The following is a 144179-nucleotide window of genomic DNA, read 5'->3' on the forward strand; positions in this document are numbered from 1 at the left end:
TCTGACCTCGGCCATAGATGGACCTCCTTGGTCCCAATGGGGTTTAGGTAATGAGTAGGGACGAGTTGGCTTATTCCATCACTGCTGCTGGAGGCAGAACTCAGGGCTCCCACCTCCCAGGCTTGTGTGATGGGGGTTCATGGCCCTGGGGGGTGGGAGTTGTGTGTTTGTGGCACTTGTGTGACCTGGAACCAGAAAGGACCTTAAAGACCATTTAATTCTTCTCCCCCAATTCCCATCTTCACTTGATACATGAGGGTGAGTCCATGGCTTAGTGATGGAGGCTTAGAAGCAGAAGTTCAAATCACAGAATCTATTGGAAGGACCCCTAATGGCCAGTCCCGACCTGGACCAGAATGCCCTGGGCATCATCTTTGTGCTGGGCCCTTGGTCTGGAGTTAGGAAGAGTTCAAATCCAGCCTTAGATACTTACTAGCTGTGTGACTGAGCAAATCACTGTAGTTATAGTTTGTTAAATTGTAAAATGGATATAATAACAGTACCTACCTTATAGAGTTTTTTTTTAATTAAAGCTTTTCATTTTCAAAACATATACATGGATAATTTTCAATATTCACTCTTGCAAAACCTTGTGTTCCAATTTTTTCCCCTCCTTTCCCCCATCCCCTCTCCTAGAGGGCAAGTGATCAAATATATGTTAAACACGTACAATTCTTCTATACAAATTTCTACAACTATCACGCTGTTCAAGAAAAATCAGCTCAAAAAGGAAAGAAAGCAAATAATAACAAGAAGAGTGAAAGTACTATGTTGTAATCTACACTTAATCCCCTCCCTGGGTGCAGATGGCTCTCTCCATCACAAGACCATTGGAGCTGGCCTGAGTCATCTCACTGCTGAAGAGAGCCACGTCCACCAGAAGTGATCATTGTATGATCTTGTTGTTGCCGCCTCACAGAGTTGTTGTGAGGATCAAATGAGACAGTATTTGGAAAAGTGCTTAGCGAAGGTGCTGTATAAATTTTATTCGCTCCTCTCCCCAGGAGTTCAGGAATCAGTCATATAGCCCACCTCCCTTTATTTGACAGATGGGGAAACTGAGGCCCAGAGAAGTGATTTGTTTAAGGTCGCACCGTGGAGCTGGTATTTGCACAAAGGTTCTCTGACTTCTCATCGGACAGACTTCTCCCTTCACTGCACCATCCCTCTGTTTCTGCTTTCCCTTCTGATATTTAGACTGGAAACAGAGCTGTAACCGAAACCTGACTGGCTCCCCAGAATCAGACAGGTGCATCACACCTGCTCCTCCTCTTGGGTGGGACCCAGAAGAGAGTAAGAGTCTTAGATCCGTGGGGTGGGAGGCAAGAATGAGGGGGGGTGGTGGAGGGTGAGTGTAAAGGCTCACGGGCAGCCTCCTCCCTTCCTCCCTTTCTCCCTTGCCACACCCCCTCCTCATTTAAGGGATGGCTCATCTGGGCTGGGCTGAATTGGCTCTCCGGGTGTTGGAGTAGGGAGACGCTTCTCGGAGTAGGGAGACGCTTCTCGGAGCAGGAGACTCATTGTTCCCCCAGGCCACCCCAGGTGAGGGAAGAGGAGACCTGGGTCCAAGTAGACTTGGGGGAGGAGGTCCTTGGCTGGGGAAAATCCAGGCCAGAGGAGAGGTCCGAGACAGGGAGAGCTGGGTCTGAAAAGATAGCAGAGAGGAGAGCCCCAGGGCAGGGGATTCCTAGCTAGGGGAAACTTGGAGAGATCCATTGGGAATTGGCCTTTGACTCTCAGCCTTTTTCCATTCCTACTAGAAGTGTGTTAAGAATACAAGGAGACCATAGGAGTATTTGATAGTGATCCAGGATAGGGCCCTGAGATAGGGAGGATCTTAGCCAGAGACAGAACAGCTGATTCTTTATGTGGTATGATTTGTGGCAGAGGGGGCCACCGGGAGGATCTTTCTGGCCAGAATTTCATACTCACCTACCTGGGTAGGTGACCCTGAAATTTACCCATTGGAGCTTCACTCCTTGGGCAAAATGGACATATTCCCACCTCCCACCTAAGCTGTTCTCAGTTACTTATACTTTCCTCTGAATGAATTCAGAGGATTCCTTTGTCAGAGCAGACTTTGGTAGGTGAGAGGAGGGGATTCTGGGAAAGGGAGAATCACCAAGGGAGGAAAGGGCCATCAAATAGGAAGGCAGTATATGGGGACCTCCCCTCTCTTTCCCTTGCCAGAAATTTAGGAGGAAAGGATGGAGGGCTAAGATCAGCTAAAGGAGGAATGAGGTTTTTAAATGCACAAAGATCCTGGCAGGAATGGGTATCCTTGGTGACTTTTCAAATGTGGTTTCTTTTTGCAAGTTCCCCAGGGATTTCCTTCTTCTCCAAAGAAGATTTGGATCTTTATTTGACCACTGCTAATTGATAAACCCTCCCTCTTCCTCTCTGTCTCCCTCTCCCTCTTCTTCCTCTTTCTCTCTCTCTCCTTTTCCCCCTCTCCCCATCCTCCCCTCTCTCTCCCTCCCTCTCTTCCTCCCCCTCTCTCTCCCTTCTCCCTTCTCTATCTCTGTCTCTTCCCTGCCTGTCCCCCAAGGGTGATGGTAGGATGAAAACACATGATTCATCGATATGGCCACTTCTTTGGGACTAAAGACATACCAGGTTAACAAGGACCTGCATCAGGGTGGAGGGTGGGAAAGTGGGACATAAAGGAAGGCTAGAGACAGTAACTTTGACTCAGCCCCTGCTGAAAATTTGAATTCCCCTGACAAGTCCTTCTTCTCTTCATTCTTCTCATCCCTTTTCTATTCCCTTCTCTTCCCCCTCCTCTTCCTCCCTCTTCCTGCCTCCTTTAATGGGAGCTCTGGCCCCTTCTGTATCTGTGGCAGACAAAAAGAAGAAGCCATGGGAAGGACAGGGAAGAGGCATGTGGGGGGGGGAGAGGGGGAAGAAGAGATGGAGAGAAGGTCGAGGAACAAGAATAAGAGAGGGGGGACAGAAAGACCCATGGGCAGAAAGACTGGAAATGATATGGGGAGAGAGAAATGATAAAGGCAGAGGAGGGGAGAACAGAGAAAATTTACAAGGAAGCTGAATTGGAAAAGAAGAAAAGGAGAAGGGAAGAAGGACAGGGGAAGGAGTAGGAGTACAGATGGGACTGGAGGGAGATGATGTTGAGCAGAGAATACCAGCTTCTCAGGTGACAAGGCGGGTCACTGGGGCAGTTCTCTCCTCCTAGCCTGGATAGGGCTAATCCAGCCAGGAATGTGTCTGCTTGCCACCACTGGAGGCGGGGATCTGATACCAGCTTGCTGAACTTGGCTTGGGAGAGAGACACTTGGCAGTCACAGTCCTCTGCTCCCTTATCTCCTGTCACTCATCTCCCCCACCTCCCCCACAACAGATCTCCCCCCTCTCCACTGTGTAGCCAACATTCAATAGAACTTTTAATATTTTCCCTAGACTAGAGAAATGTAGCCTACTGGAGGCAAATCTTTAGTTAGAAATGGGATCTGGTTGTGGATAAGAAAAAGGAAACTCCTGGGAAGAAGCTAGGAGCCCCTTTTAAGGGTATTTTGAAGTCAGCTCAGCTGGGCTCCAAAGAACTGATTGCTGAAATTTCAGTGTGAACATTTATACATTTATACCTCAGGAAAACTTTAAATCTTCAAAGAGCTGACGGTTAAAAATTTAGTGTGAACATTTATTCTTCAGAAACACTATAAATCAAGACTTGTTTGTTTCATTGATTGCCAATGCTAGACTTAAAAAGTGATGGAGAAAATGTTAATAAAACAGATTGAGCTTTTTTTTAAAATTAAAACCTTTTATTTTCAAAATATATACATGGATAATTTTCAACATTCACCCTTATAAAATCTTGCATTTTAAATTTTTCCCTACCCTTCCCCTCACCCCTTCCCCTAGATGGCAAGTAATCCAATATATGTTAACCATGTACAATTCTTCTGTACGTATTTCTACAAATATTGTGCTGCAAAAGAAAAATCAGAGCAAAAAGGAAAAAACTGAGAAAGAAAACAAAATGCGAGCTAACAACAACAAAAAGAGTGAAAATGCTATGTCGTGAGCCACACTCAGTTCCCACAGTTCTCTCTCTGGATGCAGATGGCTCTCTCCATCACTAGACTATTGGAACTGGTCTGAATCATCTCATTGTTAAGGAGAGTCCTGTCCAACAGATTGAACTTTTTAAAGTATCTAAACATTTATTAGACCACCCCATCCCTATTTTACAACCACTTCCAAGATAGGGCCAGGAGGCAGCTTTAAAGATGGACCATCAGGGACCCCTTTTGAGTATAAAGTCTTAAAGAATCCCAAGAGATTCTTCATCTTTCCCAGGAGACTAGCACTAACGTAAGATAGTCTCAGAGTTTCTGAATGTAGGCTTGGCTCTCTGGGAATGGGAGTGGGTGAAATCCAGGGAGGAGAGGATGGCCCAATGATACTAACTGGTTTACAAAGTACCTTATAGAATGTACCTATTTAACCTATATCAGGTAAGAGAGGAAGGGAGAAAAATGTAGAGCACAAAATTTTACAAAAATGAATGTTGAAATACATGTTCTTTACATGTATTTGGAAAAATAAAATGCTATTGAGAAAAAGCCCCCAGTAAAATGCCTTATATGCACAATCTCATTCCACATCTACAACAACCTTACAACAACAGGTACTACAATTATTAGAGGCTCCTTTTTTACAGGAAGATACAGAATCTCTGAGAGACTTGCATCAGAGAAAGGATTTGAATCCAGAACTCACCAGATTTTCTCTACATTTGCTCTTACCATTACACTCTCTGATTCTCAGGCATAGTCTGTGCTGGGAGCTTTAAGGAAAAATCCCTCCCAAAGGTCAGAGACATCTAAGGTTGAATTTAACAATCAGTGATTGGTAATCTATTGTGAAAGACCCCAGGAAGAGCTCTGATTGTTGTCCTCACACGCTGGCTTTCCCTAGTCCCTGAAATTTTCCCATCAGCTATTCACCCTTTTGGGCTGAGTGTGGTTTTCTCCAGGTTCTCCTTCCACTGCAGATGCTCCTGAAAGGGAAACTTGGATCATTTCTGGGGAAGGGACAGGAATTTTGTTGACTAGTTTCAGGCCTTCCTCTCCTCTTCCGGGCCACTGGGAGGAGGGTGTCAGGGAGTTACTCGAGACATGTGCTTTCTGTTCCTTTGAGGAAAGGAGGAGGACTCCATATTAACCAGCAGCAGCTCAAGGAAAAGACAATTTGGCATTTCAAAATGAATTGGAACTCTGCTCCAATGGCCCGGCTTCTGTTGTTAGGTAAGTGAGGGGACTGGAAGGATAGCCAAGGAGCCCCGGGGAGGGGGAGCCCATAGGCTAAGTCTTTCTCTGGGAATTTTGCCTACATACCTCCAATTTCTACCATCCTTTCCTATCCCAGACGCTTTCCCACCCAGGGATCTCATCAATAAATCATTCTGCCTATCAGTCAGTCAGGAGTATTGATTACACACTGATCTCTCCTTCCTGTGAACACTGACACTGGTAGCTGCTCATTCTTTTTCTTTTTCTTCACTCTGAGTTCCCAAGGGCTACCAAACAATCTTTGGGATCTTAAGAGAGACTATAGTCCAACTGTGCCCCCTCTCCCATTTATTTTACATAAGAGCCTTCAATTCAGTTATTAACATAGAGACTTTCCTGAATCCCCTCCTACCAGCTGCTAGTGCCTCCTCTTTCAACTACTTTCTTTTCATTATTTATACATATATATGTGTGTATACATACATCATCTATTATATATGCAATATATATTATCTAATATTATAGTATTATATATCATATAATACTTAGTATAATATATTATATCTCTATCTGTATTCTGTAATATGGATGATGGGACAGGGTGTATACTTGAATCATTTCTAGTGACAGATCTGCTCTGGACTCTTGCTAAAGGGGATACACATTTGGAAGCTGGGGCACACGTGCCATTGGAAGTGACCCAAGCAAAAGTTTAGCACCATCACTCCTGTTGCATCTATATTTTGTATATACTTATATATGTACTTTTTGTCTCTCCAGTTAAAGGTAAACTCCTCAATTTATTTCACTTTAATCTTTGTATTTCACTTTTGTCTGTGTATTCTCATTACTTAGTGAGTAAATCCTCATTGAATGATTGATGAAGGATATGAGTTTTTTGGTGTTAGAAAAAACCTTCCCAATAATCAGAGATATCCTAAATAACAACAATGGCAACAAGAAGTAGCATTTATTAAATTATTACTATATTCTACTTAGCATAGTACTACCACAGTACTTAGCACTGGAGTTACAAATGCCAAGAAAAAAGAAAAAATTTCCCTGTTCTCCAGGATCATATATTCTTTTTTCCCCTTTGTTTCTTTGTTTGTTTGTTTCTTTCATGCTCCCATGAGCACAGATTTTAAACTGGAAGGAACTTCTAAGATCACTTTTACAGATGAGGAAACTGAGGTCCAAAAGGGCTAAGTGACTTACCCAGGCCCTTATATGCTTATTTGTTGATTGGTATAGAGTGGCTACTTTGTATCTAGCACTGTACTAAAGAACACTATTGATGTGTGTGAGTGTGAGTGCAAATAAAGACAGCCATTGCCTGATAGGACTTACAATGTAGCTAGAAATATATACAGGAGACATAGTGAAAAAGTCAGTAAGGAAAAAAGATTTATTTGTAAGATTTTACTGTAGAAGGTTAGTGAGGACCACAATGGGATGGGACGGTCACAGAGGACTTGCTGGAGGAAGAGGAACTTGAGCAGTTCCCTAAAGATTCAGGAGGAAAGGAAGAAGGAGAACACTTTGGGAGGAGGGCTAGAGAGAAAGGGACTGGAAAGCAAAGGAAATGAAACGTTATACTTATCTTAACCTTTTGTTGTTTTAAAATTTGTTTTTCTGGTTATATATGTATATCAATTTTAAAATACATATTTCTTTATGAATCATATTGGAAGAGAAAAATCAGAACAAAAGGGAAAAATCATGAGAGAAAAGAAAAACAGGAGAAAAGGGGAAAAATCGAAAATAGCATATATTGATTTATATTCATTCAGTCTCCCTGGTTCTCTGGATGCAGATGGCGTTTTCTATCCCAAATTTATAGGGATTGACTTGGATCACTGAATTGTTAAGAAGAACCAAGTCTTTCATAATTGATCATTGCACAATCTTGCTGTTACTATGTACATTATAGTCCTGGTTCTTCTCGTTTCACTCAGCATCAGTTCATGTAAATCTTTTCAGACCTTTCTAAAATCATCTTGATAATCATTTTTATAGAACAATAATATTCCATTACTTTCATATGCCATAATTTATTCAGCCATTCCCCAATTGTTGGGCACAAACTTATTTTCCATTTCTTTGCCATTACAAAAAGAGTTGCCACAAACATTTTTGCCCATGTGGTTCCTTTTCCCTCATCCTAGCCTTTTGAAATAGCCTTTGAAATAGCTTTTGAAAGTGGGATAGAGACTTTTCTCTTTATTTTGTGAAATAGTATGTAGACATCTGAAGCCAGAAGCATCACTTCTGCTTCCTTTGTGATAATTTCCTCTTCCACTGCTATGCCATCTGATATCTTTTCTAACTAATTGACTTCGGCATATTTGGGCAGTTTTCATCCTCCTCTTCCCTTTTGCATTTAGAACAATGAATAAATAAAATAAAAATAAATACAAAATCCTTTATATTAAGAATTCAGAAGAGTAGTTTCTCCCTGGCAGTGATTAGATACATCTAATCCCTGATCAAAAAATTCATAAGCATCTTTTACCATAACCCAGCAAGCCAGGTTCCATTCTTCCACACCATCTTGCTAACCAGAGGTTTCTTCCTGACCAACAGCTATGTCATCTTATTTCTTGGAGCTATGCAGCCCAAGGTTGGATTCATTATTTTTGGCTAACCTTTCACATTGCTGGGACAGCTAGGGAGCGCCATAATGCACGGAGTACTGAGCCTGGACTCAGAAGAATCTGAGTTCAAATGTGGCCTCACCAGCAGTGTGGTCCTGGTCAAGTCACTATTTGACTCAGTTTCTTCATCTGTTAAATGTGCTGGAGAAGGAAATGGCAAACCACTCTATTATCTTTGTCAAGAAAAATCCAAAAAGGTCATTAAAAAGTCAGATATGACTGAAAAATAACTCCATACAACTCATATTGCTAACTCATTGAGCTTGAAGTCCACTAAAGCCCTCTTTTTCAGTCAAATTACTTTGTAAGCAGGCCTCTCACATCCTGTATTTGTGAAGTCTTATTTTTTGAACTTATGCTAGAATTTACTTTTATCTCTATAATTTGATCTTGTTAGATTCAGCCCAGTTTTCTAGCCTATCAATATCTCTGAAGATATTGATTCTAAAATTTAGGAAATTTGCTATTCTTCCAAGCTTTTTGCCCTCTGAAAATATGCTATACCTGCCATCTCTCCTAAATCATTTTAAATAGTACAACTTTGGGCAGCTAGATGGCATAGTGGATAGCGCATCAACCCTGAAGTCAGGAGGACCTGAGTTCAAATATGATCTCAGACACTTAACATTTCCTGGCTGTGTGACCCTGGGCAAGTCACTTGACCCCAGTTGCCTCAGGGGAAGAAAAAAAGAAATAAAAATAATCTGACATGATCTATTTTTGTCAGTCACATTGCTTCCTGGGTGATCATAGACCTTTCTTTAATAAATATTCTTTAATACTGGAAATACTACCTATAGCAATAAGAGAAGAAAAAGAAATGGAAGGAATTAGAATAGGCAAAGGAAACAAAATTATCAAACTTCATGGATGATATGATAAAATACTTAGAGAATCCCAGAGAATGAACTAAAAAACTAGCTAAAGTAATTAACAATTTTAGCAAAGTTGCAGGAAAAAAAACAAACCCACACAAATCATCAGCATTTCTTTATATAATCGACAAAGCCCAGATATAAGAGAGAAAAATTCCATTGATAACAACTGTAGACAATGTAGAATACTGCCAAGAAAAACCCAGGAACGATATGGAAACAATTATAAAACACTCTTCACATGAATAAAGTCAGCTCTGCACAACTGGAAAAATATTACTTCCTCATGGGTATGCTGAGCCAATATAATAAAAATAACAATTCTATCTTGATAAAACTTATATATTTAGTGCTATACAGACCAAACTACAATTTTTTTAAGAACTAGAAAATATAATAAAATTCATTTGGAAGAACAAAAAGACAAGAACGTCAAAGGAATCAATGAAAAAAATATGAAGAAAGATGACTCAGCTATACTAGATCTCAAACATTTATAAAGTGGCAATCATCAAAATAATCTCGTACTGGCTAAGAAATAGAGTGATAGACCAGTAGAAGAGATTAGGTACATAATACATTATAGTAAATGACCATATTAATCTAGTATATAAAAAACCTAAAGAGCCAAACTTTTGGGACAAAAACTCATTATTTGACAAAATCTGCTAGGAAAAGTAGAAAATAGCATGGCAGAAATTAGATATAGACCAACATCTCATACTGTATACCAAAATAAGGTCAAAATGGGTGCATGATTAATGCTAAAGGGTGATACCATAAACAAATTAGGAAATCATGGAACATCTCTCAGTTCTATGGATAAATAAAGAATTTAGGATATAGAGATGTATGCTTACAAGATATAGAGAGCATTATAAAATGTAAAATAGATAATTTTGCTTATATAAAATAAAAATGTTTGCATGAAAACAAAAACAATGTAAGCAAAATTAGAAGGAAAGCAGAAAACGGGGGGGGGGGGGAATTGTGTAACAAGTATGAATGAAAAGGCCTCATCACAAATATAGAGAATTGAGGTAAATGTATAAGAATACAAGTCATCCCAAAATTAATAAATGGTCAAAAGATATGAACAGAAAGATTTCAGACAAAGAAATCAAAGCTTTCTATAGTCATGAAAAAATGCTCTACACCATTATTGATTAGAAAAATGCAAATGAAAACAGCTCTGAGGTACCATCTCACATGTATCAAAGTGGCTAATATGACAAAAATGGAAAATGATAAATAATGGAGGGGATGGTTGTGGGTTATTTTTACCATCATCATCATTGCTCTTTCATAGTCCAGGCTCTTCCCGGATTAGACTAATGAAAACTATTCATTTTTCTCAGATTTCTTGGTAGTTTTGGTTTCATCCCAACATTATCCACGTGATTCCAGGGACCTCATCCATCATCATATATCACCCCTAGGTCTACTGGAATCAATTCAGTCTTCCTCAGAGGATAATATGAAGGGACCCTCCTCCTGGATAGCTGTAGATACAGAGATATCCACCCCATCACAATCAAAATCCAGAACCTCCTCTACAACAAGGGTTCAAAGACCAGTCTCTATGGGAGTTTTATCTAAAATGAACTCTGAATCTGGCCAGCATTCTCCAGATGAGTCTAACAAATCTGGACTGGCCAGGCAACCAACTGGAACCTTACCTGCCCATACCATAATGCCGGCTTCTTCTTTTGGGATCAACAGTTCCACATCAACTCAGGCATCCATATCTGTTCCCCCTCTGATGGAAGGACCAGAGAATCCTGGTACAGCTGAAGCAAGTACCTCCTCACATCTGACACTGGCTGCAAGTGATCTGAGGAATGCCACTTCTACAGCCACCTTGGAGTCAAATGCTTCCACACCTGCTTCCATTATATTAGCATCTGCTAAGCTTTCATCTCCAGTGGTACCTAAGTTTCCTGTCCTGGTTACTCTTCATCCTAAAGAGACTGAGACTCCTACTCCCGAACCTTCAGGGCAGCCAGAATCTGAATCTCCTCTAATTGGAGGATCTCTACCAATCTTGATACAGGACACAAATCCACCAAGTGATGCTAATGTTTCCAGTGCAGACTCTGGCTCAAGGAGTCCTTCCATCCTTTCATCTCTATCAACATTGTTACTACTGTCTCCAACGCAACATATGCCATCACCACCATCATTATCATTATTACCATCAACACCAATGATTTTAAATGCATCCAAGTCTACCACATCTGGAATTCCCAGAGTTCCCTCTGTGACTTCATCTACGTCAATGTCCACCGAGCCCTCAATCAACACCTCCACCCTACAATCCTTCCATCAAACTACCCATCAAGAACTAGAACCCACCACATCTGACCCTACCAGATTTCTACCATCTGGATCTACTCTGACAACAGGCTTATTAGCCCCAGGGTTGACAGTTATTTCTGATGCAACTAGTGTAATAGACTCATCTCCCACCTCTCTGGTCTCCCTGGAAAATTTCTCCAGCATTTCATCTGCCTTATCACCTACTACTCCAAGTGTTCATTTGACATCCACCCCCACCATCACGCCTTACCTATCTTGGTCACATCCTTCAATGACTGAGTCTGTAGATTCATCATGGAGCCCCACCTCTGATGGGACTGAACTTTCCATGCCTTCTGCCTCTTCTGCTCAATACTCTTCATTACAGGACTCAGTATACCAATCCCCAGGTTATAACCATGTGACTCGACCCTTGAGTTTCAAAATCACCAATGAAATCTTCACAGCTGCCTTCTATGATCCCACCTCCCTGGAATACAGGCTCCTGAGTGAGAATGTGCAAAATCAGGTGGGTTGAGTAGATCATCTTCATTCATTTTAATTTCATTCACTTATTTGTTTCAAAAAGTAGTTACTAAGAGCTTTGGATGAAGATCCAGCAAAGGAGACTGAGAAGGAATGAGCATATGGTCGAAAGAAAACCAGGAGAGCTCAATATCATAGAGAGCTAAAGAAAAAGAGAATATCAAAGAGAAGAGGGTAATTGACTGTGTCAGAGAATGCAGAGAGGTCAAGAAGGATGAGATCTGGAGAAAGGCTATTTTATTTGGCAGTTAAGAGACTATTGGTTACTTTGGAGATGATAGCTTCATTTGAAGGAGGTCAGAAGCCAAACTTCAGAGAGTTAAGAAGAGAGGGAGAGGAGAGGAAGTAGAAGCAGCAAGATAGCTTTCTCAAGGCTTTTACTCATGAAAGGGAGTAGAAATACAGGATGAAATTTAATGAGAATGGATGGACCAAGTGAAATTTTTTGCAGATGGGGAAGCTATAGATGTCTTTGCAAATACTGGGAACACATCCACTAAAAAGGAAGAGACTGAAGATTAGTGAGAGTGGAAATGATAGAAGGAGCAATTTGTTGGAGAAGAGAGGTTGGAGTGGAATTGCTTGTGCATATAGAATAGTATGTCTTAGTGAGAAGAGCTACCTTTTAATGCGAGACAGGGTTGACCATGAAGAGAAGAGAGAGTGCTTTTAGTGAATGGCCTCATTCTTCCCCCAGTGAAATACAAGACAAGATTCTTAGCAGAGAGGGTAGGGTGCGTGCTAAGTCCTATAGAAATTTGAAGAGGGATCAAAAGATTAGGAAAATCTATGCAGTGTGTAGAAGAGTGAATTGATTGATTAGAAAAATCTAAAATGATTACTTTGCTGCAGTGAACCTATTCAGCAGAATTGTGATTATCTTTGTGCATAGGAACAGGAATAAAGCAGTGAGTGAATGGTGGAAGTAATCCTAAGCTAAGATTTGGCAGGGTAATATTTATTGATAGGACAAGGAGCCAAGGCATTTGAAAGAAGAGGATTTTGTAGAGTTGAACTGGTTTATCGGGGGTCAGGTTCTTGAAGTTTCATGATATTCTCCTGTGTCTTTAAGTAACATATGAGTGGGAGTGAAGACAGTGGATGATGGGAGTTATCCAAAACTGAGGCTTGCTAGGGTGAGATCTTTGCTAGGATAACGGATTAAGATACTCAAGAGTACAGAATAGGGCAGAGCTCAACTGTTTCACCAAGGGGTCAAGGTGAGGGAGGAGACTATAACCAGTGCAGGGGTAAAGAATTGAAGAATGGAGAGATTGGAGATCATGGTAAGGATGAAGAATAAACTTAGGTACTATGATGCAGAGGGAGAGGTGGATTGACAACAGATTGTGATGAGATAAAGGAATTTTCAGTTCCCAAACATGGAAGTAGAACACTTGTGGGTGATGGCAAGATCAAGGGTATAACTTCTGTGTATAGCTGAGGTGAGATGGAGGAGTAGGTCATGAGAAATGAGGAACTGGGAGGTTAGGGTATTTGACGAAGTATCGACAAGTATATTGAAGTCACCAAGTCCGACAACAGGAGTTGGGGAAAAGAAAGTCAGTGAACCAGACACTAAACTCATTAAGGAAGGAAGAATAATGTCACAGCTCTCTGTAAATAACAGCTACTAGAATCTTGGGGTGAAAAAGGATTGAGTGAATTTCAAAGGATGAGTGGTTGCTGAGTGATGGTGTTAGAGGGAGATTCTGGAATGGCAATGGGCAACAAGGAGTATTCCAACTCCCCCACCTTGACCAGTGAGTCAAGGGGTATGGGTGAAAATTCAGTCAGTACTGGAAAGGATGACCAGGGAAGTTACATCATTGGGAGGGAGCCGGATCCCAGTGAGTACAAGAAAACAGAAGTCAGAAAGGACAATGTTTAAGATGAAAACAAGTCCATTACTTATGGAACAGGCATTCCAAAGCACAGTAGACGGGATAGGTAACTTTAGAATGGTAGGTTAGAGGTTGGATAGGTTGAAAGGGAAGGGAAGAAGGAAATAATTAATGGGGGAGTAGAGAATTATGTTCTGAGGGTTCAGAGTCATAGTGGTGGGATGTGTATGATGTGTTTGGATTTGTTAGTCAAAATTGAAAATTGAAATTGAATTCGGGTGAGCCATCATCATCCTTAGGGGTTTGACTTTGGGTTTTGGAGTTTAAGAGCCTAGTTCTGCCATTCACGTCCTTTGAGTTGTTGAACAGATCATAATCTCTCTGGGACTCCGTTTTCTCACCTATTAAATGAGGGAGCTGAATAAGTGACCTCTAAGACCTTTACTCTCTATACATAGATTCCTTGATCAAATGCTATTAAAAATATTATGAGACTATCTGTATCTTTAAACTTTCCAAGGTAAAAGTATGGTCCTATCCATTAATTTTTTTTTATCTTTGAATAATCCCTGAGAGTCATACAGGTAGGTATTACTATTTTCCCATTTGACAGATGAGAAAATGAAGTGAAATAGCAGCTTTTTCTAAGTATCAAAGAAATTATTCAAAATTATCCAATCTTAGACAATGGTCTGCAGTTAGCTATTTATAACCCACTGATAAAAAAAGCTCAGCTCAAACAATTGTAATAAAAAATCTTATAGTCTTCTATAGTCAAACTCTAATAGAAGTAGGAGCCACTAACCTGTACCCAAGGATCTCTATGGACCTTATATTGATTTAGAAAACTGCATATTAATATTACCTGTGTTTTGTTGTATTTTTATTTATTTTGTTAAAATTTCCCAAATACAATTGTATTTGTTTCAGCTCCCCTTTGGGAGAGTTCTGGACCACATATGGCCCATATATATAGGTTGTCAAGGAAATAAATTCTCTTCAATAATGAAGACCCAGTTTGCAATCCACCTAAAATTTATAATCTTGGGGATTTGCCTAAAGATGAATCATAGCAACTCTATTCAACTATTAGCAGTGACTCTATAACTCGGACTTAGAGAATCATGTGGGCTATTAAAGGGCTAAGGGCTTTGTCCACACCATGGAGCTATATGAAAAGCCTTGATTCCAGTCCAACTCTAATTAGACTGAATTGTGAGAGAGATTGTGACACAGAAAAGGTACAGTGTGTAATAGAGTGGACAGAAGCAGATCTTAGAGTCAAGATGACCTGCATTTAAATGCTATCTATTACATACTGTGTAGCTGTGGGCAAGTCATTTGTCTTTACAAGGAAATCTCCAATGAGTTATTGAGGAGTTTCTGATCAACAGCTCCATACCGTCTATATTTATGAAGTCTCAGATCCAGACAAAAATAAACAATGACAAATGTATACACATACACAGTGAGTCAGGAGGCTTTAAAGATCTGTTTCTAGGTGAAAGGGTATGTGGGATTGAAGTGGGGTGTGTGTGTGTGTGTGTGTGTGTGTGTGTGTGTTTATATGTGTGTATATATTAGATTGTTGTTTTAAACTTAGATTTTATGAGAGCATAATGAGGTTATTGAATGAAGATAAAATTTGGAATTAGGAAATCTGTATTCTAGTCCCAATTCTACCACAAACTGATAGTGGACCTTGGGCAAGCAACTTCATCTGGCTCAGCCTCAGTTTCTTCATCTATAAAATAGAGATAATAATTCATGTATGACTTACTTTGCACAGTTGTGAGGATCAAATGAGATAATCAGATGTGTAACACTATACAAATGCCAGGGATTATTATTCTCACTTGGCAGGCATAGTGACTGCTCTTGGGAACCCCTAGCTTCTAGGAAGCGGATCAGATCAGCTTGTTTTTGTTTGTCCCCTCCAGCTGACGCCCATCTATCAAAGAGCTTTCTCCAGCTTTGATCGAGTGGAAGTCAATGGCTTTAGGTAAGCAATGATTGTCCTTAACCATGTCTCCTCTCGTTTCTTCTCCCCACCCCACTTTCAGTTCATTAAAAACCTGTAAGTTGATGACTCCATTTACCATCCCTATGATTTCATGGCCCCCAAACCTCTATGATTACCATTCCCCTATATGTGCTGTTTCTTCCATCAGAATGTAAAGTAGTTGCGATCATGAGCTATCTTTGTTTTTGAATTTCTACCCTTAGTATTTTAGCACAGTATAGGGCATATGATAAGTGGTTTAATAAATACTTTTTTCATTCATGCATTCATATTATATATACAGATAGATAAATATAATTCTGCATACTGGAAAATATACAAAAATAATTAAAATAAGATTCCTGTCATCAAAGAGTTTAATTTAGTGTGAAAAAATAAGACAGTAATATACATAACTATATAGGATGTTCCAAAAGTCAGTGCAGTTTTAAGCTTTAGCATCTTCTTACTTCATAGTACTTAGAATTCCTTTTATGCACTGATCATTCTCACTTATGCTACAGGGAGTTCCAAAAGTCTTAGTGCGAAGCCTAAAACTGCACAGACTTTTGGCACACCATGTATTATAAGTTATAATGATTAGTGCATAAAAGGTACGATAATGTCAGAAGAAGAAGATATCATTTCCAACTGGGCATATTAAAGAAGGCTTCATGAATAGGACTAGATTCTTAATCCTCTTCCTTCTTTATGTAGTTGTCATTAGTTGTAGTTTACAGGTAGGAACTAGCTTTGTTCCTAGCCACAGTCCAGAGGAGGGAATCATTTAACAAAATCTCTCCAAGCTCAGAATTATTCCTCTGCCTCTGTGTCCCTTCCTTTTCTTCTTACCAACCTCTCCTTGCCATACCCAGCAGAAGTAGCTTGGTGTCATGAAATGAAGCCCCCTGGGTAGAGAGTCAAGAAATGTGACCTGGTTATGAGATAGAGGTGGGGGGCAAAGAGAGAGAAAGAGAGTGAAAAAAAAATAGAGAGAGAGAGAGAGAGAGAAGAAGAAGAAGAAAGAAAAAAAGGGGAGAGAGACAAAAAATCTCTAGGATTCTTTAAGATCCCTTGCAGTAGAGATAAAGAAAGAACTGAGGAAAGAACATGTTCATTTAAACCAGATTCCCTAGAAGAAAAAGATTGTCTATGACAGTTACACAGTCAGCACCTGGGACAGCACCAAAGCTACCCTTGCTCCAGTCAAGAAGTTTTTACCGAATCCTACCTGTCTCCATACTGACCACATTTTTGACCTAAATCCTGGAATAAAGACAAGAGGAGGATACCCAATGTCTACATGAGGACCAACCAGTCCAAATAGAGTATAAGATATATACACAAAACAGTGAGAAACCAATGGATCATACTCTAGGGGCTGACAGAGACATCAGTGTAGGCTGGAATAATCAGGGGAGAGTGCTATAGTAGAAAGAACACCTGGCTTTGAGCCAGGAAAACTTATTTCCCAAGTTCAAATCTGCCCTCAGACACTAGCTGTGTGATCCTGGAGAAGTCACTTAATCCTGTTTGCCTCAGTTTCCTTATCTGTAACATGAACTGGAGAAGGAAATGCCAAACCACTCCTGGATTTCTGACAAAAAAAACTCCAAATGGAGTCACAGAGAGTCATTCTGAATAATAGCAACAATCACAAAACTGTGTCTCTTTTGGCATGTCCCATGAATCCTTTTGGAGAAGAGAGATAGTAGATGTTTCCTTGCAGGGTCATGAATCATGATCCTAGAATGATAAAACCACAAAATCTCAAAGTGGAAAGGACCTCACAGGTTGTAGTCCTGGAGAAACTGAGGCAAGACGGAGTTTGGTTTTTTAATATTTTAATAGTGGGGAATTTGGGCTAGCCGGTCAAACAGGACTCGTGTCCAAAAGATGTTTGAATCCCCAGCTGACTGCATGGGGACTCTTGTCTCAAAGCCTTTAGCAGCAAGTGATTAATTCCAGAGACTTTTATAGGGCTCCAGCTATTAGGGAAATAAAAGGGGGGGGGAGAATATTGGGTGAGTGGACAAGCCATAATTCCAGGAAAGGATCATAACTTAGTCCTAACAGGATGGGGGTCAAGATAAGAAGGTGGAGGGCAGGAAACAGCAAGTCTAAGGCAGGAAATAGCATTTGAGATAACCCACCTGGAGTTTTATGACTCACTGAAACGTGAGAGTGGCCAGAGCTTCGAGGCCCCAATTCTCTCAGCTCCAATGGGGCAAGGAAGTGGGGTGGCTACAACAATTCCACTCAGGGAATAACAAAACAACTCAGGGAAACCTCGGTACAACAATTCAGGGAAACTGAGGCATAGCAAAGTCACCTAATCGAATACATCATTTACTACAGCATCTGACCCTGGAGCTCATCCAGCTTCTGCTTAATCACCTTCAGTGATGGGAAGCTCATTACCATACATAGCAATCTGTCCCCCTGTTAAACAGTTATAATTGTTAGAAATTTGTTTTTTAGGTTAATCTGAAATATGCCTTCCTTTAACTTCCAGTCATTGATTGTACTTCTGCCTTCTAGAGCTGTTGGAGTCCAGCCTTCACACCAAGAGTGTGGATACCCAAGGCCAGGTGGAAATGTGTTTTGCAGTCTTCATTTTATTAATGAGTGCCAGCTTACTATATCTTTTAGACTAATTGTGATTCAACAGAATTGTAAACAGTGTTTTATCAATACCAAAATAGATGTTTTATAGATACCAAAGTACTGGTCCAAACAGAGTAGTAAATAGTAGAAATTATCATGCTCATGCACTTACCTCAACTATGTCCTTAAGTCATTGTTGAGGGGTAAATACTATACTTAAAATGCCTTGTTTCTACTGCATGCATTCTCCATCAAGATTATCCTGATTTTTACCAATATGTCTTTACAATTGTTAGGGAGATGGTGAGCCAACATGGGCATGGACCAACTGGCTCTCTATATCTGTTAGAGATGATGAGCCAGTGTGGACACGGACCTATTGGCCTTCTACATAGAGCCACCTAGAGTAAATGCAGAAAAAAATAAAAAAACAGCCGTAATTCCCCTACCTCCCACAAACACCTTCAATTTGCTTCATCATCCGAAATAACTCCAGTTTCCTCAATTATTCCTTATATGACATGGTTTCTAGTTTCCTCACCAGCCTGATTATAGTTCTCTGGATATGCTGCAACTTGTCAAGTTCTCAAAATGTGGTGCCCAGAATGGAACAGATCTAGTATGATCAGAGGAGCGCTGATTTCCCAGCATGGGATCCCATAAGCCATACACCACTTTATTAGCTGTTATTGAGCTTGTGGCCCATTAAACTCCTCAGATTTTTAACTGAGCTGTGATTAGACCACATTGCCCCCCATCCTGCTTACACATGTGATTTTCTGAACATAAGTGTGAGACTTTACATTTATCCTGACTTACTGACTATGCAGAATGACACATTTTCAGACGTGGCCAATATGAGAATTTGTTTCTCTTGACTGTGCATGTTTGTTAGAGAGTATGTTTTTAAGAAATATTTTTTGATAAACAAACAAACAAAATTCCTATTTGATTTCATCTCATTGTTTTAAATCCAGTATTTTTAACTTGTATGGATAACTTTGGATTTGGATTCCTTCATCCATTATGTTAAGAAGTCAAGAAGTTTGGACTTTATGCCATCCATTTGTTGTTGTTCAGTCATTTTTCAGTCCTATTTAACTCTTCATGACCCTATTTGGGGTTTTCTTGACAAAGATACTGGAATGGTTTGCCATTTCCTTCTCCAGCTCATCTCATAGATGAGGCAACCAAGGCAAACAGGGTTAAGTAACTTGATCAGGAACACACAGCTAGTAACTGAGGGCAGATTTCAATTGGGGAAATAAGTCTTCTGGACCTAGCCAAGGCACTCTATCCACTGAGCCATCTGTGGCATTGGTGGGTATGATAAACTTGCCAGCTATGCCTTTATCCAAGTACCTGATAAATATCTTGAACCCTTGTCTTTAGGCTGGGCTCAGTGGTGGCAAACACAAGCATTGTGTTTGGAAACAAGACTCGAGCCCCTTCTCCCATGGATATTGTCTGGGTCTTGTACCGGGAAGTGAAGGGAGTGGGGATGATGCTGGGTAACCTCTCTCTAGCTGAGAACAGCATCCAATCTGAAGGTAAGTGACACGCCCATTTTCATAACAGCATCACCAATGGTTCTCCTTCCTTCCCATTAGCTTTGTGTTCTTTTAAGCTCCATTCTAATGCAGATAAGGAAAGCCTGGGCATTGTCCCAGATGCTGTCCTCCTTGAACCATTACAGGATTGGTATCCTCTCAGCTCTTTTCAGTTGACCCATAGGGTTCCATAAAGAACAATTATCTATGGAGTTTTCTAAAATCTTTTGGATTCAAATAATTCCCCTGATTTGGAAAATGAGTCCCATAGGGTGACTCCGTTTGGGGAAAATTGGACAATTTGGAATTGTCATCAAATGACTCCCTTCCAACTCCAAAGGGCTCCCCTGAGATTGGAGTAATGAATTTGAATTCCTCATCTCTGTTTCCTCTGGAAGTTTATAGACTAAGTTTATCCCCTCTCAGTCTTCCTAGACTTTGCTGAATGGGTAAAATTATGTCCAATTTTAGGCCGAAGCTTTTCCATGTATAACTAACCATCAGGACTGTATCCCAATGATTCCCAGCGCTGAGAAATGGAGACCAGGATGAGAAAGTATTTAGCATATTGGACTAAAAAGATCGGAAAATTTTAGATTTATCTGATATAAGTTATTGCAATATTCCAAAAGGTACTTTTTAAAGGAAAATCTAAAAATAGGATTAGCAAGTTAGATGGTAGTGTAGATTAATCTGGGAAGTATTCCTGGAAGAGGGGTTATAAGGAACAAGAAACACAAGACCAACTTAATATGGATCTAACCAAAGAGGTACAAGGCTGAAGGTAATTGAGACAGAGGCAGCTTCTATTTCCCCTCCTTGTGGCCTTGATTGTCTCGGGGATCCCGGGGGACTGGTTCTGATAAGTTAGGAGGCTTGAAATTCTTACTCTGTCTCTCTGTCCCCCTTTCCAATCTGTCTCTGTAGCTTCCACACTAACTACCCTGGCCCCATTAATTGTGCATGTCTCCCTTACCACCATGGAACCCTTTGTGTCCTCACTCCTGAGACCTGGATCTGCCACCTACACTATCCTGGAAGGACAGACCATGGGGTTGGTAAGTCTGTTTTTCCTTAAGCCCCTGCATGGTCTACAGAAGTAAACTCACCATGCTGCAAAGCTAGTACTGTGTTTGCTCAGTGGGATCAGAGCCCTGAGTTAGCTGTGGTGTTGGGTGAGGGAGAATGGCAGAGAAAAGAACAATCAAAGCTTTTCTTAGGTAAGGAGACATAAACTTCAATCCCATTGAGGAGATGATGTGTGGGGATAGCTTCTTGTTTTTGTTTTTTTTTAATTATAGCTTTTTATTTACAAGTTATATGCATGGGTAATTTTTCAGCAATGACCCTTGCAAAAACCTTCTGTTCCAACTTTTCCCTTCTTTCCCCCCCACCCCCTCCCCCAGATGGCAGGTTGACCAATACATGTTAAATATGTTAAAGTATATGTTAAATACAATCTATGTATACTTGTCCATACAATTATTTTGTTGCACAAGAAGAATCAGACTTTGAAATAATGTGCAATTAATCTGAGAAGGAAATAAAAAATTCATAGCTTCTTGTTTTTGATGTTATAGCTGTTCTACCTCATTCCCCCATCCCTTCCCCATTCTGCAACTGTCTTTATTTGACTGGTCCCCTTAAGGGCCCAAACCTCTAGCTTTTCCAGAATCAAAGGGTCTTAAAGACTCAGAGGGGACAAAAATGAGAATTCCTCACATTTGTCTAGCACTTTATAATCCCCCAAGTGCTTTTAAAAATAGTCAACCTGGAACAATGCATATTTGTTGGTCCTCTCCCATATGCTGTATGTGGAAGTTCTCTTGGAAAGCATTGGAAGGAGGGGACAGGGGATCATAGATGAGGATGAGAGAGTATTTGCCCCTAAGAAGCACACGGTTTAGTTGGGAAGACAAGACATGTATTCCATTCATCCATCTATCCATTTGTCCATTCAATAAAATATTTATGAAGTGCCTACTAAGTACCAATATAAAAAAGGAAATGCCAAATGCCAGGAGAGCTCTGAAGAGGGAAATATCATTATTGCATTTGCTCCTCATTGCACACCTGTGAGGTAACCAGAGCAATTGGGGAACTAGGGTACAGAAAAATTAAATGACTTGTCCCAAAGCAGTGTGCTATAGGAAAAAGAACATGGGATTTGGAGTCAATGACTCTGAGTTCATCTCCTGGTTCTTCCACTTATGAGTTGTGTGTCCTTGGATAAGTTAGTTCTTTTTTTCACTTGTACAATGAGAAGGTTGGACTAGCTGAGCTCTGAGATCCCTTCTAGCTCTAAACTCTTTTGACTATAAAATACCAAATTAGGGAACTCAGGTTTGCTCACCCCCAATTTAATGTGATAATCTTGTATCTTGAGTAAAAACCATTTCAAAGACAGACACATTCACCATCACCATCATCACCACTACCATCATTACCATCATTACAAGAGCCAGCATGTACATAGATAGTATTTTGAAGTTTGCAAAGTGCTTTGTTAAAATTATTTTATTTAATACTCATAACAACCTTGAGATGTAGGTTCTATTATTATTTCCATTTTATAGATTAAAAAAAACTGAGGCAGACACATGTTAAATGACTTGCTCAGAAACACATAACTACTAAGTGTCCAAGGTTGGATTTGAACTCAGGTCCTCATAGGAGAATATTACATATTCTGTGATTTGGCAAATCCTCTTGTCATTATTATTATTAATTATTATTTGCACCATTTTAAAAATGTGAAAATTGAGACCCATAGTTTCAAAGCTGGTAAATATTAGACCTGAGATTCATCTGACTTCAAGTCCAACAGATGTAGTTGAACTAAGGAGTACCATAAGCCCTGAGCTTTAGGGCAGAGCTATAGATCTAGAGAGCAAGTGCCCCAAGTATCCTTGAGGACAGAACTGTCTTTCTCCTCTTTCTGTGTCCCTAGCACTTAGCAAAGAGCTTGGCACATAGTAGGCACTTTAAAAATGTTGATTGACTGGCTCTAAATGGAGAAGGGCTGTTCATTGGATTTGACCCATCCATAGTAATCCTGCTTATGATTCTCTGCAGGTAACCCCAGTAGTGTTGGGATTCTATGGATTGCATCCCCAGGAACAGCCTCTGCTTCTCTTCAGGTAGGTATAATCCCCACTTTCCTTAAAACTGACAATTCCTCCCATTTACTGAGTATTTTCAAGAGCTATCTTCACAACAATCCTATAAGGTAGGTGCCATAAGTATTTTTAGCCCCACTCTTCATATGGGTAAACTGAGGCCCAAAAGAAATGAAATTATTTTTGCTGATTAGTCACAGCATGTATCAAAACTAGGAAGTGAACACAGAACTTTCTCATACTAAGTAAGATCAATGTCTTTTCTCCTAATTCACTTTCTTTGCCTTTTCTTCCTAATTACTTACAAGTATTTCTATTACAATCCCAGCTGTTCCAATGACTTTTCCTTCACCAAGATCTGTTACTTTGAGGGAGTGTGTGTGTGTGTGTGTGTGTGTGTGTGTGTGTATTAGTGGTTTAAAAAAAACCAAAGAAATGTACATTTGTCTGAGATCCTCCCTGGAGCCAGATTTAGGCTGGATATAAGAAAGCATTTCCTGATCATCAGTGCTGTCCCACAGAGAAATGGCCACTGCCAGGGAAATTGCCTCTTCCTCTGGAGGTAGAGGGTTCCTTCCCAAGGGAAGTCTTCAAGCAAAGAGAGAGTGATCACTTGTTGCCAACATTATTAGGGGGATTTCTTTTGGTGGGGGGAGTTTTGGGTTGAGCTAGATGACACTAAGTTCCCTCTAGCTCTGAAAATTCTGCGATTTGGCCAACCCTCTTGTCGGAGTGTTATTCACATCATTTTACAAATGTGAAGATTGAGACCCACAGTTCAAAGCAGTAAATATCAGACCTAAGATTCATCTGACTTCAAGTCCCTGAACTTCCCGACATGATACCCCATTGCCTCCTAGTTTTGAACTTCATTTGTAAAATCCTTTGCCCCCCATCCTCTTGTTCTTTTTTTGTCCATTATCTCCATCCTCCTTACCTTGCAATAATACCTGTTTTCAGATCTATCATTCACACTCAGGTTTTAATGTCTGGGAACAACTTAGTATTTCCTTTCTTAGGAGGTTTTTATTTAAATATTGCAAAGTTTAAGGCAGGGGAAGCCCCAATGAAATTTCCTGTCTCTGTAAGCAGAGCCGAGAGAATATCCATTCTGTCCCTGAGATCATGCACTACCTCCCTTGTCTCCCTACATTTACAACCTGTATGGCATTGGGCAAGTAAATTCTTTTCCTCTTTTCTTCAGTTTCCTCAACTTTAAAATGAGAGTCCTGAACTACCTGATCTCTAAGAACCTGTCCAGCTTTAAATCTATGATCATCTCAATAGTGCATGGGTTTTTAACCTACATTTCTTTTTTTAAATAGATTTATTTTTTTATTATAGCTTTTTATTGACAAGATATCAGCATTGACAATTGCCAAAGTCTTTGTTCCAATTTTTCCCCTCCTTCCCCCTACCCCTCTCCCAGATGGCAGGTTGTTCAATACATGTTAAACAAGTTAGAGCATAAGTTAAATACAATATATGTATACATGTCCATACAGTTATTTTGCTGTACCCGAACTTGTGTTAAGATTTATTTTTGATAATTCAATTTCAGTATTGTTGGGTTCCTTTGTAATCCTATTTTATTTTGTGCTTTTAAAAATATTATTCTGAAAAAGGGTTCATAGGTCTTCACCAGACTTCCAGTGATACAGAGTGGTTAAGAACTGATCTTGTCTAATTGTATAAATATGTATGCCTATATTGAATTTACATATATTTTTATCATGTTTAATATATATTGGATTACTTGCTATCTAGGAGAGGGGCTGGGGGTAGGGAGGGGAAATTGGGACACAAGGTTTTGCAAGGACCAATGGTGAAAAATTATCCTTGCATATATTTTAAAAATAAAAAAAAATCAATAAAAATTAATTAACTAATTGGGGGGAAAAAGAAGGAACTTATCTTGTCCAAACCCTTTCAGAGGAGGAAAGTGAGGTCCAGTTGGTCTTGGCTTGTTAATGGTCACAGTGAGTTAGTGACAGACCTGGAATAAGACAAAGCCGGGTATCCTGGCTTTCCTGCGTTTTCCACTCTCCTGATCATCCTACTCAAATGATCAGTGCAGGAGAATTGATTAAAAGCAAAGAAACCAGGGACCTGGGCTCAAGTGGCCATTCTGGACCTCCTAGTTTATGATCTGGAGTGTGTTCCCTCACGGAGTGGTGGAATCCTGGCGGGTCATGTCACAGAGCAGCGATCTTTTGTCTTCCAAAGCTGTTTATCTTTACAATTTTGATGTTATCATAGAAATTGACAGGAGCTTCATGTTGTTTTGGGAAACCGGCTCTGGTCTTGGAGGGCAGTGGGACTGGAAACGGGGAACTAAGCCACTGAAAGCTGCCCCATCTCCTGAGAATGAGCCCAGTTAGTTTTGAAACCCCCAAGTTTGGATCCTGGTCACGTTGAGGTCAGTGTTTGGGGGTCCCCACTGAGTCCTTATCACATCAGCCACACCTGCCAAATTCTTGAATTCTCTTCTGCCCTCCCAGCAACGATGACCAGTGGGTGGCTGTCACCATTGTGTACAAGTTTAACGTCCCTGTTCCCATTGGTCTTCGAGGCCTGGCTGACCGTTTGGCCCGTGAAGTGACAGACACACACATCCAGAAATCTAGCATCTCCGTCAACGGTGAGTTCGTTTTGGGTCTGCCAGTTACCTTTCTGCGTAAGGAGGGGAGCACCTTCGTTGGAAGACATTGTTGTGGTAAAGCCTAGAGCTCTAGAACCTGGAAAAATCTCTTTCTCATTCTGCCCTTGGTTGGTGCCAGTCACTTAAGCTCTCTGATCCTTGATTTTCCTCTTCTGTAGTTATGGGTATGAAAATCCTTACCTCACTTCAGAGGAGAGGATGTAACATCCCTCATTTGAAGTGACCTTCTTTAAATGTTTTACATGATTATACATGTATAATCTATATCTGACTGCTTATTGTCTTAAGGAAGAGGGAGGGGAGAGAGGGAGGGATAGAATTTGATATTTAAAACTGTAAAAATGTTTTAAAATTGCTTTCATATATAATTGGGGGAAAATAAAATATATTTTTTAAATTGCTGTTTTTTTTTTTTAATTGAGCCCTTTGAGAGAACAACTCTTGCTATACATGTGGTATCTAAAATGAGATTGTGGAAATTTGTAAAAATGATAATAATCCTTTATAGCATTATCCTTTCCACAAAACTTTCATGACTCCATTTTAATGCCACAACTAGGGAGGAAAGGACAAGGGTTATTTATTCCACAGATTTGGACTTAGAATTCGTTGTTCCAGAAAGCACGATGGGCCCCAAACAGACAAGGATTATCTTGTTCCAAGCTCAGTTCCATTTTTTGGATAAGAGAAGTCAGGGCAGGACATCCTTTCCTGAGCCAGATGGCTTGATTACAAAGGTCATGCATCCAAGACTCCCTCCAAGGAGATAATTATATAAAGCCTCCCTCGAGGAGTGATCCCTCATCTATAACTTAGTTTTGGTTTCCCAAAGGAATGACTACCAAAGTAATTCTGTGTCATCATATTCTTAAAACAATAGCTCATGAGCTCCCACCAGTGCTTTCCTCTTCAACAATCAGCCAACAGAAATAATTATCTCAAAACAAAGGCATTTCCTGAGATGACATGTAACTATGAAATCTTTCCCTTATAGATCTGGTGAAACTCATGTAGCTTTGGTGGAAAGACTTGTAATCCTAACTCTAAATGTCTCCCGACTCTAACCCTAACCCTAAATATTGGTAGTGAGGTTTACCTGTAGGGAATATACTACCTATAGGCAGATGGAAGATCCTTTCCCTTTCTTCTTTCTGGAGGTAGATTCTGCCCAGAGGATTACTCAGCCAGATTGAGCCTGACTGCAGGGTTAATTTTTTCTTGAATCTATGTGGAAAGTCTGCTACCAGGGGTCACTTTTCTTGGAGCTATCTTCAGTGAGTCTCTGTATTTCCTCTCTCTCTGGATCTGATTCTTGGTGGCTGTATTCTTTCCTACTGAAAAGGATGCTATGGAGGGAGAGGAAGAGAAAAACAATTCCTTCCTTTCCCCAACCTCAGGCCCTCTAGTAAAAGTATAAACAAATGAAAAAGGAGAGAGTGATTTCTTTGAAGGTTTTCCCTTCCCAGGGAGCTGCCCTCCATATCTCCAAGGATGTCCAACGCAGGAAGCTAGCTCTCTGAAGGCTACAGGGGGACACCCATCTTCAGCTAGCCAATGATGAGCTACCCTCTAATTCGGTCAGGAGAACTTCCCACTCTGTAATAGGTTAGAGGGCTTAGGCAGACCCTGGCAATTTATTTGTTTATTTTCTCTTTTATTCATTTTGAGTTTCAAATTCTCTCTCCCTCTTCCCCTTTGAGAAAGCGCTGATGTAGACTGAACATGGGCAGTCATGCCAGATATCTTTCCATATTAACCATATTTTGCACTTCATTTAACAAATTAACCCTTCTGTTACCCGCCCACACTTTTTGGATTAAATCAATTGGCCTGGGGGAGGAAGATTAATTGAGGAGGGATTAGTCAACTCTCCATCCTACATTTTAATAATTCTCATTTTTATAACATGTTTAAGTTTTTGAAAGTTTAAGGTTGAAAAACACTTTCTTCACAACTCCATGGGGTGGGTTATACAATTATTATTATTATTATCCCCATTTTATAAGTGAGAAAACTGAGGCCTTGAGAGGCTAAGTGACTTGCCCATGATGACACAGTGAGTAAATGTCTGGGGCAGGATCTGAATCCAGACCTCTGGATTCCCAGGGCCACAGTGTTCTAGCCGTCAAGCCCCGAGTGTCAGGTCTCACGGGCCACCCTTGTTTGCCCAAAGGAAGTGCTTGGATGGATGGGAAATCCTCCGCCTCTTTCCTGGGCCTGACTTTCCATCCCACTGTTCAGAGGAGAAGGCAGAGCTGGCGGTATACAGCTTGTGGCTTCGGATTCCCGGCTGGCCGTTCACCGAGGCGCTGAGGGACAAGGCGAGCAGGGACTCCCGGGAGCTCCGGAGGAGGCTGACCCACGGGGTGAGTTTTTGCTGCTGAGAACTAGAAGGGGAGGAGAGGGGTGAGGGAGGGGGCCAGGCTGAGGCTGTGACCCATGAGGCTCTCTCCCGTGTCCCAGCTCACCACCATCCTGAAGCCCACCCGGAATTTTGCAGAAGTCATCGTGGAAGAATTCGTGTGAGTCTCTCAGCCGCTCCCCCCTTTCCTTTCCTACTTTTTTTTTACCCACCCAAGGCCAGTCCCAGAGAGACCTGGAAGTCTAGTGACTTGATTGTGAAGGGGACGGTAACTAGAGGGAAGTCTCCATGGACTCCGCACGCAAGCTTCTGGATCTCAGAGTTCTCTAAGAGGCGCATGGCTTCAGGGATGGACACGGGAGGAGGGGGGTGCCCCCTTAACCAGAGGTTAACTGAGCCGAGCCGGCCTAAATCCCCGCTCCTCCACCATCCAGGACTCCCTTCCTCCCACAGGCCCAGCCCTACGACGGCCAGAGTGAGACCCACGTACTTCAGTGCTGCCCCTTCAGAGGCTGAGGTCCGGGAGTGGCTGTCCCAGGGGCTGGGAAGCCTCGAGGATGCTGACGGCCTCCGCGTGGAGCTGGCCGGTCCGGGCCTGGGTCAGTGCGCCCTCTCTCCCGCTCCCGGGCCCTCCCTTTCCCCTCAGCTTCCTCCCTAGGTCTGCACCCTGGCTCTGCTTGCCCAGCTCCTTCTCTCTCCGTCTTCTCTATCCCTACGTCAGATTGTTTTTGTCTCTTCCATCCATCGCTGGTTCTCTGTCCATCAAGAAGTAATCTTGCAGATGGCAGAAGTCACTGAGTTTGACTTCTACCCGAGGAGAACTTCCTCAAAGAACTCCTTCTAAGCTCGTGGGTGACTGCTGTGACCGTCAAAGGGGCGAGGGTTTCTAATAGAGCCCCCATGAGAGATGCTCCGCAACATCAATCAACCTTTTTCTAAGAGATATTATTAAGAAAGTACATCAAGGACAGAAAAATGTTCCAATAGCACATTCACTCAGCCCCTGGGGAAAATAGGCTCAGATTTAAAGTGATTGAGCAAAATCATAATATCCCTACGGGGGTAGGAGGCAGGGGAGTTCAGAAGGACCTCAGAGAATCCTTTTCATCCTTTGAGGAGTCCCCATCCAGTACACTTCCTGGTGTGGCTCAGCCGGGATAGCTCCTTCCAGTTTGAAAGTTCAGTCTACCATATATACATATATTGTATTTAACTTATACTTTAACATATTTAACATGTTTTGGTCATCCTGCCATCATGGGGAAGGAGGGGAAAAGTTGGAACAAAAGGTTTGGCAATTGTCAATGCTGTAAAATTACCCATACATATAACTTGTAAATAAAAAAACTATAAAAAAAAAAAAAGCAAGCAAGCCAGCAAGAAAGTTCAGCCTACTTTTGAGGGCTGAATCAAGCAGGTCCAGCACTGTCTCCTTGGTAGACTTCAGGACTGCTCTTTTTTTTTTATTTTATTTATTTATTTTTTTTATTTAATAGCCTTTTATTTACAGGATATATGCATGGGTAACTTTACAGCATTAACAATTGCCAAACCTCTTGTTCCAATTTTTCACCTCTTACTCCTCCACCCCCTCCCCTAGATGGCAGGATGACCAGTAGATGTTAAATATATAAAAATATAAATTAGATACACAATAAGTATACCTGACCAAAACGTTATTTTGCTGTACAAAAAGAATCAGACTCTGAAATATTGTACAATTAGCTTGTGAAGGAAATAAAAAATGCAGGTGTGCATAAATATAGGGATTGGGAATTCAATGTAATGGTTTTTAGTCATCTCCCAGAGTTCTTTTTCTGGGCATAGTGGGTTCAGTTCATTACTGCTCCATTGGAAATGATTTGGTTGATCTCGTTGCTGAGGATGGCCTGGTCCATCAGAACTGGTCATCATATAGTATTATTGTTGAAGTATATAATGATCTCCTGGTCCTCCTCATTTCACTCAGCATCAGTTCGTGTAAGTCTCTCCAGGCCTTTCTGAAATCATCCTGTTGGTCATTTCTTACAGAACAGTAATATTCCATAATTTTCATATACCACAATTTACCCAGCCATTCTCCAACTGATGGACATCCATTCAGTTTCCAGTTTCTAGCCACTACAAAAAGGGCTGCCACAAACATTCGTGCACATACAGGTCCCTTTCCCTTCTTTATAATCTCTTTGGGATATAATCCCAGTAGTAACACTGCTGGATCAAAGGGTATGCACAGTTTGATAACTTTTTGAGCATAGTTCCAAACTACTCTCCAAAATGGTTGGATTCGTTCACAACTCCACCAACAATGCATCAATGTCCCAGTTTTCCCGCATCCCCTCCAACAATCATCATTATTTTTTCCTGTCATCTTAGCCAATCTGACAGGTGTGTAGTGGTATCTTAGAGTTGTCTTAATTTGCATTTCTCTGATTAATAATGACTTGGAGCATCTTTTCATATGACTAGAAATAGTTTCAATTTCTTCATCTGGGAATTGTCTGTTCATATCCTTTGACCATTTTTCAATTGGAGAATGGCTTGATTTTTTATAAATTAGAGTTAATTCTCTATATATTTTGGAAATGAGGCCTTTATCAGAACCTTTGACTGTAAAAATATTTTCCCAGTTTATTGCTTCCCTTCTAATCTTGTCTGCATTAGTTTTGTTTGTACAAAAACTTTTCAGTTTGGTATAATCAAAATTTTCTATTTTGTGATCAGTAAAGGACTGCTCTTATGGCTCCAAGCTATAATTATTATTATTTATTAATAGGACCCCAATGGCTTTAATGCATTTCCTAGTCTCACTAAGTGCCGATTGATATTTCCAGTCTTACTATCACACAGTCTGTCCATATCATGAACTGAGAATTCAGATTAATCAATCAGCAAATATGTATTAAGCACCTACTATATTCCAGGCAAGAGGAAGGGGAAGAGAATAAGCATTTATATGCCTCTTATTCAGTGCTCGGATTTAAAAAAAAAAAAAAAAAAAAGTATGAAACAGCCTTTGTCCTCAAGGAGCTTACATTTGAGTGGGGAGAGTTTGTTTACATAATATATGTAAATACACACATATTAGATATAAATCAGGGCAGGAGTGATGCTAACAGGTAGGAAATCAGGAGTCACTGGAGCCACATTTGAAGAACCCCGAGATCCCAAGAGGCAGAAATGAGAAGGACTGGCCAGTGACTACTCATTCATCAAAAGACTCAAGGATCTCCCCCTCAAATTAAGTGCTGAGTCTCCGTGCTGGCATTTAAAAGCATTCTGCAACCTTTTCTTTCTTCTTTTTTTTTGTCCCTCTTTTTTTTTTTTTAAGCTTTTTATTTTCAAAACATATGCAGGGATAATTTTTCAACATTGGTCCTTGCATAGCCTTGTGTTTCAGATTTTCCCCTCTTTCTCCCCACTCCCTCCCCTAAATGGCAAGCAATCCAATATGTGTTATACATGTTAAAATATATGTTAAATCCAATATGTGTAAACATCTGCAATCTTTTCTCTCAAACCTTCCAACTTGCTCTCTTTTTAAGCACAAAGGCCAGATCTTTTGACCTTCACTTCATTATTATCCGGGCTGAAAGCCAATTAAGAAAAAATTATTAAGTTCCTACTATGGTAAAAATAGTTTACTGAGCCTTGGGGACAGGAAGACGAAAATGAAACAGTCTTTGCCCTCAGAGAATTCCCATTTTACTGCTGTGATGCCATTTGTACAATGGAAAGTAAACTCGAGTAATTTTAGGTAGGATGGCTCTGGAATAGTGATGGAGGTGGTGGTAGGAATGAGGAAGGATTTCCTAGAGGAGGCAGCACCTAAGCCCAGGGTTCCAAGAAGCAGGGGATTAAGTACCTGGCTTAAGAAATAGCTAGAAAGCTATTTTACTAGGCTAAAATATAGAGTACAGTACATGAAGGGAAATGAACTTGTAATAGTAGACTCGGATTGCAAGTCGGAGAGTTTATATTTTCCCCCAGAGGGAATAGGGAGCCACTGCAGGTTCTTAGGCAAGTGTATTTTAAGAGTATTAATCTGGTAGATGTACAGAGGATGGATTGGAGAGAAGAGATACTGGAAAGAGGCAGAACAGCTGGGAGGCAATGCAAAGAAAGGGGATGCTTTAGTCTCTTCCAAACCTTATTTAAGACCCGGTCCAAATCCTTCAGCAAACAGGATGTCCCCAGTCCTCAGTGACTGCTTCTTTGGAGAATTCCCATGTGTACGGCATGTGATTCTTATAAGGTCTGTCTCTGTCTTCTCTCCTGAGCCAGAATGAGCGGGGAAGGTCCATCTCTGCTCTCTGTGCCAGTCAGTCCATGCCTTTGTCAGGTGCTTGGACCTGTGCCAGCTGCTGGGCAGTGCCTTCCCTAGCCATGCCCTCTTTCTTTCTGTTCCAGACTTGCCAAGTTCTAGACCCTCAACGCAGCCTAAAGTCTCCTTCCCTAGTTATGCCGTGGCCATGATTTCCCTGGGCCTCCTGCTCTTACTGATCGTCCCTCTGGTTCTCGTCCTGGTGAGTGCCCTCCTTCCTGGGATGGTGAGATCTTGGGGGTCTATTATACCCCTGACCTCCCTGGCCTGAACTCAGGGGACCGAATGGTTTCTGAAACCATGAGGGTGGCCGCGCTTCTGAAATTTTGGTATAGAGGAAGAAGCTCTGGATTCAGAGACAGAATTTTAATTCCCCCACTTGGGTCACCTTGGATAATTAAGTTAGCCTCGGGTACCTCATCTGTGAAACCAGAGGGTCAGTACGGAAGGCCTCTTGGCCCCTCCCAGCTCTGAATTCAGGATCCTGATCCAGGAGGCTGGGGAAGACTGAGGGGTCAAGCCTGGTGGGGAGGGGGCTTCTTTGGCGAGGATTCAGCTCGCCATACAGACACACGCTGTCTTCCCAACCCAGGCCTTTAAGATAAACCTCTGCAGCCGAATAGCTGGCCTGTGTGTCCGGAAGCCTCGCTATGGCCGCCAGGTGACTGCGTCCGAGTACACGGTAAGTTGTATGCCCCCTCCTCCCTTTGTGCTAGAGACAAGGCGGGGGCTGGGATGAGCTATCCATGGCAAATCGTGAAGACTGACTGAGGGTCCCCATCTTGGCCCATATGGTGCCTTCTCCCCCTTCAGCCTGGGAATTCCTCAAGGGCAAGGGACTGTCTTTTGTTCTTCTTTGTATGTCTAGCATTTAACACAGTGTATGGTACTTAGTAGGTCCATAATAAATATTATTGACTAACTGCAGGCTCTTCTGCCAAGTTTTGGTTCCTCCCCTTCCCAAGACTAGGGCCCTTTCACACACACACACACACACACACACACACACACACACACACACACACTTGGTGAGCCTCCCCGTTAATATGAATTAATTATTATTTCTCTACCACTTTAAGGTTCATAACATGCTTCCCTCACACGATTTCTCTATAAGGAGGAGATCCAAGTGTAATTAGTCTCCTTTTATGAGAGGAAGTAAAAGGTCTAGCTCAAGGTCACAGAGCAGGGATCCCATCCAGATAGCCTGACTTGTCCTCTGCCTCCCGAGGGCTATTTAGAAAAGCTCTGAAAAGCCAATTTATATTGGAATGTTATTAACCGACTGCTTAGGACACAGGCCCTGGGAAACATCCTCATTAAAGTGGAGCTTCTGGGAAGAACCAGCCAATCAGAGGGAGAGGCCCTAGAATGTAGAGGATACTTCCAGTGTGGGAAATCTGACCTTCCAGGGTGGGGACATTTCTGTGGCACAGTAGAGAGGCTGTCCAGTCAGGAGCATAAGCAGAAACCCTGGCAGCCCTGCCCCTGCCCTCATAGTATTCCTTCTAGCCCTATAAGCTCATCTGACTTGGATTTCTCCTCCCACCCTCACAGATGCACTCCTATGACCTCAAACACTGAAGCACCTCCAGGAGAAGAGACCCCACAGCCTGAGAGACCCCACATTCTGACCCTCCAGGCCCCCTCTGGGTCACAGTTACTGCCCCAACTCAGAAAATGAATTGGGCTGGAAAGTTAAAGACTGAAGTGTGAGGAAGGTTTTGTTTTCCCCCTCCTTCAGTCCTGTCCCATAAAATCAAACCTGAACTTGAGGAGAGGGAATTGGAGATGGGATGTATGGCCAAGGGTATTCTGGGTCACTAATGCCCCTGTCCAATCAGCATCCAGGACTTTGGACTGAACCCTCCCTATCCCAAATCCAACCCTTCCTTCGCTTGTGCTAGAGAGCTCATTTCATAAACCAAGGTGAGAGACCCCAAAGTTTAAGTATTACCTTTCCCAGGTGGTTGGGAAATGGTTATTTTTCACAAGTCACCTGATGTTATAATCCAGAGAAAAGACCCCAATGAGGTGATAAGGTCTCATGGAAATTTTTTTGGGGGGGTGGGGAAGGGTGGGGAAAATGTCCTTTGTTATTCCAAGTGACTGAGTAGCATGAAGTTACTTCTATCCCATCTAAGTTCACAGGGCTTCTCCCTGGGATTGGGGCCCCCCCCCATCTCTTCCCCAGACCCATTTCAGTTTTGCCCTGTTCTGCTCCCTACCATCCATCTGCCCTTTGAGAGCCTTCTGTCTTTAATGACCTCCAATCATCCCTGGATTTCTGTCAGCCTTCACCTGCCCCAGAAAGACTAGAGGGAAAGGAACAGTGGGATAAAGTTATCAGCAGGTTCCCAGGGTTTGAAACTACTCTCCCCAGAGGTGCAGCTTAAGAGGAAAAGGTGGGGAACGAACCCTCTGAGCCCTGGCCAGAGCAGAGGATTTGTCTGGGGGATGACTGAGGGTGGAAGGGGAGGTAGACGTTACCTTGTGAAAGGTCTCAAAGGCCAGGCTTGGGCCTTTTGACTCACTCTTAGGCCCAATCCCACAACATTCATATTCCTGTTGCTCTGTGTTTGGGAGACAGGGGCTGGCACACTAAGGACCCTACCCAAGATGGGTCCTCCCCCACCAGGCCAGACTCCTCTACCCCTTCTCAGAGCTTCCCTGTCCCACTTTATCCTCAGATAAAGTTATTCCTTGTCCATAAGACTGCCGCCAACTTCCTTTTGAGGGACATCATGCAAAAAGGGCAGCCCTACCTTCTAGGATAAGTGAATAAAGCACTTATTGTTTTAGCAAGTGTCCTGCCCTGTGCTAAGCACTTGGGCCACAAATACAAGCAAAGTCATTTTTTAGGGGCTTAAATTCCAACAGGGAAGATAACATTTAGGGCAGATGGGGAGGGGAAAGGCTGCACATGCGGACTTGAGGAGGCTGGTAAGGAGGAAAAGCCAGATATGGGGCAAACCAAGGTCTTTGGGAAATGGTATCCTGCTGAGAAAGTCACTCATCAGCAGAGGAAGCCCTTGGGGGGGGGGAGGGGGGGAGATACTAAGGGGCAGGCAGGGAAAAGGAAGAGGAGGAGAAATCTAGAGACCAAGTCCAGCTGTGGAAGAGACCCCAGAGTGCCAGCTTAACCCCTTATTTCACAAAGGGGGAAAGGCTAGCACTATTTAATACAATGGACAGAATGCTGAATTTGGTGTCAAGGAACTACACTTGAATCCCAGAAGTCACTTGGTACCTGGGAGACCTTAGGAAAGCCATTTTATCCTCTCGGTTTCCTTTTTAAGTGAAGGTTTCTCTAGATGGTCCCTGAGGGCCTTTTCAACTCTAACATTAGATATTAAACTGAAGTTCTGATCATTAAGGGCCCCTATCTGACCTCCAGGCCCATGCTCTTTAAATACTTAGCGGATGAATGCAATGTGAGAGGGACAATGGTGGTTGTAGCAAGGCCGGTCTCCCTTCCCCTCCTCCCTATTACCTCAGTAGCTTCAGAGCTCCTACTGGGATTTAGTTGTTGGCCATGAGTTAGGCAAGAAGGTTGGGAAAGATTGAGCAGGTGTCAGGGATGGGGTCCCAAGTCTTTTGGCAGAAAGAGGTAGCAATGAAGTAGCAAATGAGGAGACTGAATCCTGGGCCAAATGATGGGGAAAAGGAGAAGTAAATTAAAGAGGAAATCCAGACATTGGCTCAGTTTTTTAAAAATTGCTTTTAATTTAAACATCCAAACAGGATATGATTCACAATAATCTTCTTTTTTTTTTTTTTCAGTTTTTTAAAAATTGCTTTTAATTTAAACATCCAAACAGGATATGATTCACAATAATCTTCTTTCTGGGAAAAAATAATCCCCACGCACACACACAACCAACCATGCTCAGGTCCGAATCTCACTCTAAAGACATAGTGGAGACACCGACTGATGGCAAGAGGGAAGGAGAATAAATGAGATTGTGCAACTCTTCTTGGTCAAGGCAGGAGGAGTTATGCTCATTACTTCAGAGATCCTGGTACAAGAAAGGGGGTCTTTTAGCAGCTGCTTGACGATTCCTGAGGAGACATAAATGAGATCAGAAGGGAAGGCTCCCAAATAAAGGAACTGGACCCATCTTCAAGCATCTAGACACAAGGGAGAAGAAAAAAAGCCTGATGAGGGCAGGGTTTGGAGGTGGAGTGGCCCAGATCCTTCCTTTTTAGAGCATGTTTATTTCTGCCGTGGTCCCAAGATCTGCACAAGAGGGATGACCCTCATGGAAGGGTCTGGGCAAGACTAGGCCCTACTTATCCCCTCTTCTCTACTTCTCCATTTCAGAAGAAGTGAGCTTGTCCTAGTCCATGGCCTATTTTTTAACAGAGGGGGAAAGTGAAAACCCAGAGGTCAGATGCGACTCACTCACTTAACCAGTAAGAGACTGGGACATAGATCTGGATTCAAGGCACAACTTTGTCAGAGTCCTACTGGTCTTTTCCCTCCACCCCCTTGCTTGTGGCTGCCAAACCTAGTAGATGAATTAGAACCACGGGCAGCCTTCTCTGGGAAGCTCCCTAGGCCCAGACTCACCTCTTCCAACGCAACTTCCAAGCCCGGGTTATCTTCCTCAGAGACTAGACTCTCGGCCTGATGGCTCTCCAACTCGATCATCTCGCTCTGCATCTGGTAGTTTGGAGATGGGAAGATGCCTTCGTGGCAGTAGCTGCAGATCCTGTTCCTCATACACTATAGGAGGGGAGAGAGCCAGAGGTAGGTCAAGGTGATCTGACCAAGCGCCGGCAGACAGTTCCTAGAGGCAGACGGACTTCGGATCCAGAAATTGGAGAATTCCAAGTTCTAGTCTCAGCTCCATTTGTCCGTTTGCTTCCCCCTCTTTAGGATCCTATTCTCAGGCAGGCCAGTCACTGAGATGTGCATCGAGGGGGCCACATTTCTGATGTGCATAGTTCAGGTAGGCAGGGGACTTTGAGAAAAGTCTCAGGAAGATTAGCTGGGCTAACCCAGAATCTGAAAGGATCCCAGGTCCTGAATCACAGACCGTCCAGTCCCAACACATTCCCAAAGAACAATCCATTTAATAGTATGGCTATCTAGCCTTCACCTGAAGATCTCCAATGAGAAGAGAGCCGCTATATCTCCTAAGGACCCCCCATCCCTCCTTTTGGAGGCTCCTCATTTTAGGGGTTGAGAACCCCCAGCCAGAAAGGGGAAGGGATTCTCCTTAGGAGACAAGGAATGGGGTTTATTCCCAAGTTTGAGGGGATTTCTCCCCACCCCACCTTCCTTACCTGGATTATAAGGAAAGCACTTATGAAGAAAATCAGGATGGACAGGCCGATTGCAACCGAAATAATGCTGGCCATATTCTTGGATTCAGGAGAGTCCAGGTGTTCTTCTGGAACACACAGCCCATACCCCACATTGTAAGCTAGCCATTCTTTGGCCCTTCCAATCCCTGCTTGGTGGAAGGGAGGGGTGATAATAATGATGGTAAATAAAAACATTTCTGTAGGATTTTAAATTTTACAAAACGCTTTGCATACTCATGAAGTAAGCATTATAATTATTATGTCCTTTACAGAAGAGGAAACCGAGGGTTACATAGCTAGCAAGTGACTAGAGAAAGATTTGAACTTGGGTCCAACACTATTCATTGTGTCACCTAATTGTTAGGTTCTGGGTAAAATACTTGCTCCAAACACAAGATGTTCTCTTATCCATGGGAATCTAAGGATATAGATTTCCCACAGAACCCCCCTGTCTCCTCCCTTTACACACAGGCCATTGTGTACAGCATGATGGGATAGTTGCTGAAAAAAATCAGATTTTCTCTACTAATGTGCTATGGTGCCCAAATACCACCTTTTTTTCTTTTGTGGCTAAGCCGAGCCTTCTTTCAGACTTGGAAGGAGGGATGACCAAGTATGACGGCTTGAAGTTCAGGAAGAAGGAAACCCTCTCATATGTTTGGTAGAAGTGTCAAGGGACCTCCATAGCAGGAGACTAGTCCAAGTTTCTTTCTCTGATTTTCTAATTCTGGCTCCCTTTGGTCAGTGATTCCAGCATCTTGGACAAATTCAGTTATTCTCAGTCAAGAAGTATTTCTTATGTTTCAGGCACTGTGCTAAGTGCTGGGGGGCCAAGGAAAGGAAGATGACAATTCCCATCTTCAAGGAGTTCAAATCTAATGCAGTTGAACTGGGAAAGAGGATGAGGTGTCCTAATGTGTGGCTAAGGCCCACTGGAGTAGAGAAAGCGGAGGAAACCTAAAGGGGCTTGGGACTGGGACAGGGAAGACCGAGGTAGAAAAATAATGACCAGGAACTTCCCAAGTGGCTTGGAAAGGATTGAGTGACTATGAAAGGAACAGAGGTGGTTGCTGAATGATGGTGGCTGAAGGTCCGAAATTTGGCAGTGAGGAATGTGGAATATGTGAAATATTACTCCTGGCCCCATGTTTCAGATTGTGTATGTGGGGGAAGACATGGGTAGAGTGGCCAGCTTTAGGGAGGGTGGCAGGAGATATAACATCCCTAGCAGACAACTAGGTTTCAGAGAGCTCCAGAAGATGGAAGAAATGTGAGGTTGGAAAGTTTGTTAGATGGATATTACAGAGGGAAAGGGAGAGCAGAGGAACATGGAGACCAGAGGGTCAGGGCTGAGCTGGTTAGCAATTAGAAGATGGGGAGAAATAGCAAGAGAAAGGGGTCTTGAAGGAAGGAGATAGTGAGTAAAAATAGACTTTAGGAAGGGCAATTCAAGCGTGAGTATCACTGTGCAAGGAAGAGATATAATGACCTTCTTTCCCAACTTCCACTGGTCCCAGCCCCATTCAGCTCCTTCTTGCAGGATCCCCTGGCTCTGAACCCCAAGGAAGTTTGGACCAACAGAAGGCAGAGGGGACACAGGGGGTCTCTGGACAGCTGCAGAGAAAAGGCAGCACTTCTTCCACACAAACATTGTGCTTGGGGCAAAACCTCTTTGTGGCTCTGACCTTGGATTTCATACTGCCCTGGGAAGAAGCAAGGAATGTGATGTCCCCACAGTGTGAGGCCATTCTGGACCCTCAATTCCACTCCTTCCCCTGCCTGAGCCACACCCCACAAGGTTACCTGCAATCAAGAAGGAGCTGGAGTTCACTTGGAACTGAGAGTCCGCCAGATGGCCATCTGAGGCGATGGCCTTGTGCAGGGTCTGTAGGATGTCTTGGACCTCGGGCAGTGGGATCTGGAACAGTAGCTTTCCCAGACAGATGAAGGAATCATCCCTAGGAAGGATTGTAGACGAGGCAGGTCATCTCTCTTTTTTGCCTTTCCCTCTAGGCTACCTGTCAAAAATCTCCCCGGACCTACTAGTACCAGTTGGGGACTAGCAGGAGTCCTCACTTTTCTGTGTCTTTCTTCATCCATCACCCCCTCTGCTTTCTATTCCTACAGTACATAGAGACTTCATCTTTCCTATTGGACATTTAGTTAACACTCAACTTCCTAATGAGACTGGGCGGGGTGGGGGGGGACCCCATCTTCTCCATTCTGCTTCATCCTTACCAGCAGATGCAGACCTCAAGGCATATGTCTCTCTGTCTGTCTCTCCATTCTAACTGGACCCCAACAGCTCCCCTAGAGAGGGTACTCACAGGCAGTCCTGAATTATCACCTGCAGCAAGCCGCTGTAACTACTCAGAGCGTGTTTCACCTGTGGGAAGGTGGGGGAAAACAACAGGAACAAAAGAGGTGGGTTAGAGAAAATACTTCTCACCAGGGGATGGCTGATAAGCCTTCCAAACCTCCCCTAGCTACCGATGAATGGATATGGGGGAAGAGGAAAGAAGTTTCCCTAGGATATAATGAATGGGGTATTATTGTGCTCAGTGGGAGAAAGGCCTTCCTTAAGGAAGGAGGGATCTTTATAAAATGAACAGATATCTTCAAACCACCAGGAGTCTAAGCCTTTGAGAGGAGAAAGTTCTCTGGATTTATGCAGAGAGGACAGGGAGCCAAAGGAAGAGGGGCCAAGTTCCCAGGGTGGGACAAAGCAGATGAGTCTGGATCCTCCCCCCCACACCCACCCAGGTGAGCCTCACACACCGCAATAGCCACGTCTTGGAAGAAAGCCTGGTGCTTTGGGTGTCCGGGCTCCAGCAAAAATGTCTCAAACTTCCTGTTGATAATGTGGAAGGTAATGGGCAAGAGCTGCAGATCCAGGTAGTGTCCTGGAGGGAATGGGACAAACACACCCATCAACAGTGATCCCTGGGGGTTGCCTGGATCTACTGGGCCAGACCCCCCCACCCAGGTTAGGGAGAGAGAAGGTAGAGAAGGAAGGGAAAGCAGGGTACCAACCTTCCACACTGAGTGAACTCAGATCCACGGACAGTTTGGCCAGATGAGTCAGGGCTCCTAGGACACTGGGGATATCTGCCCAGGTCTGGCTGTGGATTAAGGCCTCCGCCTTCAGGTACAGATTGCCTTGATTCTCCCTGAGGGAGGAAGAGACAAGTCATTAATGGGGCTGGACAGTTGCCTTCCTGAACACTCCTGCCAAGAGTTTGGTTGGAGACTCTCCTTAGAGGAGTAGGTCTTGGTCGAAAACAAAAGGTCAGTACATTCAAGGACCTCAAAGAAATTAGCATCTCTATCTTCAAAGCAGAATTAGAAGAAGGCTGGTTTTTAGTAAGCAGAGGGCAATAAGACCCAGAAAGTTCTCTTTAGCTCTTGAAGTTAACATTCTTCAAAGGAAGAATTGTTGGTGGGGGCGAGAGGAAGAACAGCATGGTTCTCTCTGCATTTGAGGGAAACCAGGATAAAACCAGCTCTTTCTGAAGAGCAGACCTCAACGGAGCACCTTTCGTCTCTGCCAGGGGTTCGCTAAGGGAGAACACCTCACAGTTTCCAGCCTTAGTCTGCTCTGACTATCCTGACATTTCCTTTACACACTCCCCTGGGATAAATACATGGTGATAGGAAAAGTCTAAGAGACTTTTAAAATCAGTTTTTTTTCTTTCCCTGATGAAAGGAAATCTAGGCAGTTTAACAGGGGTATCTGGAGATGAGAACTTTGCTTTGGGGTCAAATTGATCAAAGGAAAACTTGTGCCCTCAAATCTGTACTCAGAAAAGTTTTCTGAAGGTAGGGTTATCAGGTTAATTAGCTTTGGTCCTTGGCTCGTGGGTGACATCTAGCGACAGCTGGCATCTCTTAGCATCCTCAGAACTCATTCCCAAGTACCAGGTAACTCGGGACTCAGGCAATATCCAAAGCATCCTTTAGTCTTTTCTCCTGCCTATCTCAGGCAGATAAAACTTTCACAACTTATCCCTAGAAGATCCTAGAATCTGGATCTCAAGCTAGAAGGGACCTTAGACATCATGGAGTCCAACATTCTCATTTTACAGATGAGGAAACTGAGTTTCAGAGATGACCTCCAAAGTCTCATAAGTAGAAACTGTGAAATTCAAACCCAGAGCCTCCAATGCAGTTAAGTGTTCTTTCTATCCCACCTGCTGGTCTAGGGGAACACTGGACCCAGAATTTTCGGGCCTTGGAACACTACTAATGGCCCTGTTCCTTCCAGGGCACTCCTGGATCTGCAGCTCTTGCCTATTATCTTCCACTGAACTCTGAATTTTAGGAACTCTGAACTTTAGGGCTAAATCACTCGGCTTTGGGGCTTTCAGTGGGTTCTACTTATAGGGTTCTACAGAAAAACTTAAGTTTTCTATGGGCATTTACTCTACCCCCCACCCACCCAAGTGTTGAGGATGGAAAGGGGGGAGAAGTTCCTTAAGTTCAGAAATTTTCTTTAAGCTGTTGTCTCAAGGCAAGATAATATACTCAGAAAGGGATGTGACAAATCCAGAAGCATTTATTTTTTAAAAAATCATGGAGAAGAGAAAAAGCAGTCCTTTGTATTTGCCATACAAATGCCTGTCCTTTAGACTAGGCTAGGTGTCTTGGGTCCAATTAGACTGAGGGAAGATGTGGTCATTGAGGAACAGGGTTTCTTCTGCCAGGGTCAGAATCGTGTTCTACACACACTGTACCTTGAACAAAACCTTTACAGAAAAAACCTCCTCAAACCCTTGAGTTTCTCTGGTTCTGGATGCTTGTGTCATCTCCCTCCTGGGTTTCTCTTTTAGGATTTTTTTGGACCAAGCTTTGAAGGGCTCAAGGGCTCCCCGAACCACTGTTACTATCTACTTCTAACACTCCTTAGGTGGCAATGGAAGACCTCGGTCTTACTTGTGTGGGGAGACTAGATGGTGGGACTATATGATTTATTAGAATGGAGAAACTTACTCCTAGTGTAGAGTAGTCCCTACCCTATATCAGTCAGGGTTACAAGGGGAGAAAAAGGCTGGGCCCCCGAGATGTTAAACAAGTCGGCCAGTTTACACACCCTTTGTCTCAAAGGCAGCATTGGAATCTGGGACTTTCCGATTCAAAGTCCAGGAGTCTATTCACTATCAGGTTCCTTTCCTTCTTAAGAGATCAACTTAGTCCAGGTCCCATATCGAACAGACCAAAAGCCACTAACTCTACTCTTCCCAATTCTTTCCTTTGGGGATTGGGAAAGAAAAACCCAAGTCTTGCTGTGGAATTTTCATTACTGGATCCTGTCGGCAATGGGCATCGGTAGAGAGTAGAAGCTGGGTTGGGGAAATCAGAATGCCAGGGTTTGGTTCTGCCTTAACTTTTGAACTTCGTTTTCTCATCTGTCAAATGGGAATTTATTTATATGTATTACTTTACTACTGGAGAATTGTTAAAGAGGTGGCTTTGTATAGTCCAGTGCTGTGGAAATAAAGTTAATCCTCACCTGATATCAAAGAAATCTATATTCATTACAGGAAACAGAGCCTCCAAATTCTGGATCATCTGTGAAAGGGAACAAGAGCCATAGTTATCAGAGAAGGCTGGGGAGGACAGTGGAAAGGACCCAGAGGAGTCAGCTCTATCATACCAGTCACTTAAGCTCAGTTAAGTTAGCCTCTGGTCTGGTTTTCTTTATCAGAGATGTAGGAGTTGACCTGGACCAGCTTCAAGGTCCATCCCAGCTCAAAAACCACGTTCCAAAGCTTCTATTGGAAAACTAGGGCTGGACTAACTTCACTCCCCTCCCTGGAGGTGGAGGCCAAAGCAAAGCAGACACGGAGACTTGATACATATCCTCATTTAAGTGGAGGACACTGAGGAGAAAGGATTCTTTTCCTCATTTTAAAGAGGGGTATATGGATTCTAAGATTAAAGGATTTGTCATGGCAGAAATAGGATTTGAACTCCGATCTCCCCCAACTTCAAGCCCCATACTTTCCCCACCATACTGTCTTAGTACACTTTGGTTCTGCTCCCGAATATGCCTCTGGTGTTTGTGAACTTATAAAAGTCACTTGCTAGGAGCAAGACCACTGCTTGTAGAAGATGGAGTGTAAGGACATTTTTTTTTTCCTGAGGCAATTTCGGTTAAGTGACTTGCTTGGGGTCACAGGACATTTTTATTTTTAAAACTCAGAATTATATCAATCAGCAAATATGTATCAAGCATCTACTATATGCTGGATACTTACCAAGCTTTAGGAATTAAAAAAAAAAAAAAAAAGCAGTAAAAGATGATTCCTGTCCTCAAGGAGCTTACAGTCTTATAGGGGAGACAACATGCAAACAAATCTATGCAAAACAAGCTAGATACCAGGTAAAGGGAAGACACCAGAATTAAGAGAGGATTGGAGAAGATTTTCTGTAGAAGATGTGATTGTAGTTGAGCTTTAAACTTGCAAGGACGGCATCAGGCACTGGTTGCCTGGAAATGTGTTCTCAGGCTCACATATCCTCTCATTTCCAGCCTGCTTCTAGGCCCTAGGCAACAGTGCTGGGCTTCCACCTAGTCCCCAGATCTGAAGTCTTAAATCAAGAAAAAGGCAGCTCACCTGGTCCGTGAGGTTTTGTAGAAGGTAATGGAGAGCATCGTCCATGGAAAGGAGACCAAACTTCGGGACCATAAAGGCAATGTGCAGTTTCTCCGGTTCTAGATTTTCCATCCCATAGCCTTTGGGAACATCAAGGCAAGGAAGGAGCTTGTAAATGTAGGGTAGAGGGAGAGTGGCAATGACAGAGCAATGGTGAGAAATAGCATCAAGAAGGAAAGGAGCAACAGTAAATGGGATGCTGGGCCGGGTTCTCTTTGAAGACCTTATTGTAATGCAGAGAAGACTAGAAATTTGGGTTCTAATTCACCTTCCTACTATCACTTTTGGCAAAAATGTCTCTCTCCCTGGAAGGTGGGGAACCATTTCCTTGACATTTTCAGAGCAGTCAGAAGGCTGAAATGAGAGCTGATGGAAGTACTTTTAAAAACAATGTGCCCTAGGTGCTTCTTCAGAGACAAAGAAGACCAGTCTGGCTAGGGAGAAAGGGGAAGCAGGTTAAGGGCCAATCATACTTACCATTGGAAGACAGAGATGGCAGGTCCACGACCCATGAGAAGTATATTTTCATATTTTGATACACCATGGTGACAATACAACGGATAATATCTGAGCTTGTGGGATATGGGTCTCCTGTAACTTCCACCTCACTCTGAACAAACACAGATCCATCTCTGGGGGGCAGGTTAGAAGAAGAAATTCAACTTTAGAGTCTTTTACCAGCTACAGAAGAGTTATGAGCCTTTGGGTAGCTTTCTTCCTTGAGAGTCCCTCTTCTTAAGAGGGTTGATTTCTCTGGTCATCCCTCAAATGCTTCTTCTGGGAAGCCTTCCTTGATTTGCTCCTATGTTACATTGGCGCAAACTGCTCCATCTTTCATCAACCCAACTTAGTGTTACTGGTGTGCCAGCCTAACCTGTTAGCCCCAGGGATTAGTCAACAAGTTAACTTTCCTCTTACTGTTCCAGTTATCTAAGATTTGCAGCCTTTGTATATCTCAATATTTCAATAGGATTGATCTTCCCGCTTTCTAGAAGTATCTCCCCATTCCATCCCATCATCTACTCAGCTTCAAAATTGATCTTCCTAAAGCACAGATCTGACCATGTTCTTCCACCCTACTCCTCCTCCAGTAAACTCCCTATCATCTCTAGGATCAAATATAACCCTCAGTTTGGCTTGAAAAGTCCTTTACAAGCTTCTATTCCTACCTTTCTTCTGACACTATTTTCCCCACCTCATGTATTCTGCGTTTATCTATGGACTGTCCAACAAGACACTCCATCTTCCTGCATTCTCACGGGCATCCTTCACTCCTAGAATGCTCTGCCTTCCTAGCTCCCACCTCCTGGCTTCCTTCAAGGCTCAGTTCAAATCCCATCTTCTGCAAGAACCCCTTTCTCAGTTCTTCTTGAGGTTAACACTCTGAGAAAGTCTCCAGTTTTTCCTGTATCCTTCTTGTATGTAAGAGCTGTTTGCATGACATCTTCCCCCATTCATACTTTGAGCTCCTTGAAAGGGGGGGGGGTCTGTTTTGCCTTCCTTTGGAGACCTAGTAAGTGCTTAAGCCATTTCAAGAAATAAAAGTAAAAAAGGAGGACATTCTAGGCATGGGGCCTTCAGATATAAGGTATATATTATGGAGATGGGGGATTGCAAGGAGGTCGTTGTGGCTGGATTGTAGAATAAATGGAGACTTTTGGGATACCCCGTATTTGATGTTGAGATAGTATTGAACAAGGGAAGGGCCATATGACATGGTCAATATCTAATCACTCTGGGGGTTGAATAAAAAGTGGATTGGAATAAAGAGAAATTTGAGGCAAGGAGAAAATGAGAAAGCCTTTGTAATAGCTAAGCAAAATTATGAAAGGTCCTGGATTAGATGGATGGCCATGTGAAAGGAGAGAAGGGAAATAAAGACGTATAGGGAAAATGTCAAGATTTGGTAGCAGATTGGAAATGGGTGACAAGTTGCTGAGCAGGACATCTAGAATGAAACTCAGGGATGATGTCGGTACCTTTGACAGTCACAGCAAATTTGGGAAGAGGGAAGGGGAGGTGGGGCAAGGAGAGATAAGGAATTCTGTTTTGGGCATGCTATAGGACATCTAGTTTGAGATGTGCGAAAGACATTTGGTGATTTGAAACTCGGGAGGGAATCAAGGGCTGGATAGAGAAAGAAGTTGAAAATCATCAAGTCCATGGAAATTGATAAGACCACTGAGTGAGACAATAAAAAAGGAGAAGATAGAGGTTCGAACATTGGAGGGCACTTGGAGGACATGACTTGACTAAAAACCATTTATGAAAGAGGGGCCAAACTGATACAAGAACCCAAAGGAAACATCTTCATGAAAGCCTTGATAGAAAAGAATAGTTAGAAATAGGAGAAATGATTGGCTGCATCAATTGCTTTAGAAATGTATTCCTATAAGAAGCACCCAACCACTGAGTGTTACCATTGTGGGACAAGGAGACCCAGGAGGTCAACAAGTACCAAGCCTCCTTTCTGAGGGGAGGTTTGGGAATCTTTGGCTATTCATAGCTGCTCCTTCCCCAATTTGGAGGAGGGGAAACTTCAGAGATACTTACAAGAATTGGAAGACATAGAATTCGTGGAATCCATTCATGTGGGACAGCATCTGCCTAAACTAGAAAGAATCAGGAAGACAACAGAATCCAAATCACAGATTGTTTGGGAACTCGAGGGCATTGGGCAGGTAGGACTAAGTTCCACTATGAATCCAAGGACCCAACACCTGGCTTAATTGAAGTCTAGTCCAGAAAGGCAGGATTTGAAATCAATGGAATATGGTAAATTCCTTAAGGAGGGCACCTTTTAGGGCAATATAGAGATTCCCCTGACTTAAGGGACCTAAATGCTATTTTATTAAAAATTTAATATTGTATACTTTAACATATATAACATGTATTAGACTACCTGCCATTTAGGGGAGGGGGTGAGGGAAAGGAAGGAAAATTTGGAACAGAAAGTTTTGCAAGGGTCAATGTTGAAAAATTACCCATGCATATATTTTGTAAATAAAAAGCTATAATAATAATTTTTTAAAAAATTTAATGTTGATCATCAATATCATCAATTAAATTTGCACTAACTTCGCAGATATTAGGCAAATTGTTTTATCTCTGGATCTTAGTTTCATCTGTCAAATGTTGACTCATCTCTCTATAGCCCTGGGCGTCATGAAAGCCTTATTCAAAAATTATGAAGTTCTATCAAAGTGAGGAATTAGGGGGAAATGCTCCTAAAGAAGGTCACGTTTTATATTTCAACAGTATTTTGTAAGAGATGAGCAGCTTTCTGCTCTGCTGCTGTGGGCCTTTCCATGGGCCCTGCTGCTGCTCCCTTCTGGATATCTGCTCTCCAGTAGTTGGAACAGGGGCTCATTGAGAGCAGGCACAATCTCAGTTTTCCATTTCTGTTCCCCCAGAGCTTAGCTCCGTGATTGACACACAATAAATTAATAAGTGCGTTTTTCTTTTATTCATTCATACCTTCTGATTTGGTCTGCATGGTCATTCAGAATGGGTCATAGGTTATCCTCACTTGATAGAAAAGGAAATAAAGACTCAGAAAAAGAAACAAAAACTTAGAGTCAGAGATAATAACTGTGTCAGCTCTTGCCCCAAGTCTTCCGACTTCGTCATCTCCTGGAGAATCTATATCTCTTCCTATAATACTGGGGTAAAAAGGGAGGAACAGACTTGGTCTTCATGATTGGGCTTCCTGGCAAGACCTCCTCAAGGGGAAAGAAGTCATTCCACTTACCATAAATGTGACTTCCCACTTGAGTCTCCTGAAGGAGGCAGAAGAATTATCTGCCAGGGCTGGGTTGTAGGAGATCAGGTTCAAACGGAACTTCAGAGGGATTTTGTGATTCTCAAACTTAGGGTTCCAGTCTAGATCATCTTCATCCTGGTCATCTTCCAGCACTAGTGTGGACTTGGTCAGTTCCCCTCTAGCACTTTCAGATGTAGAGAGATCAATCAGGCCTTCTCTTTCAGAAGTGGACCAGGGGTAGTTTGGAAGGACCCCCTGGAACTTCCAGATTCCCCTGCCAGGTTCTGGGTGAGAAGGCACTGCCATGGGAGAGGTGGACCTTTTTAAGGGCTCGATCATCAGTTTAGACGGGGAGTGGTTGCTGCCCAGCCACCTAATAACATGAGCCGGAGTTCCCAGGACAGGGTGGGACATCATGCGGGGGGGCCAGCGTCCTCTCTCTTGCTTTCCAGCAAGAGAAGTCTGACCTTTTTCTAGTTCAGATGGGAAAGTGTTGGCCCATGTGCTCGGTGGGGCCGGAGTGGAGCCCTTGGCCCAAGACGCAGGCAGGAATGCCGCCAGGTCTGTGGGAACCACTTGATCCAGACTTGCTGACCCTGCTCCAACTTCAGAGATGTTCTCCAGCTGTTCCTCTGGCATTCCCGAGGGCTCTGGGATCACAGGCTGAGAGGAGGCCGAGGGCTTAGGGAGAACTGAAGCCTTCGAGGCCCTTGTCTTAATCTGGGCAGGAGTCTGGGGGGAAGAAAGGAAAGGGGCTGACTTTGTTCTGCCTCCCCCAACCCGAGAACTGGGGCTTGCAGTGTGGGCTAACCATGACTGTGCCATCCAGAGCTCTGTTCCTTCCCCGGTGGCTCTGGTCCCTGGGGAGCTCAGGCCGCTGTTTCTGGCCAAGGACGAGTTCTCAGAGAGGTGGGACAGCTCTATTGTAGCCCCTGGGCTGCCTTGGAGGGCAGATGCTACAGAAGTGACCTGGGAAACTTCAGCAGCCGCATTGGAAACAGGCACCTGGCTGGTCTGTGGTTTGGCTGAAGCCCCCGGAGAAGCCATTAGAGGGGTCTCTGGGAAGGGGGCAAGAGATGGACTGGACACAAAGTTCTTAGGTTCTTCTGCCCAGCCAGAGTCCTGAGCTGTGGCAGCAGGGAAGGAGGCACCCGGAAAGACAGGAAACGAGGGCTGGCTGGAAGCGGCCCCAAGTTGGTGGGGACCAGGCTGAAGAGTTCTAACGTGTCTTGTGGGTCCATACAGGCTTATGCCTGTGGAAGGCTCCTGGGTAACTGGAGTATCGGGTACTTCTTTGTCCAGAGTTGGCTCAGGCCAAGGAAGCTCGGAAGTAGCCCTAAGGGTCTCGGGCAGGAGAGCCGAGGAGTCTGTCTCCTGCAGAAGAGAAACAATGAAAGTGCTAAAGACTGGAAGACCAAGGGCTCTAAGGAGGATTCTGGGCTCGGGGTAGCTTAAATGCTACTGCCTGTGAGACCTGGGGTCTCTGGTCAGGGGGCCTGGCTGCTCCATCGGGTCTCTACCAGCCACCACAGGCCCGGGGAAGGGCTCCCCCGGACTCACATGGTGGGGCGTTAATTCAGTCCTATGGACACATGGGAAGAGGGAGGAGAGAGTATCGGGCTGACTTACCTCATTCCCTAGGGCTGAGGGGCTCAGGGCCACAGGAGGCGGCCCTCCCTTGGGTGTAACTCCCCTTGGTAGAAGAGACGGCAGAAACCCCAAGTCTGAGTCGGCAGCTTCCGCTGGCTCGGATGCTTCTTCAAAGACCCTGTGGCTGCCTGCAGACAATAGCTCGGACCTCTGTGTGGGGAGGCCATGCTGAAGGATGGGGTCTCTACAAAATCCTCTCACTCGAGAATGCCCCTCATGTTCTTTGATAGTTGCCGGGAGCTCCCGATCAGAGCCAATCACACTGGGAGAACGTTCCTCAAATCTGGTTGGTGTGGGGAAGGCAGAGTTCCAGATGTGATCTGGGGGGCTGATGGGCGAAGAATCTTTAGAGGTGGGGGCTACTTTCTTAGGCCCCCTGGAATGAGGTTCAGATTCGATGGGCCAAGAGCTGGTAGCCGGGATGGCACTTGTGGAAGTGGTCTGCCCCCGAGGGTTCTCTGAGCTGGGCGAGAAAAGAGAGGCTCTTAAAAGCTTGGGAACCTGGGACTCTGTCTCTGTGCCCCATGACACCCCCAAACTCGGGAAGGGGACTGCACTAAATGCTCTTCTGGCCTCCTTTGGAAGGCTCGGAGACCTGGGCGTCTCTGGGGGCCCAGGGTTCGGGTGTGTTCTTAAGGATACCACGCCTTCCTTGGAAGGGGAAGGGGCAAAACTGACTCCACGTTGGGGAGGGGACAAGGCTCTAGAGCTGGATTTCACCGCCGTCAGCTGAACTTTGGAGGCAGCTGCTGGTACAGTAGACTCTGTGGACAGACCGTGATGTCCGAGGCAGATTTTACAGTCCCCCATGGGATCCACAGATTCTGTTGGTTTCATTGTCCCCAAAGAGTCGATGCTTGGAGTTTGAGGCAATCCAGCGGCTCCAGAGTCATCAGCATCTATCAGATTGACTTGGGCAAGGGATTCCTCAATGTGGCCTTTTGGGGGACCCTGGGTCTTGAGATTTAGGGTCTCGTTGGCATGTAAAGCCCTGATTTGGTGGGGAAGCTTTGACAGAGAACTGTGCAGTGAAAGCAAGGAAAATGAGTTCTGGTTTTGCCGGTTTCGTGTCCACCTGGAAGCTCCTTTGTCTTTGGAACCTTCAGGAACCACATGGGAAAGGGAAAGTTTCCCAGGGGCTGTCTGACCCTCAGTCTGCCTCTCAGAAGGCAGAGGGACAACCTCTTTGGCTAGTCCCCAAGGTCCCTGGGATTGGTCCATGTCATTTTGCATTGGGGTAGACGTGGAGAAGTCCTCCGGGGAAAGTTCAGCAGGTGTCCGAGTTGAGGGGTCTGGGAAAAGCCCCTGCTGCTGCTGCTCTAAAGCCAGGGCCAAGGAGGCAAAAACCCAAAGGGAACAGACTGCTATGATCACAAGTCCAGGGTTCTCACCCCTTGGTTCTAGGCAAGTCCCTGAAGACAAAGGGAAATATTTCAATAGGTGGCCTGTATTCCGTCTTGAGATGCCCATCGTGGAAGCTTGCTCAGTAGGGGTAGAAGGCCATATAGGTAGTCCTGCTTCTTGGTGGCCAGGGTCCCCCCTCTCCTATCTGGGTAGCTTTGCTGTGCAAGTGGGACACCCGGAGAAGAAAAATGTTACTGTCCGCACCCTGTAAGGCAGAGGAAGTGAGAGTTTCAAACACTGGAATCTTCCCTGGAAAAGACCCTCAGAGCGGCTAGTCCAACTTGTTCTATTTTGGGGAGTTAGAAATGAAAGCCTACGGACAGCAGGCAAGGTCACCTAGCAAATGACTAGAAAGCTCAAATGGTGCCAAAGTCGCAATTCCTCCTGTCATCTGGAGTTCTAAGAGTTAAGGACAGAAATTCATGGTATCCCATTCCCCCTCAAATCAGGGCTGGTACAAGTGTAAGGACACTTGAGTGGGCACTAGGAGGTGAGAGAGTAGGATTGAGCCCAAGGCCCCTGCAGCCAGGCCCCAGGGGGTAGCGCTTAGTGAGGGGTAGAGAGGAGAGCCCTAAAGTCTTGTTTGTCTCTAGAAAAGTTTTTTCTTTGGCCGTGGTCCTTAGAGAGTAGGGGAGTCCATGCTTCCTGGGCTGTGCCCAAATGCTATCATCTATACCCACAGTGCTCCATTTCTGAAGGGTCTAACACCTGCTTTTATTATTATTTTTTTTTAACCTTAGAAAGTTATTGTTACTTAGGAAGCATCGTTTTTTCCTTCTTCTCTTTCCTATCACTGAGGAGAGGGAGGTGGACAACTGGAGGTGAAGGAATCAGACTATATATTATCAGAAGGATTTTTTTTTAGAGGGGGGAAAGAGTATATTTATCAATTCTGATTTTTTAAAAATGCCTTGTGTTCTTTAAAAATACTTTTATGTGGGGTGTGGCTCTCTAAGAAGGGAAGGGAGGGATTCTGGGGAAACCTATGGCAATATTTAATAAAAGTTTATTTGGAAGAGATTATTCTGGGAGGGACAGAACAACAATGGTCCCAATCCTTCCTCAAGAACCCAAATGGACTGAACATATGTGGCAAGTTCCGTTAGTCTGGCAGTCAAGGCTCTAATCCACATACTGACTATGCCAAAAAACAGAATCCTATAGTAGATGTGAAGAATATGCTTACTCTGATAAGAAATTGTCATTTTCTGGACAGACCCAAGTTTCTACAGTGCTTTAAGCCCAGAGGTGTAAAGGACAATAACGATGTGGAGTCAATCTCCGTTCCTGACCAACATGACTGGTTGGGAAATCTGAGGTATCCCCATCACTCCCATTCTACACATAAACTGAGACTGAGTAGTTAGCAATTTGTCCAGAGGCAGGACTTGAACCCAGTGCTTTTTCCACTGGTTGGGAATGTTAGCTTTGATAGCAGGATAGACTGAGTTCTGGGTTTGGAAACCTGAATTCGAATCCTACCTTTGACACTTAGCTTCATGACCACAGAGCAAACAACTCGCCCTCTGCAGCGGTTTCTTTATTAGTAGAAATGGGGACAAGTGAGATAATGTGCATCAAGCAACCTCCAAACACTCTGGGGAACAGATGATCTTTCACTCCCCTTAGCAGCCCCCTATCCCAAGCTCCCCGGGAGCTCTCTCAGCCTGCCTTCTTGAATTAAGTCCCCGGTACTTACCCATCACAGTCCCATCCATCATTTCCCCTGAAATGCCTTCTTCCTCTTCCCCTCAATCCACTCCACTGTCCAGTCTAGCTCCACCCCCAGTTTCAGAGATCTTTCTTTGATCGCTCCAACCCCCAGTGAGGAAGTCCTTGCACTGGAACTCTTTGCACTCCATTTGGTGCTTAAAGTACCAAAGCTTATTGTTTGGGCAAATCACTTTTACTAGTAAATGTTGGAGGTGGGATTTGAACCCAGATTTTCCTGACTGTAACCACTACGTCATACTGACCTCCCCCATCTGCTATTGATTTACTCGAGTCTCCCTCACTCCACTACACTTATACCATATCTCAGTATCTGTCAGCTGTGTGATATAGTGGATGGAACCCTGGGCTGGGAATCAGGAAGACCCGAATTCATCTCCAATCCCAGGCATTTTTGAGGGAGGTGGGGCCAGGTAGTCAGAGAAAGGAATGAGAATTAGGTGGAAATGGGGGCAAGAGTCCCTAGGACCACGAGGAAGGAGCATGGGAAGTAGTTGGACACCAATGTTAACATTTCTACCACAGACTAATTCAGCCTCAAGAGACTCAATGCTTCCCAGTCTCTAGGATGGGCACCTTGTCGTCACTAGGGAGGAAAGGTTTCCTTTTCACCCCTCAATTACCCCCTGCCTTACTCACCTCAGCACTAGTAACTCAGCTTCTCATTCCCCTCCCATACAGGATCAATTGAATACAGGGTCTTCCTTAGCGCTTTTATACCTTGCCTGTCAGGGACCTGCCTTACAGGGTTTCACCTGAGTCTTTGATTCATCAACCTAATTAGGACCAGGCCAGTATTAATTGCTTCTCATCCCCATCCCAACGATTCAGGCCTGACTGTGGGAGATCTCACCCTCTGAAGAGATAGCGGGCTAGTCCTCAGATCTGGGGGTTAAGGAGCTCTTCTGCTGGGCTTCTCTTGAGGGAAGAAGGATCCCTGCTTTCTTTGGCCATGATCTCAGCTTCCAGCTCTGTGTTCCCAATAGGTAAGGAGAGAGGTGTCCTATTTGGAACTTAAAGGCCTGGGAAGACCAGGTGGAAGGACAGCAGCCTGCAAGGCTCTGAAACATCACTCTTAACAGCCCCCATTTCTCACTCTGTACACCACAGGAATAGAAACTACTCTGGCCCCCACCATTAATAGGGCCAATGGAAAGATAAAGTAGAGGGGGGCGGGAAAAGTTTGGTGAAGCACTTTTGAATTCTCTCTCTCCAACTGGGGCTTTCCAAGGACTCTTGGACTCAATGTCCCCCAGTCTCTTCGTCAGACTTCCCAATCAAGAGGTTTGGGCTCTGCTCAGGATGAGTTTTCTCCTTGAAGAATCATGGGATTATAGATTTTATAGAGTTAATGGGTGACTATTCCTTCTCAATGTGAATGAATCTCCCCAGAACAAATCAACCTCCTCATTTGTCTCCTCAATCAGAAGAAAGTGACCTTTGAGAGATTACATTGACGATAGCCAAAATTCTCTACAAAACCCAAGGACCTGTCTTAAGAAAAAAAAGATATTCTACATGGAATAGTACCATAGTAGTTTCTGCTCTTGAGAAAGCAGAAGTTGGTACTTCCTTGAGTTTTCAAGAGCTTTCCTGCAGTAGCAATAGCAAGACTGCTATGGTGAGCCTCTAAGAACTGAGGGTCAGCAGGCTCCCTAAGGAAACTGGCCCAGATTGGAAAGATAAACAGTAAGGCTTCCCTACTAATCAATATTAGGGTCAGGCTGTGAGTGACTTCTGCCCTTTTAGACTAGATGATAGGGAGACCATTCTTCAAAAATAAATAAGCAAAGTTCTGGAAGACCTGCATTTAAAGGCTCACTCACTGCATTCAAGGAGCCAAAGGACCCAGAGCTACAGCTGAAAAAGACCTTAAAGTTCAACTAGTTGAACCACATCATTTTTTGAAGAAGGAAACTAAGAATTAGGGAGAGATGACTTGTTCGAGGTCTCACAATGGGACAAGAAACAAAGCTGAGATTTGAACTCGGCTTCTGACTTTGGAGTCGGCACTTTTTGCATTGCATCATTGGCCCTCACAACTGTTCTGTGTCCCTGGAGGGGTAGACTATACTCTACGACTATGTTACTGAGGAATTGTTGGGTTTCCACTCATGCAATGACATCCTCTCTCTAAGAAGTGGTTGCAACGGTCATCGAACAGCACATTCCTGGAGTCTTCAGGGATTAAGGGACAGGTGGGCATGAGCAGGCAGCAGCTCGTTTCCAAGTAATGATTGTACAGAAGGGACATAGAGCCTGCCATCAGAGACAGGAAGCAGGTTACTAGCTAGAAGCTAGGGTTCAAATCCTACCTCGGAGACTTAGTGACTGGATGATCTTGGGCAATCTCCACTGAGCAAATTAGCTTGGGCAGATGTCAAATCAGACCGAATCAGGCTAAAATGTAGTTGGGAAATATTTCATTAACATTTTAAATTTATCGTATTTTTATTTAATATATGGTTTTCTAAGGCAATATGGAGCCACAGGGATTTCAATGGAAGGCTAAGTGACACTGCTGGACTAGAGTCTTTGAAGTTAGTTGGTGGTGCTATGGATAAAGCATGGGGCCTGGAATCGGGAACCAAATGCTGCTACAGACGCTAGCTGACCTTGAACAGGTTACCTAACCCGTCTCCCTCTCCTCAACTGTACAATCGGGATAATGGCACCTACTTCCCAAATTGTCATAAAGTGCTTCACACAGGACCTGGTACATAGTAACTACTCTAAAAATGCTGCCATCACTCTACAGCCCCCATCCCAAGCTCATTAAACGTAGTTGGGGAAAAGGAAATGGGTAGGGGAACTGCCGGACATCCCAGGTGCCCCAGAGAACTCTAGCATGTAGGATGGACTCTGGGGGCTTCCCGGGACACGTACTCATGGGCATGTGGGTGGAAGGGTCTCACAGACTAATGACAGAGTGATTCAATTGTGAGCTTCCTTCCCAGGAGAAGCTCCACCCTGCTCCCACACTGGTAGATGTAAGAAATGCTCTAAACTTGCATCTTTGGGTCTGAGGAAGATATTCTCTCAGTAAGGTCTGGATGATGAAACAGTGATTTGGAAATGATTGGATCCCAGGTAACGAAAGTCGGTATAACCAGTATAAAAAAGCTGAGGGAGAGAGGTCCGTTGTTCATCCTTAATTTTTGAAGGGGACCAGTAACATCAGAGTGATATCTTGATTTTGCATGTGAACTGGATTTAAATTTTTTTGTGAATTGGATTCAAGTGGGGCAGGATTGCAATCCTCAGACTCACTCTCTTCCAGGGTCATTGGAGTCCAGTGGTGAGTCATTAAGTCAGGGTCATCTCTAGTGGTGACTTGAAGGAAGGCCCTGTCCTTGATCCTATTTCCTATCAACATCATTTATCAATGACTCAAAGGCAGGAATGGCATGTTTCTCAACGTGTAGATGATGGGATGTGGATAGAATTAGAATTTAAAATAAATTAACCCTTCAGGCTGGAGTAATGGTATAAGGCAGAGTACAGAAACTTGGTCTTGGAATCAGGAAAATTTGGGTTCAAACCCTGCTTCCGACATTTCCGAAATGGGTTACTTAATTTCTCTGTACCTTAAAGAAGTCTGTAACAAGGAGCTGGAAATCGAGCGGATGCCCATCAGCTGGGGAACGACTGAATAAGACTGGTACTTTAATGTAATGGAATATAATTGTTCTATAAGAAATGAGCGGCTGATTTCAGAAAAGCCTGGAGAGACTGACACATACTGAAGCTGAGTGAAGTGAGCAGAACATTACACACAGTAACAAGATGTGATGATCAACTATGATAAATTTAGCTCTTCTCAGCAACAGTGATCCAAGATAATTCCTATAGACTTGGAACAGAAAATGTCCACATCCAGAAAAAGCAACTGTGAAAACTGGATATGGGTTGAAACATACTTTTTTCATGTGATTTTCCCTTTTGTTTTGATATATATATATGTGTGTGTGTGTGTGTGTGTGTGTATATATATATATATATATATATATATATATATACACACACACATTTTTTTTTTTTTTTTTTGCTGAGGCAAGTGGGTTTAAGTGACTTGCCCAGGGTCACACAGCCAGGAAATGTTACATGTCTGAGGTCACATTTGAATGTGGGTCCTCCAGACTTCAGGACTGGTGCTTTATCCACTGACCACCTAGCTTCCCCTCTAAATATTCTTTTACAGGGTGAGGACGTGGCTAGAAAATAAGTGGAAAATTGCCGGATGGTTCAGTGGACTCCCAAGCTTGACTGCCACAGAACAGTGGCAAGGCTGATTTGGTATTTTTTTTATCCCTGTATCCCCATGTACCACATGCTTGTTCTGGACTCCAGATTTTGGGTGGCTCCCCTTTCTGTGGCAATTTCAAGCCTGAGGAGCGCACGATTCCTTATTTGATCCTCACAAGGGAGGGTGAGGAGATTGGTGGTCAGGGTTATAGAGGAGGAAAGGGGCTCCCCAGGCTCCCAGGCCAATCCCTAGCTACCCCGGCGTGCTGTCATGGGAGTGGTCAGTGGAGGCTGACCAGGATGGTGGGCAGGTCCCCCCCCCCCTTACTAAACCCCCAGAACCTCCCACCCTGGCCGGTGCCCTCCCCTCCCCAAATCACCACAGCCACTTCCAAAACAACCCAATAACTTTTATTGGCGTGTGCCACCGGGGCTGGCCGCCTCCTTACAAAACATTAAATAGTGAAGGGACTGACTTGAGCCGAGAACTGTACAAACTGTACACACACAAGAGGCCCATCTGTGGTCCTGGGCTGCAGGGAGGGGGAGAGCCAGGCTGAGGAGTGGGTGGAGGGGCTCTGTCTCCTTGGACATGTGCCGATTCCCAAGGGCCAGCTTCCACAGAGAAAGGGCGGGGAGGGCTCGGGCCCTCCCTGGAGGAGGCAGCCATGTGTCTTGGACACAGCTGAGGGGAGTGTGGGGCCGACTCCTCCCCTCCTGGGCCGCGGCCACGGAATTTCTCAGGGGCTTTTAGCGGCCACAGCGTTAGAAATATGTTGGGGTCTCCGGGTAGACCTGGGCCAGGCAGGATACCCTGATGGGTGTGGCCCCTGGCCAGGAAGGGCCTAGAGCTTTTTAAGTGCAGGTTAGCGTTGCCTTGGTACTCCCTAGGGCCTCGGAAATGCAACTGAGAGCGGGCCTGGGGAAGCTGGTTGGCCCTCCTGGGGGACCTCAATCTCTGTCCAGGGCCTGGTGAAGGGTCAAGATGTCAGCCTGTGGGAGTCAGCTCTCCTTAGTGTTGGGGTATGGGGCGCCTGGTTTCTGGTGCTTCCCTTCCTTTAAAAGGTCCCTAAGCAGACTCCTACCCAGACCCACGATTTCATGGCCAGAATCAGTATATGATCACATGGGTCACCATGGCAAACCCTCACACCCAAGTATCTGGCAATGTTTTTCTTCAGCTCAACCAGATATTGCAGGGTGGGATCTGTAGAAGTGGGGGGTGGGGGCGGAAAGAGGGGAAGGGGTCCTGACTTCCCTGGGGAATTTTGTGCTTTCGGAGGGCCCCTGGCAGCTCCCCCCTCGCCACATGCTACCTGAAGTCAGGGCAAGCTGGGGCAGAAGCAGCAGAGGCGTTTGTACCTGGGTCTCTTGACTCCATCCCAGGGCCAAAGAGGAGCAAGAACGGGGATACCTGGAGGAAAGATTTGGCCTGGGGCTAGTGAGCGGAGGTAGCAAGCCAAAGAGAAGGGGGCAGAGGAAAAGGGGAAGAGAACAGAGGACCAGCCTAAGGTTCGAGTCCTGAGGGACAGAAAGCAAGGAGAAAGTAGTCTCCAGTTCTCAGCCAAGTCCTTGCTCTGGAGAGGAGGTGGAAGGTCGGGAGGGGAGAAGGCCGAGAATCCCGGGCACTCTGGTGCTCAGCCTGGGGAGGCCAGCGGGGCGCGTCGCCAGGCCCAGGCCATCCCTGGAGCTAGAGCTGGCCTGCCGGGTTGTCCTCCCGGATAGCCGGGGAGCGCCAGCCCGAAGGCTCACGTCTTAGCTGAGCAACGGCAGGCACAGTCTTAGGACGTGAAAGCTCGGACTCTCGGCCTCGGACGGACCTCCCAGGCCCAGCAGCTCACTTGGTGAGGCTCCCTACCCTACCAGCTCTGGGTAGGGGGGAGGCTGGGCCTGCGCCAGGCCTCTTCGCCTGCCCGTGGGCAGTGGCAGGCCATCCTGCCAGGCCGCCTGGAGCAGGCGATGGAAGCGGGCACGGAACAGGGAGCCGGGGAGCCCGAGCGGGGCCTGGCCTTGGGTCTCTTCTCTAGGTTTGGCGGCTGGGGCTCTCTCCGGGGCAGGCTCCGTCTCGGGGGTTGTCCCTGGCTGTCCAGACTCCTCGGAGCTTGGGCCAGGGGTCCCCCTCTTCTTCTTTTTGGTCTTGGAGCCCCGGGGCTCCAAAGTGGCTGAGACTGAGCTGACTTCTTCTCGGAGCTTGGAAACTTCTGAGGAAGCAGCTTCTGCCTTAGCTTGGGGGCTCTGCCTGTTATGTTCTCCTGGGGGGGGAAGAAAAGAATCGTGCTTAGGCAGGCGCCTCAGAACCGATGGCAGCCCCACTCTCCTCCCGCTCCCTCCTTGACCCCTCATGGGGCCCTATCTAAAACCGAGCGCGCGGTTCTCTGGCGAGCCCCCCATCTCCTCCCGAGGACAGGTGATGCAGACAGAGATGGAGGCATGAGCACACACACGCGGCACCCAGAGGGCATCCTTCCGGGCACACAGCATGGCAGGGGAGGGGCGGGGGAGCTGCCCACGTGGTTACAACACAATGTACCGCGTCCTCTCCTCCCCGTCTCCCCCCAAGCCCAAGGTGTCTGGTGAAGAGGAAGGAAAACAGGCAGGGAAAGCAGAGCAGGAAGAGGAGGGCAGGATGGTTGTTTTATTAAGCTTTCTCCACAAAATGGTACCTACTTGGAGGCATGGCCGCCAGGCTGTGAACAGGAACCTGTAAGAAATAAAGGTGGGGTAATTTTATGGAGAGAGGGAGGGGGAGCCCCCAAGTCCAGGGGGAAGGCCAAGAGAGTCTGAGAAAGTCACCTCTTTAAGCAAGCTGGGAGGGGGCACGGGGAGCAGTCGGGATAAGCACTAATCACTGTCCCTCCTTAATTCCCGGTAAAAGGAATTGGGCAGAATGGTCTGGAGGGCCCCTTACAGTGACGATTCCAAGTCTTCCTAAGGCTGGGTATTGATAGGCAGAGAGGCCCCTCCTCTATCACTTACACAGACCTTTTAAGGCTACCAGGTTAGTCCCTTCTGGGCCCATCTCCAGTCCTTGCTGGTCTAAGGCTTCCTCTTTAAGGGGACCCTCTGCTTGGGGGCGGGGGTACTGCTACTTCCCCACCACCTTGCCACACAGAGCTCCTCTCATTTGGGGCGCTGTCTATAGAAAGCTGGGAACATGCACTAATTGTGCTGGGTGGGGAGGAGGACGGGGACAGTTTGCACCCCAAACCCAGTTACTCAAAGAGCCATGACTTGGATGATGTGAGTCGCCCCTCCACCACATCCAGGTCCCGACACCTCTCTGCTTTAGGAGCTTGTCTCTGGACACTGCTGGAGCTACAACATACATCACCTGACAGCTACCCTGGTGACTGACCTCTTGGGAACTTAGCCAGGCTGGTCCTTAAGACAAGAGACACAGAGTCAAGTGGCATTAGAGATGGAGTGAGGGACTTAAGGAGGTCGGGGGGACCTTAGGGCAAATGCGGGATAAGTCTTCACTTCTAATCACCCCTTCCTCACTGTGTGTTGGCCAAAGAGCAAAGGAGAGAACTCGTGGAGGGCAAGACAAAGGCAAACAGTGGCTTCTCGGAGGAGTCCCCGGGTCCCAAATCACTGCTCTGCATCTGGGGCAGGGGCGAGTGGCCCAGAGGCAGAGTTCAGACAAACAGCACTCCCACCGAAAACATATTCCAGGACCCTCCTTCAGGTGGAAGTGATTCAAGCTACACAAGATCCAGCTCAGAAAGAAAAATAAAAAGCGACCAGCCATCAAGTTCCCTGGAGTCTCCTAAACTTCCCACCCAGACATGGAAGAAATGCTTTTAGATTCTCCCTCTTGGCCAAAGAATCAACAGCTGAGTCCTTTATCAGTCCTCCTGGGAGAGAAGTAACCCCCGATGTACCATGTCTGGCTGGTGTTGTGGGAAAGAGAGGGAGGGAGAGAGATGGAGGAGAGGGAGAGACAGAGAAATGTCTGAGTGGGGTATCATTGGTATGAATGTACATATGTAATGTCTAAATAGGAGTCTCATAGGGAGGGTATGTGAGTGTGTGAGAGTGAGACAGAGACAGAGACACAGAGAGAGAAATTTCATAGGTGAAGCCCTAGGGGTAAGGAGGAGGAACCCTGATTAAATCTAGTTGACATTTTAGAATCATTGACTCAGAAAATGTCAGAGCTGGAAGAGACCTTAAAGTCCACTAGACTTTCTAATGTTACTGCACATACTTTCAGATGAAAAAAAGTATTGATTTGGCCTTTCTGATTTTTTTCTTCCTCACCCCTTTCTTTTATTCCTTTCCCTCCCCCTCCCCTTAATTCTTTAAGGAATGGCCATCTGGGATGGAGGAAGAGATACAGGGGAAAATTCAGAAAAAAGGGTCATTAAAGTTTACTGATGTACGGACATGTACTAGCTATATATGACCCTGGGCAAGTCACTTAACCCTGTCAGGCTAGAGAAGCACACGACAAACCACTTTAGTATTTTTGCCAAGAAAAACCTACATGGGCAAGAGGAGTCTGGACAACTGAAAAACAACAATCACAACAGTTTTCCCTTTCTACCACCTAAAGAAAGTTTGCAGAGCAAATGAAGAGCACAAGCAAGGTTTAGCCAGTTGAAGAGAACCACAACTTTTAGAACACTGAACGTCCTAATTGTTAAGCATTCTTATTTGCGGTCCACTATTAGAATAAAACTGGTTATTCTTCCAACATCAGCCATCATTGAGGCCAGTAGTTCTTGAAGTTTTTTCAACCCAGTAGCTTGTGCCTCATAGCTAGAGTACTCAAGATAAAATCCAAAAAGATCAAAAGTAAAGGTAAAACATTATAAAGATCCAGTGGGACTCTAATGAAGAGATATGAGAAAATATTCCCAGCCTATCCTTTGTGGAGGCAGAAGGTCCATAAAGTGTTACACAGTTTAATTTGGACTTTCTCAACTTGATCAGTTTTTCCTCTCCAAAAAACAAAACAACCAAAACTATAATAACCCATTATCTGTCATTGGTTGGCTGTCAGGAATAGTAACAGATATAGGATACTTTGTTGACATCATCCAAAACCATAATAACTTATTATCTTTCATTTGGTTGGCTATCGGGAATAGGAACAGATATAGGATACTTTGTTGACATAATAAAGAAAAAAACATCAGAATTACTTTTTAGAAAGAGTAATGCTAAAAAATATTTTGGAATATATGGGGATTTTCCCCCTCCCTTTCCTGACAATTTCCTGGGGTTACAAGCCCAGTAATGTAGTCTCTACTTCAAAGGACATGGAGGAAATGAGGTGAAATCTCAGGGCTGTTTCAATTCACATTTCTCTTATTGGTAATTTGCAATATTTTTATGGAGTTGTGTATATGTGGTTGTTATTGGGGATTGGTCACACCTATTGTTGCTGTATCTTCAATATCAAACCCCCTTATCAGAGAAATCTCCCTCCCTCCCCCCAATTCGGCCTCTTCTCTTCTTATCCTACGAGCATTAATGTTGTCTGTGCAAAGAATTTTTAGTTTCAAATAATCAACATTATCTTTTGAATTGCCTCTATCTCTTCTTTAAGAATGCATCTCTTACCCATAATTGTAAATCAATTTGTTTCTCTAATTTTTTAAAATCAGACTAATTTTTAAGATTAATGTCACCTATTTATAATGTATTCTGGAGTATGCTTGACATCCCCCATATTGGTCGAAACTTAATTTCTGCCAGACTGTGTTCCAGTTTTCCCAGCAGGTTTACTTGTTTTTTAATCAAATAGGTAATTATTTCCTAGGTAATTTATTTTCCCACTTTATTAAACACTGAGTTATTGAGTTCTATTGTTCCTGAATCTCCCTTGTCTAGCCTTTCCATTGATCTCACTATTCTTAAACCAACACCATGGTTTTGATGACTGCTGCTTTGTTATAGTTTGAGGTCCAGAAGTGCTACCTCCTCCCTACCCCGCCACTGCCCCAGTCTCTCTTTAGCCTTATTTCATTCTCATCATTTCTCTTTATATTGAGATATTTTATTTTTCCAGATGGATTGTTATTTTATCAAGTTCTGTAAAGTAATCCCTTGAATTTCACTGGTTTAGGATCAAAAATATAAATTAATTTTGTTAATGTTTTTTATTTTATTACATTGGAATGGCTTAGCCACAAGCACTGCATATTCCTAGAGCTCTTTATGTTGCTCTTTATTCCTCAGAGGAAAAGTTTATAATTTAACCTATACGAATCTTTTGTGTGCTTTGGAAGGTTAGTGCCCAGATATTAATGCATGTCACAATTATTTGGAATAGAATTTTCTTATTACTGTTTCTTTCATTTTTATTATATAGAAATGCTATTGATTTCTGAGGATTTATTTTGTAGCCCGCAATTTTGATGAAGCTTTTAATTTTCTCAGGATCTTGGCCAATTCCCTGGGGTTTTCCAAGTAAACCATCATATCATCAGAATAGTTTTTTCTCTTCTTTACCTACCTACCTTTATTACTTTCTCATTTTATTGTGAACATTTCCAGAACTATAATCAAATAATAGTGGGATCATCTTCCCACTATTGGGTGAGCATCTTTGTTTCATTTGGCATAATTACTAAAAAAGGTTCTAATGTATCCCTATTTGCATGTGATGTTTACTTTTGGTTTTAGATACATGCTTACAATATTTTTAAAAAGTCATTCTATGCCTCCTATATTTTATAGGGTTTTTAGCATGAAAGAGCGTTGTACTTTGTCAAAGGCTTTTTTTCTCTCAGCATCTTATCTTTCCAAATACATGCAAAGATAGTTATCAACACTCATTTCTTTATGATTTTGTGTTCCAAATTTTTTCTCTCTCCCTCCTTTCCAAATACATGCAAAGATAGTTATCAACACTCATTTCTTTATGATTTTGTGTTCCAAATTTTTTCTCTCTCCCTCTTCTTTCCCCTCCCCAAGACAGCAAGCTATCCAGCCTAGGTTATACATGTATAATCCTCAAAGGCTTTTTCTGAACTTATTGAGATGAGTGTACACTTTTAAATGTTTTAACTATTAATATGATTAATTATCCAGAATGTTTTCCTAATATTGAATCACCCTTACATGCCGAATATAACTCTCCTCAATCACTTGATCATGATGAATTTCTTGGAAAAATTTATTATTTTGTTTAAAGTTTTCAAATCAATATTCATTAATGATATTAGCCTATAGTTTTTTGTTTTTTCTTTCTTTGGCTTAAGTATAGGATTAACTCTCATAATAGAATTTTGATAGAAAGATGATGTTTCTGATAATGAGTATTTCACATTTTTGAAGCTGTTTATTTCTTGTGTTCTCAATTTTTAAAAGTATATTATAACTATACATATTATGTTCAAGTAATTATCTTTATTTCTTCTGACTTTGTTGTTTTCACCTTGTTCATTTTGCTATTTTATTAATTTGATTTTCTGCTCTCTTCTTTTAAATTAGATTAGTTGAATAGCTAGGGTTTTTTTTTTTTTCCTTGACTTCCTCAGCATAGCAATTCCCCAAATTTTTGGTCTCAAGGTCCCTTTATACTCCTCCTAAAAATCCCACCCAAAGAGATTTTTGCTGGTTAAGGGTTAAGAGTAACCGCTATCAACCAAGAGCATAGCATACCTACAGAACATCTGTTTTCAAGGTCCTGCCCCATATACCCATTATCTAACTTGATGCTCAATAAGCAAGGCAGGAAAAGAGGGACTGTCATTCCCATTTGACAGATGTGAAAACTGAGGCCCAATGACTTGCCTGGGTTATGAAGTGAAGCTAATAGAAATGGGTTTTATCTATAAATATTTACTGTGTTATAGACATTAAAATGTCTCAGGATGGAAATAGTTTGACTTGACAGATGCCAGAAAAGTCCCTGGATCATGCTTGGAAAACCACTACCTAGGCAATGACCACCATCAGTAGCAGTTTAGTTTCTGATTAATGAACTGAATGAATCATAATTGTGACTCTTTCTCTCGGGAACTCCACCTCATCTCTAGGCTTCATACACACTAAAACTGGGTGAGCAAGTTCAACAAAAAACCCAATGAGCAAGGAGAGCAAGGAGACAGAAGGTTAGAAAGGTGCGAGGCTGCTATCAAAGTGCTGAGGCCCTCCAGTGAGTGGTCAAGGAACGGGAACTCGGGAAGTGACAGCAGGGGAAACAATGAAACCTTGGACTTATTGTTTTGACAATCATGTAAGTCAGATGGGGGAGGGGGGAGGGAAGAGGAGAGGGAGAGAGAGAGAGAGAGAGAGAGAGAGAGAGAGAGAGAGAGAGAGAGAAAATGAAAAAGAACACAAGATTCTATTATTTTTACTGTTAAAAAAAGCATTTCATTTAGTAGAGCAAAATTGTGGCCCCTTCACAAAGTAGCTCCCAAATAGATATAGAATAATATAGATTATTTCAAGTCAATCTAACCATCCCCCCTTCTCTCTCCTTCCCTACTAGGAAAATCTTATTGGAGAGCCCATAATCACCTATAGCCCCGACTCCAGTTATCAATTCTGATCAGCAGCAGCACTCTAGGAGGTAAGCAAGATTGTGGGAGGAGGTATTGTCCCCATTTGGCAGATGAGAAAACTGAGGCTCAATGACTTGCCTACTAAGAGGGGAGAGAGATGACTGTATTGTCTCTCATTTAAAGTGAAGAACTGGCCTTACCTACTGAGGGTTGGGGGAAACGTTCAGTCCCAGAACCCACACTAATCACTGCTCCATCCGGAGCATCTCCCTCCCCTGCCAGCGGAGGGGGGCCGGTCAGTATTTATCGCTTGGGAGGCAGTCAGGTGCTTCTCCAAGGCCAGGCTCCAGCAGCTCCCCCCGGGCTGGCAGGCCTGGAGAACGGCCCCTTCGCTCACTCAGCAGAAGCCGGAGGGCAGTCATCTGCACCCCCCCCCACCCCCCACCCCCGTTAATTTGGAGCCTTGCAGTCCTTTCTGGGGCTTTCTGATCAGCTCCCCCTTTCAAGATAAGAAAATCTAAACCTCAGAAAAGTCCAAGGCACATGGCCCGGCCCAGCCTCCAAGATGCCCCGAGGGCAGGGATGGCTACTTCTGTCCTCCATGACCCCGAGTGAAGGGGGCAGAGCCTGCAGCTGCTTCTGGGTCCCTGACCTCGAGGCACTAACGTGCCCCGATGTCCTACCGGGTCACTGGGGCTCCCGAGGGAGAACCCAGAGCACCAGGTCCATGGTCGGGGGGTCCTGGGGATGGAGCTGGGACTCCGTGTAAATCCAACCTTCTCTTTGGACAAATTAGGAAACAGCCTCAGTCACCGAGTCACAGCCGGCGAGTGAGGGGGAAACGGAGGCCTCTTACACAACAAACCTCTCTGAGCCGGGGGGATACAAAGACAGTCCCTGGCTTCAAGACCTCCTGGTTCCTCTCTAGCTACAATTAACTTGGATCTGATTTTACTTAAAGCTTTTTTTTTTAATCCCCAGATCCTAGAAGCTCAGCAGAAGGGACAGGATTAGGGCCGGGGAAGGGATAAAAGAAGTGTATTAAACGCTATGTCTTTCTTGGTGTGTATATAGTTATGTATTACATACACATGTCACATGTAAATATATGTGTGATATATATATATATATTTGCACATACACAAGTACACATACACATAACACAGATCTCATATATATAAAAGTACAAATCTACAGTCTCCCGGGCCTCCCGGGCTGGGAGGAGACAACGGGACCCTGGTCATTTGCGGCCGTCCCCCTCGCAGAGCTTCCATGGGGATCCAGTGATTCAGCCAGCAGGAGGGGAGGGGGCTCGGGAAGGGCCCCCGGCCTGGCGGTCCCAGGGCTGCAGCTGGGAGAGGGGAGGGGGTGCTTACCCAGCTGTCTGCGGATACAGTCCCGCCACTGCAGGCCCAGCAGGTCCGGGTAGATGTCCGGGAGCTGGCGCAGCGCCAGGAGCTTCAGCATGCGGGAGGTGCAGCCGTCGAGGGCACAGTCCCGGAGCGCCCGCTCCTCCGACAGCGTGGTGGGGCGCAGCTCGACGCGGTGCTCCTGGAGCACGTGGTCCACCGAGGCCCCGGGCAGCCGGGGGAACAGCTTCTCCTTCACCAGATAGATGGGGACAAAGATGGCTCCCGCGCGCACCACATGGGGGAAGGGACACTTGTGCGTGAAGAGGAAGGCCTCCAGCTGGGCCAGCAGCTCCGCCAAGAGCCCCTTCACCCCCACGCAGCTCAGCCACCTGTCGCGGGCCCGGCCCTCGGCCGCTCGGGGCCTACTTGGGCCCTTGGCGGGGGAGGAAGCCGGCAGCAGAGGTAGAGACGGGCTCTCGTCGGCCTCCTCCAGCCACTCGCGGAGCCTCTCTGGCGACGAGTGGGCCACAAAGTCAGAGATGGCGTCGCACAGGGACAGATGGAGGCCCGTGAAGTGCTGCTCGGGGCTGCCCGCCGACGCGGGGGTGGCCTCCGGGCCCCTGCTGGCCTTGCCGGCGGCTGGAGCCGGCTCAGATGCTGCAGGAGGCGCGGGCGGCGTGGGCTCGGGCAGAGCCACGTTGAAGCAGGTCACCTGCAGGGGCTGGCTGAGCAGCTGGAGGTTGGCAGACTGGGAGGGGGGGGGGGGGGGGGAGGGCGCAGGGGCGGGGGGGGGGGGGGCAGCAGGGGTGATGGTAGGTGTGGGCGCTGGCCGGAGGATCTTGAACTTGCGGAACATGAAGGCCACGGAGCTGTGGAAGCTAGTCCTTGGAATGGTCTCGATCATGGTGGGTACCAGGGGAGGGGGGGCGGGCAGCCTGGGCTGCTCTTCCTGGCCAGCCTGGTTCGTTTCTAACCCATCTGGGGGTGCTGCGGGCTCGGCGGGCAGGCCCTGGCTCAGGGACCCCTGGGAGAGCTCGGCCAGTTGCTTCTTGAGGCTCAAGTCCAAAGCCACCTCTTCCCTGGGTGGGCACTGGCTGCCCGGAGGGGGCCCCGGCTGCCCCTGGGGCTCCCCGCAGGGAGTGAGCAGCAGCACGTCGCACTCCTGGTCATGCCCGTCCTTCCCCTCGGCGTCCTTGGGCCCCTCGCCATAGGCCTCGGGGTCCGCGGCCGCGCAGGGCACCAGGGGGCAGGCGGCGCTCGGGGGCTGGGCCTTGGGCAGGGGCAGCTCGGGCATCTTCTCGCACCGATTGTCCAGGTAGTCCCGGTAGGGCGCCAGGCTGAAGACGTTGTTGATGATGGGCATGGGCGGCGAGCAGGGAGGCGCGATGGTGCCCTCAGCGCTCTCAGCCTGCCGGAGGGCCTGCGGGGGCTCCCTGGGGGAGGGGAGCGGATTCGGGGGCGTGGGGTCCGGTGGGCTCCTCGGCGCGGGGCTGTCCGCGATGACAATGGGCGTGGTGGGATGCTCCTCTAGACCGGGCCGGGGTCTGGCCTCTTCCTTGGCAAAGCTGTACGGCCACTTCTTGCCTTCGGGCTCTGGCCGGGGCTTCTCCACCTTGCCAGGGCGGGAGACGGGGCAGGCGGCCTCCTTCTGGGGGGTGGAATTCAGGGCCGGGCCCCCGCTTCCCAGGTGCTGACACACAAGCTGGAAGGCGCTGTGCTGATTGGCTCCCAGCTTGCCCCGGGGGGCCTCCTGGGCGGGTGACATCCCTCCGGCTCCTAGGGCCGGGCCGTACAGGGGCAGGCCGTCCCGAGGGGCAAAGGCAAAACTGGGCGTCTGAGGCATGAAGTCCAGCTGGCACTTGGGGGGTAGCGGTGGCGGCTCGGGCTCGTGGGAGGTAGCTGTCCCGGCCTTCAGGCTGGGGGAGCTGCCCTGGATGGGGCCCGCAGGGTAGGCACAGCTCTCCAGCTTGGAGGAGGGCATGCAGGGCCCCCGGGCTGCCTGCTGCTGCGGGTAGGTCCCCAGGAGCCCGTTTCCCCTGTAGCTGTAACCCTTGTAGGGGTTGGGGGACTGCAGAGAAAGCACTGAGCTGTTAGGCTTCTCTGGGGGCGGGTAGCCGGGGGGGTACAGCAGAGGCTGCTCATGCATTGTTAGTGGGTAGTGGGAGGGGGCCCGCTCCTGGTAGGGGGGCACTGGGGGCTGTGGAAGTTTTGTCCAGGAGCCCGGGAGCCCCTCGGCTGCCTTCTTGTGCCCTCCGTATGGCGGGGGGTATTTGGAGTCCAGGAAGAGGGCGCTCCGGATGGCACGATACTTGTCCAAGGCCACCTGGTAGGAAGAAAGGTTGGCCACGGCCTCCTTGCCCGGTGCCCCAGACTGTGGCAGAGGGAGAAAGCTCGTGTCCAGGTGCTGACTCTTGCTGGGTGTAGTGGCCAGTGAGCAGTGGGAGTTGCCCTGAGGCAATAAGGGGGCAGCAACTGTCCAGTCCATGTCCAGGGGCCGCTTGGCCCCACTCTCAGCTGCCGGGGTCCCCAGGGCCAAACACGAGGGCGGCCCGTAACCCGGATCCACGTAACACATGGGGTTCCGGTATATGGGTTTGGGGGCCGCCAGGGGGGCGCAGGCCGGGGGTCCTGGCCCCTTCATGCCCAGGTAGGGAGAGCCCCGGGCGGCCTGCAGCAAGGGGTCGCGGTGGTCCAGGTGCCCTGTCCACTTCTCTTGGGCCAGGAGCAGGTTCCGCATGGCGTGGTCCCGGCCCTTCTCCACGGGCTGAACGCCCTCCGCTTCCCGCTGATACAACAGACAATTCATGAGCATGCTGTCGGCCCGCAGGGACTGCCCCGCCACCACGCCCCCATAGGACACGTGCGGGTTCCATCCGGCCAAGTTCTCATGGCCCACTTCGGGGCTCCCCACGGGGTAGGTGAAGTAGGTCCCCTTGTAACGCAGGTGGCCCTCGCTGCCCGGCCCGGGCAGGGATCCCGACTTGCAGATCCCGGTGGGCGGCCTGTGCCCAGCATCCGCCTCGAGGAGGGCCAACTTATTGTAGATCATGGGGTCCAAGGGCCCGGGTGGCCGCTTCCCAGTCATCACTGCGTTGGGCCGAGGCCTGCCGAGGACCAGCCGCTCTGAAAGAGAAAGAACAGAGGCAATGGTCAGGGCTCTGCGATGCCCGTCATACCCATCAGGAAAAGTGCCCCCTTTGCCGAGGACGGAGCTCTGGGTGCGGTATCTCCCCCCCCCCCCCCCCCGGGCCTGCTCAGCTCCGCAGTACCCCCCTCCCGGGGTGCCCCCCGCCCGGCTGCCTTTGTGTTGCCCTCTCACTGCATCATTGAGCGGGGGCAGGTGCTTGGTTCTTATTTGTGTTTCCAGCCTGAACATGGCTTCCGACAACAAGTAAACACTTTTATCCATGTTTATCCATCACCAGGTGCCTGGAGCATTACAAACATCTGGTCCAGGCTGCAAAGGAGCAGAACGAGACCCCGGACATTCTGTGCCCTGGCCCCCGTCAAGCGCAGGACGGACAACAAACGGGGCCCCGGGACCACCGAGCCGCTGCTCAGAACACAGCGCTTGCCAAACGTTCTGGTCCCACGCTCTGGCGCAAAACTCTCAGACGCGGCTGCACCGGTGCTACACGTACACACATACATACACACACACACACACACACACTAACCAACACATGCAGCAGAAAACAAGGCCAGAAACCACAGGGAGGATCTAAAGGGGAAACGAGCTTCGACCCCGGAGTAACGGGGATTTCTAAGTGGGGACACGCCGGTGGGAGAGCCGGGGCTACGGCGGCTCTGGGAAGATGGGATGGAGAAAGGTCAGAGGCCCCGAACTAAGGGGGTGCCATGTGACCAGCGGGGAGCCCGTGACGGGAGAGGGCTCTGGTGGGGCTGCTGCCGGTCCGTGACCAAGTCCGGATGGAGCACACACAGGTCACAGTGACGGGTCATTTCCCTCTCCAGCTCATTTTACAGATGGGGAAACTGAGGCACGCAGGGTAAAATGACTTGGCCAGGGTCACACAGCTGGTTCCCAATGCTCCCTCCCTCTGAGGCAAGGGAATAATGACAAAATGGGCCAATTGCTGGGATGTGGGGAAGTGAAAGTGAGGAGCTGTTAATCTTTTCCTGACTCTAGAGGGATGTGTTAGAAACCTGCCTGGGCAGTTACTTGTGTGGGGGGTGGAGGTGACCCCTGCTTCCACTCTGATGAACTGACCCCTCAACTCTAGGGATAGGAATCTTTTTCTTGAGGCTGCTGGGTGGTGTGGGGGACAGAGGACAACGCCTGGGGCAAGGAAGCTCAGGGCCAGCCCCGGACTTGCTGTGTGACCCAAGTCACTTAACTGCCGCCTCATTTCCTCAACTGTAAAATGAGGATTATAGCAGCACCTCCCACAGTATCCCACAGGATAAAGTGAGATAAAGCACCACAAAAAGCTAACTATTATACTGAGGCAATCTATTCTACTACGACACTTCCCCTTTATTTATCAAATTTGAAATTGCCTCTTTTCCATCTCCATATATTGCTCCTTCTAATTTTTTGGGGGATCCAGCAGACAATTCTCACTAAACTCCCTTAATTGAAGAGCAGCTATGCGCAGAAGGCCTTTAGTAATTGCTTAGCTAAGGGGGGTGATGAATCGAACAAATTTCATAAATGCTTGTTGATCCCTATCTGGTCTTCAATCTTCAAAATTATTGTGATCAAACTTGGGAATCAAGAAAAGCTGGATTCAAATCTCTCCTCAGAGACTTAATAGCTTAATAACTATGTGACCCTGGATAAGTAACTTTAACTTCTCACTCCCTTTTCACCTAAGTATCAAAGCTAAAATGGGGGAGTTTCAATTCCAGCCACATTTATTTTTTGTTTTCAAAATATATGCATAAGCAGTTTTCAACATTCACTCCTGCAAAATCTCCTTCTCTTCCTCCCCCTTCCCTCCCCTAGACAGAAAAATAATCTAAAATAGAGCAAACAATCCTTTTCTACGTATTTCCACAATGATCGATGCTGCACAAGAAAAATCAGATCAAAAAGGAAAACAATGAGGAAGCAACAACAAAGAGTGAAAACACTGCGTTGTGATCCACATGTAGTCCCCACAATCCTCTCTGGCTGCAGACGGCTCTGTCCATCACAAGACCACAGGAACTGGCCTGAATCACCTCGTTGTTGAGAAGAGCCACATCCGTCACAATGGATCACTAGAAGATCTTGCTTCCAACCATATTTATAAAACGAGGAAGTGAAGCTTGAAGCATCTTAGATTATTTTCAGCTCTAAAATCGCACCTTTTCAAGGCCTTAAAAGCCTCTTCATTCCCACGGAAAAAATCCCAGGCTTAGGTCATTAAGAAAAAAATTTGAAGTATCAAAATTTTCATTTTGTTGAGAAACCACTAGGTGGCAGTGTAAATATGGTGACAAAGGCGGGAACTCCTGAAATCCTATAATTGAATTAATCAATGATTTCATATCAGTCATCAAGCATCCATAATCTCTCTGGCTCTGGGCTGAAGGCTGGGGATAAAGACAAAAAATGGCATCGCCATCCCGTTCCCAAAGGCAGGTTGAACTGACCGCCTATCTCAAACTGCCTCCAATCTCAGTGTCCCGCCAGGACTTCCTGACCATTGCTTGGTCCCCAGCTGAGAGAGTTTCTGGGAATATTGCAGTAACACGGGGGCTACAAGTGCCAGCTCTTCTGAGCACCAGAGCAGCTGGAGCGGACACTGAGGGCGTGGATGTGAACCAGAAGAATAGACGTGAAACAATACAGGTGAATGGGAGGAAGATGGGAGTATGAGGGAGAAAGATTAAAGACTAGGCCAGAACACTGAGGCTTTGTCCCAGGGCACTGACACCGAGAGAACCCAGAGCCGAGTTCAGACCAGAGACTCATCAGCTAATATAAAGCACAAGCCAGCGATCGTTGCCTTAGGCAGTCAGTCAGTATCCTGGCTTCTTTCCCCTCTGAAGCTTTGGGGTGCTGAACAGGTCTTTAAAAAACTAATGCATAAATAGGCAATCATCAAATCAATTGGTACTGACTAAAAAATAAGGTGGTGGATCAGCGGAACAGGTTAGGTACATTACAACACGACAGTAAATGACTAGTAATCTCATGTTTGATAACCTAAAGACTCCCGCTTCTGGGATAAGAACTCACTACTTGAAGAACTGCTGAGAAAACTAGAAAACAGTAAGGCAGAAAAGGAGGCACTGACCAACATCTCACATCACATACCAATATAAAGTCAACATGGGGACATGATTTTGACATAAAGGATGATATCATAAATTAGGAGAGCAAGGAAAAGCTTTATCTGTCAGAGCTATGGAGAAGAGAAGGGTTTATGACTAAACAGAAGATAAAATGACATTAAGAAATGAAAAATGGAAATCTTAAAAATGAAAAAATTTGTGCAAACAAAATCAATGCAACTAAGATTAGAAGGGAAACAAAGCTGGGAAATAATTTTTACAGCCAATATTTCTGATAAAGGTCTCATTTCTAAAATTTATAGAGAATGGAGTCAAATTTATAAGAACACAACTCATTCCCCAATTGATAAATGGTCAAAGACTATGAAAAGGAAATTTTCAGATGAAACATTCAAGCTATCTACATCTACAATTGTACAAAAATGAGCTCTACATAACGTTATTATTGGAAATATGTAAATTAAATCAAGTCTGAGGTACCACCTCATACCTACTAGATAAGATAACAAAAAAGGAAAATGATAAATGTTCAAGAGGACATGGGAAAATTGGGACATTAATGCATTATTGAAGGAATTGTGAACTCATCCAGCCATTCTAAAGAGCAATTTGGAACCATGCACACCCTTTGAGCCAGTAATACACTACTGGGTCTATATCCTAAAGAGCATAAAAAAATGGAAAAGGACCTATATATTAAAAAAACGTTTATAACAGCTCTTTTTGTGGTGGCAGAACTGGAAACTGAGGGGACAACCATCAATTGGGGGATGGCTGAACAAATTGTGGTATATATATATAATGGAACACTACTATTCTGTAAGAAATGAAAAGATTTCAATGAACTGATGCTGAGTGAAGTGAACAAGACTGGGAGAACACTGTACAGAAATACTGTGCAATAATCAACATTGATAGACTTGGCTCTTCTCAACAATGCAGTGATCTAAGACAACTTATGATGGAAATGCTATCCATAGAAAAAACTATGAGCCTTTTTAGGTTTGAACACAATCTCCCAGAATCCTCCGGGGCCACTGGGACATCTAATGGCACTGTCCTCCCAGTCCCCCAGACTAATAACTTACAACATCATCAGTTCCTTGCTCACACCCACCTGCAATGTCCAAACCCAATCTGTTGCCAAATCCAGTCTTTTCTACCTTCTTCCCATCTTTTCTATCTCCTTTTCTCCTCTGACAGATGGCAAGGCAATGGTCCATTTAAGGAAGGGGCTCAGTTTTCTCCCCAAATGACATTGTTGTTGGACTTCATTGTGCCCCCAAGCTGGGGAGCTCCCCCGCTTTAGTTCCTGGTGTATTGTGTTCACTTGTTAGACTGGAAACTCCTTAAGGGCTGAGAGCGTCTTGGATTTCATTTGTATTTTTATTTCCAGGCCTTGGCACATGTACTTTCACCAGGTTTTTTTGACTGGCTTGATTGACACTGCCAGCATCCCACCCGCACTCATGTAGATGCAGACCCTCATGATCTCATACATGGATTGTTGACTGATAGCCTCTGGCTGGATTCCCCTCCCCCGACCACAAGTCTCTCCCCACTTTTATCCATCCTCCACTAAAAAGTAATTTTGACCAAGTCACCAGTAAATCGATGGCTCCTTAATGCCTCCAGAATCAAAAAGAACAATTTCTGTTTGCCTTTTAAAGCCCTTCTCTGTGATCAGTGTTAATGGCCTCCTTCCTTGGCTACAGCCCAGGCCTGGAATTCTTTCCCTCCTCATCTCAGTCTCCCTGCTCTCCCCAACTTCCTCCCAAGTCTCAGCTTAAGAAGTCCCTTTTTCCTGGTCCTCCTTAATCTTAGTGTCTTCTCTCCCAGGCTACCCCACAATTGATCCTATATCTAAATTGTCCATAATTACTTGCATATTGTCCGATTGTTTTTGGCCTTTTTTTTTCATACCTGGCACTTTTTAGGCACCCAATGAATGCTAAATGTTTGATTTGGCTGATAGAAGGGGGCCTGGAAAAGGCTTATGGAAGAAAGTAGGACTTTAGATTGAGGTGAGGAGGTAGAACATTGCAGGGCTGGGGAACAGCCAGTGGAAATGTCATCAGGAGATGAGAACATCTTGTTCATGTCACTAGATTATAGAGTACAAGGGGAGAGAGAGGCAGTATGAGAAGGCAAGTCATGAATGATTTTTATTTGATCCTAAAAGTGATGGGAGTCACTGAAGTTTACTGAGTAACATGATCATGGAATAGACCCTGCAGGGTCTCTATATTAGGGACAGGGGAAGAAAAACAAGTCTTTGCCCACCAGGGCAGATGCAGGTTGCACTAGGGGGCTTAGGTGATAAACAAGACATGATTAAATACACGCCCAGATGCCAGGAAGCTTGGGTCCTAGTGCACAGCTTGCCAGGAAGCTTGGGTCCTGCTACATGTTTCTATTCCTTCTTTTTCTTAAAATTTGGCTAATGGTTAAATAAATATCTCCCTGGAGAGGGTCTAACTAATAAGCAAAGAATAAACATCTCCTCCCCCTTCCCTACAAAGTATTCATTCTGAAGACACCCCCACCACCACCACCCTTATTCCAACCAGTGCCCTGATGCCGAGTGGTCCTGTCCTGCTTTATATGACAACAAAGCCCTTTCCTTTGAGAAACCAGTCGTGTATCCAGGTGCTTCTTACCTATCAAAGCTGCTCTCCCACTTCAGACTTGGCCTTTAGGAAAATCACCTGAGGGGGAGATGGCCTGGAATGGGGGGACCCTGGTGCAGGGGACCAACCCGCAGACTGAATTTGGGCCTGAGTGATGAGGGCCTGCACCAGGCAGAGGCAGAATCAGAGAAAGAGGGATGTCAAGAAGGGAGGATACTTGGCAACTGAGAGAGTCAGAATGAAGACTAAGGGCAGGTAGATTGGGAGCCTGAGGAACTGGGAGGATGGTGGTTCCCTTGGGGCAAGTCAGGAAGAGAGGAGGGTTTGGAGAGAGAGCTCATGAGCTCCTTGGCCAAAGAGAGCCCATTTATGATCTTAAGAGGCGATGGACAGAGCAAACCCCAACTCTGGGCACAGTCACTGAAGTTTGTAGAGGCTGGGGCAACTGTGGGTGCCACCTGCACTGGCAGAGGGCTTCCTCATCCCAAAGAAATCAGAGACCCAGTCTCTATTTCTGTGCCAGATGCTATGCCCAAATTACAGATGTGATTTAAGATGTATTCAGGGAACCTGAAGGTGAGGAAGCCCTAAGCCCGCTAGGAAGGGCGCTGTTGGGGTATCCCTGAAGCAGTTGCCAGAAGTCTACAATAGGGTGGGGACAGTGGGCGCAGCCAAGAATGGATTCCGGCCCTGCTAGGGAAGCAACCCTAATGGACAGTGCTTTGAGGCTGGCTGGATGGAGTGGGTGAGGGGGCAGCAGCTGCAAGCGACCATGGAGACACCATCGATGGAGTCCAAACCCTTTATCGGACAACAAAAGCAAGCTCAGGCTCAGAGAGGGCAAGTAAGTTAGACTGGGTCACACAGTCCAGACACAGGGCTGGAGCTCAGGCACAACACTTGGGGAGAGGACGGCCTGCAATTAGGGACTCCCTCTATTTCATAGGGCAGTGTCTCAAAACCGTCTCCTCTTCCCCAAAGGTGAAATCTTTCTTCTACCTAAGCAGAAGGCAAGGAACTCGTGCATCTTGTTTCCTTTGCAGGAGATGTGAGTCATCCGCATTCTTCACTCATGTCACGGGGCTTAGATACACCAGCCCCAAGGGCATGACTGGCATCTGAGGGGGAAGCCCCTCTTAGCCACCAATGACATGCAGCCACATCAGCCTTTGCTGAAGTGGTTTTGGCCAGGAAACAATGAAGGAAAGCTGGGGATGCTCGGTGCCAATTGTCAGAGCCCCTGAAAACAAAACCTCCCCCTTCCCCCATAGCCTTCACCCACAGGAGCTCTCAGTGGTGCTGGAGGGCACAGGAAGTGGCTCTAGAACCTTAGGTATGTTCTGTGCCCACTTCCTTGTAATAATAGTTACTGAAGAGCCAGTCTGGCTTTCAGTGCGGGGAGGAGCAGGAACTCTGGAGCACTTGGACTCTTGTCTTAGCCCTCAACGAGGTCTGTGGACTGGCGTTGGTCAAAGGGAAGGGAGCAGAACCCAAACAGCCATTAAGAGTACAACCTTAACATTGTAAAAAATATACAACTTTGAAAGATCAAAGCCAGAGATTCCCAGGGGTAGAGAGCTCCAGATAGTGGGGGAACTCTGGGCAACTATCACCTGATTGCCTATCAAGAGTGTGTCTGGTAAACCTGATGCTACTACTTCTCCTGGGTGATAAGTCACACACTATCTGTATTAGTGACTGGGATATTGTCTACACATTCCCCAGCTTCCCTCATTAGTGTATGGATGGACATCCATTTGTTTGTGCTCTCAGGAGGTGAAATGGTCAAGTCTACTGAGCCTGGAGGCAAGGCATCCAGGGGTATCTCAGTAATCCCAGTTGCATACAACTGTTCTCCCCAGTTGTCATCCCTTTCTCCCATCATATGGCTTCTTGGCTGATTGGTCATATCTGGGTACTGGACTTCTAAAGGCTCTCTGGGTGCACCATTGGCTGCCATCATGCCCCATGTGCTTTTTGCCTGGGGCCCTGGGGCTTGGTCTCTCATCCTGTTTCCCTGAATCAATCTACATTCTGAGGCCCAATGGAAGCCTCTGTTGCATTTTGGACATGGGGTTTTGGGTCTTGTTCTCCCACCCTGTTTTCTCACTCTGTCTCTATACCAACACTGAGCTTTCAGATGCCCTACTTTACCACACTGAAAGCATTGACGAGTCTCTCTGAAAGTCCCTTGGCAGAAGGGACCCTGTCTTCCCATGTTGGGATCTTGGGAAGTCTGCATCATAGTATTTGTGCCCACTGTGGCACAGTGTCTTATGAGCTCTTCTAAAGGAGCATCCTTGTGCAGTCCTAGTACAATTTTTCTACAAACCTCATTACCATTTTCCTTAGCAAGTTGCCTTATTATTCCTGTATCTGCATTTTCACCAATGTTTCTTGTGACAGCTGTCTAGAGATGTCCCACAAAATCAGCAAAGGGTTCATTTGGACCTTGCTCTGAAGGTTTTCATGAAGACTTCCCCTCGGATCTTGCTTTCCTGGGAGGGAGCCCCACGCTTTTATAGCAGCAGCAGCAATTTGCTCATATGCTAACTAAGGGTAATTAATCTATACCGAATGTCTGCATACTGACCTACACCTGTTAGTCAGTTACAGGTGATTGGAGAATTAACTCCAGTTTGCCTATTTTGTTGGGCTTGTATCCTACAGAGTTCACTATACTCCAAAAGTCACAAGTTTTGTCCAGGTTCTAAACATGCCCTTGCTACAGATTTCCGAACATTGGGGTTAAAATTTCAAAAGCCAAATTCTGTAATAACACCTTAACATAAGACAATGTAGCCCCATAGAGTGTAAACCCTTTTCAGGTCTCTGATAATTTCTAGATTAAAAGGAGAGTATTTTCTTTTTTCTTGACCTGAAGAATCAAACTCTTGAATCACAGGGTATGCTCAAATCAGATGTATCCTCCTTCCTCTTTTACTTTAATGCCTCTTGTAATGGTGACATAGGGGGTGGACAAAAGCTGCATGGGTGATGCTGATGGTGTCACTGCCCTTCCCCCTCCTCTTCCCCTCTTCCCCTCCAGGCAGAATTGAGGGAGGAGGGTGATAAGATTGGGGAATGCCCTAATGGCTCCTGCTCAAGTGTTGAGCACCACACTCTTTAAGCTCATCAGCACTGTCCTTACCTCCTTTCCTGTCCAACTCTCCATGCCTTCCAGCTGCAAGGTCAGTAGCATCCCCCTCCTGCTCTTTCTCCTCACACTTCCTTGTTTCCGCTCTTTTCCTTAGAACTTTTCCTTTTTTAGAACTTCTGGGATTCTTTAAAGCTGATTGTATTATATTGTACATAAGGAATGTTTCCTCAGGAATTGAATCAGGACCCATAGCTTCATAATATTCAATCAGCTGCTCTCCCACTACTTTCCACATATCTGACTAATTTTTCTTCTTCAGAGAGCCAAGGAGACACAGTCTAATATATTTACGAGTCCAGCGATCTGGACTGTTACCAACAAACCTTGCTTCTCTATTAACCTAACTATGCATGCTACACATTCCCCTGGGGTGGGGGAGGCTCTTTTCTTAGTATTTGCCCCATTTCAGTTAAAAAACAAAAGTGACTACTTTCGCCCTTAACAAAGTTTCCTGCTTGTCTATGTTTGTACTCACCCTATTTCCGGGTCACAGGGACTTCTCCACTGACCTTACAATCGGATCAGTCAAACGCTGAGTGTAGGACCACCCGTCCAAGAAGCTCACATCTAGTGTTCCACGCTTAGTGCCAAAATGTGTGTCCATCTAGCTCTCTGGAGGTTCTCGAGCCCAGCCTTGGTCTCAGAGGAGGCAGGAGGCAGGAGAGCCACCAGGAGGATGGCCAAAGCTGGAGTGTCTCATTTCCGGTCCGCTCAGCCCTTAAATTGCTCAGTATGATGACATCATTACAGCACACTAAGTATGTGTGAACTAGAGCAAGTGCTGACTATAAGCACCCTGTAAGTATCCCTTGCTTCAAGTAGAGCACAGGTGGTCACGCCCTCCTTGATTTCTGAGGAAAGGTGAGAACACCAAAGGGAGGTGGGAGCCAAACCTTGTCAGCATGTTCCCTCTGGGCTGAAGGGCCTTATACTGTAGAGGGCCTCAGTTAGTGGGGGAGCTCTAAGACCCTTCAGCCCAGAGGGAACCTGCTAAAAGTATCTGGTTCAGCTCCCGGCTCCCACCTCCCTTTGGTGTTCTCACCTTTCCTCAGAAATCAAGGAGGGCGTGACCACCTGTGTTCTACTTGAAGAAAGGGATACTTACAGGGTGCTTATAGTTAACACTTACTCAGGGAGACTGATGAGATAATGGTTCTCTAGTGATGGGGGAGCCACAAAACTGCCCTGACCTGGGGCTGGGGAGGGGGAGCCAAGAGGTAAGCTTCAGAAACTCCTTGAAAGGGAGAAATTCCCCTCCAACTCTCACCTCTGTGAAAGACCCACCCCAGGGAATCAAGATAAAGTGGTTTCATTCTGTTATCTTGATGGGCTATCACCTCTATTGAGCTGAAAATTGGCTCAGAACCACTCCTAGTAAATGGTCCCATTCTACTGGAAATCTAGGCCTGGGGGCAGTGACAACATCGAGGGAATCTCCTTTGGTTGCAACTTCTGTCTCAGATTTCCTTATAAAAAGGACTATTTCTTTACAAAGAACCTAAAAAGCAGGACCACTCCAGGTCAAGGGACCTTCTCCTTGGCATAGCTGCCTTCGAAGACCCCCTGCCCGCTGAGAAGACATTCTCTTTTCAGCATTAACCCCTCTTTATCTCTCACCTACTTCTCTGTCAGCACCTGGCAGAGGCCCAAAGCAGGACCACCTTGTCAAGGAATCCTCTCTCCTTGGCATAGCTGCCTGTCAGGACCCTGCCCCCTGAGAAGAGACCCCCTCTTCTCCATGTTAACACACCCCTGTTTATCTCTCTGATAGAATTTCTCTACAACCCTTGTTTATCCTTCTGCCAGGACTCCTCTGGTAGACCTTTACTTTTCTGTCAGGACCTTGCCACTGAGGAAGTTATGTCTCCTAGCAAAAGCTGACTTCCCAGTGCCAATAAACTTCTTTTTGCCAGTCTAACTTTTTGGGTTCGTACATTCTTTTGTGAAGGACCTGCGCCGGCCAGAAGGGGTTCCCACAACTCTGCCTTGTGCGAACCTCATCATTAATTCACATATACTTAGTGTGATGTAATGATGTAATAAGCCTGAGGTATTTAAGGGCTGAGAGGACTGGAGACGAGAATGAAGACTCAGACACAGAGGAGATGCAGGAGACATGGAGACAGATCCTCCTGGTGGCTCTCTTGCCTTCATCACTCTCCACCCAAGTCCAAGGCTCATCCAGAGAGCTAGTCTAGACATTACATTAATCCTTACCCAGAGTTCCCCACCTATCTGCAGCCCTCTACACCCAGGGACTGATGAATGAATGAGAAGGCTTGCTGAGAGAGGTGATGGCCAGACTAACAATGCCAGAGGGAAGGAGGGAGGAAGATTTAATAAAGGAGGAAGGAAGGAAAAAAGGAAGAATGGACGGGAAAGAATGCCCCAGAGAATCATTTCTAATGTTTACTCTGTGTGTGACCCCAAACAAAGCTATAAAATGAGGGGGTTGGCCTAGGTGGCCTCTAGGGTCTCTTCCAACTCCAGCTTGAGGGTCTTTTACAATTGTGCGCATGACACTGAGTTCTCCTACCTGCTTATATTCTCTCCATAACCCCTTGGGGGGAGGGTCTCCCCTAATCTTTATTTCTTCTAGCCCACCCTCAAGCTGGAAGCTCAGATGACTTCCCCCACAGTTTAAAGAGAGGCCAGATCTTTCTAGGGCAAATGACAGCCAAGCCTTTGCGGGAAAGAAACTCAAGACAGATGAATTCTCCAGTGTTTCTGGTTCTTCTGGGGATGGAAGATGGGAAGAAGTGAATGAGTTTGCTCTGAAGAGGTTAAGGGGACAGGAAAGGGCCATGGAGGCTGGGTGGGAGAAGTGCCTCCCTCCCTTCCTTCATGGTCAGGCCCAGAGTCCACAGACTATAGAGAATGGGAACCAAGTAGGTCCCTACCTGGGAGCTCTCAAGGGGCTCAATTCTGTAGCACCCAATTAACCTGGGTCTCTCTGGAAATCCCCCTCCTTTACAAAAGCTTACAAAGTTAGACTTTCTCTCAGGAGAGGGGGAGCTGAGGGAACAGAGGCAAAGTCAGCCCAACTTGTTAAATAGCTATCCCCAATATTAAATAAGTTAATTTGGTCCTGCACTGAGCAAAGGCTGAGGATTTGGAATATCACCTTTCCCTTCTAGTAGGCCACAATGGGTATCGACCTCCCCAGAAGCATCCTCCCTTCCTGTTCCTGCCATTCTCCACCCCCTCCCTCCCTCCAAGCTCTGAACCAAGCCTGACCTGGCTCCCCTGAGCCCCCTAGCTTCTTCAGGGACTATCAGATTAAGCTAAGGAAGGGGAGCAGGGGTAGGTAAGGTGCCATTTTCCCTAAAGGGGAAGAGTCTGCTTCAGATTCTGAGAGCCTTTCCCCTTGGGAGTGTAGGAAAGAGACGGGAGCATTCCTAAATGAATCTCACAGAATTCCTTGATAACTTCAAAGAGTCTTTCCTGACCCCCAAACAGAGGAAAGGTTAGAACAGCACCAAGCACTCTCCCATCCATCCATCCCTAAAAGAATACTCATCCCCTTGTCCTTGCCTACTCTCTACCCATACCCCTGAAGACGTTCGCACTTGGGAGACAGGAGACCACTAGATTTCTTCAAATATGTATCTCTTCCCAAGCTTATTGAACATTCCTTCCCTTTAAATTCTTGACAAACTAGTCCATTTACTGTTCCACAGAACATTCAGCACTCCATATTGTTTATGTTGCCCCTGTCCTAAATCTCCCCCTTTATGTCCCCAGCTTTGCTCAACAATCAGTTTCACGTGCCAAAGGGTGCTTCCTTTAGAAGCCCCATGTCTTTAGATCTGGCTCCATACTCAAATTATCAAGTCTCTGCTCTTCTATTTACATGTTACATTCTCCAAGGAGGGCACAAGGTCCTTGGTGGCTGGGACCTGTCCCCCCTCTTCCATTTTGTCTCAATATTCCCATGCCTTCCATATAGCAAGCATTTTAGATACCAGCTATCATTTTTACAGTCCTTATTTTATCTCATTTTTGTTCATATACTCTATATATATGTATATGGATGGTATTGTTAGCCCCATTTTACAAAAGAGGAAAAAAGTTGAAAGAAGTTATGTGATTGTCGATCATCCCACAGCTACTAAGTGTCCAAAGTAGGAATTGAGTTCGCTACTCTATCTGCTGAGTTAGCTACCTGTCCCATTAAAAAATGAATCCTATAAAAAGCCTTCATTTAAAATAAGTAAATAGATGACAGATAAATATCCTCATTGGACTGGAAAAAGGCAGGACATATGTGATGGCCTCAGATTGTCAGTGAAAAGGTTAGCAGGTTCTTTCCTGGGAGGTGACTTTGAAGGTGGAGAGGATTTCTTCAGCCTCCTTCATCCCAGTAATAAGAGGCAGTTTCAGGGTCTTAGCCAGGCCCTGTCTGGGACACCTATTATCTACATATTCTTAGGCAAGTGTATTAAATTCTCAGTGTCCGCTGAGCACCTCTCCAAGGCTACAGTTAAGCCTGATAATGCTTGAGTTTCCACACTGGGAGTTCTTTTCAGAAGAAATTATAGCTCCCAGGTCCTCTCCCTACCTGCACCAGCAACCCCAAATACACAAATCAAACCCAGAAAAAACAGTAGATATTAATAACTCTTCTCATTTTTAGGCAGGAGGATGTAAGGACACCCCCTCATTCCAAAACTCTGGGGATCCCAGTTACGCAAAGGGTCAATCAATCAAGTCTGTTCTTTGCCCACACTCCCAGGAAAGGTCCTCAAGGACAGGTCCACACAGTTCCTGCAGGAGGAGCTCTAAGCACAGTTTTGTAGCAAGGACTGGAGTTTCCTCACAGCAGGACCCCAACCTCAGTCCTGGGAAAAGGGAGAGGGCTTTTCTGATTCTTTAATTTGAAACATTCCAGCCCTTTCTCTTCTGACACCTTCGGGCTCCCCAGGTACAGCGAGTCCAGGTAGGATCACTAGATTTGGGGAGGTTGGTGGTTTAGAGTCTTGGAGGCTAAACTCCCCTTCTGTACCTCACTCCCCTAAGATGGAGTCAAAAGATCATTCCAGAAAGCAAGGGTTCCCAAGTTGGGGTACACATACTCCCCATATTGATTAATAACTATTATCCACAGAAATGAGTTAATTGATATTTGATTCACTTGCATCAGTATGAGAAATGATTGATAGTTGGTTGACTTGCACATACCCAACTCTTTATTTCCTATTGAAAGCTAAGAGAATGGACTGAAAAAGGTTGGGAATTTCAAGTATAAAGGAAAAGGTTCTGTAAAGTCAAGTTTTGAAATGAAGTCTATGGATCTAATCCAAACTCCACTACTCATTCCAAGTGTGACTGTGGGCAGGCGAGTTCCTCTTTCTGGGTCTCAGTTGCCTTCTTTGTAAAATGACACTAGACTAGATTGGGACTACTTAATCCCCCCCCCCCCTTTTTTAAAATCAGGGACTTACTTGGCAGTCTGAGGATATCTATGGATCTTATCAAAGCATGTTTTTAGATGCATATAATAAAGTATATGGGACTTGAAGGAAATCAAAGGTTGTGGTCAAGTCATTCAACAAGCATTTGTTAAAGGCCTACTATGCGTTACCCTGTGCTAAGGACCTCGGTGGAACCATGTAATTTTTCTCCATCAAAGCTCATGATGGACTTGGTTTCTCTCAGACTTGTGGATTAAAACCCTTTGGACTACATTATCCTTCTGGTCCTTTCTAACATTTTCAGAAAAGTTGCTGCCAGTGGCAGTCAAGGTGGAGTCTCACACTTAGCTGTGGACAGGTCAGCAGGAAGGGCCTAAACCGTAGCCTTCCTCTAGGTTCTCCTTCTCTCACAGCTCTACACATGGTGCCCACCACCAGGTGCATGGTCCTGCCACTGCCAGCCTGGTAGGTCAGAAGCTCCCCAAACCCCTGGGGTTAGCTACTCCCTAGTCCTGGGTAGAAGGGGACCTAAAATGGCCTCAGGCCTGCTCCACCCCAGCCACTCGTGACTCTGGTGTCTTCTTCCAGGGCACTGGGGCCTCACACACAGACAGCACAAAGGCAGCCTTTCATTTCATCTCCCCCGGGGCAGGAACCCAGCGTTCCCCTCCCCCCACCCGAAGCTCTTGATCGGGAGCAGCAGGTTCCAGGGTCCCGGTGGTCCACGGCCCCCTCCCCACACACACACACTGACACTGGTGGGTCCCCATGGGGGGGCGGGGTGCACGAGCACCACCACCCACCCATTCACTCCGAAGAAACGCTGCCGAACCTGGATCCGCGGATGCCGCGCTCACTGAGGAGCCGCCGTGGGCCGAGCCGTCGGAAAAGCAAACCCACCCGCGCACGTGTGAGCTCGCTCGTCACCCTCGGCAGTAAACACACGCACCGTGCCCGCTTCCGACACACCGGAGGCACGCTCAGGCATGCTCACGCAGCTGTCGGGCCCGGGTTCGGAACCTGGCCTAGGAAGGCCCCCAACCGGCGTCACTCTGGGCCCAACGGGTCAGCGGACGTCCTAGGCCCTTCGGACACGGCCTCCTGCCCCTGCCCCTCGGACCCCGGCTCGTGTTGCCTACCCGCCGCCGGCAGGCCGACAGCTTCGCGGCTCTCAGGAGTCCGGGGCAGTCAGATCGCTGGCTACGGCGGGGACGGGGGGGTGTCAGGATGGGGGTGGGTGGGGGACGGACATCTATAGACACAAGGCCTTGGGACGAGGCGCCGAGAGAGGAGACCCCGAAATCAGCTCCTTAAGGCCACATGGCCAGACCCTCTTCCTCCCCGCCCCCCTCGGCAGTTGCCAGGTCAGCCATCCCAAGAGAAAAGCGGGAAGGGGGGGAGGGGGGGTAAAACCCTCTTTCCCGCTGCCCCCCACATCCGTCCTCTCCCCCAGGCTCCCGAACTTCTCGGGCAGTCGATGAGAGAGCGGTGCTGGCTCTCGGCTGGCCCTGTACACCACTCCCCACTGACACCCCGAAACCCCGCCTGCTCGGGTTGGTTGGGGGGGGGGCACCATGACGGCCCAGTCCTGAGTCCCTTGGGCAGGCAACCTGATGCAATAATGCAGTAACACCCCCCCTCGCCGCCTCTCCGCTGGAGGAGGCCCCCCAATTCCCCGTCAAGACCCTAAGACAGCCATCGCAGTCCTTCCGCGGTCGGGATGGGGGGATGAAAGGGGGCTACGGAGCTGGGGGCTTTGGGGCGCCCCAGAACCATGCGCACGGCTTGCCGGTGGGGGGAGGAAAGGGTGGGTCCTCGGTCCCCCCCAGCCCCGGCCGGTAGGATGGGAAGTCAAGTCAGCCTAACTTTTCTGCCAGGCCCGCATCGAGTCCGGAAGGAAGCTCAAGGGCCGGGGCCGGGGGCTAGACTGGGCCGGGTGGCCGGGCCAGGGAGGGGGGAGGCGCGGTGGCAGGAGAAGGAAGCCCGCTTACCTGTTGCTTTTTGGCTCGTCCGCCGCTGCTCCCTCCTGTTGGAGTGCGTGCCCGCTGGGGCATCTTCCAGGAGCCGCGGGCGGGGGGGGTGGCCTGGGCTGGAGGGGGGGGATTCCGGGGAGGCGGGGGCTTCCTGGCGGCGGGGAGCCGGGGCGCCCCGAGGGCTGGCCGCAGCCGCGAGCGGACCTCCGCGGCGAGCCCGGCCGTTGGAACTGCCTCGCAGACAGCCGTTCCCCGCGGCGGCTGGGCGCAGTCTGCAGTCCCCGGGCGGGCAGAGGGGGCGGGGAGGAGCCGAGGGCCGGGGAGGGTGGAGGGAGGAGGGCAGGGCCGGCCGGCAGGAGAGCCGAGGGCGGGGGGCTGGGGGGGGGGGCGCCGCGCACCCGGGGCCCCAGGACAATTGGCGGATTCGTCAACAAGGAGGCGCGGCGTGAACGCCGGCGGCCGGAGGGAGAGACGGGGGCGCAGCTGGCCCAGGCACCCACCGCTACCCTGCCGGGGATGGCCGGGGGTGGGAGGACGGCAGCGAGAGGGAGGGGGCGCTGCGGGGGCGGGGGCGGGCGCAGGCGGAGCTCGGGGCTACCGCCCGCCCGCCGCCGTTAGCGCCTCTACTCGGGACTGGGGCGCTGCATCCCGTTGGTGAGGGAGGCGCCCGGACGGCCCCGAGTGCCAAACCCTAGTTGGAGCATTTGCATGTGGTTTTGCATTTCATTTGCATGATGTTAGCTTACTGCGGAGATGCCCGGGAATCACCCGCCCGCCAGCCCCCTCTCCGTGCTCTTACTTCGCCCCTTCCCCCTCGTGTCATTCCTTAATTTCCCTCGCAGTCCTCCAGGTCCCTGATCCTCCCGCTTCGGGTCTCCACCCCCGATAATTCTCCCTAACCCTGCCGCTATACCGATTACAGCCCGGACCTTAGAGATGATGGAGACCATTTCCCCCAATTTTCAGAGGAGAAAATTGAGACTCAGAGAAGGCACAGGGTGAGATCCAGAGAAGGCACAGGATTTGCCCCAAATCACACAGCAGTATTGTTGGGGCAGGAGCTATAATCCAGGTGGTCTAATAATTTCTACTCCACCACAATGCCCCCAGCTCGGGCAGGAGAAGCCATAGATTAGGCCTCAGAGTTGCCTCATTCTCTCTCTCTCTCTCTCTCTCTCTCTCTCTCTCTCTCCCTTTCTCTCAGTAATTTTTGCTAACCTCCAGTATCTTGACAAATGAGTTCCTTGCCCCAAGCACATCTGGTACATAGTAGCCAAATTAATTGCTTTATAAGTAAAATATTTTATTACTGCCTTTTTTCTTTATATGCATACTTTGTAACAAAGGAAAACGGATAAACAAAACCAATATGTGTGCAACATTCTGCACCTGTAGGCCCAACCTGTTTATTTCCCACAACTGTTGCCTCTCTCACTTCCTACTCACCTTTTCCTCCCAAGTACAAGATTACTTTTATTTCATCTACCCCCAAAAAGTAACAAGTAACTCACAGTAAATGTATCATGTTTCCTACATATATGTCATAAATTTCTCTTTCTTTTCCCAATGAGTCCTAGCTTCATCTGCCGCTTCCATCCCCATAGTGTTACCCTAAAGATCCAGTCTTTCCTAGGACAGAAACACACTTAGCATTGCTCAAGGCTCAGCTGAATTTCTTATGGTGATGGCAGAGGGAAAAGTCCAGGATTTTGCTCTCTCTTATTGGAGCTTAGTACCTTGCTGCCGCTCTTATCACAAGGCCATATAATAGGACCCAATCGAAGGTGCAGAATGTCTTGATACTGACCACCCTATAACCTCAGTCTATCACTCTACAGTCACTCACTCTAGCTGAGAGGTTACATCATTGCCTCTTCAGAGCTGATTTTTGGAATTGTCTTTTGTAAAGCCGGTTGCCTCTCCCCAACTCTCACAATCTGGCTTCCAGACCCAGCACTTGGCTGAAATTCCACAACTGCAAAACCAAAAGCAAACTCAATTGAGGGAGACCAGTATATGTAGTGTTTGAGTTCTAGAACTGGGATTCTGAAGACCTAGGTGAGAATTATCTCCAACCCACTAGTTATGTGAAGACAGACAAATTAGTTACTCTCAAACTCTATTCCCTTATCTATAAAACCGAGATAATCTGTGTAATAACTAGTTCATATGTAAGCATGAATGAGATATACTCTAAGATCTATGGTCCCTTGGGATTCTGGGCTTACATGAAGCAAGTTGAATGGTGGAACATGAGTCATTTTCTTCTCCATTGGCTCAATTCATTGCCTCCATTAGATTAAAGGAGGAAAGCTTTTAAAGTAAAAATTAAACATAATTTATTTTCAGGGTACTCTCATTGTGGGTAGAGGGCTCCTAAATTTACATACTCTTCATATAATTATTGGGTTTGGTACAGCCTTTATTTCATCCCACAGAGATGTGAGCCTAAGTCTTTGAAGGACTCCTAAGAACAAATTACCTAAATGAAATTTAATTCTCAGAACCCATCAGCCCCCTCTCTCAAAAGGAACCTGATCTGGGGGCACCCTTCTGCCAATCTGTTGAGTCCATCTCTCCCACAGTGTTTCCTCAGCACTCATAAGCCCACCCTAGAGTTGTGACTTCCCTTGAAAAGTAAGCATGCTTTGGAGTTTGCTGAACAAGCCAACCTTTCCCCTTCCTCTTCTCCTCACTTCTGGAAAAAGACAAAGAGCCCTCATGAGACCTTTTAAAAATGTGTCCAGTTTACTTTCATAGATCTGGAGTAGGGGGTGACTGAGCTTTCTGTCAGACAAATGTCTGGAGTCCCCTATGTCCTATCAGGCCTGTATACTATGTCCCAGCTTACAGTCATCTTGAAAGGGAGAATTCTTTCTTTTGAATCAAAAATCAACAATGGTTGCCAACTTGTAATCTCTTCAGGTTGTTTGAGGAACTATGAAATTTTATCAGGGCTTTTCTAATTCTCAGAGAAATGTACGTCACATTTAAATTATGGTTATGGAGAATATTGCTAAATCCAGTGGTTTTTCAGAGTTCTCATCCTCCTTTACCTCCCTGTGGCCTGTGACACTGTTGTCCTGGCTACGCTCTCCCTTAGTTTTCTGGATACTGCTCTTGTCTGGTTCACGTTCTATTTGTCTGATTTCTCAGTCTCCGTTGCCGGATCATCATCCATGTCCTATGTACCCAGGAGCATGCGCTATACTGATTTACCATTATGTATATGGATTAATGTGATGGAAACGCTAAGTCAGACTTACACATCAATGCATGCAATCAATCTATATTCATCTAGAGTGTGCAATGATCTATTCAACAATACAAACAGGAATACCTCTAGAAATAAACCACTAACTTGATTCCTAAAGGTCTAGCCAACTGGTATTTCTTCCTGGTGTCTCATACTGGTGCCCATAAGGTTTTCTGTCTGTCCAGCCAGGGCTGGGTGTCTTCCCTCTAAGGCAACATTCTGACAAGTCACCATCAGTCAGCTCGGCTGTCAAGCAAACAACAAACACAGGCTGCTCAAGTCTCAAGTGCAGAGACCACAGGAGTCTCTCCTAATAGGGACTCAGGAACAGACTCGTGTCTGGAGTCTCCAGTGAGGTTTCTTATACTTCTAGAAAAGGGCATTACTGGTTACACCCAGGTTCTGATTCGTGATTTATTACCTAATTTGTTTGCCATGTAATTTGATTGGTAGTTTATTACATAGACTAATGATAAAGTTGTTTGCAATAGTACCTCATCGGTGGGTTGTCCTATCTGGGAGTCCACATATGTTTATCAGTTGTTTAGGAACACACATATGTCGTTTACCAAATTGTACCATACAAATGTTAATCGTGTTGCTGAAAAACAACTAACAGAAAAATTACTCAATACCATGAATTGTTACCAAATGGAGGCTTAATACAAAATGGAGTTACATGTGCTAAGTTAATAAACTGGTTCTCCCCACATTGCTCTCCATGCTTCAATAGAACCCAGAATTTGATCCTATCTCTTGGTGATTTAATGACTTAATTTCATGTTATTTCTAGGAAGTTGACACCAAAATCTCTATTTCTAATTCCACACCACATCTTAAACTCCTTATTAGACATTTGTATCTGGATATCCCATAGTCATCTCAAACTCAACATGTTTGAAAGCAAATTTCTCCCAAATCATCCCTCCTCCTAACTTCCCTATTTCTGTTACAGCCAGAAATCCTTTCACTCACCCAGATTCACAATCTAGCCGTCATCTTCGTCTCTTCATGCTCATTCACCTTCCATTTCTTTCAGTTGCCAAGTTTTATTGATTCTAATTCTACAATATGTCTTCTCTCTGTCCCTTTCTCTCTTCTCACGCTGCAATCACTGTTCGGTTCAGGCCCTCATCACTTCTCCACTGAAGGAGCTTCCTAATTGGTCTCCCTGCAGCCACCCTCTCCCCCCCAATCTATCTTCCACACAGCTACCAAATGGATATTCTTAAACTACAGATTCTTTTACATGGGCATGTCTCGGTGGTACATGAATATCCATATAAGCGGCAAGCAAAATCAAAGCGATATTACATCAGTGACACAAAATAGATTATATGCACGGAGAGAACAAATTAAACAGAATTAACAAACAAATGTACAATGCCAGTCAAAGCAAATAAGAAAAACCCCAGCATATTAAATACACAGCAATTGAAATGCACGTGGATAATTACATGTAAGCTGCCTGTAGCATAGGTTAAGCCTAGCATTGTTGTCTGGTTACAGGTAAAGTGGTTTCCCCAGTTTTACCTAGATTTATTGTGGTCACTGGTTAAATAACCCTTTCTGTTACCTGGCCACCTATCTGCTATTATACAAGAATTAGTGGATGTATAGCCTGATCATAATTTCTTCAGAACTATAGAATACTGCTAAGGGCTGGCTAAGGTGGCCGGGGCTGTCTAACAGTTTTACTAGTTAGTAGAGACACAATAGATCTAATTTGTCTCCACTTGCGTATCAACCACTGCTGTTCCAGGTTCACTGTCACCTGCCTCATTGGGAAGATCTAAATCTTTCAATTTGGAGGGGCCATTTGGAGAATCATCCTCTAGTTAGGGTGAGGAAGAAGGAAAGAAGAGATGGGGCTGTCCCTCCCCGCCTCAAACACCCCAAGAGAGTCCCTCTCAGGGACTTAGCTTGAACTTCACCACTAGGCAAACCTCTTATTGGAATTCTCAATTGTGAATTAACTGGATGTTTTTGTCCAAGTCTCAGGGGACATGACCAACTCCACAAACAATCCTGAAATGTTTCCTGTCTAGTGTCATTTCATTTCATCCAAATAACTCTAAACATTCTGCTCCTTCCAAATTGAATTAGACCTTTTTATACCTAGTTTAATTTCCCTTATTGATTCAGTAAAAGTATATTAGGCTTTGATTTTTTTTTTCCTCTAGAGTCTTCACAAAATTCTTTTCAGGGGAAGAAGATTGGTGTGGGTGATGGACAAATTTGCTCTGCAGCTAGGAGAGACTGGCTCCTGCTAAGGTAAGACATCTCCCCTGGACCAGTGGCTCGGCTGGACTTGTTCCTCATAGTGAGCAATGTCTTGGCTGAATAGATCCTTTTCTTCCTAGTACGGTCAGGGTAGGTTGCTCAGTCTTTAAGCTGCTACTAGATAGGTCAAATAGATCATTTGGTTAATATACTAGAGTTCCTCAGCTCTTCTGTAAGTAACTATCGTCTTTACATCATCCTGTAAGATCTCATCTACCTTGGTACTCTACCTCCTCAGTATGCTTTGCTTCTCCCATTGGAGAGTAGGGCCATGAACTCCAAACTTCCATTGAAGGAGAGAATTCAGTTCATAGATCTGTTCATTTCTCACTTGGCTGCCCAATTTTGGGCTTTCTCTGATCTTTCCACCATGTACCTATATCAGGTGCCTTTTCCTTCAACCCCTCCTCCCCCTCCAGTTTTCAGCTTCTATTTGTGAGTTATTTTTCCCCATTAAATTATAAATTCCTTGAGGGAAGGGACTGTTAACTTTTTTTCCCATATACTTATTTGGCACATAATGAGCATTTAAATGTTTATTGACTAACAACTATTGACCCTGGTTCTCCTGGGTTACTGTGACCTCTTTGGCTGTAATCTTAACAGTATTCTTGTCAGTAATGGTTCTTAGTCGAGGATTGCCAAATTTCTTCTTTGACTCCTTGTCTTAGTTCTGGTTTGTCACCCCCAGGAAGGAGAGGGGAGAAGTCTAACCTCTCCTATTTGACAATTATTCCTGCTCAGAATAGGTTCCCTCAGTGAAGTGACCCCACACTTACTTAGTATAGTGATAGTAGGTGTAATGCAAATGTGTGCAATTTGTACCCTAATTCAGTTTCATTATTTATGATGGTATTTTTTCAATGCATTAAAATTATTAAAACCAGGGACAGCTAGGTGATACTGTGGATAGAGCGCCAGCCCTGAAGTCAGGAGGATCTGAGTTCAAATCTAACCTCAGACACTTCCTAGTTGTGTGACCCTGGGCAAGTCACTTAATCTCAATTGCCTCAGCAAAAAAAATAAAAAATAATTAAAAAATTAAAGCTTCTGACCCCCCACATGTGAAAAGTGTTTTTTTTTTTTTTTTACATTTTATTCTCTGTCTTTTGTCTCTTCCAATCAATGAGGCATATCCATTACAATATGTTCTAGAATTTAGCCAACAATCAAAGCCAGTTTCATTAATTCATTGATGTGAACTTCCATCCTCTTCTATTTTTGGAAATTAAGACACAATTTGCTCTTCTCCAGGTCTTTAGTATTTCTCTGGTTATCTACTATTGTTTTATACTACATTCTAATATCTGATGCTCATAGCTTCCCTTCCTTCTCACTTTTCCCTACTGTTTTCTTTGAAATTCTTGACCTTTTGCTCTTCTCTATCAATTTTATTATTTTTCTAACTCAATAAAACATTTTTTGAGAGTTTGGTATAGCAGTACCCCTAAGTAAAATGATTTAAGTAGCATTGTCATTTTTATTCTAATGACTTGACATATCTACAAACAATGAATGTTACTCTAATATGTTTTTATTTCTCTAAGAAATTATGTTTTTATTTTCTCTAAGAAATCTTTCATACTCAGATTCATAGTCCCCACGTGTATCTTGGTAAATAATTAACAAAAGAATTTATAACTTTTGTAGTTGTTTTGAATGAGATTTCTTATTTGAAAAAAAATGATTATTAATAACCTGTGATTTGGGGAGATCCAGAATTCCCCCTTTTTCTTTTCAAAGTTTACTTTCTTGAAGGACATTATGGGTAATGAAACTGAATTAATTCTCTTCAAATTTGGTCGGATCCATCCAACCTTATAACCTTACAATTTAAGGTAGGGAAACCCATTGTGGTCTACTTAGGTTTGGGTGGAAAATGAAATTCAGTTTTATGCTGATATTTGAAGTGTTTTTGTGATTCACTGAAGGCTATGTATGAGCCAAAGACCTACGGTGCATCTCAGCTACTCAGGGCTGATGAAGACACATTGATTAGTGATCAGGACATGATCCTGGAGAGATGCACTGAACATTTCCATAGTGTTCTCAACAGACTATCATTAATCATGCTTAATCCATTAGCCACTTACTTCAGACTGAAATCAATCATTCCCTAACTGAAGTTCCAACTGAAGAAAAGTTTTGAATGCCATTCAGCTACTTTTGTGTGGCAAAACACCTCGTGCTGATTCTATTCCAGCTGAGATATACAAGGTGATGGTGGGGGTAGGGGAGAGCGTTCATTGACCATACAATCAATATGAATGTAGTTTTCCAGATTATATAACAAGAAAAGGGCATGTGCTAGGAGTTTAAAGATACCTCCATTGTCCATCTCCATAAAGGGAAAAAGAATAGATTGTCTTGTGACAATCACAGGGGGATCTCCCTCTTAGTCATTGCTGGCAAGATCCTTGACAGAATTTTCCTTAATAGGCTGACCTTATACCTGGAAGAAGGTCATCTACTTGAGGGCCAATGTGGCTTCAGAAGGGGCTGAGAAATAGTTGATATGGTGGTTGCTGTCCAACAACTCCAGGAGAAATGCCAGGAGCAGATCAGAGGTCTGTATACAACATTTGTAGATCTTTGGTACTGTCACTCATGAGAGCTTATGGAAAATTATGTCAAAATTTGATTGCATAGAGAAGTTCACCAGTATGGCACATCAATTTCATGATGACATGCTTTCTTGGCATCTGGATAATGGACGATGCTCTCAAGCTTTCCCAGTCACCAATGGAGTGTGAAACAAGGCTGTGTGCTTGTTCCCATGCTTTTTCAGCTTGATGATTTCAGCCATGTTGTCAAATGCCTTCAGTGAGAACAAAAATGGCATCAAAATCAGCTACTCCACTGATGGCAAATTCTTCAACTTGAAAAGGCTACACATCAACACTAAAGTGGAGGGAGCGTTTGGTGTATGATTTTTTTGTTTGCAGATGATTGTGTACACTCAACGCAGCTTCCAAAGCTGAGATGCATCAAAGCATGGATCGATTGTCTGCCGCTTGTGCTAATTTTGGCCTGACAACACCAAGAAAAGACAGATACTCAATCAGCCAGACCCACATCATCCATACATGGAATCATCAGTTATAGCAAATGAAGAAATGTTGAATGCTGTGGATAAGTTCACTTACGTTGGCAGTATACTTTCCAGGGATGTATACATTGATAATGAGATTGAAACACACATTGCTAGAGATAGCTCAGTGTTTTAAGAGGCTCTGAGAGAAAGTGTGGAAAAGTAAAAGTATTAGACTAACTACCAAACTGAAGGTCTACAGAGCCATTATGCTGATTTCACTGTTGTATGCTTGTGAAACCTGGACCGTATACAAGTCAGGAAACTAAATCATTTCCTTTTGAATTGTCTTGGGAAGATTCTGAAGATCATCTGGCAAGATAAAATACCAGACACTGAGTCCTTTCTCAGATTAAATTGCCAAGCATTCAAACCAGAGAGCGCAACTCCATTGGACTGGCCACACTGTTCTAATGCCAAATGTACACTGGCCAAAAAGACTGTTTTGTGGAGAACTCACACATGGTAAGTGCTCTCAAGTTGGTCAGAAAAAGTGATATAATGACATGCTCAAGGTGTCTCTTAAGAACTGTAGGATTGATTGAATGACATGGGAGACATTGACACAGGACCACCCAGCATGGCATGCCCTCTTTAGGTGCTATGCTCCATAAGCACAGCAGAATTGAATTAGCTGAGAAGGAACGTGAGGCATCCAAAGCTATAGAAGCCCCTCAAATGTTTATAGGTTCTATTTGTGTCTCACCTGTGGCTGAGCATTCCAAGCTTGTATTGATGGTCTAATCAACCACAGTTGGACACACTAAATGGATTCTACCATAGTGATGTCATTTGGTCCTCTTCCATAAAAAGGACAACAAGTGTGTGTGTATAGATATATTTTTTTATTTCATTGCTCAAGACTTGACAATTTAAAAGTACATCCTGGAGCCCTTCATTAGAATGGTTCCACCTTTCATGTTATATTCATTCTTCTCATTAATTGTTAACCAATCAGAGTTGATTGCCATGCTCAAGATTTACTTATATCCTGCCAATCTGCTGAAATTATTCTTTCAATTAACTTTTAGTTGACTCCAAAATTCTCTAAGTAGATCATTATGTCGTCTTCAAAAAGCAAAACATTTTCTCTTTGCCTATGTTTTCCCTAAATTTCTTTTTCTTGTCTCATTGCCATTTGTTGTTGTCAGTTAGTTGCATCTGATTCTTTGTGACCTCTTTTGGTGTTTCCTTGGCAAAGATATTGAAGTGTGGTGGGTTATTTCCTTATCCAGCTATAAAAATGTAGAAAAGCTACATTTTTATAGATGAGAAACTGAGGAAAATGGGGGTTAAGTGACTTGCTTAGGATCACAGAGCTAATGTCTGAGATCAGCCTTTGAACATAGATCTTCTTGATTCCAGATTGGGCACTCTTATCTACTGTACTACCTGTGTTATTAATGCTACAGCATTTAAATTGCTATAGCAAGTAGTAGTGTTGATAGTTGGCAACTTTGCTTAAGCCCTGATCTTATTGGAAAGACTTCTATTTCTTTTCCCATTCCATATAATATTTTCACTTGAATTTAGAGAAATACCATTTGCTATATTATGGGATAATCTATTTATTCCTATGATTTCTAGAGATTTCAATGGAAATAAATGTCTGATTTTATCAAAAGTCAATATCTATGGATATAAAAATATGGGTTTTATTATTCATATTATTAATATATTGTTTGTTATATGTTTTATTATTTATGTTAATATATCATTTATTATATTTATAATTTTCCTTATAAACAAACCTAAGTTCTTGGTATGAACCCAAGCTGGGCATAGTGTACTATCTTTCTATATTGTTTTAGCTCACTTGTTAATATTTTATTTAAAATTTTGCATCAAGGTTCATTAATGTGTTGTTTTCTTACTTTGTTTTCTTTCTTTGTATTATTTTTACCTGGCATAGGTATATCAGGACTATATTTGTATCATAGAGGGAGATCAAAAGGATGCCTTCTTTTCTTATCATTAGTTTATGTTGGATTGGAATTCTTTCTTTGAATATTTTATAGAATTCCTTGTGAATCTATCTGATCCCAATTTTTTTCCCCCTTTGGAGGTTCATCTATGGTTTGCAAGGGCTCTTTTTTCATTATCAGTTTATTTATATATAGTATTCCTTTTTTGTTGTTAATCTGGATATAATTTTGTAAGCATTTATTCATTTTCTCTGAGTTAGCAGAGTTTTTTTTTAAGCATATATCTGAACAAAATAGTTTGTAAAAATAACTTTGTTTCACACCTCCGAGCTGTGTGACCCTGGGCAAATCACTTAACCTCAATTGCCTCAGCAAAAAAAAAAATGCCTTTGTTTCCCTTATAACTGCTATGTTCTCCTTTTTCATTTTTGATAGGACCAATTAGATTTTCCTGTCTTTTTAAAAGTCAGGTTAGTTTACTGGTTTTTTTAATTAGTTTTTTCTTTTATTAATTTTATTGATTTCAGCAGTCTTTTTACATGTAATTTTACTAATCTTTTCTTTAATTTTCAGAATACCTGCTTTGTTATTTAGTTAGGAATTTTTGATTTGTTGTTCCTTAAATTTGTTTTGTTCTTTCTTTTGTTAATGAAAACTTTTAGACATATAAATTATCCCTTTTGAATTGTTTTAATTGGGTTTTGCTATACTGTTTCATTATTGCCATTTTTAATGAAATTTTTTCTTTTTCTACATATGTTTATTGACCTATTAGTTCTTTAGAATTGGTCATGTCCAAAAATATATATGTCTTCATCTGCACTACCTAGTTAACATCCTTCATCATAAATCCTTGGATTGTGTTTGGTTACAGCATAAATCAGAGTTCCCAAGTCTTTCAAAGTTATTTGTCTTTACAATATTAATATTATATGTAAGTTGTTCACTTCCTTTGATCTTTTTGAGGAGTAAGATAAGGACCCATGTGTATAGAAATATTTATAACAGTCCTTTTTGAGGTTGTAAAGAATTGGAAACTGAGCCAGTGCCCATTAATTGGAAAATGACTGAACAAGTTATGGGTATTTGAATGTGATGAGACATTATTGCACTGTTAAAAAAAAATGATGAAGTATACAGCTTCAGACAACTTCGAATTAATGCAGAGTGAAGTGAGATGAAACAGGTGAACAATTTAAATAATTCTTATAAATTTGAATCATTTCTCTATATTTCTTAGAAATGAGACCATAAGAAAAGTTTATTGGAATGATTTTTTTCATTATCTGCTTCTTTTCCAATTTTCACTGCATTAGTTGTTTTTGTGCTAAATTTTTAAAATTTTATATCATCAAAATAAAGTCTATTTTGTCTTTTATGATCCTTTTTATCCCTTGTTTAGTCATGTATTTTCCCCCATCCTTAGGTGAAATAGGTAATTTCTTCCTTGCTTTTCTAATTTGTTTATGATGTCATCTTTTTTGTCTAAGTCATATACCTATTATCTTGATATATGAGAGTTTTTATGAGATAGCTTCCTAGTTTTCCCAACAGTTTTTATCAAATGATAATCTTTACCCCAGTGCTTACATCTGGGTTTATCAAACACTAGATTACTGTATTTATTTGCTTCTGTTTTAATTTCTTTTCTTCTACTTACTTTTCTATTCTTAGGCAGTAACAATTTATTTTGATTATTGCTTTGTGATATAGTTTGGGATCTGGTACTGTTTCTAATTACTGTTGAATTCTTTAATGACCATATGCTAGATATACATTTATTGCATCATGATCATAAATTATGTAAACATAATTTCTGCTTTTCTACATTTTTGGTTAGGTCTTTATGCCCCAATACATAGCTAATTTTTGTACAGGTTCCATGCACAGCAAACAAGTATTTAAAATACTTTCAATTACCATTCCGTATCATCAGAGAACTATTTTCAGTTTCCCCCTACAATTCTATTTAGGTCCTAAACTTATTTCTTGTTTATCTTTTGGTTATATTTTTCTAGATCAGAAAGGAGCACATTAAGTTTCTTTCACTATTATGGTTTCACTATGTATTACTCCCTCTAATTTGATTTCCTTTAAATATTTAGATATTATGCTGTTAGATGAATGTATCAAGTACAACATGTACTAGGTATTGATATTGATACATTAGTTATGATGGCTCTGAGAATAATGACGTTTCCCTACTAATCTCTTTTATCTTTTCTGTTTTCTATATCTTTGTGTAATCATGTTTGCAATTTGCAATTGCAGTCTTTTGAATTCAGCTGATGCAGAGTAGATTTTGCTTCAGTTCTTCACTCTAAGCAAATCCTTGTGTTTCAAATTTTTTTTTCTTTTTTTTTTTTTTGGTAAATAGCACATTATCAGGATTCTATTTTAAAATCCATTTTGCTGGCTTCTTTCCTTCTATCTCTCTTTACAAATAAAAAGAAATTGATCGAAGAGGAAATTTGTCTCACATAGTATTTCCTCTGTTGTAGCACTTTCCTCCTCCTTATCTCCTGTATTTACTTCTTCCTTTCCTTTTAAGCCACCCTTGGTGTTCCTCTTGCTAATATTTAAGATTATTTTGACCATAGCAGTTCTCTTCCATATCCTGTACTTCCTCTTAGGTCATCCCTTCTTTTTTGTGTGTAATTGGAAGGAGCTACATTGGAAATTGTTCAGGCTGTGATGACTCAGAGTGATTATAAATAGCAATCATTTCTCTTTTGGCCAAAAACCCAAGGGTGTTCTCCCAGACTGATTTTGATTTAGTTTTAGTTTTTGGCTAGGTAAAAAGGGTCATTCTTTGACTCATTTCTTGCCTAACCTTAATCATTGAATGGATATTGTCTCCATTACAGTGAAACCTGGGAAAGACTTTTGCTTAAAAAGTCCAAGGTCTCCCATTGTATCCAGGGGCCATTTCCAGTTGTCCTAATCAATATCTTGCTACTGGGTCCAGTATGGCTCTGGAATAGAAAGTGAAGCAGGTGACCTTGTACAGCCTTCCCCCCCTTAAATCCAATCCACTTGCATGTCATGACATCTCCTTCCCAATGTCAAGGTCCTCCTCAAGAACAAAGGATAAACAATTCTCACACACATCTCTCAAATCTTCCTTCTTTCTTGTTTCACCAAAAATTTTCCCTTATACTAAGAACTTTAAAACAAAACCAAATCACTGACATGTAAACAATCTTTCATTGTATCAACATATAAACAGCATTTCTTTTCAATTATACAAATAAATATCCTTTTCTTTTTTTTTTTCTATTGTTGCCTGAATTTCTATTTTTGAATATTTGCTCATTTCAGGTCTTTTAGTAAGAATGCTTGGAATTTTTCTATTCCAATAAAGGTTAATTTTTCTCTTGCCTCCATAGGATTATATTTTGGCTAGATAAGTTATCTTTGTAAAGCTTTATCTCATATTCTTTAAAATATTATATTCCAAGTTTTTTTCTTTCTTTCTTATAATGGCAGTTGCTAATCCTTGGTATTTGAAAAAAAAATTGCCTATTATAATAAAGTATTTTTTCTTTTATCTGGAAGCTCTGATTTTGGTTATGATATTCCTGAGAATTTCCATTTGGGAGTTTCTTCCTAGAGGTGACCCAATCTATTTTTATTATATTATTATATTATATATTATATTATATTTTATTTTATTATATATTTTTATTTATCTATTTTTATTTTGCCCTCTGATTCTAACTTAGGCAATTTTCATTAATAATTTTCTGAATATATATCTACTTTTTTTGAACATAATTTTCAGTTAGCTCTATAATTTTTATGTTGTCTCTTCATCTGTTTTTTTGGGGGCCAATTCTTTCCCCTCTCCTTTTTATTGTTTTCCTTTTTTTTTCCTGGTTATACATGTACATTACTTTTTAAAAATACACATTTCTTTATGAATCATGTTGGGAGAAAAATCAATACAAAAGGGAAAAACCACAAGAGAAAAAAACAGAAAAAAAGTGAACATAGCATGTGTTGATTTATATTCAGTCTCCACTGGGTCAATTCTTAAAATTTTCCATCTCTTGTATTTTTAGTCTTCAATTTTTTTGTTTTGATATTTTTTCTCTCAGTACTATCAAGTCATTGTTTTCTATCTGACCTCTAATTTTCAAAGTATTCAGTTCTTGATAGTAGTTTTCTACCATCTGTTGTAGGTATCAATTTGGCCTGCTATCCTGTCCTTCTTAGCATTTCCATTTGCGGTTATTTTTTCCACATACTCTTGCATTTTCTTCTCTTGGACTTGATGTGGGGTCATTATTCTCGAACAGAACTTTATTTTGGTTTGTTCATGATGGTCATGATATGTGGGGGAGGTGGGGGATGGGGGATGACTGTACTTGGTTCAAGCTCTGAACGGAATGGGTTGAAGAGGGCCTGCTTAAGTACAGTGGGCCAGATTAATCTCTACTTCAAAAGAGTCCTGACTCTGCCCAGAGTTTTCCTCTCATTATTGGGCTTCAGAACACTCCCTGCTGTCAGCTCTGCTAGAGTCCTGCTTCCTCTGGTTCTGGGCCCACAGGTTACTTCTGTGTTAGGTTTCCACCATAGTTTTCAGCTGCTGGTCAGGCTGAATTTTACATAAGGTATTTCTCCACAGCTTGGCTGCAGCCACTGGTGTCCAGTTGGGACTGCCTGTGAAACCCTGAGGCTGCTCTCTCTGCTGAACTAGAGCCGGGTTGGGGCCAGATTCAGGCTCTTTCCCTGAAGTGCTATGTTGGACCCTCCAGAAATAATCTGAAGTTGCTTGTTCCTGATTGAAGCTTAGGCACCCAGCCATGGGTTCGTGGAAAGCTCAGGCTTCTCGTCCCTATTGGATCTGTCCAGAATAGCCTAAAGTCCTGCAACCCCTGGCATCATTCAAGCCTCAGGTCTGTCTGGGCTTGGCACTGGGCATCTTGGGAAAGGAGTATTAGAAGTTCTACCCCAAGGTTCCAGGGTTGGCTGCCTGCTGCCTGCTGCCTGCCCCAGCTTGTCTATCCCAGGATCTCTGCAAGGTGCCTGAGGTTCCTTTGTGGATTCCTAGGTAGGGTGGGGAAATATAAAAATGGTTCCTTCTGCCATCTAATAGAGTAGTTGCATCTGTGTTCCTTTATCTTCCCACAGTCCCGCATCCACAATTAAAAAAAAATTAGTGACAGTGACATCAGCCACTTTTGTCCCCAAAACATAGACGTAGTATGGCTTCCATATATGACATGTACCATATAGACCTGTGTGATGTTCTCTTGTCTAAAATATAATCGTTCTCTGGGACCAGGTTTCCTGGGGAGCTTCTGGAGGCAGTCTTAGTTTTAGTTCAGAGTAATAATCACCTCAAATGCAGCCAGCTGTTAAAAGTTCAGTCCTTTATTGTCTCCTCCAAAACAGCCCCGTTAGCTTTCTGAGAGGCCTATTTCCCTCTTTGGTTCCAAGAGCTCTTGCAGCTTGTCCTTTAACTCTTCCAGCTTCTGCCTCTAGCTCAACTCCGACTCCTGGTTCTCAATCTCCCTAACTGACCCCTGGCTGAGGCTCCAAGAACTTCTTATATATGATCTCTTAAAGGTGTGAACTCAAAGGTTGACTCCTCCTCCGAGAGAGTGGGATTGTGGGAGCTGTGACTTGTGAATCTCCTCCACTGAACTTGTGAATCTCATACTGAATTCTGACTTGTGAACCTCAACCACTAATATGTGAACTAATGTGTGAACTCTTAAAGGTGTGAAAGGTGTGAACTCTGAACTAGAGAACTGCTAAGCACCATGCTAAAATTAGACAACTGACTTAGCACTTTATAAGAATCCTAACAGACCTGAGTCAAAAAGACTTGAATTCCATTACTGCCTCAGTCTTTTCTAGCTGTGGAATCTAGGGGAATTCACTTATCTTACTGAGCCTCAGTTTCCTAATACATAAAATAAAGATACTAGAATTTACTTTCCGGGCTATTGGGAAGGATCAAATGAAAACAGTCAAGATGTGTGACTACATAAATTTACCAATGAAAATTGGTACACTGATGAGTAAAGAGAGAGGAAGAGAGCTCTTGTTGAAATCAAACCAGCAGGTCCAAAAAAACCATGTAAGTATTCATTATAAGTAGCATATCTGCACTTAATGACTTGAATTTATCATTCTCTTAGTCTCTTTACTTTCTTGGGCACACAATCTCCATTTTTGTTCTTCCCCTTCCAGTTCAAGGATCATTTTCTTTAATTAAAAAAAAAAAAAAGAAGCAAGATAAAATTTGAACTACTCTGCCCTCTCTGTTGTCAATCATCACTGTCATATCCAGAAATATGACATGTTTAATAGCCTACCCTCTGGGGGGGAAAGTAGAGATAACACATTTTAAAGTTTAATCCACATCATTAATATTTTATCACTTTTTAAGACGAGAAAATCAACAAAACAACAAATTTAGCAATGTGTAGACTTTAATGCTATGTGAGCTATAAATACTCAAACTGAACATTTAACAGTTAGCCCTCCTGAGCCACTAAGAGCTGACTCCAATACAATCCCTGGCCAAATTTATTTTTTTTGTCAATGAGTCTATCCTTTGTGCTTCTCCTTTCTCTCCATAATTAAAACCTTATTGTTTGGGTCCTTCGCTTTTCTTGACTTGCCTCAGCTCATTCCTAACTTTAACACTTCTGTTACTTTATAGGACTGTGTCATGCTTTAGTTCCATCAAGTTCCAAGTTCAAAAAACCTCCTGAGCTCATGTCCTGGCTTTTCAGTCAGGGCTTTCCTTCTGGGCCAGCAACAACATCTGGTCTGGAATCCTGGTTCCCAAGCTACCATGGCTTGAGCTTGTAGGTCTAGACCTTATTTCTTATACCTGGAACTGAAAAAGATAAATGAAATTGGCCCAAACCCCATGCCCATTTCTGAGGGCCACAGAGCTTACCGGGAAAGGGAAACTGCCTTTCTCCTTACCCAGATTAGTAATGTGGAACATTTAAGAGAGGGAATAATTGTCCCATTCTGGTAGATTTAAAGATGAAATCAGTTCTGGCTACTTTGTCAATGGAAAGGAGAGCTGCTTTCACTCATATAAAAGAGGAACACAAAGCCTTCTTGCAAGAAGGAGGTCTTTCTCATTTCTGTCTTTGGAGCCTCTATCTTAGGTGACCTGAGTGTGCTCCAAAGTGTGCTCCAAAGCTTTCCTCATTGGTTTGGGTCATACTTTTAATTTTCATTTTTTGTTTCCCTTTTCACTTTGCTTCTATCTTTTCTGAGTCTTTTTTTTTTTTTTTTTAGGAAATGAATTTCCATTATGAATTTTATGCAATCAGCAAAAACAAAAATTCAAATAAGCATACAAAACAATGGGCAAAATCTTGCACCAAACATTGAGGTTTTTAATTAGGGAGAACACAATTAAACCACAAAAAGCAAAGAAAATGCTTTTATTTTGTGTTTCCTTTTAGATGTACCCAAATTTCTGCCACCTTTTAGACCTTATACGTGTCTTTAAAAAATCTAAGGCTGTTCGTAAATTTATTCACATCTGCCTCTTTTGACAACTTTCCCTATTCTTTCTCATCAGAATTACTTCTCTTTGTATCTTTAGAATTTTCTTCCTGAAAGCTTCTCATCCTTCCTGAATTTAATTTCCCAGTGGAATCTAAGTCTATGTTATCCTAACCTTCTTTCCTCTGTACTATCTGAAATCTATTCTCACTATTTAATTGTTCATATCCTTTAACCCAGCAGTCTTACTGCTGAGATACTCAAGAAGGATACCCAAGACAGAAACAAGGTCCAAAGAATAATAAAATATTCCTAGAAGCATTTTGTGGTTGGTGTTTAGTGAAGAATTGGGGAAAAAAAACCATGGATGCTAATTAATTGAGAAACAGCTGAAAAATTGTGGCATATGAATATAACAACAGTATCGTGCAGTAATATACAACAAATACAAGGAATTCAGAGAAACACGGGAAGATTTACATGAATTGATACAGACTAAAATGATAAGAACCATAAGAAAAAATACACAACAATTATAATGATGTAAATGAAAAAATCATTAAAAGCAAGCTAACAAATTGAAAAATCAGCAATGGTCCCTGAAAACAGAGAATGAAATCTGATCTCCAAAGAGGAGAACTTAGACATAATGTTGTATATGTGGTTAGAAGATGTTACTGTTAAGGACCATGCCTAGGTGAAGGGGCAGGTCAATTCTCTGAGCACCTCCACAACTGTGAATCACAACACTTGAAGGAGTTGCAGAGAGCAGCCTTTACTGACATGGGTGTTGCTTGTGGATGGGGAATGAAATAAATTGGAGGCAGAGGGAAGAGGAAAGAGATCAGACAAGGCAACAGCCTCTCAGTAGAGAGGTCAGAAACAGCATCTGCCTCTCAATCTCCTTGTATCATCATCATCATCCTCTCACATGAAGAGATCCATTCTACAGATCTGAGTTAGACCATTGGCAGGTGTCTCCCGTATCATAACATGTCATTTATTTATTTATTATTATTATTATTACTTTTTTTGCTGAGGCAATTGGGGTTAAGTGACTTGCTCAGGATCACTAGGAAGTGTTAAGTGACTGAGACCAGATTTGAACTCAGATTCTCCTGACTTCAAGACTGGTGCTCTATTCACTGCATCACCTAGCTGCCCCACTATACTATATTTTAAAAAATAATTCTTTTTTTTTTTGTTACAATGATTCAAATGAGGGTTCAATTCAGCTTAAGAACTAAATGAATTTTTTTAACACAAATAACTATAACACAAAAGGTATCAAAAGTTTTGAAAAGAAAGATTTTTCTACTATCTTGAGTGCATGTTAGAATATGCCTGGATTTCTTCTTTCTTTCTTTCAACTATTAATCTTAAAATGGAGTGGTCACTTCAAGGTTCCCTTGATTTCTCTTTCAATAGAAAGTTTAAGCCTCCTTATTGGTGAGAGGCAGATCTAGACTAGGAGCTTCTCTGACTGATTCTTCCACTTTCTGAAAAATGAAATGATTGTTAAGACAAAGCAAGAAATGATTAACTTCTATGCTTTAGGCAGAGAGGAAGTTCCGATAGATGTCTAGATAACTGAAATCTCCAAACACTAGTAAACTATGTCTCTATTCTAAGATGATATCTCCCTACCAATTTCTTCTTCCTGTCAAAATAACCTGTATGGCAGCGTCACTTCTCTTTTTGCTTCAGTTAAATCTTCACATAGAAAATATTTGTGTGAAGATTTTCTACCAAGTTTTTCCCAATCCCTTCTCCCTAAGATTCTGGATTTCATTATGTGAATATATCTTAATGCACAAGGGTACTTTGCCTCTCCCCCACTTTCTTTATCCTTTTTTAATTAGATATACCATTCTACGGCTATATTCTAATCACAGGTCTTATCTCCCACTATTTCTGTGTTATCTAGAAGGTCAAGTTTATCTTCTTGCACTTAAGGGGAAAAAATCTACTATTTTATAGTTCTCAAAGTATGATCTGAAGACTCCTGAAAGTCCTTGAGATCCATTCAGTGGGTCCAGGTCATCAAAATTACTTTTATAATAACATTAAAATTTTATTTGCCTATTAATTTTTTTTTCTTTTCCGATTTTGTCCTATTTTCTTCATATAAAACAACCTTAATACAACAAAATGCACAAACAGGAGAATTCAGTTGTCTTCTATTAAGAAAGAAAATAAACAATTTATTGAGCATGGGCAAGGCACCAGGCATCATATAAGCTTTTTATGATATTATCTCCTTTAATCCTCATAACAGTCCTGGGAGTTAGGTACTATAATTTCCCCATTCTACAGTTTCAGAAACTGAGACAGACAGACCTTAAGTGACTTGAAAGGGTCACAGAGCTAGTTACTACCTGAGGCTAGATGTGAGTTCAGGTTTTATTGACTCTAGACCAGCACTTTACCTATCATGCTAATGGCAGATATCAAAGATTTGCAAAAATATATAAAACAATGCCATTTTTCTCACTAATTTTTTTTTAAAAAATAATTGTTTTTTCACAAATAATGTTATTTATGTTAAAATGTAATAGATTTATAATTTTAATAAATAAATATTTTAAAATCAGTTTTCATTAATAAATTTTAATTATATTTATTAGAATAATATTAATTATTATATAATAAATATAATAAACATTAATAGGTTGATTTCCACTCCTAATTCTTTTCTTTCTGAAATTTCACCACTTTTAAATGGGGAAACACCAAAAAGGTTTATTTTATTGCAAGGCAATTGAGACAAGGTGATTTGCCCAGAGTCACACAGCTAGTGAGTCTTAAATATCTGACTCAGGTCTCCCTGACTCCAGAGTCGGTGCTCTATCCATTGTGTCCCCTCGATTCCCCAAAAAGGTTTATTTTTAGACTAGACAAATATTATTTTTTTTTTTAACATTTTTAGAGAAACTAAAAAGGACAAATAAATAAATTAGCTGAGGCTGAGCAGCCCCTAAGCAGAAAGGGAACCTTGTCAAGAGTGCCTGGAACCTTTAGGAATCAGGTGGGTAATTTATTCTTAGAGGGTTGAAGTTTGTGATATTGAATAGTCAATAAAGCTTGATTGTCTGCATTGATGAATGCAAGTCTTAATTAATGTAAGGTCAGCCCTAACAGGCATACCTAATGGTAAATAGGTTTTGTGCATGTACTGTGTGAGTTACAGGGGATTTTCCATTTGCTTCTGATATCTGAGGCCAGAGGTTTCATTGCTGGCTTCTTTCTTGGAGTTGTGCTGGTTCTATAGCTATTCTTCCTACCCTGTAACCACTCCTTGCATACAAATAGCCCATTTTCTTCCTCTACTCTGCTATTCAGGGTATCCCAGGATTGTCTGGGATTGTTCAGATCTTCCAACATGGAGACACCATTGAGGGACCTTTGGGCAGCCCCAGTTTGCCTAGCCTAGTGGTTCCCCTACTACATTGATGGGATTAAGCCTGCTTTGATTGGCTGTCTGCATTTTTAAAAACTATCCAGACCTAGCTCTGTTGCCCTCTACAATCTCTGCTCTTTCTTTTGGGCAATTTTTTTGTTTCACTATGATTTCTATGAACTGAATTAATGGGAGAAGGATGTTTCTTCTTCTGCCCTCTTTTTTTTTTTTCACCCTGGCTTGGAGAATGGGTAGGGAGTTATATTGCTTCATTAGTGTTGGTCTTTCCTAATTTCAGGTGCTGGAGGTGATTCCCACAAGAGTTCAAGTCATGGCGACTTTGGAACTGGGGCGCAGCGAGCTAGCCATCCCGGAATAGAAGCTTTGAGAAGCCAGTATGCTTGGGACTCAACCTTAGGGGAAATTTGTTTGGGCTTGGAACTGGGAACTTTCTCATAGGAACTGAGCTAAACTATAACCCTAACTAATCCTCTTCCTTTCCCCAGAGACAGAGGTGATCGAAGGAGGAGGATTATATCTCCTACTTGTTAGTGGAGAAAGTGTATAGTTGTGATTATACCCTTTAAATTATTTCAGGGTAAAATCTAATCTGACTTTAAGTAGATAAATGCGACAGGAATAAAAGGGTACACCCCCTATACCTGAAGAAACAATATAGGTGAGGGCTGGACACTCCTCAATCTCCTTAAGGGTAACGGATCTAACCTTACCTCCCACCCCTTGGATGATAGGAGCCAGTCATAACCTGTTTAAACTCCTTTTGATTCCTTCTGCTGGGCTTCAGTCAAATCCATTCCTGCTAGTCTTCATTAAGGGTACTCCATTCCTGACCAGGACCCTGTAATTTGTCTATATTAAGTCATGATCCATACTTGCCCATGTGAATCATCAGAAGTGGGTAACAGAACTCTAGTTTAGTGAGACTTGCTTTTTGTTCACATAATGAGACAGCAAACTTCATTATCAGGTTGACAAATGCCCTGGTCAAGGAATCACCCACTGCCAGCACTTGTCTCAACTTTTCCTGACCCTTAATGGATGATGATGTTTAAAAGGGTTAACCCGGCCCAGCTATTCTAAACCATCAACCCAAGTTTGATCCCAGTCCAGGGCAGGCCAGATTTTTGGAATGATGGGGATGAAATTGTGGGGTTGGGAGTTAGGAATCCTCCTCCTAGTGGACTCTGACAGTGTAATTGTGTGACCATGAACATATCACAGCTTCTCTGGGGTTCGGTTTCTTAGCCTATAAAACAAACAGGGTGGTCACAGTGAACCTCACACCATGGCTATCATGAGGAAAGTGCTTTGTAAGGCCCAAAGCTTTCTCCAAATGGGATGATGTGTTTGTGGCTCTGCTACTAATTGCTTGGTATTCGGGTTGGGGGTGGGTCAATGAAAAAATAAGACCCTGGGTGCCCTGGAAATTACTGGGGGGAGGGTGGGATGGTTGTGGGGAAGTGATAGAAGTCTCTAGCCAGCTATTCCATTACCCAGGTTCACCTGCAATTATAACTACTGATAATAAAGAAACCTCATTTTAGCCATTAGACTCAACCTCTTGTCTACCCAACTTCTCCCTCTCCTCAGTTAAATGGATTTTTAAGAGTTTGAGGCACTTCTATTTTAAAAAAAAATATTTATTTTTTTGGCCATGCCCTCGGGAGCTGGGTAGTCAGGAAGGGATGGGGAATAAACGGCTTAGCACAGGGGCAGTGAAAAGAGGAGGGTAGTGAAAAGGGAGGCTAGGCTGAGAAAGCATGAGATGATACCTGATTTTGATTTCTAAAGGTGGGGGAGGGGCGTGATTTCCTCTTCCCTTTGTCTCCCTCCCCGTTATCTGGAGGCCTCAGCCCAAGTCTTCTCGGTTGGCCAGAATGCCTACAGATTCAGAGAGTCCATTTTGGCTCTCTAATCCTTCCACATATTCCTGGGCTGAGGTACTGATAGCACCAAACTGGACTCCGGCCAGGAGGGAATGAAAATTTTTATTTTTTATTAGTGGTCTCCCTTTTCAGGTAAGCCTGAATAATAAAACAGCTGGCTCCTGACTGGATAAGGGGCAGCGAGGTGTGGCGGATTGGGGGTTCTTCAGCCCCACGAGGGACGTGACTTTTGGACTCCACCTCTTCAAACATCACTTTGCTTATCTGTCAAGAGATTGTCATGATATTTGTTGCCTTGCCTGACAGCCTGCTGGGTAATAATGGCAGTTCCTACCAAGGAAAGAAGGGGACTTTCTAATAGCCTCGCCTTCCCTGCTACTTCATCTTTATCAAAAGCCCTAACCCCAAACCTTCCCCCTCCTAGAATCTCCTCTTCCCTTCCCAGCCATACATTGCAGACCAGCTTCCGGGGAGGACTCTACCCCGAGGCTGAACCGCCTGACCTCCTCCTTCTACGATTACCCTACTCCTAACCTGTCGTACTCTTCCCATCCCAGCGATTCCGAACCCCAGGCTGCCCTTGTTAAATCCTATTCTCTCTCTCCCTGACCAACTTCCTTGTTCTCATCTCCCTCAATCTAACTCCCGCCTTCACGCACTCTCCAGCTCCCCACTCCTATTATGCTCTCTGCAATTGCAGCTCCACAGATAACAAATTGGCTTTCATCTTAAACCTTTTCCTTTCTCCCTCTCCCGGAGACCTGGCTCCCTGCTGATGACATAGCCTCACTGGATGCCCTTTTCAGCATTGATTATACTTTCACTCTCCCCTCCCCTCCTCCCCCCAACTCCCTATAGTCAAAATAAAGGAGTTGGAATAATCCTTCCTCCCCAATGCTATTTACAAGCTTTCCCTCTACCATCATCATTCAGCAATCACTCCTATTTTGAGTTTGATTAAATTCATATTGGCTACCCATTCAAGATTCTGGTAGCTGTTGTCCACTGACTTGATTTCCCTTCCTCCCTCAATGAGGTCAGTGCTTTGTTCACAATCTTTCTAGCCTCCCTGACTTTTGTCCTCATACTAGGGGACATTAATATACATATTGATACTCAAACACCCTAAGCCCCAAGTTTCTCAACTTTTTTTCCCTCATCTTCTAAGACTACTCCTCCAACCCACTTCAGTTACTCACAGAAGTGGTCATATCCTTGATTTTGCCAGCAAGTGTTCTATTTCCATATTCATAAACTCTGAAATTCCCTTATCACAATTTGATGGCCTCTAACCTTTCCCTTGTAAACCTTAATACAACTCTTTCTTCTCACTTTGATTTCTAATCCCTTCATCCCTCCATTCTTTTCCAGATTATCAACCCTACACAGGTTACATTTTCCTTCTTTCCTCATCTTGACTCCTTGGTGGACCAGTTTAATTCTACCCTTCTCTCCTGAGCATCTCTTCATTTCCCACCAGCACTAGCTCTCCTTGGTTTTGACTCTCACATTTTGTCCCCTGCAGGGACCCTTCTTTTTTTTTTTTAATTATAGATTTTTATTTACAAGATATATGCATGGCTAATTTTGCAACATTGACAATTGCAAAACCTTTTTGTTCCAATTTTTTCCCTCCTTCCCCCCCACCTCCTCCCCCAGATGGCAGGTTGACCAATACATGTTAAATATGTTAAAGTTAAATACAATATATGTATACATGTCCATACAGTTATTTTGCTGCACAAGAAGAATCGGACTTTGAAATAATGTACAATTAGCCTGTGAAGGAAAATCAAAAATGCAGGCGGACAAAAACAGAGGGATTGGAAATGCTGTGTAGTGGTTCACACTCATTTCCCAGAGTTCTTTCGCTGGATGTAGCTGGTTCTATTCATTAGTGAACAAATGGGACTGATTTGGTTCATCTCATTGTTGAAGAGGGCCACGTCCATCAGAATTGATCATCATATAGTATTGTTGTTGAAGTATATAATGATCTCCTAGTCCAGGGACCCTTCTTTTCAATTTCACTTTACTGTTTTCTCTAGCTCTTTGAGGGGAGGAATTATTTTTTTATTTGTAATCCCACTAATTAGAACCTCCAGACACTTACTAAGGTTTATTTAAATGAAAAAGAAAAAAAGCCTAAAATTGCTTCTGACCCCTGATCCTGCTGATCCTTCCTTTCCTCAGGGTTTCATCTCCAAGCCCTAGAATCCATAGATTTAGAGCCAGAGAGAAATTGAGAGATCAAATATAACCTTTCCCTTCAACAGTTTTAGGGATTACGAAACTAAGGCCCCTTGATACTAAGTGGCCTACTCTGGATCTCATGATTAGGAAAGAGTCTGAGAAAGGATTTTAAGCTAGTCTTCCTGATTCCAGGTCCAGTACATTATCCACTTCATCACCCCGCCATGGTGCTGTCTTTTCTGCATCTGGGAATGTTAAGATTGGTGTTAGAATTCCTGGAATGCCCATGTCACTTTACTTCTACTTCACTGCTGCTGGTTCCCGTTTCTTCATTTCTTTCTTAGGTTGGCTAGGAACCCCTTTCCTTTTTTTTTTTCTTTTGTGATTGACTTCCTCCTCCCACCCCCCCTTTTCTTTAAAGCATCTTCAATACATTTTGACTTGACATGAAACAACATGCAAACCTACCACTTTAGAATCTGGGTGTGCCTCTGTAAAGCATGGCCCCAGTCTAAGTTTGAAAGACTCTATTTCCTGACTTCTGTCTCTTAGAACCCAGTTCCCTTGAAGGTTTAACTTTTGTGGGACAGTTATGACCCAAACCCAAATTAAAATCAGAGACTCTCCAGGTAGAAAGTAAAGAAAAAAAAGACTTATTACGATCTTGAGAGAAAGGGCAACTCTGAACAGACAAGGTGTCAGTAAGAGGAGTGCAAAGTGCAAAGTACAAAATAAGATTATATAGACCCTAACCAGAAGCCTCCTCTTCCCTCCAAACCTTTCCTCCCATTGGTCTGGGGGAGTCCAGGCTTACACTCTAAATCTGGAAATCTATCCCAGAAACAAAAGAATACTAGTAAATAACAAACTCTTTACCCATTAAATGCTAATTAAGAGGTGTGTGTTTGGGGGGGAGGGGGGAACAGAGGGAAATGTTTATCTAAGATAACTGAACACCTGGAGCTTTTAGCTATAACTCAACTTGTTATTGCAAAGTCTCAAACACAAATAGGGAATGGATCAAGGCCACATTCTTATGAGAGGTCTTCACTCAGTTAATCCCATTCAAACTCAAGGACTTCCTTCTTTCATTTTCCTGAGTTACTAGTCATCAATGTTTTGGTATTTTTTTAAAAGTTTTAACTGATATTTTCTAATATCACCATAGTATTGATTTTTTAAAACAAGTTTTTGTATTTACTTGTATTTGTATTCGTATCCCCCAGTAGAATGTATGCTCCTTGGGGGGAAGGACTCTCATTTTTGTCTTTTATCATTGTAATGCTTGATTCAGTGCCTTGTAGCATAGAAGAACTTAATGAATGCTTATTGATTTGAAGTAAGCATATTATTAACATAGAGGAGAAATGAATCATTTAACTTTGGGTACTTGGTTCAAACCCCGAGTATTCTATTTGAATTGAGAGCTTTATGATTTCTCTCTGTGGACTCTATTTACATATTTGCTGTCATCATCATGACATATATTTTGTTTGCATAATTTTATATGAGTCATCCTATGTTTCTCTAATTTCTTCCTGTTTGTCATTCCTTACTGAGCATGTTCATATACCACAAAATACCAAGAGGGCTCTTCCCAGGTTCTCTGTTTAAGGATTAGGGGGCACAAGACAGCCATCTCTTCATTTCTCATCTGGCTAATTTATTTATTTACTGTCTTCTAGTAGCTACCATCTTATTATATGGTGTGGGAGAAATGATTTTAACTATTCTGGGCCTCCAAATGAAAGGATTTAATCCACTGTACCATAATACCTGTAGGCTTGCTTCTAGGGTTTAAACCTTAGATTTATGAGTCTTCTGGGTAATACCTCCTCAGTCTATCTTTTAGTACTGAGATTCTTAACTTTTTTTTTTTTTTTTTTTTTTTTTTTAGTGTTCTGCTCCCTTTTGGAAGTGTCTAGTGAAGACTGTAAGCCCCTTATCAGAATTTTTAAGTTCATAAAGCAAGAGGATAAATTCATAAAAGAAGATAATCAAACAAAATATATTGAAAAATAGGTCTCAAGATATTTTTAAAATTGTGATATAATCATACATCTAGCCATGGATTTATAATAATTTTATAGTAGTAAAGAACAATCAAACAATCACAAATTTTTATTAAGTACCTAAGTAAGTACTAGTAAGTCAGACATTGTGCTAAACTCTTAAAGTAATCTTTAACAACTGGCATATGAAATAAAAACAGTAGTGATTTCTTTTTTTTAATTTTAATTTTATTTTCAATTCCACATTCTGTTTGTCCTTTGGTCTCCCTCTTCCAACCATTGAGAAAACAAAAAATATGATACCCATTATATATATATACATATATATGTGTGTATGTGCATATATATATATATATATAGTCATGCAAAACATAATTCCATACTAGGCATATTTTAAAAAGCGAGGAAAATAAAGGAAAAGAATATGCTTCAGTCTACACTCTGTGATTTCTCTCTCTGAAGGTATATATCCCTGCATATTTCATAATGAGTTTTTTGACATTGTGGCATATTATTGCATTGATCAGAGTAACTGAGTCTTTTATAGTTGATAATTATTAAGACAGTGTTGCTACCATGCACAATTTTCTAGTTCTATTCATTGAATTTTGTATCAGTTCACACAAGACTTTCCAGGTTTTTCAGAAATCATCCCCTTCATCATTTCTTCCTGTACAATAGTATTCCATCACATTCATATATTAGAACTTGTTCAACTGTTCCCCACTTGATGGACATCCCATCAGCTTCCAATTCTTTGCCATTACAAAAAGAGCTGCTATAAATAGTTTTGTGTAGGTTCCAGCAATTTCTGATGGTGATAGAATCACAGATACTGTTAATACTACTGTGATTTCATATTTAATCTATATAATTGCTTGCTGATTTGAGGGGAAGAAGGAGAAAAATTTGGAACACAAGGTTTTGCAGAGGTAAATGTTGAAAACTCTCTTTGTATGTATTTGGAAAAATAAAATACTAATAAAAAAAGAAAAAGAAAAAAAGAGAAAAATATTACTGTGATTTGTGGCCTGCATCTATAATTAGAGTAAATGCGAAATTTCAGTTAGAGATGAGTATAAATAACTATGCAATTTTCCCCCGTCCAAGTCCCTAGATGCCACAAGCCCCTCAGGGGGTCTGTTGACCTCAGGTTAAGAACCCTTTGCTCTGTTGCAAGACTGAGTTATGAAATACATTATCCTTCATCCATATAGTGGAAAGAATATTAGGTTTGGAGGGGTTTTTTTAAACTTAAAAAAAGTTTATTTAAAACTTAAATAAAAATTAGAAAAAGAAAAAAATTGTTGTGTATACAAAGATAGGATTCAAAATAGGAAATTTCCATTTCAAAAAAGTATGTATAATAAATACTACATATTGTACTCAGAACTGTCCATCTTTTTTTTTTTTTTTTTTTTTTTTTGCTTCCTTGTAGGTTTTCTGTTTTTTTCTGGGCACTTTTTACTTTGTTCTTTTTTCTCTTTCCTCCCACAGCAGGCTACAGTTAAGTGTGGATATATTTATATATACATATATACATGCACCCACACACACACACACACACACACACACACACACACATATATATATATATATATATATATATATATATATATATATATATATATATATATGAGGTTGGACTATGCTTGTTTGTTCTTTGTTTCTCTGAAGGAGGATAACATCAACCTTTTTAGGTCCAAGTCTTTCCATATTTTTCTAAATCTACCAACTCATTTCCTACACCACAGCAACATTCCAACTTTATATTCCAACTAGTTGTTTTAATTAGTCTAAAACAATATAAATATGGCTGACATAAAATGTAGCTTCCCTATTTTTTCTTTAGCTTGAATCTATTTTAACTTTAATTTTGTCTGAGATCAATGATTACTACCCTTGGGTTTTTTTTTTTTGTGTGTGTCCTAATAGATTCTACTCCTGATCATTATTACCATGTTTATGTGGATCCTTGCTGACTCTTCTACTTCTTCCTGCTAGCTTGTCTTGCTATTACTTAACCTATCCCCTCCTCTAACATCCCTTCTTTATTCTCTCCTCCAAGCCTTTCTTCCTTTCTTTTCCCTCCCTCTTTATTCCATTCCCATTAATATATACACACCTTATCCCATTCCCTTTAATCCCTTCTTATCTTATTCCCTCCCCCCCTTTTTTTTTCTTAATAAATTTAAAAGACTTTTATATCCATCTAGATATATGTGTTGTTTATTCCCTCTTTAACCCACTCCAGATGTGAAGTAGGATTTCAGAACTACCAGCCCTTCTCCCTCATCTTAATTCCTCTGTGTCAGGTCTTGTTCTCATGCCTCATTCATTAGCCTTTTACCTTTTCCTACACAATTTTTTTTTTAAGAATCACATCATACTCAGCTCTATTCCCAATCTTTCTTTCACATTACCCAATTACTAATGTCAATTTTAGAACATGGTTTACATTTCCATGTATAAAACATAAACAGTTTATCCTTATTGAGTCCCTTGAAATTAATCTTTGATGTTTACCTAATATTTCTCTTGGACCTTCTATGTCAAATTTTCTATTAATTTCAGGAATTTTTACAACAAAATCCTGAAAGTCTGACAATTCATTGAATGTTCATTTTTTTTTTCTTTCATTGTTTCCATCTGGTTTAACATAGATTCAGGGAAGTTCAAGATACTTAAAACCCCATTTAGGGGTAGATGGACAATCTTCCTCACTTGCCACTTTTATTTTATGTAAGAAAAATCAAAGAGCCCCAGATCGATCACAGCCCTGGTGTCAGAGAAAAGATTGGGTTCTGGGTTGTCACTGATACATGTGGTTCCCAATTCTACCTTTAAAGTCAAAGACTTGGAAATTAGGCGTAGCTACCAAATACTGAGTCCCACTCTTGGGTGAGAGCTCCAGCTTCTGAGAAGAAACCTAGTGTGTCTTGAGATACACCCCTGGATAAATAAATCCCTAAACCAATCAGAAGAGATGGGACAGAGAAAAAATTCAGGAAGCAAGGAACCCCTTTTATTGAAGGGAATGACTCAGGTATTGTAGAAGGCATCAGGACATATAGACACATACAGGGAAATCCAAGGAGATCTTGGGTGAAATTAAACATGTTTTTGTTTTTTTTTTTTAATGGAGTTTTACCCATGTTAAGCAGAACCAGAGAAGGGATAGGAGCCAGGGAACCTTAGATTTGAAGTATAGGGCAAGGTTCAGGACTATTGCCAACTTGTTCTGGGGGTGGGGTGGGAAGTGGGGGCAAGAATTGCAGGGGGAAAGTCATTGCCTAGTAGTTGATATTCAAGGTCCCTGCTAGGAGGAGAAACTGAGAGGATAGGCTACTTACTACTGTTCTTATTATAACAGGGTGACTCGGGTTTTTTCAAAAGCCTCCATTGGTTGGTTTGTTCAACAGGTCAGAGAGGGTACTGGATTCCTCTTATTAAACAAGTTATGCATCTCACTACCTTGTGGAGACATAATATGGCCTTGGCCACATTTTACTTCTCAGAGGCTCCCTTATCTTATTTGCAGTGACAGGCTGGGCTCTAACATCTCTTTCCAGCTCTAGAGTCTAGGATTCTTCTGGTTTCAGGAAGAGACACAGAGTCATAGTCAATGTCCTTAACGACCAATTTTTCTTATCCTTTCATAATAGCTAAAGTTTAGCTAGCACTTATCATGTGCCAGGCACTGTGCTAAGTGCTTTTTCACAATGACTCTGGGAAGTCAGTGATATTATTATTATCACCCCATTTTATGAATAAGGAAATTGAAGAATACACAGTTAAATGCTCAAGGTCATTTTGCTAGTAACTGTCTCAGGTAAGATTTGAATCCTAGTCTTCCTGATTTTAGGATCTGTGCTCTACACACTATGGTACCATCTAGTCATCCTTATCAGGGCTCAGAAAGATGATATTCCAAGTAACACAGTTTTAGATTTTGAGATGTACTGCCATTGACTTTGAAAAACTAGGGACAGCCTTAAACCATGGGAAAGAATGGGAGTCCCATTTCCATGGGATATTCTCCATGAAATGATGAGACTTGGGAGGAATGCTCTTTTCCATGGAAATAGTCAAAATTAGGGGCTGTGGTCCCAGTGACAAGCACAATCTCTGGTATATAATAGCTGTTTCTGATTAATGCTTGTTAATTAATAGATTGACATTCCCACAGTTCCAAATAGATCCACTTTCAATCTCTATCCATCTTTAGTGGGAGGAATGCTTTTGTTTTTCCCACAGAGACAGAACCAGATTCTGGAGGCCTTTCTAAGCACTGTTCTTTCACCTTTTCACATTGCTTTTATATTGGTGGGTATGCACCACCTATTTCCCTGCCCTATTGACAAAGCTTTTCAATTCTTGGCTGGTTCCCAGGTGCTTTCCATCTCAGGGTGTCTTCAAGGCCTTTCTTTCTGGGTACCTTCCTTTTATTCTTCTGAGAATGGAAGGTAAAGTCTAGGTTAGGGTGACCTCCTCTTGTTCCTCCAAGGATTGGTTTTGGTCCAAGTCTGGGTTTATTGGCTTTCATCCAACCCTATTTTATTCATTTCCTGGTATTATTAATTATCATAGAGATCACAGTGCCACCCTTTAACAGTCAGTCCTAGTCCTTCCCTGTTTCACTATCCAAAATTTGACTTTTGGTCCTACTCCAACTTTATATAATCCTATATTTGATTTCTCTCTAACCCTATAATACATTTGCTCAGTCATGTAAACTTACTTCCTCCATAGACACATTCCCTTCCCAAGACATTCATATACATATATCCACACATTGACATTCAAGCCTATTCACAGCTAGATACATTTATGCACATTTTTACATACATATAAATACCCACAGAATCTCAGAGTTGTGAGGGGCCACAGAGTCTATGTAGATCTGCTTATCTCTGAATAAGAATTCTTCACAGTGCCTCAGACAAGTGGCCATTCAGCCTTTGCTTAAAGATCTCCAATGAGGAGGAGCCTAGTACCTCCTGAGGTAGCCAGTCTAACCTACTTTTTTTTATTAAAAGCTTTTATTTTTCCAAATACATGCAGATATATTTTTTTCTATACTCACCTTTGTAAAACCTTGTGTTTCAAATTTTTGTCCTTTCCTTCCTCTCCCTTCTCCCCTAGACAGCAAGCGATCTAATATAGGTTAAACATGTGCAATTCTTTCAAACATATTTAAATATTGTCATGCTGTGCAAGAAAAAAATGATCAAAAGGGGAAAAAACCCAAAACAACAAAAAAATAAACAAGCAAACAACAAAAAGGGTGAAAATACTATGTTTGATCCATCTTCACTCTCCATAGTTCTCTCTCTGGACATAGATGGTACTTTCCATCCCAAGTTTATTGGAATTGCCTCATTGTTGAAAAGAGGCAGGTCCATTACAGTTGATTTTCACATATTTTTCCAACCTACTTTTGGATAGTTTTAATTGTTAGAAAGAGTTTCCATATACCAAGCAGAGATTTGCCTTCTTGAAACTCTTACTGTTCTCTGGGGCCATCTTACACCGGTGAATCCCTGGCACTCTGTATACAGCTATCCCATTTCTGATATACATTTCCTTTCTTATTTCCACCTCTTTCAATCCCTCCCCCCCTTCAGAGTTCAGTTCAAACACTGTGTCCTACATGAGGTTTTCCTGATCACCCCATACCTCTAGCTGTAATTACCTCCCATTCCAAGAAAATCTTGTTTGTCTTTTTGCTGTAAAGATATTAGAGACAACACGTACTGCCTACATATCATACTATTTAATAGAACATCAACTGCTTGAGGGCAGAAACAGATCCATTTTTTTTAATCCCCGGATCTTTAATCCCCCTAATAAAGTACTAGGAGAACATAATAGGTACCTAATAAATGCTTGTTGATTAACTGCATGCCATGGCGATCCTTCAGATATCTGAAGACAATTCTCATGTCTCTTCTAAGCCTTCTCTTCTACAGACTAAATAGATCCAGCTCTTTCAAGTAATGTGACCTTGCACTAATCCAGTTGCTCTAGTTTATGAATGGCCTTCCTAAAATGTGGTGCCCAGATCTGAGTACTCCGGATGGGCACTGAGGAGGGCAGAGTACAAGGGAACCATCACCATCCCTTGTTCTGTACACTCTGCCTCTCTTAATGCAATCTAAGATTGAATGATGAGACTGGCCTCTTTTAGCTCCCTTATTTTCATGATTCTATCCACAACTTCTGGAGATTAGACAGCCACAATTAGGAGCACTCTAGGGACCTGTACCAACCTCTCACTGAGAGAGGACACTGGTCACGTTCTACCATTTCCCCCAAATTATCAGGAAGGGAGGGAGTCTTCTTCAGTTGAGAAGATAAATAAATAATCCCATATACAGACATAGTCCCACAACAGAACCCCACATTCATATAACATTTGGCAGGCTACCAAATGCTTCCATACACACAGATATACACATATCCATCTAGACAGACAAATCCATTCATCTACACGCTCTCCTATATTTATGTTGATAGATACGCTGACATACACACACTTATGTTTGTACACATATACTTACTCCCTCTATGGTGTCTGTTCCACAGATGTCTTTCCATAGATGTCTTCTCACCCTGCCAACAAAAGCAATAGGTAGATATGGAAATAGATAGTACAGCTGATTTTCTCCAAGGATGACTCCCCCTACTCAACTACTGGCTGAGCTTACATCTCAGAATCAGGAAGCCAACTTTCTTCTGTCTCTGGATGGTTAACTGCCCTATCTATACCTATGCTATTTGAGTTTATGACATTGTGAAGATCAAAAATCAGTTTCCAAATTTCTGCTCGTTACTGATGCTGTTAGCCCTCTCTAATCCCTCCTTCATTCCTCTGATGGGCTTTCTCATCTGATATTGAAGGAATGAGGGAGAGGAGGGCAAAGAAAGAAGAGAAAACAGAGTAAATGCAGAAACAGATCTTAAAGATGAGCCAGCCCAACCTATTCATTTTAGAGAAACTCAGACCCAGAGAGGTTATGAGCTACTTGAAGTCACAGAGCTAGTTAAATGGCAGAGCCAGAGAATTTGGATGATGAGTTTCCAGCTCTTTCATACTGCACCTTCCTTCAGCACTTGTAGCAATTAAGTTTTTTTTTTTTTTCTTTCCGCCTCCTCATTCTACAGAGCTCAGCTCAAGTCATACCTCCTCCAGGAAGACTTTCTTAGCTACCTGGGTCCACAGTGAACTTTCTCACATCCTGATGATTCATTGTATTTACTGTTTCTAACATATGCTTCAACACTTGTTTGTCTTACATTGTTGAAATCTGTTCTCTCTCTCTCTCTCTCTCTCTCTTTCTCTCTCTCTCTCTCTCTCTCTCTCTGTCTCTCTGTCTCTCTTTCTCTCCCCCATCTCTCTCTCTCTCTCCCTCTCTCTCTTTCTTTCCCTCTCTTTCTCCTTCTTTCTTCCTCTCTCTTTAACCTTTTCTCCCTCTCTCTTTCTCCTTCTCTCCCTCTCTCTCTTTTTCTCCTCCCCCTCTCCCTCCCTCCGTCTCTGTGTGTGGGTCTCTCTCTCCCCATCTCTGTCTCTGTTTCACACACACACACACACACACACACACACACACACACACACATCATCCCAGACACACTATGAGCTATCTGAGGATAGAGTCTCTGGTTTCTCAATAATTAGCACAAGGTAGATATACAGAGAAAAGTTTGATTTTTTTTTAAGGAGTAGACAGGGGCAGCTAGGTGGTGCAGGGGATAGAGCACCAGTCCTGAAGTCAAGAGGATCTGAGTTAAAATCTGGCCTCAGACACTTAACACTTCCTACCTGTGTGACCCTGGGCAAGTCATTTGACCCCAATTGCCCCAGCAAAAAAAAAAAAGAAAAAAAAGAAAAAAAAAAGGAGTGGACATAAAATCCATCCTTTTCTCACCATTAAGATCATAATCCAAGACAAGTCTCTTAACCCTTCAGTTTTCTCATCAGTTAAACAGGAATAATAATAAGCCACCTAATAAATTTGTGATTTGCCTTAATGATCATGTCATGTTTCAAAAGATGGAAGAAATAACAACTGGAATTAATCCTGACCAATGAGGAGATACTGGTTGCTGATACAGAAATGACAGAAAAATTAAGGGTAAATGAACTCAAGACTCATGACTATGAAGGATAGGAGCAAAAGTGTGCTGGGCCCAGCTTCATACTGGATAGAAAAAGTCAATTGTTAAATTTTCAGTTTGAGCATCTATATTTCAGAAATCAGTTAATGATATCAGGGCTTTATTGTTTTGTTGATTATGTAGACTTAATAACGTGATGGAGAAAATGTTAATAATGAAAATTAAACCTACAAGTCTTTCCTCCATTATCAGTGAACTGGTTATTAAATATTTTACCAGCATCCTGGATAGGAGTGATGGGTTCATCTGACATGTATCATAGATATTGGGACAGATTTTAAATCACTCATAAGGAGGATCCAATGACTGATATTTCATAGGGGAAGTTGACCCAAAAGGGACAGGAATATTTCAAGAATGAACTTCTAAAGACAGAAACAATAAGAATTATGAATAGGAAAAGGGTCTGAGAGCTAGCTAAAGAGAGAAGTGTGGCTATGCATAAAGCTCAATCGCTCAGATTTTCATATATAGAAGGGGGACTAAAGAGGAAGCAATAGAAGGTGAATATAAAAAAGTAGCAAGATTGTAAGACTTGTGGCAGGTGAACCAAAGCCTAAAAAGGCTGATAATAAATGCCAAACATCATGAAAAGGTCCTGCAGTTTTTAAAGATAGGTCAGAGGCAAGAGAAAGATCAAAGAAGGGCATGACCACTGACACAGGTAGATAAGATACGAGAAACAGACAAAAATGAAAAAATAGGACCACTTAACTTTTATCTTTTCTTCCAAGGAGAAGCATCTTGGGATAGGGGAGGATAGAATGAAAGTGATCATTGTGGAATGAAAAATAAGGCAGAATCTGGGTCAAACATTATCTAGCTTACCTTTTCAAGGTCAAGGCATCAGGCCTAAGTGATCTTTATGCTGTGGCAGTGAAAGGATTAGCACAAATGATTGATGATTGATGAGCATAACCTATACCAATGAAAGGATTAGCAGAGACGATTGATGACTTCTATCTGTGACTTCTGAAAGTCCTAGGAATATGAGAGGTACTTCAAAACTGGAAGAGGGTAAATGTCTCCTTTTTCAAAACAAAACAAAACAAAAAAACCAAGAGGGTAGATTTCATAAATGGTAAACTAGAAACATTTGGAAAGGAAAATATTAATCATTAATAGTCAGATATGGTTTGTCAAGAATGTCACATTAGACTATCTTATTTCCTTGCATTGGCTGTTCCATTATGCCTATAATGCACCTACTCCTCATTTTCACCTCATTCTTTCCTCTTTTCCTTTAAGACCCAGCTTGGGTATCATCTGCATGAAGCTTTTCACCATCCCTCCAGATGCCAGTGCTCTCCCTTACAAACTTTACATTTAACTTACACAACTCCGGACAAACATGTTAAATCAACCTGAGGTAAGTATGAAAGGTTGAGCTAAAGCTAATACTTATGTTCCCATTCTTTTGTTTTACATTCTTCCTTTTGTTATGCATTCCTAACAGTAACAGAATTTCTGGTTTCTCTAATAACAAGGGATTGCTGAGACTCCTATCATTTTTGAAAAGTTCATGGAAAAGATGGTTGAGAATATGAACTATTTAAAAGTGTTAGCCATGTATACAAAGCATCATCATATTTGGGATGATGTTAGAATCAAGCAATCAATAAACAAATATTAAGCACCTAAGCATTTTTGTGGTGTGCACATGGGAGACAAGTAGAAAGAATGAAACAATTCTACTTTTAACTTACATTTTTAATGAAGAAAATATTAAGTACAAATGAACAATATATACAGCATAGATATAAGTTCATAAAAGTAAATACATTAAAAGTAGTTTGAGAGAGAGAGAACTAAAGTTAGGGAGATCAGGAAAAGATTCCTGGAGATGTTATTTGGGCTGTCAACTTGAAGAGAGAGAGGGATTCAATGACATGAATATAAAGAGGGAATGTATTCCAGGCCTTCCTCTCTGGATGAGTATAAGAAAAGACTAAAGGTAAAAAGCTAGTTAGAAACTGTTGTTAAGTATCAGTTGTGCCAATCCTCTGTCAAGAATATGGGTCACTGCAATCAAAATTATTTTTAAGAAAGAGCTGTGGAAGCATAGATCAAAAGTTAATTGGAAGCTACTGATCCTAAAGTGGGTCAAAGAACAAATCATAGAAACAATCAATTATTTAATTAAAGGAAGTGACAACAATGAGACAACATTCCAAAATCTGTGGGATGTAGTCAAAGAACTGCTCAGGGGAAAATTTATATCACTAAATTAGCACATCAATAAAAGAGGGAAAGAGCAGATCAAGGAATAGGGCATGCCACTTAAAAAAATAAAAAAGGCTAGAAAAAGAGAAAATTTAAAATCTCCAATTAAACAACAAAATAGAAATCCTGAAAATCAAAGGAGAGATTAATAAAATAGAAAGTGAGAAAACCATTGAATTAACAAATAAAACCAGGAGCTGGATTTATGGGGGAAAACAATAAAATAGATAAGCTATTGGTTATTTTGATTTAAAAAAAGAAAAGCAAATTACTTGTATTGAAAATGAAATGTGAGAATATGGCATAATGAAAATAAAATTAAATTACTAGGAGTTGTTTTTTTCCCCCCAATTATAAAGCAGTAAAACTTATCACCTAAGTGAAATGGATATTTACAAAAAAATGTAAATTGCCTAGATTAGAAGAAAAGGAAATAAAATAATTAATCCTATCTTAGAAAAAGAAATTGAAAAGCCATCAATGAGTTTCTTAAGGAAAAAATCTCTAGGACCAGATGGATTAGCTAGTGAATTCTGCCAAACATGCTAGAAACAATCCTAATATTACACAAACTATTTTTTAAAATAGATTAAAAGAAGGAGACTTATCAAATTTCTTTTATGACACAAACATAATTTTGATACCTAAAGCAGGGAAAGCAAAAACAGAGAAAACTATACACCAATTTCCTTAATATCAATGCAAATATTAAAAAAATAAGATATCAGCAAGGAGATTATAGTAATATATTACAAAAAATAATAAATACAGGATGACCAGGCGAGATTTATGCCAGGAATTCAGGATTGGTTCAATAGTGGCATCATTGCCCCTAAAATTAACAATAACAACAAAAATCATACGTTTACATGAATAAATAAAAGAAAAAGCCTTTGAAAAAAGACAACACACATTCCTATTAAAACACTAGGAAGCTTAGCAATTAATCTTTCTTAAAATGATAAGAAGTGTTCTCTAAAACCAAGAGTAAGCATTATCTACAATGGGGATAAGCTTGAAGTCTTCTAATAAGATCAGAAGTGAAGCAATGATGTTCATTATTGTCATGATTATTCAGCATTGTGCTAGAATTGCTAGCTATAGCAATAAGATGAGAAAAAGAAATTGAAGTAATAAAAGTAGGCAGTTTCTTTTCTTTTTTTTTTTTATTGTGAAATTTGGGAGACCATTGTGTCAGAAATGCCATTGGAAAAGTAATTTCTTTTGTGTAGATATTATTAAATTATGAATTAACCAGTTAAAAGAATGTGATCAAAATGTTTGAAAACTGCTCAATTTCAGTCTCTTACCTATTTACTCATAATTGTTAACTTTAAATCAAATATACCCAAGTAATATTTAATATGGTATGTTTGCTTTAAAGTGGATAGGATAGTAATAATTACTTTCTGTTGGGAGACAAAAATAACAACATCCTCTTAAGTTATCCTTGTCTATGAGGGACTTCCTCCTTGGGTTGGGTCATAAGATCTGATCAGCAGTGCTAATCACATGTTGTGAAATTCTGAAATATTGAAGTTGAGGAACTAGGACTTCTCTCAGTCACAAAGTGAGTAAATTAAAAAGTTTGCTAATAATGAAGAGTAGGTTTGATTAAAGATTATTTGAGCATCACTTATTAAGAATTATGAAATATTTGTTAATAAATATAGGTAACTTTAACACAACTATTCGATGCATGTGTGAACTGGTATTCCCTATATGAAACTTCAGAATGTAATAATTCTTAAAATATAAGTGAAGGGCAAATAAGATGTCCTTATATATGCTCATTCTGGATTATATTTATTTCAACATAAAATAATAATAATGTAGCTTATGTGGTAAAGCTTAAAATTTAAAAACCTAACATCTTGGCAACTGGTCTCATTGCGTTCTAGTAAATATAGAGAAAAGAAATGGAAGCAGTGTCAAATTTTATATTCTTGGGCTCAAAGTTCACTGCAGATGACAACTTCAGCTACGAAATAAAAAGATGCTCCTTAAAAGGAAAGCTATGGCATATCTGAACAGCATACTAAAAAGCAGAGACATCTGCTTTCTGATGAGGTCTGTATGGTCCTCCCTATGGTTTTTCCTGTGGCAATGTATGGCTATAAGAGTTGAACCATAAGGAAAGCATATTGCTGCAAAGTTGAAAACTTTCAAATTGTGGTGCTGGAGAAGAGTCCCTTGGAAGAAAGTCAAATCAGTTAATATTCAAAAAACTAATTCATGCTATTCACTAAAAGGTCAAATACTGAAGCTGAAACTTAAATACTTTGATCATATAATAAAAAGATGAGACTAATTGGAAAAGACCCTGATGTTGGAAAGGCAAAAGGAAAAGTGATGCAGAAGGTCCTAGGGTATTATGGTCCATGAAGAAGTGGACACAAATGAACCACTGAAGATCATCATCATCATCAACATCAACATTCTACAGATTATAAATCCCTGTCCTCAGGGTAATCCTTTTATGGTCAGGAAGCTACACGGTTCAGTGAATAGTAAAAGAATTGGAGTCAGGAAGAACATTAAATTCTGCCTCAAATATTTACTAGCTGTATGGCCCTGGGCAAGCATTTAACCTCTCCAGACATCAGTTTCATCAAATGTAAGATGAAGATAATAAAACTGTCTTACAGGTGTGAGGATCCAATGAGATAATATGTAAAGTTATTGAAAATGAATACACTAGCTATTATCATCAGTCCTGTGAGATAGAGCAAGAATTAATTTCCCCTTTGTATAGAAAAAGAAACTTGTGAAATAGGGAATAACAATATTTTTGGTAACTACTATATCTGATCACTATTAGCAATTGCTAATTACTAATATTAATTAATAAATTTGTTGGTTAAAAAAAAGATGTAAACTCAAAAGTCCTGTAAATATGACAGCAGTGCCAGAATTCAGATAGACTCATCTTCCTGAATTCAAATGTGGCCTTAGACACTTATCAGCTTGGTGATCCTGAGCAATCACTTTACCCTGTTTGCCTCGGTTTCCTCATCTATAAAATGAGCTGGAGAAGGAAAGGATAAATCACTTCTGTATCTTTGTCAAAAAAAAAATTCTAAATGGGATCACAAAGAATCAGACACAATTGAAACTACTGAACAACATACAAGCTATGATTAGTGAATTTTTGCTATTTGAGGTAAAATCCCATGGAAATGTAATTTGATAACATTTTAAGTTTTGATTTTAGGTATGATTATCTGCATTTTCCTGAAACCAGTAGTCTACCATTCAAGGGAAATGCCACATGCTTTCCAAGGAGAGTGTAGTCTAAGAACTGCTACAGGTGAAAGTCTCTGTCTGGAAAAATTTAGTGGATGACCTTAGTGTGGGTTAAGGCAAGATCTGCTTGACCTATTTTCTCCATTGTGCTATTTCCTTTCTAAACAGAAAAACTTCTCATCTGGTTAATTCTGAGTCTGGCTTTTGATACCCTGTGAATGATGTGGAACTTTGCAATACGATTAGGTGGCAAATATGACTCTTGTCTGGGCTCAAGCAGAGCTAAGGGAGTTTTCCCCTGTTATGGCTTTTATCATGTCAGCTTGTGCCCTTGAGGAGCTAGTCTTGTCATCAACATAACCATGTCCCTTCTTATCCTTTCAGGGCAAATTACTAAATCAGGGCAGGTGAACAGTGAATTTATGGGATACAAGTAGAAAAATCTTACTGTTTTCAAGTGAGTAAATGAGCTTTTGGGTTTACCATCACTTGTTAATAGTCGTATATTGATTTTAAGATTAGGTTCTTGAAGTATCTCATTTTGTCAGGGTTATGCAGGACAATATCTTCAAAAGGGAAATTAAAATGTAAAATTGATATATGCACACACATATATACATGCACATACCTCTAAGTATATGCATGTATGGAGATATATATGTGACTGATTTTCAAATAAGATATATAGGTCTTTAATATATTGTATTAACATATGTATATTATAGTAACAAGTTCTCAAAATTGAATTTAAAATATTACATATAAAATTGCATTGACAATTGTATTATATATATTTTTTTTTTCTTCTTTATTTTGAAATCTCTACCTGATAAAGACAGAAGGAGAAAGCCAATCTGACTAGGTTTTGTCATAGTTTTATTAAATTAGGAAAAGTTTTACCATTAGCAGAATTTAGCCGAATTACTTAGGAATCGCTGATCTACTAGGAGGACTTCCTTCAGAGTTTCCCTGAGAATAGGGCCTATTCTGGAATGTCCAAAAGATTTTTTTAGCAACCAGACAACTATTGAGAACATTTAGGACCCAATATGAAATGTATTAAAATGGAAATTGGGAATGGATTTATTTGGGTATTGTATTTTGGTTTTGTGTTAGATGTTGAATTGCTTATTATTCCAAATATTGCTCAAAAATAATTTCTAATAATCTCAAAATATTGATTTTGAGTATACAAAGCCTTTTGCAATTGGCATTAAATACATGCTCTATGGGAAATAAGTTTCCCAAGTATTAGAGGCATACCGACTCTATCTTGTGAATAATATTCACTGTGTGACTTAAGAGTTCTAATTCCTGTAAATATTTTATTCATATAATTTTCAGGAAATTGGATAATATAACTACAGAATATTCTGGGAAAACTTGTAGTTAGTTGATACAATTTGTGGTTTAGTACCTTTTGTTTTGGCCAATCAGAAAGAAGTAATGCCTTTCTTCATTATTGACTATATGAAAACTTTGATGATTGCCATTCAGATTCTTTGACCTACTGAGGGGCCCAGAACCTGATTTGTTATGCAATTACTAGCTTCATTAATGCACTGGTCTGCTAAGATTTCACTTCTTCAATCTCTTAACAATTTTCTCCGTGACACACAAAAGGAGCAACACCACTAACATAAAGAATTATCACTGATAGGCTGACTTTATCTGGAGAGTGAGCCAATTACGTAATTAAATCATAACACTGAGCTAATTCTTCCACTCAGATTGACCATAGATGAATAATCTTGAGCTCAATGGTAGTATGAAGGTCTATGACCTAAAACCAAATGTACATAGCAACCTAATGTTTAGTAAATCGAAGAACACAAACAACTGAAGAAAAGATTCATTATTGAGACAACTGCTCCCTTTTTGAGTATGGGAAGGTTGAATATCTATAAGTGATAGAGGTCACTGAAAAAGATTATATGGTCAGTGATCAGACAGAAAACCTGGGTGTGAGAAGCAAGGAAGTTTTTCAGATAGCTCATCACTACTTGCTGGCACAGGACCACAATCCTTTCTGTTGGGGAATATTGGCATGCAAATAATCAAGTATTTGCAAAGTTTATTATATGCAACGTCAACACGGGATGTGATACAATGTTAATGCCTGGGCAACCTCAGCAGCTTGAGAGATGAGCCAAATTTTGATGTTTTTTGGGAGATTTCTGGGTGGAGGAATGCAAAGGATATTGTTGCTATTGTTACTGAGTAGCTTTTATGCCTAATTCAAGAGCTTTTATCCTAAACTGCAGTTAATATGTGAATTGGTTAAAGGACCTAGGGAAGATAAGACTCAGAGGGAAGATGACAAATCCCTCTGTAGGTGTTGTAAGTCTAATCCTATCCCTGTTTTTATGGGACTTTTTCCTTATTGGTACAGGAAAAGGCCCTATCCTGCAGAGCAGATGGAGCAGAGTTGGGGAGAGATGGAAGGGCTGGTAGCCTTTACCAGTCCCACTTTGGTACTCCTGGCTTCTTTGATATAGAAAAGGCCAATCCACTTCAGGATGCTGAAGGAAAAGATTGGGAAGACATGAGAGGAACTGGCAGATTCTATCATATCTATTCTCCACTTGCAAATCTAGAGACTTTGGGCAGTTTCTCCTTGAGTAAGATGAGGGCAATCTTTCTGGGTTGAGTTGTTATCTTGCCCTCAGTGAGAGAGTTCCTTTACTCTCTTTTGTCTGATATACATATATTCCTATGGAACCCTTCTCTGATTTCTGTTTTACTATAATTTGGAATAATAGGCTTCTTTGCTATTCACTATGGATGTTCAATGTGGAATTGGTATTAGGTAGGAAAGGTCAAGCCTTGGACATAGAGTGACAAAAGTGACAAAATGATCAAAAGTTTTATGAAACCTAATCATAGCTTCTAAACTAATAATATTTAAAGGACCAGAATTACTTCTAGCCCAATACTCCTTCTCTCTAAGAAGAATAGAGTAGTGGTTTCTTACCACAATCTCTTACTTTCTTTACTAGTAGGAAGGAAAGCCTCACTTGGAGATGGGTGGAGGAAGAGGAAGTCAGAGAGATCTCTTCTGCTTCCTTTCAAGCTACACAACAATAGATCCCTTGACACATGTGGATCTCACTACAGTTATGGGATCTTCTCCTCTTCCTTACATAGGGCTTTTTCTCCATAGCCTTAGATAATTAAAAATAATACAACAATTCTAATTGTCAAAAAAACAAATTATAGTTGTTTTTTTTTAAAGGAGGTAGGAGGACATCTTTCCTTAGATTGTATCAGGGCCTGGCTATGATCACTTGGCCAGCATGCTATAAAAGGGATCCTTGTTTGGATCCAATTGCATAGCTGTATCTCTGGTGTTCTTAGAGTCTGTAATTCTTTGAATCCAGTTCCACTGCTCTTTCATCCTGTATCCTTATTTTAATATGTTTTTATATTATGAATAAGAACATACTTCTTCTTGCTAAAGCGATGTGAACGGAATGCTTTAAACAACATCTGAGAGTGACTTTTTAGATTAAAAATTGCCAAAGCAAGAGAAGGTATATAACCTGTGCAGTAGCAGCTCCTGTAAAATAGATGATTAAAAAAAAAGCTGGTATTGATCATGGCTGTAGAGAAGGGGAAGATGTGCTGATCTCCCATTAGAGGACCAGGGTTCAAATCTTAAATTCACTACTTTGATTTTGTGCCTCAGTTTTTGGGCAAATTCAGGCCTTGGGCAAATTGATCTTTCAGGTCCCTAACAGCTTAAATCCATGATCTATTATGTAGGAAATGCTAACAAGTGTTTAACAACCAACTCTCCAAACAAACAAAAACTATTATAGCATACTTTTAAGTTTATTTTACATTTTCAATGTTTACCCTCTTACTTTCTTAAGTCTAGATAATCAACAAAATAGCAAGTCAAGCTTTGATGTGTATACAGTATTTGCCAATTTCTGAGGTATAAATGCACACACTGAAAATCTAACAATTGGCTCATTGGTTGAAGCTGGTTCCAGATCTAATTTACAGTCTAGAATACCAATCAGGAGATGTATTAGCCCATTGGCAAAATAGAACACAGGAACCTAAATTTAAATCTATGGACATGAGATAGAGATGCTGATTAATTCTGTGGATGGACAGTATTGCAAGAGGCCATATGCTCAGACCCTTGATCATCATCACTCTTTGCCCAGGGAGGGAGAAAGAGCACTGTCCTTGAAGTCATGAGACCCGAATTCAAATCTCAGTTCTATCTCTTTATTTCTGTCTCACCTTGGATAACTTGCTATAATACCTTGGATGACATTGGGCCTCAGTATTTTCTTCTATAAAATGAGGATTATACAATTTATACTCCTTTCCTTGTGGTATCATTGAAAGGAAAGGGTCACATATGTGCAAAAATGTTTGTGGCAGCCCCTTTTGTAGTGGCTAGAAACTGGAAATTGAAGGGATGTCCATCAGTTGAAGAATGGCTGAATAAGTTATGGTATATGAATTTTGTGGGATATTATTATTCTGTAAGAAATGACCAGCAGGATTAATACAGAGAGGCCTGGAGAGACTTAAATGAACTGATGCTGAGTGAAATGAGCAGAACCACAGGAGATCTTTATACACTTCAACAACAAGATTATATGATGATCAATTCTGATGGACGTGGCCCTCTTCAACAATGAGAGGATCCAAATCAGTTCCAATTGATCTGTAATGAACAGAATCAGCTACACCCAGTGAAAGAACTCTGGGAAATGAGTGTGAACTGCAACATAACATTTCTACTCCCTTTGTTTTGTCTGCTTGCATTTTTGATTTCCTTCTCAGGTTAGTTTTACCTTATTTTGAAGTCCGGTTTTTCTTGTGCAGCAAAATAACTATGGATATGTATACATATATTGTCTTTAACATATACTTTAACATATTTAACATGTATTTGATCTACCTGCCATCTAGGAGAGAAGGTTGGGGGAAGGAAGGGAAAAGTTGGAACAGAATTATTTGCAAGGGTCAATGCTGAAAAATTACTCATGCATATGTTTTGTATAGAAAAAGCTATAATAAAAAAATTTTAAAATTAAAAAAAGGAAAGGGTCAGAGAAATGTGAAATATTATAATTCCTTTTCTTTAGGCTGTGCCCCCTCCCAGACTTCCTAGAATACAGAGGAAAGATTTTGAACTCACGTCCTCTCCCTCCAGAGATCTCTTATTTCTACCTAAACCATGTTCCACCTTCTATTTCTTAGCTTTTACTAACCTTTTCCAACCTAGAATTCTCTTTTTTTCTACCCAATAAATGCTTCCCCATCCAACCCCAACTCTTTACTTTCCCATTGTGTCCCTACAATGAAGTTCATTCTTATTGCCCAGCCCCTGAGTCAGCTCATACAAAATACTGAGCCTTTTGCCACCTAAGTTTCTCCCTCCACACCCCCAATCCCACGTCCTCCTCTGGGGTCCTTCAGCCTTAGAGCACACCTAATAGCTTTTCAGACACCCATAATATTTTGCATCTTCCCAGGAGCCTTGGAGGATCCTCCTCCTCTTTGTCACCCAGCCTGCCTCCTTAAGCCAGCCAAGGAAGGAGGAGGGGGGAGAGACAAGGGTGGGAGGGGCATGGGTGGGAAATGTTTCTTCTCTGTGGTTGGAGCCTGTCCCCTTGTTATTCATCCCTCTGTCAGTTTTCCCTCTTGCTTTGGACTGGTATCCAGGCAACCCTGACCAAAGAGGGCTCAGGGACCTTGGTGCAAATAGAGTGAAGGAAACTGTCAGCTTGGCCCAGGGGTCTAATAAAGCCTCAGATAAGGGTGAGGTGGGAGTGGGGGGAGTGTCATAGCTAAGAGAGAGATCAACAATCTCTTTTTCTGGCCTTGCAGGGGATCTGCACTCTGAAGGGGTCATCACATAGAGGTGGGAGGGCAGGGGAGTGGTAGAAGAAGGGACAGGCTGATTTACAGCCTGGAATGCATACAATCAGGAGAGGTATCTATTAACTCCTACAGCAAGATGGATCATAATAGGATCATCAATTTATAGTTGAAAGGGATTTTAGGGACCTTTTTGCCTGCCTCTTCTTTTTACAGATAAGGGAACTGAGTCCCAGCAAGATGAAGAGACATAATGCAAAAGAGAAGGTGCTAGACTTGAAGACCAAAGCCCTGGATGCCCCATCTCTTTGTGTGACTTGGAGAAGCTACTTTTCCTCTTCATGTCTCAGTTCTGAGGAAGTTGGACTGTTTATCCTCTGAGGTCTATGATAGCATGATATTTCTGGGAATTAGAATATTGGGGTTCCCTAGCCAGGACTTCCTCTTCTGGGGATCCAAGGAACATAATCTTTTGCAGGTTGCTTGAGAATCATAAAATGAAAACGGAGGAGTTCCAAATTCCTCGCTAGAGTCATTGAATGCCAGTGTCTTCCAGGTTTCCCTCTCTGGAGCACTACTGGGAATGTTGACACATTGCTTCCTCTAGACTGACTCCATGCGGACTTTCCCTTCCGATATCTCTTCTCCTACTCCCCTCTGTGCCCAACTACTGCCACAACGTGACCTTGGACATGTTACATTGAAGAGATCTGAACTTATCTCCCATTTGTTACATTCTAGCCTCCTTCATCAAGTTTGAGAGAGGCTACAGTAGCAGATTCATACTATGTGGGCCCTCAAAGTCATCTGGTATAGTTGTTCTATTCTATGAGAAGAGGGAAAGGAGGGAAGAAAGGAAAGAAAGCCGAGATCTCTGGATTTCCAAAGTCAAGTCAACAAGCATTTACTAAGTACCTACTATGTGCCAGGAACTAGGCTAAACTTAGGGGATACAAAGAAGGCCAAAAGACAGTCTGCTTTGAAGAAGCTCAGTCTAATGGGGGAGTTTGTGGAAACAGCTATGGACAGAGAAGATATAGCTAGGATAAATTGGAGGTAATCACAGAAGATAAACATGAATATTAAAGGAAGTCTGGGGAAGCTTTTTTACAAAATGTGGTTCCGGTGTGTACATGAGTATGTGTGCATACGTGCATGCATGTGTGTATGTGTTTAATAATAAAAAAAATGTGGTTGGAGTCTGGCCCCTTGTTAATGATCCTGTGGGGAGTTTCCCCATCAGGTAACTGATGTTTGGACTGGTAACTAGGCAACCATGTCCAGGGAGGGCTCAGGGACATCCAGGAGTGAGGGTATTCTCTTTGTTGCCACTATCCAAGGGCAGAAATCAGAATAGAGAGTGGGGAGGTGTGTAGCAGAGAGAGATTTCTAACACCATGGGTGTTAGACTCCCTTCCCAGATCTTGTTGAGAATAGTTATATCCAGTTCAGGTTTTGATTCCCCATGACCCCAGGGTGAGAGAGCTCACTCTATGTGACATAAGCTCTATGGACTTTATGTGACAATCCTCAGTAAAGGAAGAGCTATCAATTATCAGTTAACATTTCCTGTTAGAGATTTAACAAAATGTGATGGATTGCCTCTAGAGATAGCAAAGGCACCTTTATGTGGGCTCCCTAAATAAGCAATGGGCAGTCACTTGTTGGGAATGTTGGAGAGAGGATCCCAGTTCAGATTTGGACTGAGCAACAGGCCCCTGAAGTCCTTTCATCTCAGAGATTCTGCATTACTCCAAACTTCTCATTTTATAGTATGGGAAACTGAGGCCCAAGAGAGATGTACTGATTTGCCCAAAACCTCACATCTAATAACCAGCAGAACCAGGATCCAAATGTAGGTCCAATAACCAGCAGAACCAGGATCCAAATGTAGGTCTTCAGATCCTGAAAACTCTCTGTTCTGCCAGGCTCTGTAGGGCTGTGTGGACATGTATGTATCTGTGTGTATTTACACACACCCATACACACAGACACCTTCATATGTATAAGTGAATGGGATGTGTACATGAATGTGTGGCAATATGAGAAGGGCACAAATTGGCCCTTTATTCGGCATCCCAGAGAGGCTTTTTTTTTTTTTTTTTTTTTTTTTTTTTTTTTATTGTAGAAGAGGTCTAGTATCCTTGGACATTTTTTGGGGGAGAGAGCTCTTTGGCCGTGAATAATAAATACCCAGATTCCAATATTTTGGCAGACCCTTCAATCCATGGAGCTGTAGGTATTATTTCCTCAGCTCCCTGAGCCATCCATGCCTACCCACCCTGGTAATCATTTGTCTAAGTTCTCCTTTAAACTCTCTATTTCTCAAATATCTCTGCAATCCCTTGTCCCTCCCTATCACCCGTTTCTCTGATGATATCCTTTCCATGGTTTGCAACCATTCCACATTTATAATGTATTACCTCTTATCTACACTGAGCAATGCTCAGTGTGTGGTCCATTGGGAGAACTTCAACTTCAAGACTTTGGAGCCTACAGAGAAGAAAGTAAATTCCTACTGTGTGCCAGATGCTGGGTTAAGTGCTTTATTAATGTCTCATTTGATCCTCACAACAAGCCTGGGAGGTATACAGTTCCAAGTTGAATAAATCCTCTCAAAATTATCCTCTCACACTCATCACATTATGGAGGTAAGCAGGATCAGTCATCAAAGGCTATTCCCACAGAGCCCAGGTTTGCTCCGATCCTACTTTGCTGGGAAAGCTGCAATATACCCCAGACATATCATATCTTTGCCATCCCAAGACCAGTCTAGGGAGGTTTAGATTTCATTATCATACATCTCAAACTAAAAGACATCTCAGAGACCATGTAGACCAACTTCCTCCTTTTAAGGACAAGTCCAGAAGCAGGATTTGAACCCAAGTCCTTTTGATTCCAGTCTGAGGGTTCTTTCTGATGTTTCAGAAATATAGCTTCCAGATAATTGATAGTTTGGGTCACAGTAACTCATCAGATCTTTCATGTCTACAATATAATGTATCTGTGGAAAGAGTGACGACCTTGAAGAAATTCAGTCTTTGGGAACACCTGTCACAAATTGACTCTGACTTGAGGAAGCAATAGGATTATAGGCTTTGGCCAAAAGAAGACCTTAGAGGTCATTGTGACTATCTCATTGTACAGATGAGGAAACTGAGGCTCAGTCTGACTTATCCAACCCAGGTAATGGGTTGCAGAGCTGGACTTGGATGCCAAAGCTCTGGCTCTCCCCACTTTCCTATTCCCCACTAGAAATCATAGAAAGCTAATGGGCTCCTGAGGGGTTAGGCACATCTTTCTTGAAGCTTGGACATTTTTTTTAACTAGGCTTACATAAGACCTTCTCCCCTAAACTCCCAAGATGCAATGAGAAGAGGTGAGGGTACTTGGAGTAAGGGTAGAAAGGCAGAGCAAAGGGGAAGGACCATCTCTTGTCTCCTCCTACTGAAAAGACAGCAGTGCCCTCCCTATTGCTAAGGGAGGGAGGGAGTCACAATAAGAGGGCAAGCATGAGGTGGGCACACCTTGGCACTGCCCTGCTATACCCTACTGGAGAACTGCTTGTGGTATCAGAGAACCTGGGTTCAAATTTTGCTTCTTTTAGTATATCACCTTGTACAAATCACTCAACCCCTTGTGCTTTAATGCCCTCTTCTACAAAATGAACTAAAGGACCTCAGAAGTCCCTACCATCTATGGGTTTATAATCCTATGTTCCTCATCAGAGGCAGGGAAAAAGGATTCTTCTGACCACTTTGGGAAGGGCATACTGGATTGTCCACACACCAGTCATCCCTCTAACCCAAACCACACTCCCCTATGGGATGACCAAGGAGTGTTTCTCTCCAATCTTCTCCAAACTGGGGCAAAATGACTTTCTCCCCCAGTCTGAGCCATTGGGACAGAGCTCCAAAATGAGGATACAGCAAGGGATATTTCAAGGAAGAGCAGGAACTGGTAATTAAAACTTCTACTCTGAGAAGTATCCCCAAGGACAGGGACTAGCACATTCTGTATCCCCTGTGGGGTCCCCCCTAATTGGCCCCCCAAGACTCAAATAATGATGCAAACTCACTTGGCGGAGGATAACAGAGAAGGGCAAAGGGCAGGGGAGGGGAAGGAGGGTTGAAGCTGGAATTAAAAGTGGAAGTATTGGCGTTGGGGTGGTGGTAACTTTTTTTTTTTTGAAAGAGAAGCTTTATTAATCAAGTTTGTTTATTTGTTTGTTTGTTTGTCAGCAGATCCTAAGTGCCCAGCCCTATATTGGGTACTGATGAGGAAGAAGAATAGGTTCTTGCCACAGGGAGTGCCCAATCTGGTTGAGAAGCCAAGATTCACACACATGAAAAAAAAAAATTACAGTCCAGTGATCCTAACATCAATAATAATCCATCTTTCCTAGTTATAGTCCCTGAATATCATCATGAATATCTCATTTGGTTCTTATGACAATCGCATTTGAGAAAGAGCACGATGTTAATCTTCTCCATTCCAATGTGGGAATGGAAGTTCCTTGAAGGTAAAAACTGTTTTCCTTTGGGTCTCGTATTTCACCTGTGCATAGCACAGTGCTTGGCACATACCAAATACTTAATAAATGCTTGTTGATTGATTAATGAGAAAATCAGATCCATGTTACTTGACTTTCCCAAGGTTATCCAACTAGCAGGTGGCAGAGCTGGGATGAATGTCTAAGCATGAAGTCCAGTGCTCTTTTTAATAATTAATAATTCAAGAGAAAATAAGATTAATTCAACTGATTCAATTCAATTTATCAAATGCTTACTACATGCCAGGCACTGGGTATGTAAAAATGAATTAGATACAGCTTCTGCTCTCATGGAATGAGCTCACAATCTCAGAGAAGAGTACATAAAGAATTATAAATCAAGATAGAATGCGATTATGGGCTAAGGAGAAGACAAGACAAAGTCCTATTACAGATTTGAGAAAGGAGAGATCACTTTCAGCTGATGAGTGTTTCAAGAAAGACTTCACAGAAGAAGTGGTGTCTTAACTAGGCCTGAAGAAAAAGAAGGATTTAAACAAAGAGAGATGAGAGCTTGGCAGAAGGTGGCCCTTTCCAAAAAGAGTAATGAAGTTGAGAGTTGAGACAGGAGGATCTTGGATGAGATGAAGAAACACTGTATTTTGACTAATGTAGAGAATGGAGTTGGGTGGAGTGAGATAAGGTTGGAAAGGTAAAGTTAGGGACTGATTATAGAAACCCTAAAATGCTCAGAAGAATTTATCCTTTATTCTAGAGGCAATAGGGAGCTATCGAAGACTGGTGAGTGGGGGAATAAAGTTCAGATTTGTGCTTTAGGAAGATTGCCTGGCTACAGGTATGGAGCATAGATTGGAGAAGCAGAGTCTGGAGGTTAGGGAAAGAGTCCAACCAGTGGGGAGGAGGGCCTTGTGGTACTCAGAGTGGAAACTAATAGATGAAAGCACTTTAATTTGGGGTTAAAATCTTTGAAGGATAAACCTCTATTCTGAACACTGCTTGAGGTTTTAGAAATACACAGAAGACCTAAAGATGAGGTGATGATGACTGTTATAAAATCAGCAATAGTTGTATATAGAGGGCCAGAACTCTGGAGAAGTAGACTTGAAACAAGGTTTTAACTCAGTGGAATTGATGAGATCATGGTTCTCTAATTCACATATATCTAGTATGATATAATGAGATAATCACTCTAGTTTGATATAATGATATAATCACTCTAGATTGGCTTATACTCAGTATACTGTAATGATGTAATTATAATAGGGGATTTAAGGGCTGAGAGAACTGGGGACAAAGTCAGACTCAGACTGAGACTGGTTGAGACTGGCAGACTGGCAGATTGCTGGAGGAGACTAGATAAGATAGGATCAGGGTAGAAATCTCTCAAAAAATTCTCAATCCTTAAAAAAAAAGCTTGGTTAAATCTAAAGCTCAGACAATCCACAATTTTACTGGGGCCTTGTCTAAATTCTTTTTATGGCTTTCTGGGGGAGGTTGAGGCAGGGAAGCTAGACAATCATATTCTGGACACACCAGACATCTTTGTGAATCATAGGTTCAGCTGGAATGGGATTATAGAGATCATCCAACTCTCATTTTATAGAAGAGAAAACTAGGTCGAGTGAGGAGAAATAACTAGATCAGGAACACACAAGCTTGGCAGAATAAGGATCAGCGCCTGAAGATCCCTCATTCATCCTTTTACAACTTTTCCCTGCTGAGTCCAGAAGTCTTCTTAAGTCAGATATAAGGAGAAGGTCATGGAGATCTGGGGGTAGGGTAAGGCTAGGGAAGTGAGGCCTTATGGTCAATGATCAGACTCTTCACCATTGTATCCCCATCTTCTTAATCTCTGTTTTCCCCCCAGGATGATGCAATCTTCTCATCACTTCTCTTTTTCTACCATCAATGATGATCTCCCCACTCCAATCAGCAAGATAATTTGCACCTCATCAAGCATACTCCCTGTGGTCTGCAGGGTGGAGTGAGGGTCTCCTAAGATCTCTGGCCTGGCAAGCCTAGGCAAGCCAAAGGTAGAGTCTAGGGGGCTAATAGCCAGCAATGTCCTATTCCTCGAGGGAGTCCGCCAGGGTGATCTGGGACATATTACATCAACTCAGAAGTAACAGATCAGAATTGACTCCTTCTGCCGCCCCCAAACTTGATAGAGAGAACCTTTAGTGACATTTAGGAGTCACCGGTAGCACTGAGTTGATGAGACCTCTGGCAGCAGGTTATTCTTGGGGTTATTCCGGGCATTCTTGTGCCCCTCTCTTCTCAACCTCTTTCCTAATTCCTTCTCTCCTCCACACTCACTCTCTGTTGAACTGTCTACAGCATTTATTCTCCATTCATCAAACCATAGAATTTTAGGGTAAAAAAGAAATGTAAAGACCTTCTAATGACCAAGAATCTTTCCCCAACAAATCCTTTGTTTTTTTGCTTGGACCTTCCTCCAGGAGCCCATCCCTTCCTGAGGCAAGCCCAATCATTTGGCCCAGCTCATATTGTGGGGTGGTTTCCTTTACACTATTCATCTCTATACATATAGTTCTTATATCCCCTTAGTTTGTTTGTTTGTTTGTTTAAGGTTTTTCTGTGTGTTAAAATTGTATCTTGTTCTGGTTCTGCTGACCACCCCTTCCCTTTGTAATCAGTTAATTTATAATTAAGCAGTATGAAGAGGGCAATATCAGGGAATAAGATTGTGAAAGGGACCCTGCAAATCATGTACAAACTGTCCCAAAGATCAAAGGGGCATAATTTACAAATTGAATCATATATTAACCAAAATTGACATCCTGGTAATATGTGCTGAATCAGCAGAGGCCATCTAGGTGCTGCTGTCGGGCCTTCTGTCAGGTCCTGTGATATGTAAATCCCAGACAGATTCCAGATCTCACAGTTCCAGACCAGCAGAACATCAAAGGTGCTGATAACTTTGAGATAACATGGATATGTTAACTTTAAAGTTCTACCAATAACTTTGATGATTTAGATATGTTAATGAACTAGCCCCAAAATGGCACAGATAAGAACATGATTATTTCCCTCCTCAACCCTATGAAAAGGAGACCTCGAATTGTGTTCCCCCCACCCCCAACACTCTTGTTTCTCTCTCAGGTCTATGTTGAGTGCTTCCATCTTGAATCCATGGTTATGGGAATGGTATTCCCTGGCTTTCCCTTCCCCCTCTTCTTCCCTTTGCTACCTGTCTCCCTTCATCATCCCCTCCTCTTCCTGAAGTGATTGCAGCCCCACTTCTCACTATCATCATGGGCTTTCCTAGAGAGTACCTGGAGAGAGTACCCAAAGAACCAGGAGTGCCTGTCTCTATTTCATAATATCTTAAATTAATTACCAATTAATCTTCCATTCTGTTGACTGGAGCTACTCTAATTTCACACACAAGATAGTCTACCTATCCCTCCTGATTCTGTACTTTGTATTCATTTGTATTTATTTTGTTTATATTTTCATGATGAAACATAAGCCCGTTTGGGGTAAAGACAGTTTCTTTTTGTCTCTATCGCCAGTGCCTAGTGTTTAGTGCATAGTAGGTGTTTAATCAAGGGCTCTGGATTGGGTGATTAGTTGAATTTTTTAAAGATAGGATTTGACTTTTATCTTTATTAAATTTTACCTTATTGGATTCATCTCTTATTGTTTAGTTGTTTTCAGTCATATCCGACTCTTTGTGACCTCATTAGGGGTTTTCATGGCAAAGAGAGTGGAGTGGTTTGTTGTTTCCTTCTCCAGCTCATATTACAGATGTGGAAACTAAAGCAAATAGGGTTAAGTCACACACAGTTAGTGTCTGAGGTCAGATTTGAAGTATGACACCTGATTCCAAGCCTGACACCTAGATGTCCAAATTACTCACTGATGTCTTTTTGGATTGTGTAGATATTGAGACACCCTGTTTTCCAGAGCTAGCAAGCAAGCTGGGCCCTGAGTTTGGCATAACAATAATCCTTTGCACACATCCCCTGGATGATCTCACCCTTTATTGTATTGCTTTGACCAGCACTAGGTGTTCTCTGAGCTTGGACAAGCACTGACCAAGCTCGAACACGTTCCGGTCATGAAGCCCTGCTAGGAATCAGACTTGTCTCATTGTTACTGTAACCCCTCATTGTCAGGGGCACATACTCACTGTGTAGCCATCAGTTTAGTCACACTAAAGCGGATGGGGCCCTGGCACAAGTATAATCTCCAAGGGCCTTGATTGTAAGCCATTTCCTTTTCTCTGAAATTAAACTTCTTTGATTCCTGACTCTCCTGTTTCAAGTCTGCTCTGTTCAGCTCTAGCCACCCACAGATTAGAGGCTGGTTTGGTTCATTTGACAGGATCCTGAGTCTTTGATCCAATATATTATCTATCCCAGTTTTGGGTCATCTGCAAATTTTCTTAGCATGAAATTTAGGCTTTCATCCAACACATTTAAAAAAGTGGAGAACTGCTCAGGACCAAGGAGAGATCCCTAGGGGGCACCCCACTAGTGTTCTCCATCATCTACAAGCCTTATCCTTTATCCCTGATTTCTTATTTACTGTTCCTAGCACTTACCCCCCACCCACAGTATTTATATTTTCCCCATAGTACTCAGCAACCAGTCACAGTATTTACCCTTTCATCCACAGTTCTTACCTCTGTCCAGCAGAATCCTGCTAAATAGTAAATAACTGGCTTTCCAGGGGGGGAAATGTGTGTAGGATGTACTTTTTACATTTAACCTGCATTATTAATACCCCCCCACACACTTTTTGAAGTCTAAACAATCAACAAAACAAAAATCAAGTACTGATTGGCACCTTTTGCCTACTTCTGAGACATAAATGCTCACACAGAAAATTGAACAATTATATTTCTCCGTCTTTGTTCTCCTGTAGCACCCTGCCTCTGGCTGTAGAATTGCAGCATATTCATAATACTGTTCCCCCATGCACAGTCCTTAAACCACATACCCACGGATGGGAGCTGCTTTCCTCTTCTTCCATCACAATAGTATGTATGTGCAGGGTAATGGGGAGTGCAGTTTATCCACACCCCTGGAGGCTGGAGCAAGATGAGTCACTGTCCTCCACTTGCTGAATGTCAGGACTCTGTCCTTGGAGGACTCAAACAATATAGAGGACAATGAAAACCCGGCCTTTCTGAAAATTTCCAAAGAAGAGAAGGGGACCTGTGGGAGGGTTTGGATCAACAAGTCAGAGGTTGAAGTGCTCTCCTCCTCTCCCCTGGCACATTTCCCAAGCCACACACTAGACACTGGATTTGCTGATGTGTCAAACTTCAGAGGAAGATGTAGCAACCCAAGAAAGTGGAAAAAACACTTGTGCTTGGAATCAAAAACCTGGGCTCAGATTTTGACTCTGCCATTTCATATCTATGTGACCATGGGCAAAGTATACCACAAGCCTATGCTTCAGTTTCCTGGTATGAAAAATGAGAGCACTGTAATGTCAACTACCAGTTCCAGAGGGAAGGCTTTTGTAAATCTTAAAAATGCTATTGAAATAGGAGATGACATTATTTCAATGCTTTTGACTGACCTGGGGTAGAATGGATATCTCTTTTTACAATCTCTTCAGAAAGGGATTGGCAGAGTCAGTCCATGACCAGGCTTGGGGACCAGTCTATGATTAATAGGAATAAGTTTCTGACTAGAATAAAGAAGCAACATATCCTAGTACTATACTATGGTTCTCAGAGTGTGGTCCCCTTGGGAGATCCTTTCAAGGGGTCTGAGGTCAAAACTATTTTCATAATAAAACTAAAACATTATTTGACTATTAAAACACTCCTCTCTTTTCCAACTACACGTGTGCGGCCATCATAAGAGATTTAAATCAGAAGCAGATAGGAGAACCCCAGCTGTCTTCCATTAAGTACAGACATTAAAGAGATTTGCAAAAAATATGTAAAGCAAAGCCCCATTTTTCATACAAATTTTTTTTTTGTTCTGGAAAATGTATTTGTTTTGCATAAATAATGTCATCTATGTTAACATGTAATGGCTTTATTATTATTTTCAATAAATACTTAAAAACTTATTGGTTTTCATTTTTAATACAATAAATACCAGTATAAAATCCACAAAAACTTTTGGGAAGTCATCAATAATTTTTCATAGCATGAAGGGGTCCTGAGACCAGTTTAAGCAGCACTGGTGAATAATGTTGATTCAGGAAAAATTGGGTTCAAATCCTTTCTCAGTCATTTATCAGCTATGTGACCCTGGGCAAGACACACCCTTTTCAAGTCTCAGTTTCCTTTAAGGAAAATGAAATACAAAAATCTCTAAAATGAGATGTCTAGGTGGTTTTTTAGCTCTTCTTCCAGCTCTAAATCTAAAGTCTAATGATTAGGGATTAGTCTGTGGTTGGGATGGGGGGTCAACATAAGTGAAAAAACAATAATTGTCCTTGAACCCCATTCTTGAGTTTGAATCACTACCCTGCTGTGATCACCATTTGAAACCTCTGGGGCTTCTATAATTTGTGATTTTGT

At 42.7% G+C, this 144179-nt stretch overlaps 3 protein-coding genes across 5 annotated transcripts; 1 reads left to right on the forward strand and 2 right to left on the reverse strand.

The window, feature by feature from the left end:
* The first annotated feature begins 5227 nt into the window (after positions 1-5227).
* Positions 5228-34155, forward strand: LOC111718860 (taste receptor cell protein 1). Its single transcript, XM_023495539.2, has 13 exons — positions 5228-5270; positions 10146-11614; positions 15416-15477; positions 19477-19634; positions 20562-20692; positions 22710-22774; positions 25255-25394; positions 27657-27781; positions 27879-27937; positions 28231-28376; positions 32188-32303; positions 32694-32783; positions 33659-34155. The coding sequence occupies exons 1-13, from the start codon at positions 5228-5230 to the stop codon at positions 33683-33685; spliced, it is 2631 nt and encodes an 876-aa protein (XP_023351307.2). The 3' UTR covers positions 33686-34155.
* Positions 34156-35882: 1727 nt separating this feature from the next.
* LOC111718861 (proteoglycan 4-like) lies at positions 35883-54441 on the reverse strand. Of its 2 annotated transcripts, none has more exons than XM_031956586.1 (14): positions 53258-54441; positions 49463-51092; positions 47822-49207; positions 46624-46682; positions 44548-44702; positions 44032-44150; positions 42924-42982; positions 40448-40584; positions 40193-40317; positions 39742-39800; positions 39218-39372; positions 37394-37500; positions 36675-36830; positions 35883-36232 (listed from the first exon to the last, which is right to left on the reverse strand). In XM_031956586.1, the coding sequence occupies exons 2-14, from the start codon at positions 50951-50953 to the stop codon at positions 36143-36145; spliced, it is 4098 nt and encodes a 1365-aa protein (XP_031812446.1). In that variant the 5' UTR covers positions 50954-51092; positions 53258-54441; the 3' UTR covers positions 35883-36142. The 2 variants fall into 2 exon arrangements, with proteins under 2 accessions (XP_031812446.1, XP_031812447.1); XM_031956587.1 differs by having other exon boundaries at positions 35883-36163; positions 53258-53326.
* Positions 54442-57246: 2805 nt separating this feature from the next.
* On the reverse strand, positions 57247-86643 carry C2H15orf39 (chromosome 2 C15orf39 homolog). Of its 2 annotated transcripts, XM_031956589.1 has the most exons (4): positions 86119-86643; positions 66702-69800; positions 59531-59564; positions 59024-59115 (listed from the first exon to the last, which is right to left on the reverse strand). In XM_031956589.1, the coding sequence occupies exons 2-4, from the start codon at positions 69760-69762 to the stop codon at positions 59106-59108; spliced, it is 3105 nt and encodes a 1034-aa protein (XP_031812449.1). In that variant the 5' UTR covers positions 69763-69800; positions 86119-86643; the 3' UTR covers positions 59024-59105. The 2 variants fall into 2 exon arrangements, with proteins under 2 accessions (XP_031812448.1, XP_031812449.1); XM_031956588.1 differs by lacking the exon at positions 59531-59564 and having other exon boundaries at positions 57247-59115; positions 86119-86642.
* Between the last annotated feature and the right edge of the window lie 57536 nt (positions 86644-144179).

Source organism: Sarcophilus harrisii, chromosome 2 (genome assembly GCF_902635505.1).
Source record: "Sarcophilus harrisii chromosome 2, mSarHar1.11, whole genome shotgun sequence".
NCBI lineage: Eukaryota > Metazoa > Chordata > Mammalia > Dasyuromorphia > Dasyuridae > Sarcophilus > Sarcophilus harrisii.

Excerpts from the sequence above, each read along its gene's own strand:
- LOC111718860 (XM_023495539.2), top strand. The coding sequence starts at position 5,228 with ATGAATTGGAACTCTGCTCCAATGGCCCGGCTTCTGTTGTTAG. Across the intron at positions 15,478-19,476 it reads GTGGAAGTCAATGGCTTTAG|GCTGGGCTCAGTGGTGGCAA; the intron begins GTAAGCAATGAT and ends CCTTGTCTTTAG. Across the intron at positions 19,635-20,561 it reads GAACAGCATCCAATCTGAAG|CTTCCACACTAACTACCCTG; the intron begins GTAAGTGACACG and ends CTGTCTCTGTAG.
- LOC111718861 (XM_031956586.1), bottom strand. The coding sequence starts at position 50,953 with ATGGGCATCTCAAGACGGAATACAGGCCACCTATTGAAATATTTCCCT. Across the intron at positions 40,585-42,923 it reads ATAGATTTCTTTGATATCAG|GGAGAATCAAGGCAATCTGT; the intron begins GTGAGGATTAAC and ends TTCCTCCCTCAG. Across the intron at positions 40,318-40,447 it reads GAGTTCACTCAGTGTGGAAG|GACACTACCTGGATCTGCAG; the intron begins GTTGGTACCCTG and ends CATTCCCTCCAG.
- C2H15orf39 (XM_031956588.1), bottom strand. The coding sequence starts at position 69,762 with ATGACTGGGAAGCGGCCACCCGGGCCCTTGGACCCCATGATCTACAAT. Across the intron at positions 59,116-66,701 it reads CTGTATCCGCAGACAGCTGG|GAGAACATAACAGGCAGAGC; the intron begins GTAAGCACCCCC and ends TTCCCCCCCCAG.